The 126,239-nt window shown below is 35.7% G+C and overlaps 3 protein-coding genes and 3 pseudogenes across 12 annotated transcripts; 2 read left to right on the forward strand and 4 right to left on the reverse strand.

Moving 5' to 3' along the window:
- Positions 1 to 4,119: 4,119 nt before the first annotated feature.
- Positions 4,120 to 4,962, reverse strand: LOC127092301 (14-3-3-like protein; annotated as a pseudogene).
- A 7,900-nt stretch (positions 4,963 to 12,862) lies between these two features.
- LOC127095802 (uncharacterized) lies at positions 12,863 to 17,597 on the forward strand. The gene is made up of 3 exons (XM_051034441.1): positions 12,863 to 13,153; positions 13,250 to 13,446; positions 17,351 to 17,597. Exons 1-3 carry the CDS (start codon positions 13,037 to 13,039, stop codon positions 17,595 to 17,597), a joined length of 561 nt encoding a protein of 186 aa, XP_050890398.1. The 5' UTR covers positions 12,863 to 13,036.
- Positions 17,598 to 50,270: 32,673 nt separating this feature from the next.
- On the reverse strand, positions 50,271 to 73,415 carry LOC127095803 (G-type lectin S-receptor-like serine/threonine-protein kinase At4g27290; annotated as a pseudogene).
- Positions 73,416 to 77,660: 4,245 nt separating this feature from the next.
- On the reverse strand, positions 77,661 to 91,765 carry LOC127097578 (uncharacterized). 10 transcript variants are annotated; one of them, XM_051036078.1, is made up of 7 exons: positions 91,569 to 91,765; positions 91,178 to 91,323; positions 90,974 to 91,051; positions 90,276 to 90,496; positions 82,043 to 82,108; positions 77,984 to 78,245; positions 77,661 to 77,896 (listed from the first exon to the last, which is right to left on the reverse strand). In XM_051036078.1, the coding sequence occupies exons 2-6, from the start codon at positions 91,232 to 91,234 to the stop codon at positions 78,242 to 78,244; spliced, it is 426 nt and encodes a 141-aa protein (XP_050892035.1). In that variant the 5' UTR covers positions 91,235 to 91,323; positions 91,569 to 91,765; the 3' UTR covers positions 77,661 to 77,896; positions 77,984 to 78,241. The 10 variants fall into 10 exon arrangements, with proteins under 10 accessions (XP_050892035.1, XP_050892032.1, XP_050892034.1 ...); XM_051036075.1 differs by having other exon boundaries at positions 90,974 to 91,084; positions 91,237 to 91,323; positions 91,569 to 91,764; XM_051036077.1 differs by having other exon boundaries at positions 90,974 to 91,084; positions 91,237 to 91,323; positions 91,561 to 91,764.
- A 3,573-nt stretch (positions 91,766 to 95,338) lies between these two features.
- Positions 95,339 to 96,728, reverse strand: LOC127095804 (uncharacterized; annotated as a pseudogene).
- A 5,047-nt stretch (positions 96,729 to 101,775) lies between these two features.
- Positions 101,776 to 102,419, forward strand: LOC127097179 (small polypeptide DEVIL 4). The gene has a single exon (XM_051035688.1). The coding sequence runs from the start codon at positions 101,881 to 101,883 to the stop codon at positions 102,025 to 102,027; it is 147 nt and encodes a 48-aa protein (XP_050891645.1). The 5' UTR covers positions 101,776 to 101,880; the 3' UTR covers positions 102,028 to 102,419.
- The last annotated feature ends 23,820 nt before the right edge of the window (positions 102,420 to 126,239 follow it).

Here is a 126,239-nt window from a genome sequence, read left to right on the forward strand (position 1 = left end):
ATTATTGATGATGTTCAAGTATCCTCTCAATGTCATTTATGTCTAAATGATATCGTGATAATCACTATATTGATCCTTAGACGATCACTCCACCTAACTATCAATATAGCAATCTTTAATGATTGATACCAAAGAAGAGTAATGAATAAATCTATCTCTACAACTTATTCACTACTTGAAAATCTAATTTATGTCAAGACTCAAATAATCTCTTTCAATAACTACTCAAATCTGATTTTCAACTCAGGTCAAAAATAACATTCAATACATCAACAATCTTTTATCATATATATGAATCAAATGGAATACATAAACAAATGAGAATAGCTACTACCTCCAATCTTGACAAAATGGGGTTTAGCTCCTCATCATCATTTTCAAAAGCAAAAATGCGATGGAAGAAAAACTCTGCTTTTCTCTCTTACAAAATCTCTAAGTATCTATGAATGTGTTAATGTGTTACAATGAATATCACTTTCCATTCTGATTTTCTAAAAGGGTTGACATTTTCTAAAATGATCATTTCTCATCTAAGGCAGAAAAGCTCCCCCAAGGCAGACACCAAAATGGCAAAACCAGTTGGTCATGAAAAACAGCACCCTTGGCCCAAAAATAGCTTGCTGGATTCGCAGCCTTCGCAGCGCGAAAGAGGTTCGCGGCGCGAACTAAAGCTATCTCAACTTCCTTGCTTTGCAAGCTTCATCCAAGGGGTCTTCCAAATGGTATTCTTCCAAGTTAGGCTTCCAAACTGCATTCAACACTTCTTTAAAATTATGATTGTGCATTCTAAAGCTCTCTTGCCCAAAAATTCTACAAAACTAACAAATATGTGAAATAACTATTTAAAACAAAATAAATTAAACCTAATTGCATTTATACAAAATAGTGAGAATAAAAGTGTGTAATTTCATCAAAACTTGGTAAAAGGGACCAATAAAATGATATAAAAAGTAGTACTAATTGGTCCCTAACAAAACCCACTCACGGGATAGTTTCTACATTTTTGATAAGGTTCCCAGAGTCATGGACCATAATCGTATTATCATCATAAAACAGGCTAGCCGCTTTACAACAAGAGTGACGAAAGGTCTCTTTTGAGCGGGGTTTTCATATTGGGTGCAAAAAGGAGAGGCCATTGGAGTCCAACATTACGCAACCACCAAAGCAGAAACTGGTTCTAAGAGGAGGTCCTAGAGTCATGGACCCTTCATGAATCAACGTCATGCAACAGGCTAGCTGTCTTATAACGAGATCTACAAACAGGTCTACTCTAGGGGAGTCTTCATGCTAGGCACGCAAGGAGTGGCCCTTGGGGACTAACACTACACAACTTCCAATTTTAACTTATGTGTTCTCTCTTCTTTTTCCAAAGCTCGGGTGTAGAGCTTTATTCATGATACCAAAATCCCAACACCCATATATATATATATATATATATATATATATAATATATATATATATTATATATATATATATATATATATATGCGATAAAACAGAGATAAAGAAAGCATATAACAAAGGAAGAAAAAATAAACAAACAAAGTTAACACACATACGAAAACTTAACTGAACTAGGGTTGACTCACTTAGGGATGTTCCTGTCCATAGCAGAGTCGCCATCTGTCGCACCTCGAAAAATGGGGATACGACTTTAAGCGAAGGCGCAATCGCACGCTCGCAATGATGGACTGAACAGAGTCGCCACCGAACTTTATTTATTCCTAAAAAGGAAAGGGGAAATATCGATAAAACCCAAGACAAAACGACAATGATTATTGGTCGTCGCAACCAAATCAGGGTTCGGGAGTCGGTTACGCAAGGGGAAGGTATTAGCACCCCTCACGTCCGTTGTATTCAACAGGAACCGTTTAGTTAGTTTCGTTTTGAATGTTAGCTTATGTTAGTCTTCTCAAGTTATAATGAGGGAGAGAAAGAATAGAAGAGAGGAGAAATGTTTTTGGATTTTTTGACGAAGGACTAAAACCTAAGTTTTTTTATTAGTGGGCCTGACAAGATTTACAAATTCTACTCCTACGTATCTCAATAGAGAAGTCAAGGCTTATGTTCTGGATAGAAAAATGTTTGTTTATTGGTCGATTTTAGCAAAAGCTATATTATATTAATCGACGAAAACATTGTTTTACCCAAAACAGATGAGGAGCGGACGTACACCACACATCGAACGGATTTATAAATCTACATTCGGAAAAGCGTAACTTATCTCGACTCAACAATCGTGGCCGAAACATTATTTTGCATCACCTTAAGACAATATATCTTTCATTTATGAAAAAGGTTTTTGATAAGACGCACAGCGGCGAGAAAGAGTTTGATTGGTTGGATGTAATTTGAGCGATGGCGAGAACTTGGATGAGCGAGATATCCATCTCGAATCCTAGTCTCAGGAGTGCACGGTATACACCATGTTCCATTTCCATCGTTATTGAAAAGGTGTTTAATAAAGATTAAGTATTGTTAGGTTTGATTGAGAAAGGGGTTTGAAGAAACCGTGTTGACAATTTTAGTCGATGGCGAGAGTTAAGATATGCCAGGCATCCACCTTGAATCTTAATCTCAGGAGTGCACGGTATACACCATGTTCCATTTCCATCTTTATGGAAAAAGTGTTAAGGTAGGAATTAAGTATTTTTGAGTTTGAAAGACGGACGTTTGATGAAAATGAGACATGAGCCTCGGGATCAATCACTCGGGGTTCCACTGGAATGCTAGATTCCAATGGTCCTTTTTCATTCGAATTATTTAAGAAAATTATTTAATGGACAACGAACACTTTGTGAGAATCAAATGTTCAAAGGGTTACGCCAGAATGCTTGATCCCAATGGTCCTTTTCTTTCGAGTTTATTTAGAAAAAGGTTTGGATATTGTATTTGATTTAAGAAATCTCTCTCAATATGTGATCAAGGATGGATTCACATAAATGATTTGAGACAGTTTGACTTGGTTACAAAAATTATTTGAAGTCGAAATTGAAATGGTTTAATGGAAAATGAAAACTCAATAAGAACAAGACATGTGTTTTTGGACTCAATTGTTCAAGGGTTACACTGGAATGCTAGATTCCAACGGTCATTTTCTTTCGTGTTATTTTAGAAAAGATTTGCAACATACTTTTGATTGAGAAAAGTCACTCGATGTTGATCGAGGTTTGATTCGTTAATGAAAAAGATTCAAAATGATTGAGGAATGGTTATTTATTTATTTATTTAACTTGTCACGCATTAACTAATTCGGTAACCAATTAAAATAAATAATAATAAAAATCGAAGAAAAACTAAATAAACTAAAATGGGGGTTGTATAGTGAAAAAAAAAGCGATCAAAATTCAAAGGCCAAGGCCCACCTTAGCGGTCTAGATCTTATCATAAATAATATTGACAAAAAAAAGAATCAAATTTGGAGAATGAAAATTTCTTTTCATGACAAAACTATAAACCAAACCATCGGTTTATAATAAAAAGATATTTAATATATTTTTTTATAAAAATAATGAAGTAATAATGAATCATAGAACCAAAAACATGAATAAGATTCGGTAATGACATCGCAAGCCAACAATCAATTTCCATTAAAGTAGATATTTGACCCTTAAACACTAAGAGGGAAAAAAAATAAAGTTATCATAATAAATACATACTAAAACAATTAAATTTGACCATTTAAAAACATTATTGAGTTTGTTTTTTATTCAAAAGCAATGCTACCGACAAAAGGAACTTCTCTCAAAACTCATTTCTTAATTAAGGTTTGCTTCACAACTCCATCAATTTTTTGAAACAACACTAAACAGATCTACAAAAAATCTTCATAAGAAAAAAAAAACAACCACAACAACAATCCTACAATCAAATTAAAGAAATAAATAGGGAAAGGAAACTACCACGACGAGGCGTTTAGATCTGGCAGAAAAAGACGACGACTCCACTAGGTGTTGACGGAATAGTGGCGGCTAGAGCTTTAAGTCAGGACCAAAGTTGAACTTTACTGTGCAATTTGGTTCATTTGGCAGAGTATACATTGAAGCAGCAGGATAGAAATTTGAGTGACATTTAGAAAACAGGCAATTCAGAAACACGCACACAAATGGAAGGACAAACTAAAAAAAACAGTGCATCCATATATCATAAAATAGACCATGAACGCCTAAAATCTCAGTAGCTTCAATATCATCAATCAGCACTTTCTCCCTTTAAAAACATGATAGAAGAGAAGTTTAATAACTAATTAGCAATATGACACATTTTACTGTGGTTCATCATTGCCTTTAGGTGCAGCTTCTTTGATTTCATCAGCACCATCATCCTGCATATCATAGGTCCAAAGGGTGAGGTTATCACGGTAAGTTGCATAATCAAAGTGCTATCCTTGTATGACTCCTCTCCCAATGTATCCAACTCAGCAATAGCCTCATCAAAAGCCAAGCCTGATAGGGTGAGTTGGTGGTAATTCAACATTTGCAATGTCCTGAGCAGATTTGTAAGCGGCAAGAGTGCTCTCTGCAGCCTCCTTACGCTCGACTCCGGTCTTAAACTCAGCGAGGTACCTGTGGTAATCACCCTTCATCTTAAGGTAGAAAACCTTAGAATCGCCAGAGGAAGCTGATGGAATGAGACGAGTATCGAGGAGCTTGAGGATATCGTCGCAGATGTTAGAGAGCTCAGACTCGATCGACGAAATGATACGCCACGAGGCGCGTCTAGCTCCGATCACGTTTTTGTAAGCGACGGAGAGAAGATTCCTCTCCTCCACGGTGAGTTCTTCGCTATCGGCGTTAGCGGAAACCTTTTCCATGAACTCCACCATTTCTTCGTAGCGCTCGGCTTGCTCGGCGAGCTTAGCCATGTAGACGTTCTCTTCCCGAGGAGTATGAGCGGCCGCCATTGTTGAAACCTATAAAGAGAAAACGAGATCTGGTTTTAGGGTTTTAGGGAGTTTAGAGAGAGAAAGCGGTTGACATTGTGAGAGAGAAATAGAAAAGGAGGGCGAAGAGGAAGAAGGTGGTGTGGCGATGGTGATTTGCGTGTGGAAAATGGAAGAGATGAGGAAGATGGTGGTGTGGTGTGAAGGGTGAGCATCGTTTGTGGTTAGGGAGAAGGTGAAGAGTGTTTGAGTGTGAGCAGAGAGATAAAAGGATAATGGTGCGACCTTTCCCTCTCCTCTAAGCCTTAGCCAATGGGAACATATATAGTGAATAATTATGGTTTTCTACACTGCTAAAATCCCAAAATGCCCTTTGATATTTTATTGGTGATAGCAAGAGTTTAAAAGAAATAAAATTAACAAAGGTCAAACAATTATAAATAATCAAAATAAAACAATGATAAAAGTACAATTAATTATATTTATTCTTTATGGACATGTTAACAAAATTGATAAAAATAAAATGATTCAAAATGAATAAAAATCGGACGTAAAAGTTCCTGGAAAATTAAACTGAGTGCACCAAAATGATCTGTGCAAAATAAACTTATTGGAAAAATATAGCGTTTCTTTTAATTTTGAAATAAATTTTTGACCGGTGAAACAGGCTTGAGCTGATCAAAAGGTGGCCGAAAAATTAGCTGAAAAATAAGTCGAGCATACCAAATTAAACTATGCGAAACGTAGATTAATAAAAATGGTGTTTGCAAGCTTGATTTTAAAATTTTTCGTTCACTGATTTGACGCACATCCGTTGATTAATTCAACCGGTTTGTCTGTAATTCCACAAAATTATTTCGACTGATATTCTAAGCATTATGCGGTATGGAATGTATGTTATGTTATGTAGATATGCAATAGCTATGATGAATGTATTGAGTCAGTGATTCAGGGTCAAAATTGGGGTATGACAATAGTACACTTGCTATATTCCCGATCAAATACCGACACTAAATGCTAAATTTGGCCACGTATTACACAAATAACGCAATGATCCAATCAATCTCCGGTATTGAGTTTGATCCACATCTTGCTCTTCCTCGCTTTTGGATAGTTGTGATCATGCCTCGGCTGGAGTTATGGCAGCATTACAATGCTCCATATCACACCTCTTTAAGATCTCCAAAGCATACCTACTTTGATGCATGAGCAGCCCCAACTTTATCTTTTGGAACTCTATGCCTAAGAAGTACTTCACATACCCAAGGTCACTCATTTCAAACTCCTTCATAAGCTCTTCTTTGAAGCTTGAAATGTACTTTTCACAACTTCCAGTAATCAACAAATCGTCCACATATAGACAAAGTATGATTACTCCTTCGCTTGCACCCGATTTCACATAAACACCATGCTCGGACACACACTTTTTGAAACCAATGTCGTTAAGAAAACCATCTATGCGTTTGTTCCAAGCTCTTGGAGTTTGTTTCAAACCATAGAGTGCCTTCCTCAACTTGTAGACCCTTGCCTCTTGATTTTGAACAACAAAACCAGGGGGTTGTTCGACATACACCTCCTCATCCAATGGACCATTCAAAAATGTCGATTTGACGTCCATTTGATATAACGGCCAGCTATTGTTATTTGCTATCGCAACAACTAACCGGATGGTTTCATGTCGAGCAACCGGAGCAAATACCTCATTAAAGTCTATGCCTTCCTTTTGCAAATATCCCTTTGCAACTAATCGAGCCTTACGCTTGATTATCTCGCCTTTCGGATTCGCTTTCAATTTGAAGACCCACTTCACACCAATTGCCTTTTTACCTTTCGGTAAGTCAACCAACATCCAAGTATTGTTTTTCTCAATCGATTCAAGCTCTTCCTTCATTGCATTCAACCAACAACCAACTTTGGATCGCTTAATGCCTCATCCGTATCTACAGGTTCAGATTCGGCCATTAAAGCAAAATGAATGAGATCACCATCGTTATTGATATCACTATCACAGAATACCTCACAATCTCGGAGTCTTTGAGGCATACCTCTCTACCTCATTGGTCGTCTACTCGACTCACCATTCTCCGTTGCGAATGGTTGCTGTCCAGCATCATTAACAAGCTGAAAATTCAAATTTCCTCCCAGGAAATCGATTTCCCCATGTGGTAAATCGATTTCTGGGTCTTGCATTTCGAATCTCACCAGCTTCAGGAAGTGCAATTTCGGGCTGGAAATCGATTTCCCCTTTCTAGGAATCAATTTCCTGGACTGGTATAGCAGAAATTCTGCTGTCAAAAGTCCGAATTTCATCCACGATCACGTCTCGACTAATCACGATCTTCTTGCTACTCATATCAAACAACTTGTAGCCTCTGGTAGGATGATAACCAACAAGCAACAATTTTTCACCCTTGTCATCTAACTTCTTTCGAAGTTGACCCGGAATATGTCGAAATGCTACCGAACCGAAAACACGCAAGTGACTCAAACTCGGTTTAAATCCGGACCATACCTCTTCTGGAGTAACCTTTTCAAGCTTATTTGTAGGACACCTATTCAGCAAATAGGCGGCAGTAGAAACGGCTTCACCCCAAAGCTCTTTCGGTAAATTCTTCGCTTTCAACATGCTATGCACCATGTTTTACAAAAGCGCTGTCTAAGGTATACGAAAATTTTTGAAGCTTTTGTTTTAAACCACATTTTTTCCAGGTTTATAAACCAGAATTTCTACCTGTTTTCAACCAGATTTTGACAGACAATTATCACATTTTATATATGCCATTTTGGCCTTTTTTCTACCAATTTTTGGCTAACAAATATATATATATATACCAATTCAAACCAATTTTGCCTTAAATGTATCAAAATATATACAAATTTATGTACACATTTACAAGTCATAACATATACTACAAATGTACACATTAATTACACAGCTTTATCATGAATTGACACCACTCCTCTTTGATTTCGTCCACTTGATCCTTTGTATAAAATGCACACTTGAATTCATCAAAGTACTACATAATAATATAACATATTTTGAATTAATTCCAACTATTTAATTATATGAGATATGTGTAAATATAAAAATAACTCATAAGTTAGAAATACATACATCGGTGGGAATCTTTAATCGGCCCAAAGCAAGAGTATCTCGCATAAACCTCAACATGAAATACCCGCAATCTATTTGATTACGTTGTTGAGGACACTACATATGAAAAAAAATATGGATTATAAATCCTAAGTTTTATCAAGTGTCATCACTAATATAATAAAAAATGTGGTAATTAAAAATATACCGCCACTTTAATCCATGTAATGGAGTTGGCGCCCCTCCTTGAGGTTTGGATATCTCGTTGGGCCCGAAAAGCTTGTAGGACGCTAATAAAATAAAAATGAAGCAATTAGAACAATTCACATAAACTAAGAAAAATTTTGAACATTCTCACTTACGTGTCAATTAGGACCTTCATATCCGGGTATGTTGTCCAATCATTTCCTAACGAGTCAAGATAATACACAATTTCTCGGATAGGATTGATTGCGAGCAACAACCAATGTCCACTGTAATGATTAGGCAAATGTTAGATGGTAACTTGGAAATTAATTATAATAGATGAATTTAGAATGAAATGCTAACCCGGTATTAAACGGTATAAAAAACAACTTCTCCGCATCTTTATTGTCCATGAGGATCCGAAGAACGTACTCCGTCACGGTATCCGGTCTACTTAAGATTAAACCTAAGTTGACGGTCGCGGGTGCTAAGAATCCGAATGACACGTCCAAACCATTGGGGCGCATCAATTTGTCATACAAAACCTAATATAAAAACATCATTAACACCTCTTTTGAAACATAAAGTAAACCGGATTAACATAAAGTAAACATCATTAACATAAGTTGTTTAATTAATAAAACAAAGTAGACCGGATTTACCTAATATATGTATTGACAACGGTGACGCCGATTTCTTCATGACTAAAAACTTGCATGAAGTCTTCATTACCAATCATTTGGTCGTAATCAAAGCCGAAAATCCCTACCTCCATATGTATAGTCCGAACACCTCCGGTCGGTATATCGGTCATCTCTAGAAATGTCCTGAGGCACGACCTATACTTGGTGGTAGGTTTTTTCCTAGCTACGGTCTTCTTAGCACCAGAACTTTTTACCCGTGCGGAGGCGTTGCTAACCTCCTTTTTTGTTGTGCGGAGGCATTGCTAACCTCATTTTCTTGAAGCTACATGTCATATAAATAGTTAGATCAAATTAAGAATGTAACAACTTCCATGAATATATGTCATATAATTGTATATTACCTCTTTTCTTGAAACCGTGGACTCGGTATGCCGTGGAATCGCATTATCTTTTGATTTGGATTTTGTGGGAGTCTATTTAACATAACCAAGGAAAATATGTAAGTAAAATTTTAAGCATAAATTTTAAACTTTGAATATACACATTAAAGTTAACATAAGTTTTAAGCATACCTCATATCCTACGCATATGAGGTTTGTCGGCCATGCAACAAACGAACCTACTGCTTCGTGCACCGTTGTTGCATCCGAATCATCGCTAGGATATGGTAATGCTGCATTCGGCTCAACTGCAATATCAACTGATACCTTCAAACACTCCAGCAGGGAGCTCTCTAGTGTGGAGTAATACTCCGCTAACGTTATGCACTTTTCCCTTGCCAACCATCCGATAGTATGGTGACGACAAATACAGCTGACAATGGGAAATGCCCTAAAACCAATAATAACAAGAAATCGTTAATGTGTATATATGTCAAATACATAATTTAAGCAAATAGTTCAACTTAAGACAATTATATGTAATTACCTCTGGAATGTTCGGCTGAAAGGTACAGTTGATACTGTCTTTGTCCGAAGCATCTCTGTATACTGTTGAGGCGCTAGCCTCTCTTTCTCTCCTCAATGCATCTAGCTCAGCTTGCATGGCTTCCAATCTTGCATGAAGCTCCCGATTACTAGGAGCCTTTCCTTTTTTAATACTCAGGGAGGTCGGAGTGACTCCAAATCCCTTACCCCTCACCCGACCAGAATACTCAGGGACATCTAATGCCCGACTAAGTATGCCCTTAGTATCATCGGGAGATAAAGACTGAGATAGCTCCTCCTGAAAAATCAGATGAATACCGTATACTTGTCAAATATTTGTGTATAAAAATGTTATTCAATTAATGAAAAAATGTTATACTTACACATTTCTGGTATACGTGTAAAACTTCTTCTTGAGGAACTCCAAATTTGCCCACACGGGCTTCCTTCCACAAAACATGTGCAGGAAGAGATGTTTCTGAACTTTCCTCCTTCTGCAGCTACACATTAAGTCATACAATTTGATCAGATAAAACTAATATATGATGAACAAATTTGTTATCGCAATTTATAAATACTTACCATGGATTGTTCTAAGCATCCATATCCGACACGTCCTTTTCGGTACGGATATGCGGGACTTGATGCTCTTTCCCGATTTGTAGCACTTATTCTTTGAAAAACCGGGTCTTGTCTTTTGGATTTGAAAGCTTCCCATTCTTCAGCCGATATCAAACTTTCATATTTTTTAGGAAGCTCCGCATCCACAAAATTACCATCCGCATCCTTAAGGAACTTGGATGATAAAAATGTCTGAAACCCTCTTAGAAGCTTTCCGGCCAATTTCATACAAAAACCTCTTCTTTCTTCTTCGATGTTAAAACATCGCTAAGAAAAACATACAGATTGATAGTTAGTATCGGTAATTGAAAAAACATAATTGATACCGTATAATTAAGGGCCAAATGATTGTACCTTTATCTCACTCCAAATTTTTTCTTTGGACTCATTCAGCTCTTTGTTTCTCCAATCATCACATGTAATGGGAATTTCATTCCTTACTAGTGCACCGATAAAACTAGTTAAGGTATGCCCATTAGGTTCTATAAGTTGTCCCTGGTTGTTCCAATAGACATCTAGTATGATGCCTCGAGATCTTCCTTGGACCACCCTTCTCATTATTGTGATGCCTCTTCGAATTTCTTCTTCCGCGGATACTTTTTTACTAACTTCCTCATGTTGGTCATCAGCCATGTCTAACCTGTAATAAACTAAGGAAACCATCAAATATCAAATATAACTTATAATCAAAGCAATTGAAAACAAAAAAATAAAGAAATCATGCATTATCAGATATAACTTATAATCAAAGCAATTGAAAACAAAAATATAACGAAATCATGCATTATCAGATATAACTTATAATCAAAGCAATTGAAAACAAAAAAAATAAAGAAATCATGCATTATCCGATATAACTTATAATCAAAGCAATTGAAAACAAAAATATAATGAAATCATGCATTATCACATATAACTTATAATCAAAACAATTGAAAAAAATAAAAATAAAGAAACCATGGATAATTTACCTAAGTCACTAACATCTCTTTCTTTTCTTTGTTGGAATATTAATCACTTGTTTCTTAGCAATGTGTACGGATGAATTGATCCAAATTCCCTCATTATGATCGTTTCTTATATATGACTCATCCATATAAGAAACGATCATAATGAGGGAATTTGGATCAATTCATCCGTACGCATTGCTAAGAAACAAGTGATTAATATTCCAACAAAGAAAAGAAAGAGATGTTAGTGACTTAGGTAAATTATCCATGGTTTCTTTATTTTATTTTTTTTCAATTGTTTTGATTATAAGTTATATGTGATAATGCATGATTTCATTATATTTTTGTTTTCAATTGCTTTGATTATAAGTTATATCTGATAATGCATGATTTCTTTATTTTTTTTGTTTTCAATTGCTTTGATTATAAGTTATATCTGATAATGCATGATTTCGTTATATTTTTGTTTTCAATTGCTTTGATTATAAGTTATATCTGATAATGCATGATTTCTTTATTTTTTTTGTTTTCAATTGCTTTGATTATAAGTTATATTTGATATTTGATGGTTTCCTTAGTTTATTACAGGTTAGACATGGCTGATGACCAACATGAGGAAGTTAGTAAAAAAGTATCCGCGGAAGAAGAAATTCGAAGAGGCATCACAATAATGAGAAGGGTGGTCCAAGGAAGATCTCAAGGCATCATACTAGATGTCTATTGGAACAACCAGGGACAGCTTATAGAACCTAATGGGCATACCTTAACTAGTTTTATCGGTGCACTAGTAAGGAATGAAATTCCCATTACATGTGATGATTGGAGAAACAAAGAGCTGAATGAGTCCAAAGAAAAAATTTGGAGTGAGATAAAGGTACAATCATTTGGCCCTTAATTATACGGTATCAATTATGTTTTTTCAATTACCGATACTAACTATCAATCTGTATGTTTTTCTTAGCGATGTTTTAACATCGAAGAAGAAAGAAGAGGTTTTTGTATGAAATTGGCCGGAAAGCTTCTAAGAGGGTTTCGGACATTTTTATCATCCAAGTTCCTTAAGGATGCGGATGGTAATTTTGTGGATGCGGAGCTTCCTAAAAAATATGAAAGTTTGATATCGGCTGAAGAATGGGAAGCTTTCAAATCCAAAAGACAAGACCCGGTTTTTCAAAGAATAAGTGCTACAAATCGGGAAAGAGCATCAAGTCCCGCATATCCGTACCGAAAAGGACGTGTCGGATATGGACGCTTAGAACAATCCATGGTAAGTATTTATAAATTGCGATAACAAATTTGTTCATCATATATTAGTTTTATCTGATCAAATTGTATGACTTAATGTGTAGCTGCAGAAGGAGGAAAGTTCAGAAACATCTCTTCCTGCACATGTTTTGTGGAAGGAAGCCCGTGTGGGCAAATCTGGAGTTCCTCAAGAAGAAGTTTTACACGTATACCAGAAATGTGTAAGTATAACATTTTTTCATTAATTGAATAACATTTTTATACACAAATATTTGACAAGTATACGGTATTCATCTGATTTTTCAGGAGGAGCTATCTCAGTCTTTATCTCCCGATGATACTAAGGGCATACTTAGTCGGGCATTAGATGTCCCTGAGTATTCTGGTCGGGTGAGGGGTAAGGGATTTGGAGTCACTCCGACCTCCCTGAGTATTAAAAAAGGAAAGGCTCCTAGTAATCGGGAGCTTCATGCAAGATTGGAAGCCATGCAAGCTGAGCTAGATGCATTGAGGAGAGAAAGAGAGGCTAGCGCCTCAACAGTATACAGAGATGCTTCGGACAAAGACAGTATCAACTGTACCTTTCAGCCGAACATTCCAGAGGTAATTACATATAATTGTCTTAAGTTGAACTATTTGCTTAAATTATGTATTTGACATATATACACATTAACGATTTCTTGTTATTATTGGTTTTAGGGCATTTCCCATTGTCAGCTGTATTTGTCGTCACCATACTATCGGATGGTTGGCAAGGGAAAAGTGCATAACGTTAGCGGAGTATTACTCCACACTAGAGAGCTCCCTGCTGGATGTTTGAAGGTATCAGTTGATATTGCAGTTGAGCCGAATGCAGCATTACCATATCCTAGCGATGATTCGGATGCAACAACGGTGCACGAAGCAGTAGGTTCGTTTGTTGCATGGCCGACAAACCTCATATGCGTAGGATATGAGGTATGCTTAAAACTTATGTTAACTTTAATGTGTATATTCAAAGTTTAAAATTTATGCTTAAAATTTTCCTTACATATTTTCCTTGGTTATGTTAAATAGACTCCCACAAAATCCAAATCAAAAGATAATGCGATTCCACGGCATACCGAGTCCACGGTTTCAAGAAAAGAGGTAATATACAATTATATGACATATATTCATGGAAGTTGTTACATTCTTAATTTGATCTAACTATTTATATGACATGTAGCTTCAAGAAAATGAGGTTAGCAATGCCTCCGCACAACAAAAAAAGGAGGTTAGCAACGCCTCCGCACGGGTAAAAAGTTCTGGTGCTAAGAAGACCGTAGCTAGGAAAAAACCTACCACCAAGTATAGGTCGTGCCTCAGGACATTTCTAGAGATGACCGATATACCGACCGGAGGTGTTCGGACTGTACATATGGAGGTAGGGATTTTCGGCTTTGATTACGACCAAATGATTGGTAATGAAGACTTCATGCAAGTTTTTAGTCATGAAGAAATCGGCGTCACCGTTGTCAATACATATATTAGGTAAATCCGGTCTACTTTGTTTTATTAATTAAACAACTTATGTTAATGATGTTTACTTTATGTTAATCCGGTTTACTTTATGTTTCAAAAGAGGTGTTAATGATGTTTTTATATTAGGTTTTTGTATGACAAATTGATGCGCCCCAATGGTTTGGACGTGTCATTCGGATTCTTAGCACCCGCGACCGTCAACTTAGGTTTAATCTTAAGTAGACCGGATACCGTGACGGAGTACGTTCTTCGGATCCTCATGGACAATAAAGATGCGGAGAAGTTGTTTTTTATACCGTTTAATACCGGGTTAGCATTTCATTCTAAATTCATCTATTATAATTATTTTCCAAGTTACCATCTAACATTTGCCTAATCATTACAGTGGACATTGGTTGTTGCTCGCAATCAATCCTATCCGAGAAATTGTGTATTATCTTGACTCGTTAGGAAATGATTGGACAACATACCCGGATATGAAGGTCCTAATTGACACGTAAGTGAGAATGTTCAAAATTTTTCTTAGTTTATGTGAATTGTTCTAATTGCTTCATTTTTATTTTATTAGCGTCCTACAAGCTTTTCGGGCCCAACGAGATATCCAAACCTCAAGGAGGGGCGCCAACTCCATTACATGGATTAAAGTGGCGGTATATTTTTAATTACCACATTTTTTATTATATTAGTGATGACACTTGATAAAACTTAGGATTTATAATCCATATTTTTTTTTCATATGTAGTGTCCTCAACAACGTAATCAAATAGATTGCGGGTATTTCATGTTGAGGTTTATGCGAGATACTCTTGCTTTGGGCCGATTAAAGACTCCCACCGATGTATGTATTTCTAACTTATGAGTTATTTTTATATTTACACATATCTCATATAATTAAATAGTTGGAATTAATTCAAAATATGTTATATTATTATGTAGTACTTTGATGAATTCAAGTGTGCATTTTATACAAAGGATCAAGTGGACGAAATCAAAGAGGAGTGGTGTCAATTCATGATAAAGCTGTGTAATTAATGTGTACATTTGTAGTATATGTTATGACTTGTAAATGTGTACATAAATTTGTATATATTTTGATACATTTAAGGCAAAATTGGTTTGAATTGGTATATATATATATATTTGTTAGCCAAAAATTGGTAGAAAAAAGGCCAAAATGGCATATATAAAATGTGATAATTGTCTGTCAAAATCTGGTTGAAAACAGGTAGAAATTCTGGTTTATAAACCTGGAAAAAATGTGGTTTAAAACAAAAGCTTCAAAAATTTTCGTATACCTTAGACAGCGCTTTTGTAAAAAGCGCTGTCTAAGGGGGGGATTAGAAAGCGCTTTAGGCAAAAGCGCTGTCTAAGGGGGGTCTTAGACAGCGCTTTTTGAAAAGCGCTGTCTAAGGTATACCTAAAAAAATTAAAATAGGAGGGTCTTAGAAAGCGCTTTTGGCCAAAGCGCTGTCTAAGGGGGTGGGGCTTAGACAGCGCTTTTCAAAAGCGCTGTCTAAGGTATACCTAAAAAATTTAAAATAAGAGGGTCTTATAAAGCGCTTTTGGCCAAAGCGCTGTCTAAGGGGGGGGGGGGCTTAGACAGCGCTTTTAAGATTTAAAAAAGCGCTGTCTAAACCTTTAGCAGCGGAGGTTTAGACAGCGCTTTAAAGCGTTGTCTAAGGCTAAAAAAAGCGCTGTCTAAGGTCTTGTTTGTTGTAGTGCATTTCCCTTTTGATCTCTTGTTCTTTTCATTTAAACGAGCTTGCAAAGCCACTTCCGCTTTCGCCTTATTGTTTCCTCTTTCATCCATCCTTTGTTCATGAGCTTCCAATGAGCTTTGAAGCTCATCTTTGATCATAGTCTTGAGGTCCTTCGATTCTTCAATCGCAACCACAATGTTATCGAATTTAGGTGTTAAAGAACACAACACTTTCGATACAATATTCTGCTCCGAAACAGCTTCACTGCAAGACTTCATTTGATTCACCAAACGCGTAACACGCGTCACATAATCGTTGACCGTTTCCTTTTCTTCCATTTGAAGTAACTCGAATTGACGTTTGTGAGTTTGTAACCTCACAACCTTCGCTTTGTTTGCCCCTGCATAAGCCTTCTCAAGAATCCCCCAAGCTTGCTTTGCCGAGTCACAATCGCCAACTTTCTCAAAGTTGTCACTATCGACGCAAGAATGTACCAAGAAGAGAGCTTTGTAGTCTTTCTTCTTCTCTTCTTTGTGAGTAGCTTGCTGGGCTGCAGTAACCTCTTCAACAAGAGGAGTAACACCGGTGGTAATCACATCAAGCACATCTTGATAACCGAACAAGACTTTCATTTGCTTGCACCATTTGTCGTAGTTCTTCGAATCAAGAATTGGAAGGTTGGTGGGTATTTTATCGTTTGAAACGGACATGATTGCAGCGGAATAGGATCAGAACCAAAGCTCCTGATGCCAAATGTTGGAACAAGATCAAACTTGTTCAAGGTGAATCAATGGTGGAAGTTGTTATTTTGGTGGTAGAAAGGTCAATTGAGGAAGATGATGAAAATAGAGAAATAAGAAAAATTGAGATGAGAATATTGAATGGCATTATCTGAAGGCATTAAACACAAATATTACAATTGAGGTCTATTTATAGTGTAGAGACCACTAAACAAACAGACTAAACAAAGCATCCAAAACTGCCTAATAAAACAAAATTGTTTTTCTATTTTGCCTTCAGGAAATTGCTATTTCTGCAGCAAATAAGAAGCCTTCCAAAATAGCTTCTCAAATAAGCTATTCTCCAAAAATACTTCAAAAGCCAATTACACTGCATTTGACTTATTCTAATCATCCAACAATAATCACTAAATCTCTCCTAAAACATAAATTCAGCTGAACTAGTATCCTATGTTCTGTAATTATGTTGGACTTCAGATATAATGATCAGGATACATGTTTCATAAAAAAAACTCGTTTGGTTCTAAAGAATTAGAACAAATGTTGGCCAAAAAACGAGTAGCAGAAAGGAGAAAAGGTTTATCAGAGTAGAAGGGAAAAGAGAGAAAAAGATATTGTTCTTTTCATAAATTGTTAAAGGGGAATAAAGTGAATGTGGATATGTTTTTCTTCCTGCAGAGAACTAAAACAAGAGATTTATGTCTTCCTATCTATTTTTTATTCATGTGTGCTACAACAAGATTTTTATTGTATTATTGATAGAATTCAATATAGATTAACCAAGTAAATACAAACAGGCAGCATAAAAAGTAAAACAATGCGATCCATATTTTGGATCTAAATGTACAACCAAACAGCAAATACTCAAAATATAACAAAGAAAAATTCGATCTGGACTCTTACCGAAAGCCGAGCTACGATGTTGTTGTCGGTGTTGAAAGTGATGCTGCCTCGGGTACAAAATCTCAAGCACCGTTGGAGAGTGATGGTTTTGTGAAGTTTTGGTGGTTGAGTTGGTGGCCGGAAGTGGAGAGCACCGGTAGTTGTTATTCGGAGAAGGGAAAGTGGAAGGTGATTTGGATGTTGTTTGCGGATGCTTCATGAGTTCACCAGCTGGTAGGTGTTTTTTCTTTCCGTTGCAGTCCGCCAAGCAACGTAAACATAACTTATTTAATTAGTAAATATAAGACCGTTGAGCTGCAACCACATTATTAAATTTCTTTTTTAGTTTTTTATTTTAATAATTTATCGATTCCATTGAAATAAAATACGAACAAACTTTCTATATACTTTTTTTAGAGTTTTACTAAAAAAAAGTATATTTATAATTAACTAATTTAAAATATATATATATATATATATATATCTCATTTTACCCACTCATTCATTTCTCACCTTTTACTTTTAACTTTCTCACTTATCCTTTTCCTTTTCTTAATTCAAAATTCAAATTTCTCTCACATTTTTTATCACATTTTCTCTCTTTCATTTTAATTTTTTCACTCACCCTCTTTATTTATTTTATTTTTTAAAGTAAAAATAATAAAATTTAAACCTCTTTTTAATTTAACAAAGAATAACAGTAGAAAAATATTAAATTTTTAAAATACCAAATTTATCTAAATTAAAAATATAATTAATTTATAATTATTATATATAAAAAATGATATTAATTATTATTCACTGTCACTGTAAAAAGTTTTACACTGTCGATTCATCATCATCACCCGTCTACATTACTTTATAGATTTTTAAAATAAAAGTCACATTTGTTTCAATATCTAACGGTCATGATTAACTGACAGTGTAAAATTCTTTTACACTGTCAATGTATTTCAATTAAATCCATAAAAAATATTCATAATTTATATGATTATTGTTCATTTTATAATTAAATAACTCATTTGAAATTATCATGTGTATCTAAATATATTTTATATTGTGTTTATATGATCATTGTCTATTTTACAATTAAGTAACATATTATAAGTTGACATTTGTATCTAAAAATATTTTATATTGTATCAAATTGAATATCACTTAAAAAAGATGCACACCACTAACTATTGAAATTTTTACCAAAATAACCCAGTTTTTCAAAAAAATTGCCAAAATAACCAAGTTTTAAAAAAAAATCTCAAACTACCCCACTTTGAAATGGAGGCGCTAGATGAATTGGCGCTTGCTCTTAAACTTAGAGAGGAGACGTCAATTGGATTGACTATTCCACCTTGTGTTGCCAATCCAATTGGCGCCTATGTGTTAAGTTTTAAAGGAGGCACCAATTGGTCTGTCACTTGTGTGTGTTTCGTAATATTTTTTGAAAAACATTGTACATGACAGATAAAGTCGAAATCAGACCAATTCATATTAATACTAATACCTGTTTACACAAAAAATACTAATGTCGATGACCGAGATCACCTAACCGACCTCCGGTCCCATATCCCCTAGCTACCCGAACTCGTGGCCCTATCTGAAGGCCCAGTAACATCACCACCAACTGTAGGAGATTTCCTGAGATAGTCCGACAAATCAACGTAGTCTTGTGTATGCATCGAAGGGGTACCGCCATAGCTGAGTTCATGACCCATGCCAGAGTAGTTAGGTTATGTTTGAGTTGTTGGAGGGCGACCAAGATGATTGAAGGGAGACATTGGTGTGAATGATGCGTCGAGGAAAGGTTGAAATAATTGTTGTGGTGTTTGTAGACATATGGTTGTTGAAGGTTTTGGTTTTGAGATGTTTGAGCTTCTTGGATATGGTAGGAGGAGGGATGGTTGGTGTTAAATGATCATTGAGCGTTTTGGCTAAGGCGGCTATGATAGGGTGATATGTTGGGTGCATATCGATGTTGGATGTCTTGATGATGATCTAGTTATTGGTGGTGGTACGGGGTATGCTCTTGGTATTGTGGTTGGGTGTTTGACATGTTAGGGTTGTAGGTTTGTGTATTTGTGGATTAGAAATTTTGAAGGATAAGGGGTTGTGAGTAGCCGGTCTGACATTGTTGTTGGGGGTTAGATGTTGAGCTTTCTGGTGTGTAAGTTTCTTGGCGTGGGTTGTATAGGTACATATCCTCGACGATAAACTCAAATCCAACAGATATGTACCAAGCCATATAATTACGACTTGGTTTTTTCTTCAGTTGGCATCACAACCTCTGTTAAGACATGGTCTTGGCGGTGCTTCCATTTGCGACACTCAGATCTAGCGAAGCTTTGCCATGGGTTAAAGTTCCATTGGTCGTCAACTTTGCATAGATGTCATTCTCCTAGGTTTGCCGGGGGATCTGGGATGTTTTAAAGTATACCGAACTGCAATTTAACACGATCATTATTGCGCATCTCCATAGTGGTGAATCTTATGATCGGTGTGCATGCAGTCCAAACGGCTGCGTCTTGTTCGTTGATTTCATGGTCATGATCCAAATTTAGATATGGACGCTAAATGAACTGAAATGTGAACTTATATTAGATTATAAATTTGGTAGAAGAAATTAATAAATTATTACGAAATAATTAGGTTAATGGACATACATATGTTGGCTGAAGGTGATCCAAGAGATTGCGATACTGGGTAATATAGTGTCTAGGACATCTGTTATAACTCATACCACGTGTTGATCATCTGCACCATAAAAGTAAAAATATTATTTGGAGATAATAATCGGTAAAGTAAGTCAATATAGTCCATTTTTAAGAACTTACTTTTGTGCATACGGGAATATGAATGGGTTGTTGTTGACGGGCGCTAGGGACGGTAGTCTGGACCAACCCCATGCTTTGAGCAAAATAGCACATCCAAAAAATATAAACGTGTCTTTGTGTTCATTTTTATACAAAGAGCTATAAAGATAAGCCAAACAAGCGGACCTCTAACTGTAACTTCCTATTCTATCTACATGTCTTAGTAAAGGTAAATACATAACATGCATACTAGAACCACTACCTTCGGGAAATAAAAATAAGCCAATTAAAAGCATAATGTAACACCTAGTTTTTACTATTCGATCCTCTTCGGTAGAATTATCATCTAACTGTAAGATGTTATAATATGCCTTAAGGCGTGAAAGGAGTATATCTTGACCTCTCGAGTTATCATCTAACAAATCAGCATCCAAGAGGTCCATACAAATTGAATTCGCATAGTTGGTTTTACCATTTATCGCCTTACCTTCGATAGGCAGTCCCAATAACATGTAGACGTCTTCTAACGTCACGGTACATTCACCGGTTGAAAACCAGAATGTGTGTGTCTCGGAACGCCATATTTCACATAACGCAAGAATAAATTTATTATCCACCGACCAAGACATTATTTTGCTTATATGTCCAAATCCGGCGAGTTCGACATACGGTTGAATCATCGGGTCCATGTGTACAAATTCGTGGACCCGGGTTCGATACCTAGAATCATCCTAAAAAAGAAACAACAAAATACGTTAATTTATAAAAGATAAACAACAAATTAAGTATCGTTATTAAAAATTATTCTAGAAAAGTAATACAAGAATTAAACGCTTACATAAGTTGTTATGTTTGCAACTGTGCCTCTGTGCGATTCGCCCATAATGAGGAGAGACATCTTGTCGGAGTAAATATTTGAAACAATGGTTGTTGCATATGAAAGAAATGATTGTTGTAGAGGAAGAAGTGATTGTTGGTGAGGAAAAAATGTGAGAGTTGCATGGCTATTTATAATGAGTGACATGCAAAGACATGCAAAAGTTTGAATACATGGATAGTAGTGCTTGCATGCTAAAGCCAAATGGGTTGGCTTACACATGCAAATGCCACATGTTAGCGCCAATCAAATTGGCGCCTCCTAGGCTTGCATGCATGCATGGTATTCACCTAGCCTTGCATCTGCATGGCTCTGCATGCTTGGTTACGAGGTCTGCAAGTAAGACATGGTAGCGCCAATTGGACTGACACACATGTACAAGGAATACATGCTAGCGCCAATTGGACTGGCGCTAGGGCTTGCATGCTTGACACATCACTTACCTATTTAAGTGTCTTACTATCTACATCCAACAATAAACACAAGTTCATATGCACCAAAAAAATATTACTTTTCATCTGCACAAGAAATATTACAATGTCATCTGCACCAAAATATACTAGCAATGCTCACTGCAATGGTGAGACATATGAGTCTGATCTATAGGGGCTTTGTTTTCAAAACACCGATACTATCTGACTTACGATCAAGAGAAATTCAGATCTCTTGCAATTGAAAAAACGAATTGAATCCTTCATAGGATCTGGTTTTGTGTCACAAATCACGTATCAAAATCCAATTTTTTTCGAGAATAGTCAATGCAAAATTTTCCCGCTAAAGGTATGGGACGATGAAGATGTTGAATATATGTTTGTTAGTCACGAACATTATGGCTGTAACTCTATTGAGTTATATATTAATCTTCAACCAAGTATACCATCTCAACAATCTCAGATAACTAATCAAGTTGAATCTGATGAATTTGATTCATAAAACTCATATGAAGCTGGCCCAGAAGCAGAAGCAGAAGCCAACGTTGTTGATGAAGAAGAATAAGAGATCGAGACTCAGATCAATCATATGTTGAACAATAACATTGAAGATGATGATCATCCAGCACCATTACCTCCAAGTCATGTATATAGTCCACCTCAACATATGACAAACATGGATATGCATGACGATGAAACACCTAACAATGTTTTTATAACTCGTATCCACGATCAGAGGGTGATTTAAAAGTGGGAGAAATGTTCCGCACTAAAGAAGAATGTATGCGAGCTATCTAAAAATTTCACATGAATAACTCTGCTGATTTCACCGTGAAACGCACTGATTCGAGAAGGTATGTCATCGAATGTTGTAACATCCTTTGCAAGTTTCGGTTGGCTGCGTCTCACGAAAAAGAGAAGCGACTCTTGGGAGATAACTTCTATAGACCCACCTCATAGTTGCATTGCAACTAATGTTGAACAAGATCATTATAAATTAAGCGCTGCATTGATATGTCAAGATATTTTGCCGCTTGTTAACAAAGACCCATCAGTGAAAGTGAGTATAATAATATCTCATATCGTCACAAGATATAATTATACTCCATCTTACAAGAAAGCATGGATTGCGAGGACAAAGGTTGTTGAACAGGTATTCGGCAATTGGGAGGATTTATACAAAGAATTGCCACGGTTTTTATGGGCCCTAAAAACATATGTACAAGGAATTATTACAATTATGAAGACATTGCCAACATTTACGCCATACGGAACCTGTGTTGCTGGAAATAGAATCTTTCACTGCCTCTTTTGGGCGTTTGAGCCGTGCATTAAAGGTTTTGCATTCTGCATACCTATTATTCAAATTGATGGAACATGGTTGTACGACAAATACAAGGATACTTTGCTTATGGTTGTTGCATAAGACGGCAACAATAATGTCTTTCCCATTGCCTTTGCTCTGGTTGAAGGTGAAATCGTTGGTGGTTGAGGTTTCTTCCTTCGACATCTCAGAACACATGTCACTCCACAAGCCAATCTCTGCTTGATTTCAGATAGACATGCTTCCATTGAGAGTGCTTACAATAACCATGATAACGGATGACATGATCCTTCTTTTACCCATGTCTATTGCATTATACATATCACACAAAACTTCATGCGTGCAATCAAAGATAAGAACCTTCGCAAAAAAGTGGTGAATGCAGGGTATGCTCTAAGTCAACCATCATTTCAACATTACCATGATGAAATTAGATTGTCTAATGTAGATGCATGAAGATGGATGGATAACATACCATTAGAGCAGTGGACAAGGGCATTTGACAGAGGTTGTCGATGAGGCCACATGACAACAAACCTTGTGGAATGCATGAACGACGTATTCAAAGGCATTAGAAATCTACCAATAACCGCATTGGTCAGAACAACCTATTTTAGGTTGGCTTCTACCTTCACAACCAGACGTGAAAGATGAAGTGTAGTGTTAATGTCGGGTCAAATATTCAGTGAATGTTGTATAAAAATGATGAAAGATGAAAGTATCAAAGCTAGCACACTGTTGAATGTAATTTTAAGTGTCGGGCTTTTGTTATCGTCTCCACAGGGATTGTGAGATATCACCGCCTTTCGACAGTTGTTTTAATTCTTAGCTTAAGGTAACAATGGGGTTTTGGTATTTGTCACGGTATCTTGCATAAAAGTGTAATAAAATGCGGTAAAAGTTTTGGTTTTAATATTTGAGAAATATTGCCAAAGTTAGGGTTCGACGATCACTTTGCATGTATATGTTCGATCAAGAAAACTTATAAACTCCTTTAGATGATAAACTATTTCACGAAGTCCTCCCAATATGTTTATCTCTAACACACATTGTGAGTTTTCCCATTTTGATCCATTGTTTATCTCTAACACAATCTATCAAAATGACAACTTTTTGGTTCAACCTTATGGTGAACAAAATCATTCATTACTATCTCTAGCTAACAAACAAGATTGGATGAAAACCTAGGTTAAGAGTTGGTAAACATCTCTCGATCATAAACCAACACAAAGAGTTTTGAATAAGAACAAAGTTTTCACCATATATTCACCATTAAAGAGTTTACAAATGAAGATCATCCCATTTACACACAAAGATAATGATCATCTACATCTAACCTTGAAAAAATGAAGGACTTAGCTACTCATTTTCATGGTAGCTTGGTCAACAAGTTTTGGAAGAAGGTTGATCAACATCTGAGTCGAATAATCGAGATTGGATGGGAATCCACCTTCTTTTTGTGAAAGATTGTTAAGAGATGAAGAGAAATGATTTCTAGGTCACAAAAGATCCTAAGAGCAATGCTGGAAAAATATCTAAAAAGTACAAAAGTATGGAGGTGCAAAAGTATGGCTCCAAAAAGTAGCCCTTGCTACTTATAGAGTTGCTACTGAGCTGTCATGCTCGCTAGGCGAGCAGACTGCTTCGCCTAGCGAGCCCCTAAATGAGGCACCTGAGGCACCTGCGCCCAGAGAAACAACCTTTGCCAGACTGTCATGTTCGCTGGGAGAACAAAACCTTCGCTAGGCGAAGGTCACGCTTCAACCTTCACTCCAGCGAGCTTGAGAGGTTTTGCTACTGGAATGCTCGCTGGGAGCTCGCTAACGGCTCGCCTAGCGAGTGAGTGCTGGCTGCGCTTTTCACCAAGTCTGGACGTGTTCGCTACACACCTCGCTGGCAGCTCGCTTAGCGAGTTTGTTGATGTTTTCCCCTCTTAAATACTGGAGCTTTTCGCTGGGCTCTCGCTGGGCGCTCGCCTAGCGAGCCCTTCGCCACAGCACTCGCCTAGCGAGCAAGCTGATGAATGCATCTTTTCTTTCGTCCCTTTGCCAACTTTCTTGTGGCTTCATTTTCTATTATTTCATGCCTAATTCCTGCACAATAACTCACAAATCAAAGGTACCAAGATCGTTTATCATTGTATTGCAATTCATCAAAAACAAAGGTGGTTTCGAACAGTTTAGCAAGGAAACGGAGTGAAAGATGCCCATATTTGATAGCTCAAATAAGCACTTTTGGGTATCTAACAACTCTCCCCAACTAGATTCTTGCTTGTCCTCAAGCAAAGTATGCCTCTTGAAGGACAAGAGGATTTGCATTAAGAAAAAGGTTTCTCCGAAATCGGATAAAACGGCTCAAACACAAGTGAATCAGCAGATACAAATTTCCAACGGTTAGAATAAAATAATACACAAGAACTAAGACTTAGTAGCAATGCGAAATATGTATCTATCTACAACAATATTATCTTGAATGAATCACCCTATCTCTCCTCTTCGAATAAGGATTGAAGAAATTACGCGTTTGCAACCGCAGGAATAATCTCACTCTCTAACAAACAATGAAGAAATCAATTCAATTCATACAATGTCTAACAATTATAAATGGTAATGTGGAAGCACGAAGATCACTAAGGGCTTTTCGGTTGAAGCTTGGTTAGGTTAACAAACAAGGGTCATTTTTAAGGCCATTGAAAACGAAATTGCTGATGCAAAAGAGACATTCACTATACATTATTCACACATCTCACTTCGTTCCATTTATTTCTCATTTGAAACCTTCACAACTCTTATTTCACAACTCAATTTTTTTTTCACTATTTTTCTTCCAAGCAAGCATTCATTTTTATTTTCTCTATATATTTTTTTTTCTTTTCATTCACATCATATTTACAAAACAGATGTTTCTCTTTTCTATGTTATATATATATATATATATATATATATATAATATATATATTATATATATATATTATATATATATATTATATAATTATAATATATATATATTATATATAATATATATATATATATATATTTTGTTTTTTTGTTTTTTATGCTTGCTCGGTTTTTCAAGAGTTGTGGCACTTACTGATTCTCATTTTCGTTCTCCCCAACTTATTTCTTACTCACCCTAAGTGAATGCTCTTGACTTTTTACGGCAAAAGAACAATTATCAAAATTTTCCGGGTTTCAAGAAAAAGATTTTTGAAATCTCGCTTTATTTCAAGCTGAGATTCAACTGTTTAAGCTCAAAGGGGTTAACGAATACTCTCTCTGCTCACAGGTAAGTTGTATTTGGAACTGGTTGTGCTCGATAGAAAACAAGTGCCTTGATCATTTCTAATTGCTTCCACATATTCACAATAATAAAAGACAAAGCATGAATCAAATGAATCAACAAAGCTTATTAGAATCCAGCATTTAAGTGTAAAATGGAGGTTTCCTCACAATTTGTGGTTTTAAGTCCTAGATGAAACATTCATTCAATTATGTTGCAAAAAGACAATACTCAATTACAAAAAAGAGTAAAGTTCTTAGTGCATTCTAAAATTCTAGTCGGAGGTAACCATGTACCTTAGCATTGTTCACTTGTTTATTTTTATCATTGTCATCCAAGCTCGGATGCACCTTCATTGGATACTTCTTTGAGGAGCAACCAATCTAGAAGGTTTACACTCAACCAACCAAAAATTTATTAAAACAGAAGAAATTTAAAACATAAATAATAACATTACTTAAAAATTTAAATTTGTTCATGGGGGACAAAACACCCCAAAAGTACATAGCCAAAATTAAAATACACAATTCTGAAAATACAATAGAAATAAAACATAATATGAAAAATAAAATTACTTAGCCCTCCAAGGACTCAGAACCCTCATCACTACCGGCTTCAGAACCGGTAGCCTCATCATCATCATCATCAGCAGCAGCACCAGAAGAAGCACCAGCACCCGCCCCGTCTCCAAACACAGGCCTGTCCACAGGCCAGTTAGCGTTAAGCAGAAACTGCTCACGCATCATCAACGAGTGATCACCGGAGGGGTCACGTGCCTGCAGCTGTAACAGCTGCATAGAATCGTGCATATCGAGCATGACACGCTGAGTTGCCGCCATCCAGTCCCAGTTGTAATTGCAGACAGCCTGCTGGAAAGGATCGGATCCTAGAGTAGAAGTACCAGGACCATCAGAAGCCCCGGTAACCTCAGCAGCTGAACTACCTCGTACATTCTTTGGTTTGCAATACTTGGCCACGTAACGGTCATCAATGGGTGGCAGGATCCTTACTTGACCCCTAGAGGGTAGCCTCACCCTCGCTTGCATGCACAAACTCATGATTAAGCAAGGGAAAGCCAGGGGACAATTCACTCGTGCCCCCGACTTTAGCCCGCTTTCAATCACGGACTTCAGCTCATAAGCAATAATCCTCGCCACATCAATCTGGACGTTAGTGAGGATGCTGTGTACCAAGTGTGCCACTGGGATCGGTACTGTAGAAGTATGAGACTTGGGTGTGATGTTTGTAAGAACCAACAAAAGGATCAGTTGAGCCAAGGGAGTCATGTCCTCCCTATGGTATCTCATGGGAACCCTAGATGGGTTCAGCTCAACTGATTTCCCTCTCAAAAGCAGGGCAGCAGAAATTGCATCAGTATCCCGGTGAAGCCTTAATTCTGTGTGGTAGGTGTCTCTCTCCTCGGCTCCCAGTTGGAGCGGTTCACCCAGGACACGGTTAATTGCATCCCGATCGAACGCAACAGGACGACCGGACACTCTAGATGTCCATGTAAATGGCTCGTCATCATCCGGCAGTGCGTTCGCATAGAACTCACGCACTGTTGCGATATCGTAATGCTCTAGGGGGGATATTAACCGATCCCACTTTTTGCTGTTGATCAACCCGGCGAATTTTCGGTTCGTGCCTTCAGGGTTGATCAAGAATCTCTTTTCCGGTAAAATCTTTCGTTTCTCCAAAGCAACATATCTTGCGGCTTGCTTTGGCCCGACAAATTTGTCGGTGTCGAATTGTATTGGTACGAGACGGGAAGTGTTCCCTCCCTTTCTCTTCTTCGAAGCTCCGGATCTGGATTTCATCTGCAAAACATAAAGAGGAAGCAACACAAACACAAAACAGATTAGACAGCAAAACCAGAATTCAAAGTCTTGTCATGCTCGCTGCTGCTTCGCCTAGCGAAGTGGCAGCGAATGCTCGCCCCAGGTTCGCCTAGCGAGTTGCTAGCGAAACTTACGGGTTTTTGGGTTCTGCTATGTTTACAGTGGAATTTTGGCAAAACCCAAGTTCTCATGGTATCTATCTTAGAACAAAATGATCTATCAAGAAAAGAATCGTTCTAGGATACATGTAATTCGAAACCTACATGCAAAACCTAATATACCCATTCCCCCAAATTCACCCTAAATGACATGCAACTCAGAAATTTACAAAGTTCAAACATAAAGAAATGGAATTAGGGAAAACCTTAGCAAAATAGATTGATTGAATTCGAAGTGCAGTGGAGGTTGGTATGCAATGTTAGGGTTTAGAGTTTGAGATGAAATGTGAGAGAGTGCTTGTGAGAGTGGTGTGTGAGAGCTCGGTTCAGAGTTTTTAAAAAAAAAACAGAAAAGTTGCATTTGGGCCCAAAAGAGTGGCCTGCTGATAATTTAAATTAGTGCTGCCACGCAGCGCTCGCTTCTGCTTCGCCTAGCGAGCAGCTAGCGAATCTGCTCGCTACGGCTTCGCCTAGCGAGCATCAAGCGAGCATGACAGCATTTGCCTTTTCAAAAACAGCATTCCTGGTACATTCAGCAAGGTTTTAACAATTGGAATCCCACTACAACACAATAGAAAAACTGTAAATACTTACAATGTTGGGGTGCCTCCCAACAAGCGCTTGTTTAACGTCGGATAAGCTCGACGGTGCGATGCTCACATAGGAGCATCCAAAGGAATAACACAACTTTCGCGATCCACATGACCGCCAAGATAAACCTTCAAACGTTGGCCATTAACGGTCCAACTGTCCTTCTTTTCCATGTCCTCAATAACAATAGCTCCGTACTCCTTAACTTCTTTGACCCGAAATGGCCCGGACCATTTTGATTTCAACTTTCCGGGGAATAACTTCAACCTGGAATTGAACAAGAGGACCAACTGTCCGGGCACAAATTCTTTCTTTCAGAGCTTTTTGTCATGGTATTTTTTTACCTTCTCTTTGTACAACCAACTTGAGTGATATGCGGCATTGCGCATCTCTTCCAACTCAAGCAGTTGCACCTTCCTTTTCTCACCGGCCAAATCATTTTCAAAATTTAAAAATTTCAGAGCCCACAAGGCTTTGTGCTCCAATTCGACCGGCAAATGGCAAGTTTTACCAAACACCAATTGAAAAGGAGTTAGGCCAATTGGAGCTTTAAAGGCGGTACGGTATGCCCATAATGCTTCATCCAATTTTTGTGACCACTCTTTTTTCGAATTTGACACAGTTTTTTCGAGGATTCTCTTAATCTCACGATTAGAGACATCAGCTTGCCCATTAGCCTGTGGGTGATACGGAGTTGCCACTCTGTGTGATACACCGTAATGTTTTAAAATGCTTTCCAACGGTGCATTACAAAAGTGTGACCCTCCGTCACTTATCAACACTCGGGGGGTTCCGAAACGGGAAAATATGTTTTTCTTCAAAAAATTTATTACCGTTTTCGCATCCGCCCGAGGTGAGGCAATCGCCTCAACCCACTTAGAAACGTAATCAACTGCGACAAGCATATACTCGTTACCATAAGAGGGTGGGAATGGACCTACAAAATCGATGCCCCAACAATCAAATACTTCGACCTCTTGGATGTTTTGGAGAGGCATCTCGTCTCTCTTACCAATCCCACCGCTTATCTGGCAACTATCACAACTTTACGCATGGGTATGTGCGTCTTTGAAAATAGTGGGCCAATAAAATCTTGACTGAAGGATTTTAGTGGCCGTTCTCACCCCATTATAGTGTCTGCCGTAAGGCGAGTTGTGACAATGCCAAAGGATGCTCTGCGCTTCATCGCCAGTAACGCATCTCCTTAAAAGGTTATCACTACCTAACTTAAACAAGTACGGATCATCCCATACGTAATACTTGGCATCCGACAGAAACTTCCTTTTTTGGTTCGAAGTTAGGTCGGGAGGCACAAAACCACTAGCCTTGTGGTTCGCAAAGTCTGCAAACCACGGCCTAACTTGAACTTTGAACAGTTTTTCATCAGGAAATTCTTCCCGGATTTCCTTCTCTGACGCGGTAACCTCCACATTAACTAAGCGGGATAAATGATCCGCCACCAAATTTTCCGATCCTTTCTTGTCTTTGATTTCAACATCAAATTCTTGCAACAAGAGGATCCAACGGATGAGCCTTTGCTTCGAATCCGGTTTGGTGAGCAAATATTTAATCGCCGAGTGGTCGGTATACACTACGACTTTAGACCCTATAAGATAAGACCTAAACTTTTCAAGCGCATACACTATCGCAAGTAATTCTTTTTCAGTGGTGGCATAGTTAATTTGAGCCTCATTAAGAACTTTACTTGCGTAATGTATCGCATGAATTTTTTTTTCTTTTCTTTGGCCTAATACCGCTCCGATTGCATAGTCGCTCGCATCACACATTAACTCAAAATTTAAATTCCAATTTGGAGCGACTATAATTGGAGCGGTAACCAATTTTTCTTTCAAAGTTTCAAAAGCTTGCAAACATTCATCGGTTAAGAGAAATACCTGGTCCTTAGCTAGCAAATTACTCAAAGGCCTAGCCACCTTTGAGAAGTCTTTGATAAAGCGCCGATAGAACCCGGCGTGCCCCAAAAAGCTTCGGATTCCCTTCACATTCACCGGAGGAGGTAACTTTTCAATCACTTCAACCTTAGCACGATCAACTTCAAGCCCTCTTGAAGAGACTTTATGGCCAAGCACTATCCCCTCGGTCACCATGAAGTGACACTTCTCCCAATTAAGCACAAGATTGGTCTTCACACATCTTTCAAGCACCGTTTTCAAGTTTGCCAAGCATAGACTAAAGGACCCACCAAATACCGAGAAGTCATCCATGAAGACTTCCATTGTTTCTCAATAAGGTCGGCAAAAATGGCTTGCACACATCTTTGGAAAGTCGCCGGTGCATTGCACAACCCAAAGGGAATTTTTCGGTATGCGAAAACTCCAAACGGACATGTGAAAGCCGTCTTTTCATGATCGGCCGGGTCAACCGCAATTTGGTTATACCCGGAATAGCCATCCAAGAAACAATAGTATTTTGCCCCGAGAGTCTTTCGAGCATTTGATCCATGAACGGGAGTGGAAAATGATCTTTTCGAGTTGCGGTATTCAACCGCCTATAATCAATACACATTCGCCACCCCGTTGCAACTTTAGTAGGGATCAACTCATCCTTGTCATTTTGGATCACGGTAATTCCACCTTTCTTCGGAACAACATGCACGGGACTAACCCATGGACTATCCGAAATCGGGTAAATCATTCCCGCATCCAACAACTTTACAACTTCTTTTCTTACAACCTCCTTCATGGTAGGATTTAAGCGGCGTTGTGGTTGAGCTACCGGCTTAAAATCCTCTTCCATCAAGATCTTGTGCATGCAATAGGAAGGGCTAATTCCTTTTAGATCGGAAAGAGTCCAACCCATGGCTTCTTGATTTTTTTTAGCACATTGATCAAGTGGGCTTCTTCATCATCTGACAAAAGGTTGCTTATGATGACCGACTTTGCTTCGGTCTCATCTAGGAATACATACTTCAAAGTAGAAGGTAATATTTTTAATTCAATAGGCGCTTTTTCGTCATTAACCTCCTTCTTCAAGTCTTCCTCCTCAACTTCCCACGGTTGTAGTTCGTCTAAACCATCAAGTTCCCTTAAGCATTCCTCCAGAGCTTGCTCTTCTTCAGCTGTGAAAACTTCCAATGAGTCGTCAAGAGCTAACTCCATAGGAGATATCTCATGAATATGCTTAGAAACCTCCAAAATTGCCTCTTCGATCACATCGATGCGAAAGCTATCATTTCTATCTTTTGAATGCTTCATTGCTTCGAATAGATCGAATGTAACTTCCTCATTTTGGACTCTCACCTTCATCAAACCGTCATCAACGTCTATCATCATTCGCGCGGTTTTTATGAACGGTCGGCCCAAGATGAGCGGAGCATTATCATCTTCTTCCATATCAATAACAATAAAATCGACCGGGAAAAAGAATTTGTCGACTTTAACCAAAACATCTTGGGCTACGCCATGAGGATGGGTAGTCGACTTATCTGCCAATTGCAACGTCATTCGGATGGACTTAATTTCAATGTTGCCAAGCCTCTTTATAATAGACAAAGGTATAAGATTAATGCTTGACCCCAAGTCAATTAGTCCTTTCCCGACATAGATATCACCAATTTTAACCGGCAAAGTGACTCTTCCCGGATCAACCTCTTTTTTCGGAAGCGTCCTTTGAATAATTGCACTACAGCTCGCATCTAGGACAATGGTCTCCGGTTCCGTATACCTCCGCTTTTTTGTAAGTATGTCCTTCATGAATTTGGCATACTTGGGCATTTGCTCCAAGGCTTCGGCAAACAGAATGTTGATTTGCAGTTGTTTAAAAATATCCATGAACCGGGCGTAATGCCGTTCATTCTCCCTTTTGGACGGAGCATGAGGATAAGGAAGGTTTTGGATTGGAGTAGTGCTCACTACCTCCTTTCCCTTTGCAACTCTAGAACTCCTCCATCTAGGCTTTTTCACTTCCTCCCCCATTACCTCATCACTCTTATTTTTCTCACTTTCCACACTTTCTTTCTTTTCAACTTCACCATTCTTTTCGTTCTTTTCAACTTTTTCCTCCTCACTCCACTCCCCCACTTCACCATCAATATTTTCCTCTAATATTTCCTCCTTATTTTCTTTCTCATCTCTTTTTTATTCTCACTGATCAACCTCCTCCCACTTCTCGTCATGATCGCTTTACAATGTTCCTTAGGATTTGTTTGCGTGTTTGCCGAAAAGGAAGGACCGGGTTGTTGTTCCGCGAGTTGCTTAGCAAGTTGCCCAACTTGAGTCTCGAGATTTTTTATAGCCGCGTCATTGCTCTTTTGGTTAGCCATTGACATTTGCATGAATTGTGTCAATGTCTCTTCCAACTTAGAAGTTATGACCGGCGGTTTTTGAGGTTGATAAGGATTTTGGGGAGGGTTTTGACGGCTAGAAGAACCACCTCCATAACCTTGGTTATGGTAGTAGTTACTCCTAGGTTGGAACCCTTGGTTCCCTTGGAAATGTTGTTGTTGATTTTGAGGGTGTGGTTGATAAGGTTGTTGTTGGTGTTGTCTCGGTTGGTAGTCAATTTGGTTTGCCATGTAGTTTACGTCTTCGAACCCCAGAGGTGGACAGAATCCGGTGTCATGCTCACCTTTGCAAAGCTCACAACAAGCTATTTGTTTAGCTTTAGAAGGTTCTCTTAACTCTTTTATTTGCTGCGTTAAGAGTTCCACTTGTTGTGAGATGAGTTTGTTTTGGGCAAGGATGGCATCATTCGTCCCAAGTTCAAGCACTCCTGGCTTCTTCAAAGAGTTGCCTCTACTTTGACTCTGAAGATCATTTAGAGCCATTCGATTTATGATATTTGTAGCTTCTTCGGCACTTTTAGACAATAAAGAGCCACCCGAGGTAGCATCCAACAACGTCTTGCAATTTGGTTGAAGTCCATTTTTGAAAATATGGATTTGAGTCAATTCATCAAATACATGCCCTTTACACTTCCGAAGCATGGATTTGAATCTTTCCCACGCTTCATTTAAGGATTCATTGATTCCTTGTGCAAACACTGAGATGGCCGTCTTGGATTCCATGAACCGGTTCTGGGAGAAAAATCTCTCTATGAACTTCTCCTCCAACACGTTCTAGTCTGTCATGACGGCTGGTGTTTGATCTAAGTACCAATCTTTTGCTTTGCCGAGCAAAGCGTGGGGAAATAATCTTCTGAACAACGGTAGCTCTTGAGCCTGATCCACTCCGGCCGCCAATGCTATCTCATAAAATTTTGTGAGAAAAGCAAAGGGATCTTCATGGTCCATTCCGGTGAATGGACTTCCATATAATAAATTGAGAGTTCCCGTTTTCATCTCAGCTTGCCTTCCCGTGTGGTTGGCAAACTGAGCAGTGTTTCTTGGACTGTTTATACATGGAGTGGAAATGGGCGGTGGTGGTGGTTCCATGGTAGGTATGAACGGTGGTGGATGTGTGGTAGAAGAACTTTCTCCTTGTTCTTGACGTTGTCTAGCCTGTTGCCTCCTTCGTCTCGTTTTGCTATTAAGCCTCCTTGCGGTTCTCTCGATCTCGGGATCAAAAAGAAGTTCGTCCACAGGGATCTGCCCTCGCATAAAACGTAAGCTGCACACTAAACCAAACAAATTACAAGCACAAGTCAAAAATTCGAAAGCTAAAAATTAAGCAACCATTGCGATGCTCGCAATATCAATTCACACTCCCCGGCAACGGCGCCATTTTGTTGAATGTAATTTTAAGTGTCGGGTTTTTGCTATCGTCTCCACAGGGATTATGAGATATCACCGCCTTTCGACAGTTGTTTTAATTCTTAGCTTAAGGTAACAATGGGGTTTTGGTATTTGTCACGGTATCTTGCATAAAAGTGTAATAAAATGCGGTAAAAGTTTTGGTTTTAATATTTGAGAAATATTGCCAAAGTTAGGGTTCGACGATCACTTTGCATGTATATGTTCGATCAAGAAAACTTATAAACTCCTTTAGATGATAAACTATTTCACAAAGTCCTCCCAATGTGTTTATCTCTAACACACATTGTGAGTTTTCCCATTTTGATCCATTGTTTATCTCTAACACAATCTATCAAAATGACAACTTTTTGGTTCAACCTTATGGTGAACAAAATCATTCATTACTATCTCTAGCTAACAAACAAGATTGGATGAAAACCTAGGTTAAGAGTTGGTAAACATCTCTCGATCATAAACCAACACAAAGAGTTTTGAATAAGAACAAAGTTTTCACCATATATTCACCATTAAAGAGTTTACAAATGAAGATCATCCCATTTACGCACAAAGCTAATGATCATCTACATCTAACCTTGACAAAATGAAGGACTTAGCTACTCATTTTCATGGTAGCTTGGTCAACAAGTTTCGGAAGAAGGTTGATCAACATCCGAGTCGAATAATCGAGATTGGATGGGAATCCACCTTCTTTTTGTGAAAGATTGTTAAGAGATGAAGAGAAATGATTTCTAGGTCACAAAAGATCCTAAGAGCAATGCTGGAAAAATATCTAAAAAGTACAAAAGTATGGAGGTGCAAAAGTATGGCTCCAAAAAGTAGCCCTTGCTACTTATAGAGCTGCTACTGAGCTGTCATGCTCGCTAGGCGAGCAGACTGCTTCGCCTAGCGAGCCCCTAAATGAGGCACCTGAGGCACCTGCGCCCAGAGAAACAACCTTTGCCAGACTGTCATGTTCGTTGGGCGAACAAAACCTTCGCTAGGCGAAGGTCACGCTTCAACCTTCGCTCCAGCGAGCTTGAGAGGTTTTGCTACTGGAATGCTCGCTGGGAGCTCGCTAACGGCTCGCCTAGCGAGTGAGTGTTGGCTGCGCTTTTCACCAAGTCTGGACGTGTTCGCTACACACCTCGCTGGCAGCTCGCCTAGCGAGTTTGTTGATGTTTGCCCCTCTTAAATACTGGAGCTTTTCGCTGGGCGCTCGCCTAGCGAGCCCTTCGCCACATCACTCGCCTAGCAAGCAAGCTGATGAATGCATCTTTTCTTTGGTCCCTTCGCCAACTTTCTTGTGGCTTTATTTTCTATTATTTCATGCCTAATTCCTGCACAATAACTCACAAATCAAAGGTACCAAGATCGTTTATCATTGTATTGCAATTCATCAAAAACAAAGGTGGTTTCGAACACTTTAGCAAGGAAACGGAGTGAAAGATGCCCATATTTGATAGCTCAAATAAGCATTTTTGGGTATCTAACACACACACGCGGTTACAGTCTTTGACCGTCATAGACAAAATTTCAGTGTACAGGAAACAATATACCATAATGAGGGGAGGTCAAATTTATCCTATGTTGTCAAACTAAATAGAAGTTGGTGCAATTATGGAAATTTCCAGGTCTTCCGTATTCCTTACTCCCATGTCATTACGGCATGTGTACATACTCTTCAGGACGCTTACAACCATCTATCTGATATTTACAAGGCCATTACCTTCATGAATGTGTATAACAAAAGTTTCTCAATGCTACCAATGGAGGAATACTGGCCTCCATATGAAGGTGACATAGTTTGACACAACAATGAGATACGAAGAAAGATAAAAGGACGGCCAAACAGCACGCGTATTGGAATAGAAATGGATACGACTAATAAAATGATAAGATTATTTAGTATATATCATCAAGCATGACACAATAAGAACAAATATCCCAATCTAGGAGCAACATATGCATCATAATTTAATATCTTCTTTCAATTTTTGTAACCTTGGATTTTTATATATCATTATCTTTTTGTTACAACAAGTTTAACAACAAACATCACTACAACATAAGCAAACTTAAAATAGAATATTTTTAATTGATTACAACAATCAAACTGATGTCATCTCGTCCAAACATCATTTCCCTAGCATCCTTATTAGTTTTAACTCGCACCCAACCAAATATACTATCGAGTCTCTCAATACTTCTAATTGTTTCCCCTTCTGGTATTTTTCCATCTAACGAACGAACCAGCTCCCTCTTCAGTTGATCAAAATTACAGATGTTCCAGAAGAGCATCAACATCAGAGACTTGTCTCTCGAATAAATCATTTTTCCATAGCGACGACGAACACCAAACATGTTTGCAATATGACGAAATGAGATATGAAAAAATGAATCACACAACACATCTATTTATAACAAAAAAAAATCACATTAGACTGAGGCGCCAAACCAATTGGCGTCTCCTCTTACAAATAACACATGGGCGCCAATTGGATTGGCAGCACCATGTGTTGTAGCCAATCCAATTGGGCCCCACTTAAAGTTTAAAGGTAGACGCCAATTGGTCTGGCGCCTATACCTTACGTATTTTTTTTGAAACTGGGGTAGTTTGGAATTTTTTTTTAAACTGGGTTATTTTGAGATTTTTTTTGAAAAAATGGGGTATTTTAGTAAAAATTTCCTAACTTTTCATTTCATGGTCACTATCAGAATAATGTCTATTTTACCTTAACCAACAATTATTTTTAATTGAGAGATGAATTTTTTATTTTCAAATGTAAAAAAAAATATTCAAATTCTTTTTCATTTCAAATTTACACATATATCTAAATATATTTTATATCGTATTAAATAAATTTTCTTGTGTGGACGCACAAATATCTTGCTAGTATTAATAAAGTAAATATATACCATTCATGTATGTTGACACGTGAATAACTACTTCCTTAAAAATGATTGAAAAACTCCATATGTAGACACGTGAATCACTACTTCCTTAAAAATGATTGAAAAACTCCATAAGTGCACTTTGTGGACCGGGAATGGTATCCTAGTCATATAGAAAGGTGTAATAAAACCTATACAAACACATATTTATATTTATTATTTAAATTAGTGGGGTACAAGTAATGACGTGGTATATGTAATTGATACGAAAAGAAAAAAATGAACAAAAAAAGTTGAAATAGAAAGGAAAAAGAAATAAAAGATTAGGAAAAAAATTGAAAAAGTGTAGTGTATTAAAAGTTGTGAGTGAAATAAAAAAGGTTGTAAAAAATTTAAATAAAATGATTATAATAGTAGGTAGTAGTATAAAATAAAAAAATAGTAGTATAATTTCAAAGAAAAAAGAAAGGAATTAGAAAAAGAATGATAAGAGTTTTAGAAGAAATTAATGTTTGAATACAAAAACTTAAAAATTGGGCCATTGTTTTTAAAGTGGGACTGGTGGCACATTAAAGCCCATGAAGCAGTTGAAAATAGAAGCGCATAAGTCTTTATGTTTACCAAACGTTTCATGTTTTCTATAAAGTCATGAGCATAACAACAAAATGAAAACTCAGAAACTTTCGGTCTTTCTCTCCCATTTTGCGAAAGGATTGTTAGTTTTGGGTACAAAGTGGATAAAAATACTGGTATGTTGGTATATTAGTTAACGTTGTTTGGTGTTATGACATGCATCTAATATGGTGATAACTTTATCTGAATGTATAATATGTTTGATGCAGCATTTTCCTAGGTATGTGACAAAGAACTACTTGTGGTGGAACCAAAAGGCGATTGAGATTATTGACTGTGATAATGGAGATAGGTATTTTGGGGAAGTTCACTATGAGAAGAGAAAGAATAAGGTGGTAAAGTTGGAGAAATTCATCGGCAAGGGTTGATACGAATACGCGAAGAAGAAGAAGATTCATAGAGGAGACAATATGTGTTATACGATTCGTAGTCCTCCAGACAATTTCTTTGTGTATATTATCAAGTGTGGAAGATATGGTGTTTATGTTTGATGTGAAGACAGTGGAAGTAAATATCAGTGATTGTTGGTTTGAAAGTATAGATGATAATGTTAAGAACAATGGGTATGAGGTTTAGATGTTGTTTGGTTGTAAAATATTTTGATGGTTTGTGTTTTGTAAGCTAATTCTAAGGTGTAATAACATAATGGTAGTAGCATTATGTTATGGTTGTATTTATATAATGAAGTTGCAGTAATGTAAGGTTGTTTTGTAGTAATGATGTTGTGAACAATGTAAGGTATGATATATGGATCCTATCTGGTGTGATGACCCCTTGTTCTTAGTAAATGTAACTTTGAAAAAGTTTGTAAGCACTTTGCTAAGTTGTTCCTAGTATATGTTTTAGTTTTGTATTGTAAATTGAAGTAGTTAGTAAAAATTCAGATTGGTAAATGTTGGAGTGAAAATTTGTGTGGTTGGTCTGAATTACTTATTGGTAAATTGGATCAATGAAAACTAAAATGGAGTTACATAATTATATGTAACATCCATATAAAGTAATCCCATGTAATTTGAATGTGATGTATTATGAACACCAATTATGAATATTGTGTATGAGCTGGTTATGAACCAGTGGTTGTGTTTTCTGCGTATTGTTAAATTGTTGTTCTTTGGGAACTATATGTTAAACACAAAGTTATCAAGTTGAATGTAAAATGAATTGGACCCAAAAACTGTTGCGCAAAAGATATGTTCAATATAATACGGAAATAACTTATTGACATTCCAAACATTAAGGTTATGATCCCAACTAAAAAAAATACTCAAATAGATATGACAAAGTTACAATCAAAGTTATATATATAGAAGTTATAGTTGAACTACAAATTAACATATATAGTTAAGAGTTGTAATACAACAACAGTGTAATAACGAAACAAAAGTACTGAAATCAAAAACTTGTGATGGAAAAAAATTCATTCGATTCCCAAAGTTTTTTAAAAAGTAACAAAGAATGTTGATGAGAAGTAAATTGGATGGCTGAGTATTAGCTTGAATCTGCAGGTCATGCTGATAATAATTGTAGTAGTTACCTGGACAAAGAAAGTGTATATCAGAAATGGTAATAAAATTATATACATAAACAACTAAGAATCAAAGTGTAACTCGTGGAACAAAAACATAATAAACAATATGGATGGTGTTTATTAATAAATTAAGGAGATGTGGTGTTGTATGTTACCATTCAAATGTTGTGGAAATTTTCTTTGTAAACAATGTTTGTCGTTGTAGATTTTGCGTTGATTTTGTCATTGTGTAAAAATATTTTGATTCCCTTTTTTCGCTGTGACTTTGTCGCATCTTGAAAAAAATGCGATCCTTCGTGAGGCGCTCGCATGCTCGCGAAAAAAGATGTTTGACTGAGTCGCCATCAAACTTTATTTATTCTAAATGAGGAAAGGGAAAATATAAAAAAAAACCTAGGAAAAAAAAGAAATGGTTGTCGCAAACAAATCGGGTTCGGGAGTCGGTTATGCAAGGGGAAGATATTAACACCCCTCACATCCTTGTACTCAACGAGAACCTCTTATTTAAATTTGCGATAGAGTGTTAGTTATGTTAATTGTTTTCTTCTACTTACTAAGCGAGAAAAGGAAAGAAAGTAACACGTTTTTTATTAAAGGGGTGTTTGACAAGATTTCTCAATCCTGCTCCTGTGTATCTCCGGGTGCTATGGAGAACTCAAGGCTACGTAGTTCTACTAAAAGAGAATTATTGGGTTTATTGCATTGAAGAAGTGATCCTTTATACATATAGAGTGATTAAATCTTTACTTGATGCTCTCTCTTGGAGGCGGAAGTATTTGTTTGTTTCGCGTCAATATGAATAAAACATACTTATTTTTGAAATGGTTTTCACTGTCACACAAAGACGAAAAACAAGTTTGATTGGTTGAGTGTTTTGTTGGATGACGATTACTCGAATGATCGAGTAAGGCTACTCATATCCAAGTACTCGTGAAGAGGAATAAAAGGCTCTAAACCATCTCCATTTTCATGCTTAATCGTAAAAGGGTTTAGATAAGCTTAATGTATTTTGGATGGACGACAAATACTCGAATGACCGAGTAAGGTTACTCGTATCCAAGTACTCAGGGAAATGAATGGAAGGCTCTAGACCACCTCCTTTTTCGTCCAAGTTTATTAGGAAAATGAGTTTGACTTAAGTTTTGATCATGAAAGTGATTTGCGATTAATCATATTAGGAGTTTTTTAACAAATGACAATTGCTCGAATGACCGAGTAAGACAACTTGTATCCAAACAATTGAGGAGATGAATCGAAGGCTCTAGATCATCTCCCTTTTCATCTTCTTTTTTTTGAAATGGTGTTTAAGTATGATTTGATATTTTGGATTTGATTAGGGGAAATGCATTTGATGTTTGATCGAGGTTTTTATTATTTATGTTTAGTTGAGAATCGAATGGAATGATTTGAGGGTTTTGAAAATGATGGAGAAGTAGATAATGGAAATGGTTCTTATTATTGAAAATTGTTCGACGTTGGATTGAGTATTTGTTTTTGTTCTTTTTTAAAAGTTCTGATTTTAATCTTTGAATTAACAATAAACTAATACAATAAAATAAATGAAAGCGGTAAACTTATTTACATATTACGGTAATGGGGGTACAATTTGCTGAATGAGAATACAGTATAATAATAATACAAGCTCAAAAGACAATTGTAAATAAAAAATCTTGTTGTAAGAAGACCCAAGAGAAAGCCAAGGGATCCGTGAAAGTGATTCATGTAGGAATCATCCTCTCTAAGGTCGGTCAACAAAACTTTATGCGTTTATATAATTTCTGAAGTTAAATTAAATTTTTAACTCCAAAATTATAATGCATTGTGAAAAACTAATTATTTAAGTGACAAATTTAATAAAAAAACAATTTAACTAAAGAATTTAGTGCTATATTAAACAACCGTAAAGTGATTCATGTACGAATCACTCTATATGAAATCGATCAACAAAACTTTATGAGTTTAACTAATTTTTGAAGTTAAATTGAATTTTTAACTCCGAAATTGCAATGCATCCGTGAAACCCGATGGGGAAAATAAATCAAATTTTCTATAATAATTTAAAATAAACAATTCAGTCAATAAATAATAATAACAATAATAATAATTAACAATAATAATAATAATAATTAGTAACAATAATTATCAATAATAATAATAATTATAATAATAATAATAATAATAATAATAATAATAATAATGACAACAATACTAATAGTTAATCAATAAATATTAATAACAAAAATAATAATAAATAAATAAATATTAACAATATTAATAAACAATAAGAATAATAATAATAATTAATAGTTATTATAATAATATCAATAATTATAATAATAAGTAATAATAGATAGATAATAGTATAATATACATTAATAAATAATAATAATATAAGTAAATAAATAACAAAAAAAACAAGTAAGAAATAAAAAAAAATGAAAATAAGGTTAGACAGTGATGGCTGGAGAGAAAGAGGATATTTTTGAAAAAAAATTCTCCTCCATCCCTGTCAGAACTTTCTCTCTTCTTCCTCCTTACTCGGTCCTCTTCTTCCTCTATAACAAAAAAAAAAATCTATTTTAAAATTTTTTCTTAAAAAAAAAAGAAAAATCTCCCCCCACTCATGTCCTACACGATGCTTCAAAAAGAAAAGATATAAAATATCCAAACTAACTAAGAAAATAACCACTCAAAGAAGTCATACAATCGTTACCACGATGGATATAAAATGTGTGATACGTGAATGCGGTGGAGGTAACGATCGTTACCGCGGTGAGTGGTGGTGTTGTGAGCTGCTTTGTAGCCGGCCGGTGGAGGTTATGGAGGTGATGTCTATATATTTTGGTTGTGTGTTATGAGGTTGATGGTGGTTAAAGTGAAGGAGTATGTTAAAGTGGTAGGATGGTTTATGGTGTTAAGTTGTTGTTGGTGATAATGAAGTGCGATGTGGGAGAAGTTGATTTGCAGGAAAAAAAATGGAAGCAAGTGTGTGGTGAGAGAAATGAGAGGTAGTATGTTAAAATGAAGAGAATGATGGTTCCATGAAATTAACTTGTAACCTTCATATGTATTTTGTGTGTAGAGAAAAAAAAGAAAGAAGTCTTGGTTTGTTTTTACTGAAACTTCAACGTGAGATACACCCTTATTTGTTATCTCTTTTCTTTATTTTTTTATTATTTCATTTCTTAATTCATATTGGCCATGTGTCACGCAATGAATGAAGGCAGGGAGATATTTATTTTCAACTAAAACTTTTTAATTTTAATTTTAATTTTAACTTTTGTTTTTGACTTTTAATATTATATTATATTATATTATATATATATATATATAATATATATATATATATATATATATATATATATATATATAATAAAGAATTTTAATCCACATAACACATTTTGATGATTCATTTTAATTTTTTGATACCCTTTACGCATATCTTTTGTTTATTTTGCATCGATGATTTTGATGCATTTATTTTAATTTTTTGAAAATTTTTGCGCGTATTTTCTGTTTATTTTGCGTTAATCATTTTGGTGCATTCATTTTAATTTTTCAAACAGTTTTGCGCGTATCTTTTGTTCATTTTGCGTTGATCATTTTGATGCATTCATTCTAATTTTTCAAGCACTTTTGCGCTATCTTTTGTTCATTTTGAGTCCGTTTGTTTTTGCATTTTTATAAAAATATTCCAAATATTTAAATAGGATTAGTAGAAGTCTATTTTAATATTTTAATTTGTTATGATTTTTTGTTTGTTGTAAATAGTTTTATTTCTTTTACACAAATAGCACTCAAAAGAGTATTGTGGGTATATTGAAAGATGAAAATCCTAGAAGAATATATATATATATATATATATATATATATATATATATATATATATATATATATTATATGTTGAATGTGCTAATGAAAAGGAGATAGCAAAAAACCAAGAGAGCTAATCCACATAACACATTTTGGTGAATTCATTTATAGTTTTTGAGCATTTTTACGCGTATTTTTTGTTCATTTTATACTGATCATTTTGATGTATTTATTTTAATTTTTCGAACACTTTTGCATGTATCGTTTGTTTATTTTGCTTTGGTCATTTTAATTTTTCAAGCACTTTTGTGCACATCTTTTGTTCCTTGTGCACGGATCATTTTGATGCATTCATTTTAATTTTTCGAACACTTTTGTGTGTATCTTTTATTCATTTTGAGTCGTTCATTTTTGTATTTTTAGCAAAATATTCAAAATAATTAAATATGATTAGTAGAAGTCTATTTTAATTTGTTTTGATTTTTTATTTGTTGTAAATAGTTTTATTTCTTTAACACCAAATAGCACTCAAGAGAGTATTGTGGATATATTGAAAGGTGAAAACCATAGTTAGAAGAGTATATATATATATTATTTTTTTGAATGTGCTGATGAAAAGGAGGCAGAAAAAAACTAGAGAGCTAATCCTCATAACACATGTATCGGCGCCTCCTAATGAGATAGATCCTCTCTCTCGAATTTTGAAAAAAGTTGAAAAAGAGAGGCCATTTAGTTGGAACTAGAGGCGTCCACCTTCATTGCAACGAGACCCTCTCTCCCTCATAAACTAAAAAAAGAACACATAAAGTTGAGAAAATGTCCATTTTTCGTTTAGTTGAAACACAGTCTTCCTCTTCACATCACATGGAAATGTGAATCCTCATCATCACCCCCAACACAACTTCAATAAAATCTTCATACATGCTCACTTACAGCTCCCCTATATCCACTTTCAACACTATAAAATCCATCAACTTTCACATACCAACATCACCATTTTTTTTCATCCACACTTCATAAATCACTACTAAACCATACTTCTTCTCCATTTGACACCATCTTCTTCATGATACAAACTCCATATCTACAAACGAAAGCACATGATCCTCTCTCTCCTTCCATGAGCCAAACGCACCATCAACACCAGGCTAAATAGTGACAGCATCGCTCACCACGACCAAGTTTCGGACACCACCAACTTTGCAAAGCTCACTTACAACTGACGACGCTGGCAGTGATGTGAATCTCACAACAAACTTCCGTCGGCGAAGAACATCCTACCCTGAACAACAACCTTAACTTCCTTTGTGCAGCCACCGAAGCTACACCCCTCACCACCGCCTCCGTACGTCCTCCGATACCCTCTTGTTTACATTACCTTAGTTTTTTTTCATTAAGTTTGTGAATTTGATTGTGTTGTGAGTGTTTTATTATGGTTATGACAAGAGTGAGATTGAGAGAGTGGATAAGGGATTGACAGGGAGTTTGATTTGAGTTTGTTGAGGGAGAGATAAGAGAACATAAGATGAGACATGAGGGTCTTTTCTGGTTTGTTGTATTTCTACGTGTGGGGAGAAGAAAAGGGTTATTTTTATTTTTATTTTATTGTTAAATGCATGCCACTTGTCACAACACCATTGGGTGTTTGTTTAGTTTTAAAAAATGAGTCAAAGTGCAGTTTTGTTTTGATGAGTTGTCAGAGGAACAAATTCATGCAACGCTCCCTCATCTATTGCAATTGGTAACTTTTTTTTTATTAAATTTCTTTATTAATTTTTTTATTATTATTATAATTAGTATTTTAATTATTATTATTATTTATTTTATTTTATTTTTTATAATTAGGTTTAAGAGTTCGATTTGGGCTTTTAAGACCATGTTTGATTCTTGCATACTACATACAAGTTACTCTTCTCATTGTTTTATTTTTAGTTTACAATTTTATTTTTCTATTAATTTAATTATTTGAATTAGTATTTAGTTAATTTATTTTTTTAGTTGATTTATATCTTAACTAATTAATTGCTTTTTAAATTGCTAAATAAATCACTTGATTAATCATTTAATTTCGTTTGTGTTTAGTCGATTAATTAGGTCATCTTCTTTATCCATATTCATATCCTCGCATATTTGTATATTTTTATTAATATTTTATGCAATTTCGGTGAAATTTCACTAACATTTCACCATAATTCAGTCAAATAATTTTCAAACCATTTTCACAATCAAATCAAACGCAAAATTAAAACATTTTTTCTAAACAAATACGAAAGAAAATAACCTTTGAAATCTAGCATTCCGATGACAATCCTCGAATGATCGGTCCCGAGCCACGTGTTTTGGATTAACCCTTCATCTTTTCTTTCGTTCTTAAAACACTTAAATCGACTTGGACAAATAAAGGACCGTTGGGATCAAGAATTATGGCATAACTCTTTGAATAGTTGATTCTTATCAAGCGTTTGTTGTCCATTAAGCAATTTTCTCAACTAATTTTGAATAAAATGAGACCGTTTGGAATCTAGCATTCTGGTGGAACCCAAAATGATTGATTTCGAGGCTTAGGTCTTGTTCTCATCAAACGTTCATCATTCACCTATAAAATACATACAACTAATCAAATTATTTTTTCTCGCCGTCATGCGATCTCAAAAACCTTTTCAAAAACGAAAGACATTTTGTCTTAAGATGATGCAAAGAAATGCTTCATCCACAATCGTTAAGTTGAGATAAATGATATTTTCCCGTGAATGTTGATATCTATAAATCCATTCAATGTGATGCAAATGCCCGCTCCTCACCCGTTTTGGGTAAAATAATGTTTTTCGTCAATTAACACAAGATAGCTTTCGCTAAAATCAACCAACAAACAAATATTTTATACTTAGAACTACGTAAGACTTGAATTCTCTATTTCACCCGGAGATACAGATGACCAAGATTGTGAAATCATGTTAGGCCCCCTAATAATAAAAACCTTTCCAAGTCCTTCCTCATTAATGAAAATTTAAAAATATTTCTGTTTTCTCTCTTTTTCTATCCCAAATAAGTAGAAGATCTCAAACTAACATAAGCTAACATTCAAATAAAAACTAACTAAACAGTTCCCGTTGAGTACAACGGACTGAGGGGTGCTAATACATCCCCCTTGCGTAACCGACTCCCGAACCCTGTTTTGGTTGCGATGACCATATTTTATTCTTTCTTTTAGGGGTTTTATCGATATTTTTCTATTCCCTCTTTGGGAATTAATAAAGTTCGGCGGCGACTCTTTTCAGTCTATCCAGTGAGTGTGTGATTGCGCTTCGCGAGGTCGTGTTCTCATTTTTCGAGATATGATAATGATCTCTCTTATTTTCTTCCTTCTACGTGCTTCAAAACAACAACAACAACAAAAATAACGACCCATAAAAAATCCTCCAACTCTCTTCACTTTTTGACATCATGCACTAAACTTCATCTTCATAATAACATACCACAAAAATTCTTCTTTCTCTACTCTTCATCATCAACCTCAAGACATTTATCATCTCCATCATCTCCATATCCATAACCCAACACAACAAATTAACATATACAACATAAATCTCCCAACTCCGTCTTCATCACTACAATAACAACAACCTTAAATAACTCATCTCCTCATCATCATTTTTTTCCAAAACCACACCATGACAGATACAACATCGTCCACGCCAACATAAACAATAACACATAATTACTCATCATCATCAACATCCAAACAAACTTTTTCTTCACTCTTCATCATCATCACCTAACCTCGTCTTCTTCAACCAACATAACATCAAAAACAACAACAACTTCAAACACCTTCTACAACTCCTAATCATCACTATAAAAATTTCTTAGAGAAAAAAGTCATCATCAACCACTAAACAACCTCACCCTCCGAAAAACAAATTCCTCCGCCCTCACCCTCCGGAAAACAAATTCCTCTTGCCTCACCCTCCGATCTAAATCGTATACTAACCTCCGACGAAATCGTAACAATAACCACTACTAGGTTTTATAGTGAGTGAGAGAGATGATTTTTGCCTTTGTATAAATTTTGTTAAAAGTTGTGTTGCCTGTTTACTTGATTCATGACTTTTTATGAAGGGGGAGTTTTCTTTAGTTTTTTTTCTAAGTTGTTGTTGTTGTTTAATAGAGAGAGAGAGACGAAAGAAGGAGGAGAGGAGGAAGATTTGGTATTTTGACTTTTTTTTTAATTCCTCCTGCCACTTGTCGAAGCCTAAGTGGAGGCTTCCCTTTTTATTTTGAAAAAAAACATCTTTGTGTCTATTACAACTCCCCACCGCCCCTTTTTTGCATTTCAATTTTTTTTGCTATTATTAATTGTGTTTTTTTTTACTTTTGTAAGTTTTTACAAATATATTTATTATTATTATTATTACTATTATTATTGATACTATTATTATTAACCAACCTCAGATAGAGTGATTCCTACATGAATTATTTTACGATTGCTTAACATAACACTAAATTCATTAGTTTAATTGTCATTTTATTTTACCTTTAAAAAATATCTTTTAAATCATCGAGTTGTGGAATTTTCATATACGTTGCAATTTCAGAGTTAAAAATTTAATTTAACTTCAGAAACTGCTTAAATGCATAGAGTTTTGTTGACTAACCTCAGATAGAGTGATTCCTACATGAATTAATTTACAATTGCTTAACATAACGCTAAATTCACTAGTTTAATTATTGTTTCTTTTTACCTTTAAAATTGTCGTTTAAATCATCGAGTTGTTGGATTTTCATATGCGTTACAATTTTGAAATTAAAAATTCAATTTAACTTCAGAAACTGCTTAAACAAATATAGCTTATTGACTGACAACAGATAGAGTGATTCCTACATGAATCACTTTAAGATTGCTTAACATGACGCTAAATTCAGTAGTTCAAAACTTCGATTAATTTCTGGCCTCTTAACTTTCTCTTGTGCCTTCTTACAATGAGATCATTGTCTATTTACAATTGTTTGTTGAGCATGTATTGTTAATCTCTTTATTATATCCTCATTCAATAAAATTGTATCCCTATTCCCGTAATGTGTAATAAGTTTACCGCTTTCATTTTTTTATTGTGTTAGTTGATTGTTAACTCAAGATTAAAATCAACCACTTTCAGAAAAGAACAAAAAAATAACGTTTGATTCAACGTCGAGCTTTTTTCCCAAATCACATTCAATTTGAATTTAACATCGAGTATCTCTTCAGATTAATTCAAACTCTTTTCATAATAAACTTGCAACGCTTGATCCAACGTAAAGTCGTTGATGCAAAATATTTTTCGTAATAAAAATTGAAAGGCAAAGGACTAAGAGATGTACATCTCTTTAAACCCCTTAATTGTCGAGCTTTCGGAGCACACTGGATTCAAAACGATTATTAGTCTTTTAAATCAAAAACACGTTAAACAAATTAGGAATAAATGGACAATGGAAACACATCCATGCAAACCCCGAGTAAACACACGTTTCGTGCAGACCTCTACTAAATGTTTACTCACCTTCTAAAAAGATCAAATCTTCATGATAAAAACAACTTAATCAATCGAACTTGTTTTTCGCCCTTATGCAACTTCGAAAACATTTCCAAAAACGAGTATGCTTTATCCATATCGACGTGAAACAAACAAAGACTTCCGCCTCCAAGAACGAGCAACAAGTAAAGGTTTAGTCACTCGATATGTCTAAAGGATCAATCCTTAAAAACAATCAACCCAGTAGTTCTTTATAAATAGAACTATGTAGCTTTGAGTTCTCCATAGCACCTAGAGATACGTAGAAGCAGGATTTTGAAATCTTGTCAGGCACCCCTTTAATAAAAAATGTTCTTCTTTTCTTTTTTCTCACTCAATATGTAGAAGATCGAAAACTAATATCACGCTAACACTCTTGCACAAAACTAACTAAATGAGTCTCATTGAGTACAACAGATGTGAGAGATTGTAATACCTTCCCCTTGCATAACCGAATCCCGAACTCGATTTGGTTGCGAAGACCATTTCTTTTTGTTTTTTTATGGGTTTAATCATATTTTCCCTTTCCCCCTTTTGGAATAAATAAAGTTTGGTGGCGACTCTGTTATGTTTATATTTTGAGCATTCCTTACGCTCGTGTATTTTTCGTGCCGTGATAGTACCCAACTGGAGGATATTCATGCCTCAGGCAGATCCAACAGTTCTCTGTATTCCATGCCAGAAAGATAGCGAGATAGTTATTTCGCTTATATATATATATATATTAATATATATATATAATATATATATATATATAATATATATATATATATTATATTATATATATATATATATATATATATATATATATATATATATTATATATATATATATATATATATATATATATGGAATGATGTCATTTCAGGTAATAAGTTTCAAACATAATTTGAATAATCTTTACTCATTCATGTACTAACTGGAGCATTGGGATACTAACCTTGCAGGAACACCCCTTTTTTTGTCGCATTGAAACTCTACTTTATCGCAGCTTCTGCAACTCTTTATATTTCTAGTTCCAGAATTGTACAATGGTGTTGTCTATGGGAATTACTTTTTAATCCCCACATTTTCATTAAGAACAACCAATTCTTAATCTGAAGAAATTTTCCCATTGGAAACAAAGTGAGCACATGCGGTAACTTCTCCAAAGATGCTCAAGAAAAAAGATTCAGCTCCTCGCCTATTATTATCGATAGACGCATTTCTCAGCGCCACAACATCCAACACTTCGTCACCTCTCAATTTGTTCTTGCTAGACATCGATCCAGGGGTTCAGCAAATCGATCAATCAAGATTTGGACTCCTAGATCAAGAAAAGAGTGATGGAATCGTAAATTCCGATCTACCTTTAGCTATCACGATTATTATCTTAGATCAAACCTTGATGAGACTCTTAATTAGTGGATGATGGAAGTTCTTGCAATTTCCTTTACAAATACACATTAGAACCATTGAGCCACGAGTGTACGGATCTGAGTCTTTATGGCAAAGAAGATTTACTAGCCTTCAACGATTCAATCACTCGTCCTTGTGGAGCGATAGATTTAACACTATCAATAGGAGAAGGGATGAGTCAGAGAATAATAACTATGTCAATGCTCGTGGTACAGTGTAGAAGCACCTTCAAAATGTATTCTAGGAAGATCCTTCTTAGTGAAATTGGATGCAGTTGCTTCTACAATCCACTTGAAGGTAGCCTATCATGACGATTGAGGATTATCGGTCACTATAACTCTAGATTTACGAGAAGCCAGAAGAATCAGGAAGATAATTTGAGAGAATATTCTACCTTAAGCATGGAGAAGCAACAACAATTTAGATCTGGATGCGCGCGAAGGCGAAGTCTAACCTACCCCGGGCGCCGAGTTCGACTCCGTGCAGCTAGGAGAAAATTCGGCCATGTCGGTTAAGAACAGGTATGGGATTTCCCTAGAGGTAAGGTCCATGTCAATCTAGTTCCTCCTATTGCATCTCGAAAAGTATGATCCTTCGCAAAGCGCTCGCGAAAAATATGCTCGAACAGAGTCGTCACCGAAACTTTTCACCATTCAACATTAAGACCACATATGACATGTTAGGTCTATGTTCCGGTATCTGTTGCACACATAGTAGACCGACATGAATACAATTCAATATTTCACATGAAATGGTTTTACCATGGAAAAATTCATCCATTAGCTCTTGTGCTTTTGCTTCATTCGATAGTCTCCATACCTGAAATCAATGTTGCAAATGTTTTTTTTAATTTTTAATTTTTAGTATTATATTATTCTAGCAGAAATATTGATCCTAATTTAAATAAACTTTAAACTTACATGACCAAGAAGATTAAGATGATGATGGGGTTCATAAAACTTCCGAGTCTATCCTCCACTAATTACCTCTATAACAATTACACCAAAGCTAAAAACATATGATTTAATTGAAAATGACCAGTGCATTGCATATTCATGCAGCATATAACCACTGCAACATAGCCATGAAATTAGAAAATTAATGTTAAAAGGAATTGTAACATAGTGGAACTATATAACTCAAAGAGGTACTTACTGTTAGAACATAAAACTGAAATTTGAAGGTTTGGCAATGGTGGAAGAAAAGAAAATTGGGGAAGATGAAGTTGAGAGAGAAATAGAGAAAAGAGTAATATTAGATGAGTATAGATTTTGGCATTAATTATGAATTGGGAAAATTACAAGTGTTTTATACATTGAGAATAAAAGATACAACTAAGCTGACTTTAAAGAAAATAAATTCTGTTAGCTTTTTGGAAGGGTAAAAACAGAATTTAATTTCAATTAACACACCACCTTACTTTAGTTGCTCCAAGTCCACCATGCTCAAGCACTTCTTTAGCCTCTTGAACACATCATTTGTCACACCCTTTGTCAACAAATCCGCGACTTGGTCTTCGCTTCGGCAATAGCTCAATCTAAGCTTTCCATCACCAACCAATTCTCTCAAATAATGAAACCGCGTCTCAATATGATTGCTCATTCCGTGTGCAATCGGGTCCTTCGCAAGATTTATTGCGGAAACATTGTCTACAAACAGTGTGGTGGCAGCATCATTACCACATCCCAATTCCTTCAATAGATTCATAAGCCACATAACTTGGCACGCACCTAATGACGCCGCAATGTACTCAGCCTCACAAGAAGAGAATGCTACAACCGGTTCCTTTTTCGAACACCAAGAGATTGGTGTACTACCAAACATAAAGATGTACCCCGCCGTCGATTTTCGGTCATCTTTATCTCCGCACCAATTAGAATCGGTGTAGCCAAGTAAATTGCACTTACGCCCCGTGTCCGATGCGGGAAAGAGAATTCCGAAACCAAGAGTACCTTTCACATATCTAAGGATCCTCTTGACCGCCGCCAAGTGAGACACCTTCGGTCTCTCCATGAATCTACTCGCAATACCGACACTAAAAGCCAAATCCGGTCGCGTATTGCACAAATACCGTAACGATCCAATCAAGCTCTGGTAAAGTGTTGGATCGACATCATCCTCCTCATCACTTTTGGACAGCTGTACTCTAGCCTCACAAGGTGTAATAGAAGCATTACAATGCTCCATATCACACTTTTTCAAAATATCTAGAGCATACCTCCTTTGGTGCATAAGCAACCCCACTTTTGACTTGTGAAACTCTATGCCAAGGAAGTAATTCATGACACCAAGGTCCGTCATCTCAAACTCTCTCATGAGCTCACTTTTGAACCTTGAAACACTCTTGTCATGGCTTCCCGTAATCAAGAGATCATCAACATACAAGCAAAGTATAATCATACCATCATTTGTATCCGATCTCACATAAACTCCATGTTCGGATACACATCGTTTGAAACCAATGTCAATAAGAAAGTCGTCAATACGTTTGTTCCAAGCTCTTGGAGCTTGTTTCAAACCATACAACGCCTTGTGTAGCTTGTAATACTTCATCTCTTGATCTTTTATCACGAAACCGGGTGGCTGCCCCACATAGACTTCCTCAATAAAAGGACCATTCAAAAACGCATATTTGACATCCATTTGGTAAACCATCCAATTGTTGTTATGCGCAATACCAACAACCGAACGAATAGTCTCTAATCTAGCCACCGGTGCGAATACCTCCTCATAGTCTATACCTTCTCGTTGCAAGAACCCCTTCGCCACTAATCGAGCTTTGTGCTTGATTACTTCACCTTTGGGATTTGCTTTAACCTTATACACCCATCGCACACCTATCAGTTTCTTTCCAAGTGGTAAATCGACCAACTCCCAAGTACCATTTTTCTCAATAGATTCCAGCTCCTCTTTCATTGCACATATCCACTTAGGATTACTTAAGGCTTCTTCCTCATTTACCGGTTCGGATTCGGCCATAAGCGCGAAATGAACAAAATCACCATCGTTATTCACTTCGTTATCTTGGAATCTTTCGTAATCTCGGAGTCTATGAGGCAAGGCTCTTTGCCTCACTGGTCTACCATTATTAACAACATCATTTTGCGCTACTGTAGGTGCTGGTACAATGGTGTCGGAAGCCTCCGGATCAGAGATTTCAAAAAACTGCTGCTGCTGTTTTTCTGTGAGTAATCGATTACTCCCAGTAGAGTAATCGGTTACTGCTGCATTTTTTGTGAGTAATCGATTACTGCTATTTGGGTAATCGATTACTGCATCATTTTCTGCATTTTTTACTTCATCAAAAGTCACATTCCGGGTTATGACGATCTTCCAATTTTTTCCATCGAACAACTTATACCCTCCAGTAGAGTGATATCTGTCGTACCCCAATTTTGTCCGGGTTTATTGTAATTTTTTCTAAAATTAATTTCAGTTTCATTTTTGCATCATATGCATAACATGACATACATTTGCATCATGAATAACACCTGAAATATCAGTCAGAATGAATTTATTTGAGAATACAGAAAAAATCGATTGAATTGTCAAAATTTGAGGAAGCAGTGTATTTTTCAAATAATGTGTTTTGTGCTGACAATCTTAGTGTGACCAGTTCTTTTTGTACTCGACTTCTTTTTTATTGGTCATTATTTTTTAGTTTTTTATTAAGTTAATTAGTTTTTCAATAAATTATTAGTTAGTTTTTTTGATATTAATCAGTTTTAAATTTTAGTTATATAATTAAATATTAGTTGTTTTTATTTAAATATATTAGTTAGTTGTTTTTTTTTAAAAAATATATATTAGTTAGATTTTTTTAGTTTTTTTCATATTAATTATGTAATTATATAATAAGTAGTTTAGATATTAATTAGTCTAAAAATAACTATTAGTTAGTTTTTGATTTATTTTAAATAATAAAGTGTAAAATAATTGTATATAATGTACATTGGATTCTACGAGGAAAAAACAAAAAGACTGTTAGCTTCTCACGCTCCCAACGTCTCTCATCATCCACTCCCCCACTACCAACAAGACCCTGCTCCACTACCTCCTCTTTCCCTCTACTGTACGAAAAAGAAAAGAAAAAAACAAAAAAGAGAATCCCTACAAATGATCCTCGCTCTCTCACTCGGGCACAAAACACTCCTCACAATCCCTAAACTCTCCAAATCTCTCACTCTCAACTCTCAGCTAAAAAACCTAGCCGCCGCTTCACAAAACCAACCCTCTCCGTTTTTCTCTTAGCCTTCGCCCTCCATCTCCATCATCTCAACCCTTCTTCACTAACTCACACAAACCTTCATCAATCGTCATCATAACCTTACCACCACCGCCAAATCGAATCGCCGTTCTTCATCGCCCCGTAGCCGCTCGAAACCTCATTCGACCAACCCCAAAACCCATCTTCATCTCTTCATCGCCGTTACCGTACAAACCCTCGCCGCCGTGAAGCTCACCTTCAGATCGACGAACACCCCTAAATACAAATCTCCAACCGTCACAAACCCACCCTCCGTTAATGCCAAACCCTTAAAATCAAACCCATTCCGCACTACCTCTCAACCGTTCCTGTCAAAAAAAATTAACTCTCGGAAATGTGTTGTTGCTGTAATTTGCTGTTTTTCAGGGAAAAAGTTTGAAGGTCAAAGAGCCATGGATATATTGGGTGAAGCAAGCTGTGCGGATTGTCAAAACGCCGAAGACATGACGATTGGATAAGAGATCTCAAGCTGCTGCTGTTATTGATTTGGGCTCTATTGCAGTTACTGCAATTACGGTAACTCCTCGGGTTAACTTTTCGGCAGTGGTTACAAACCTGTTTTCGTCATCTTTTCAATTCATTAGGTTCTGTTTAGGTTTAGAATCATTAATTTTTTATGTGTTATGTTGAATTTGTGCTGATATCTGTTAAACGTATTTAACTGCGAGCGAGGTTTCACTTCTGTTTAGGTTTTGAATCAGTGTGCAGGGTTTGTCTGATTTGTAATTTCTAATTAGCCTTTTAATCCTGTCGATATATGTTTGGTTTTAATTGCAATTTCTTTGATTTTCTTCAAATTCTGTTTTGGTGTAGCATTGAGAGATTGATTATTGAGGTAGATTGATTACTAAACTGAGGTGTAATATTTGGACAAATTGGTTCTGTTTTAATGTAGTGTGTAGACATAGGAGTTTTTCAATTAAGCTGTCAAAAAGTGTTTTAGCTTTTCCAATGGTCATCTTTCTTATCTTGAAAATTTGAGTTATGGATGTTTATGATTGCTTTGCTCTGTGATATGCTTGATACGATTAAGTGGAAACCGAACTGTTCATATTCTTGATACAATTTGATTCTAGATTTTTAGTTGAATTTTGGTGTTTACTGTTATTATTGTAAATAAACTTGTAAATATTAAATTGATTATGTTTACATTTGATGCATGAATCTGATTTTTTTTTTTTTTTTTTTAAAACGACATCGATAATACTGTCATCTCGCCATAACCGGTTTTTTAGCACATTTTGTGACTACCATGATTCGAGTTTTGTAAATCAATGTTATCATATGTTTCTTTTTCTAATTAATCAATTTAATTGTTGTTTAATTAATTAATTAACATTAATTTTAATTAACATAATTATATTTTCTAAGTGAATAATTTTGGTGATTAGTTTTAGTTAAAGTAATTAATTAATTCAATCAAATTTTGAGAAATTAATTTGGTTAATTAGAAAACCATAATCATTTCATTCCAATTCCACCATCTTTTCATAAATCATTTTTTCAATTTCAATTTTATTTCAATTCATCATCCAATACAAAACCAATTTCAAAAAAAAGCACAAATCACAATTCTCGATTTAAAGTCGAGCCCTTTTTTAAAACATCCTTGTAAGCCGAGTGCTCTTAGCATCGCCATCAACCTCACATAGCTTACTCTTGGGCTTTCTTACAATGAAACCTACTTGGTTATTGAATAATCGAGTAGATGAAATAATACACTAAATCAAAATTCATTTTAAACTCATTCACAACTTCAAATCATTTTTCCCAAACCAATTCAATTTCAAAAAGATTTTTTAAGCATATAACTTGGGATGAAAAGGAGATAGGAGGCGTACGCTTCATTATTTCTCAAGCACTCGAATAATTGGCGTACGCCATATTGCGCGAGTTCTTGTCGTCCGATTAAACCTTAATTCACACAATTTCAAATCATTTTTTCAAATCAAATATAACTTCTAAAAGAATTTTCTCTTTTAAAATAAACTCGGGTTGAAAAGGAGATAGGAAGCGTACGCTTCACTATTTCTCAAGCACTTGAATAATTGGCGTACGCCATATTGCGCGAGTTCTTGTCACCCAATTAAATCTTAAATCACAATTCCGAATCACTTTTCAAATTCAAATTATTCAAACCACCTTTTTCAAACTATTCAATTTCAAAAATCATTTTTCTCTTAAATATAACTTGGGATGAAAAGGAGATAGGAAGCGTACGCTTCACTATTTCTCAAGCACTTGAATAATTGGCGTACGCCATATTGCGCGAGTTCTTGTCACCCAATTAACACTTCAAATCAATACTATTTCAAATCATTTTGACAAATTCCAAATCCTTTTTTTATCCTATATTTCAGATGAAAAGAGGATAGGAGGCGTACGCCTCACTATCTTTCGATTATTCGAATAATTGGCGTACGCCACATTGCTCGAATCTTCGTCATCCAAATTAAAACACAAACGAGTAAGCTCAAATCATCGACAAATCCAAACCTACCAATTCAAAAACAAACTATCTTCGTAAATCACATACAAACATCTAAACGTATCTTTTACAATTTAAACCTCGGATGATAAAAGATGGGAGGCGTACGCCTCACAGTCTCTCGATTATTTGGATAATTGGCGTACGCCATATTGCACAAATTATCGACTTCCGATTAAAACACGTTAAATAAACTTGGGTAAAGGAATAGGTGGCGTACGCCTCGTTATTCCTTGAATAAGCAAGTAGGGGGCGTACGCCTCACTACCGTGCACATTCAACATCCATAAACAAACTTTCAAAATAATTCGAATGAAAAGGGACTAAAAGTCGGACGCCTTATTATTCCTCGAAAGAATTGGACGATTGGTGAACACCACATTGCTCAATCTTTCGTCGTTCTCCAAAAACATCTCAACATCAAACTAATTTCTCGCCCCCGAGCGATCGAAACCAAACCAAAACACCCAAACACATCAATTCAACCTGTCACCCCCGCGTGACCAAAACCCTTTCAAAAAGAACACTGTCAATCCTTTCTAATGCGCCCAACAAACCAGTGCTAGAGCCTCCCCCGAGAGTAGACAAGCCAGCGTTTAGCCGTTAGAACGCCGACCTACACAGTCGTTCATCAAAACAAAATCCACCAATTATTCGTAGTAGCCCGAACTACGATTGCTCTGATTTCCTTATTGCACTATAAGGAATACGTAGGCAGGAGATTGCTGTATCTTCGCGAGCACACTAATAAAAAACCTCCCATTACCCTCTCATGAGGTCTTCATCCATATCTATCATCAATCCTAATTACTCGAAGCAATCCGAATAACAGTCAAATAGCAAAATCAGACTAAGAGGTTCCCGTTGAGTACAACGGACGTAAGGGGTGCTAATACCTTCCCCTTACATAATCGACTCCCGAACCCGAATATGGTTGCGATGACCATTGTTCTTATTTCCAAAGGTTTTCTCGATATTTTCCTGTTCCTTCATTGGAATAAATAAAGTTCGGTGGCGACTCTGTTCGAACCAACATTTTTTCCGCGTCCTATCGCGAGGGATCGCATCATCACTCATCATTTCTTTGAGGTGCGACAGACTGGCGACTCTGCTGGGGACCCCGTTCCAAGCAAGAGAGAGTCTAGCCTAACTTAGTCTGATTTTGCTATGACTGTTGGAAGATACTCTTTTCTTCCATACTTATTTCTCTATATTTTATTCTTATTGCTTGTATTGTTTGAATTTTTTCTTGATACCTTGATGTGGGGCTTGACGCATGTTGTGAGATAAGCTCCATACCCGAGCTTCGAGAAAAACTTAGAACCCGGAGTTATGTAGTATTGAACCGAGGGGCGTACGCCTATTGGGACAATACGAAGACTCCACCTAGAGTAGATCTGTTTGGAGTTCCCATCACAATATGGCTAGCCCATCATTGCGGTGGAGGTTCTAAACACGATCCGTGACTCTAGGGACCTCGCCTTAAAACCAAGTTTTGTTTTCATAATCGGTGATTATGTAGTATTGAACCGAAGGGTGTACACCCTGTTCGTACAATACGAGAATCCCACTTAGATTAGATCATTTCAGAATTCCCATCACAATGTGGCTAGCCCACCATTGCGAGGAAGTTTTGAACTTGATCCGTGAGTCTAAGTTCCTTCCTTGAAAACATAACTTTAGAACCTACCTTTGGGAATTTCTAGTAATCAGACAAGCTCGTACTTCTTCCTCTTATCCTGACGTACCCGACGTGTGAATAATTTTGAGTCTGTATTCCTCTGTGAAAAAACCTGGCAAAATTTCATGCATTTGCATATCATCTACATGCATTGCATTTCATCTTCCAGAAACAAAAAACTTACACCATATTCTCCCCTTGTTCAGTAAACGCTGACTACTCGACACCGGTACGAGACACGCCGCAATTACAAGATGACACTTGAACAACTTGAAGCTAACCAGGTTTCGATGAGAACGGACATTGACTCCATGCAGGCAAAGATGGACCGTCTGCTTGAGACCATGTTACTCTTGGCCCAAAAGGAGAAGGATGCTGAGACTAACGCTGAAGCTAGGAAAGTTGCTGCCGAGTTTGGATCGCCATCACTTAGCATCCCTGGAGTAACTGACCTTGATGGTAATCCTGCCCATCCTGAAGGAGGACCGATCCTTATTCCTGTTCCCATGGTCAACATAAACCCCCATGAGCATTCTACTATATCTGCTCGACATGGATCAATGATGGGTGACGAAGATCCATACGACGCATTCTTCATGCCACAACTTGCCAAACCTGTTGTTGGAGGTCTCCCAGACCCAGCTGTTGATAGACTCCATGCTTTGGAGGAAAAGTTTAAATCCTTGGAGGTTCACACTACTCCCGGTTTGGACGCCGTTGATATGTGCTTGGTTCCAGGTCTCGTGATTCCGCAGAAATTCAAAGTCCCGGACTTTGACAAATACAAAGGGATCAGCTGCCCGAGGACTCACCTCAGAGCTTATTGCCGCAAAATGGCTGCCCATATTAGTAATGATCAACTCCTGATTCATTACTTCCAAGATAGTCTCAGTGGGGCATCTTTGGAGTGGTATATGCAACTAGAGAGAGGTCAGGTCCAGTCATGGAGAGAACTTGCTGAAGCTTTCCTCAGGCATTATCAGTACAACACTGATCTAGCACCCAATCGCACACAGCTGCAAGACATGACTCAACGCAACAATGAGTCATTCAAGGAATACGCACAACGGTGGAGAGAGCTTGCAGCTCGTGTCCAACCTCCTCTCCTTGACAAAGAGCTAATTGACATGTTTATGGGAACTCTGCATACCCAATACATGGAAAAGATGGTAGGATCCAGTTTTCCAACTTTCGCTGAGGTCGTCTCCGTGGGAGAACGGATTGAGAGCCAGATCAAGAAGGGGAAACTACCTTGCACTGCTAATGCTTCAAGTGGGATGAAGAAACCATATCCCAATCTCCCAAAGAAGCCAGAAGGGCAAACCAATGCTGTAATGGGAGGAGGAGGATATAGGGCACCTCCATATGCTCCTATGCCTTATGATCAGGTTGCCGCTGTCGTCCCGACACCATATCAGCCACCGTATCAACCTCCACATCAGCGACCATATCAACAGCCTTATCAACAGCCGACTTACCAGCAGCCGCATCAGAATCAACAACAACGTGCTCCACAACCACGTCCCCCTAACCAACAGAGGGCAAGGAGGCCAGAAAGACATTTCGATCCTTTGCCAGTGTCATACAGCAAGATCCTCCCTTACCTACTAAAGGATGGATCGGTTGTTCTGAAGGAGCTAACACCTGCAACTCCACCATATCCTCCAGGCTACGACGCCAATGCTCACTGTGAGTATCACATGGGTGCCCCAGGGCACACAATAGAGAACTGTAAGGCTTTCAAGCACAAGGTCCAGGACTTGGTTGACAGTAAAGCACTTACATTCACGCCAGTGAGGCCAAACGTTGCAACAAATCCCATGCCAGCGCATGCAGAGTCGAGTGAAGCTCGAAGATAATGTTCCTCACCAGCCTGAACAAGCAGAGCAATCAAGTAATGAAGGCCTGTTCATTTGAATGAAGGCGATCATTATGCCAATTTTACCATTTTGCATTCTTGTAATTTGATCTTGTTTGTCTAAGTACTGTATGCTTTAAGCATTGTTATTTGTATTTGGGATGATCATGCATGCTTTTGAATCAATCTTTCATATTCACCCCTCTATCACATTTGCAAATCACAAACACATACTTTTCCACTTCACCTCCTCTATCACACTATTGTTAGTAAATGTTGGAGGGAGGATGACGAAAACAAAATACTCATAATTGCTGATCGAATGCTTTCGGATAAAACCTTGCTGATGATGTACAGGCATTGTTTCAAATCCCCAAACACCGGAGAGATAAGGAGTTAATCCCTAGTTAACCACTTCGAGCCCAGAAGTAGGAGTTTCTTTCAGATATACAAACCCTTACGCTTAACCAGGGGCAGGGTAGTGTTCAGTTAGTCTGACTACACATTCAAATTACGAAGATGAAATATCTCATACAAAGATCAACCATATGACATTCTTCACACACATCCTAAAGTGTTAAAGGAACCATACAAATCCAAATTTTATGTCGGTTGTTCTTCAATGACCAATGACTTGGCAGTCACAATTAAAAAAAAATCAAATCAGAAAAAAAGCCCGCTAAGTCCAACACCCTGAAAGGAGACTTAGGCAAAAAACATGGGCAATCCCGATGGATCAAAGCTTCAACAAGCGGTCCATGCAAAAGTTAGGGATCAAAACAAAAATCGAAAGAGACAATGAAAGTCTCCAAAACAAAAAACAAGATTCAGTGACCACCATACCAAAATCAAAGGGTCACTGACATCCAAAAAAAGAAATAAGGTGGCTGCCATTCCAAGAGACCTTGAATCACCATCTTTATCCTTACACTTACAAAAGACGAATGTGTGTGAATTAACTGAACATAGGATTGAAGATCATCATGAAGAAGGGGCGGGTTAAAATAAACTTTGAGCCTTATATCCTTTTGTTTCAATAACCATGAACCAAGCCACGTTACAACCTTCAAAAGACCTAATTGAAGTAAGGTTTTTCTGAAAGCATACTATAGCAAGGTTGAGTAAACTGACTCCTAAATATTTGCTAAATCTCTTCCCACTACATCATTCACACACTAGCTAAATTAGCACCGCGTTTGGACTCATGATCCACTCGCCACACGCTACCACAACACTCCAAATGAATGATTGTTTTTCAAAACTTGCATAACTGTTGCATTAAAATCACCATTTCGTAGATAACAATTCTTAATTGTCAGTCAGTGCTTGACATCGGAAAGATTCCAACAAGGAGCAATTCAAGAGGCACTTGATCGTTGGTGCTGACACGAATCAAGGCCATCCTACATCAGGGGGCATGGCATCTTTTGATCATATTGACCTAAGAAGTAGTCTGTGTAAGACAAATCTCCAAGCATCGGTTGATCAGGGAGGAAAAACACTTCAATACTCAGTCCATCTGGGGCAAGTCCTCCCAAGGCTAATCAGGGGCAGACCATAGCCAGATTTGGACATCAGAAAACAAACTCAGACCATGTCATGGGATAATCACTCCTAAGGTTTCCTTTCAAGGAGAATTCTTTTGAACACCCTACAGTCAGGGGCAAGACAAGTTGCAAGGGGCAAATTCCCTTCCTATCTTCAAGTCAGTCAAGCAGATTGTATCAGACAATAGTGATTGCTTGAATTCACAACCAAGATGTCGAAAGTTCATACTAGTACAATATCATATCTTGACAAGAACCCTTGGGGTACATCAAAGGCATAACCAACATGCGTTGATCACGTCGCTATGCTCAGTTACAGGCTGGCCAAACACTTTAGAAGAAGAAACTGAGATCTTCTCAAAGACAAAGACACAACATATCAGCAAGAGATCAAACTTGGGGCACCAAGAGTATCCGCATCTACTGCGTGTTCATCACATCATCAACTACCGAGTGTCGGGAAGTCAGATCCTTTCACCAAACAATAGCTCAATCCACATTGACAATTACCACAAAAAAAAAAAAACCAAAGCCCACCTGCTGGCACCCACACAAAAACAAATATAACCAACACTGGTTTCCACAAAACACGTTGCCTTTGAAAGGGGGGCCAATCCCAAAACAAACCAATCATTCTTTGCATTCAAACATGCATCACATGCATCACCTCATACATAACTCATACATAACATTTATGCATATAACACGATTCAAAATCCAAGGTTTAGTCGTAGGCATCCAGGCCAACCCTCAGTTGAGTCATTGTTTTTTCTCTGAGTAAGTTCTTACCCTGCTATCGGGCGTTCCCCATTGAGTTACATCCTTCAACCTTTTGTTGATAAGATGTTATCCTCAGCTAAGTCAAACAATGTTTCTCCAAACACTTACCTGATTCACGTTAAGCGTCCCTCAATGAGTCGCTTCCCATAACCTTTTGTTGACAGAAACTACATCTCCCCAGAGGATATTTATTCTGCAACATTTTGTTGTTGATACTCCAAGCGAGTCCTACCCAGCCATGTTCCAACACTATCCAGCAAATCAGGTTTACTGAACTTTGACAGTAGTCTTGTTTGTCCAATATTTTTCTCACTATCATCCTTTTGGTGAAAGTCCATTGAAGAATGATCATCACCCTGTATACGATAACTGTTATCCTTTTGGTAATGGTAAGTCCGTGACATTTGAAAAATCCAACCCCCACTGTCATCCTTTTGGTGTCAGCAATATTCACAGTTATCATAACTTATTATCATCCTTTTGGTGGTAACAAGTTTTGAAGTTATGATCTCACCTTCATCCTTTTGGTGATGGTGATTGTGGATTCATTATCATCCTTTTGGTGATAACGAGTTCTATTGTGTTGTAGTGCCTTCATCCTTTTGGTGATGGTGACTATTGACTTATTATCATCCTTTTGGTGGTAACTAAGTTTTGTCGTTTGTCAATACCTTCATCCTTTTGGTGATGGTGATTGTTGACTTTTTATCATCCTTTTGGTGATAACAAGTTTGTCTTGATCTTACCTTCATCCTTTTGGTGATGGTGATCAATTGCGTGTGCTTCTTATCATCCTTTTGGTGGTAACAAGTTTTGTCGTTTGACAACACCTTCATCCTTTTGGTGATGGCGATTGTTGACTTCTTATCATCCTTTTGGTGATAACAAGTTTGTGTCTTGATCCTACCTTCATCCTTTTGGTGACGGTGATCAATTGCGTTGTGTGCTTCTTATCATCCTTTTGGTGGTAACAAGTTTTATCTTTTAATTATACCTTCATCCTTTTGGTGATGGTGGTTATCATCCTTTTGGTGATAACAAGTTTGTTTTTAATTATACCTTCATCCTTTTGGTGATGGTGGTTATCATCCTTTTGGTGATAACCAGTTTGTGTCTTGATTATACCTTCATCCTTTTGGTGATGGTGGTTATCATCCTTTTGGTGATAACAAGTTTGTCTTGATCCTACCTTCATCCTTTTGGTGATGGTGATCAGTTGTGTGTGTGCTTCTTATCATCCTTTTGGTGGTAACAAGTTGTGTCTTACCTTCATCCTTTTGGTGATGGTGGTTATCATCCTTTTGGTGATAACAAGTTTGTGTCTTGATTATACCTTCATCCTTTTGGTGATGGTGGTTATCATCCTTTTGGTGATAACAAGTTGTGTCTTACCTTCATCCTTTTGGTGATGGTGGTTATCATCCTTTTGGTGATAACCAGTTTGTGTCTTGATCTTACCTTCATCCTTTTGGTGATGGTGGTTATCATCCTTTTGGTGATAACCAGTTTGTGTCTTGATTATACCTTCATCCTTTTGGTGATGGTGGTTATCATCCTTTTGGTGATAACCAGTTTGTGTCTTGATTATACCTTCATCCTTTTGGTGATGGTGGTTATCATCCTTTTGGTGATAACAAGTTTGTGTCTTACCTTCATCCTTTTGGTGATGGTGGTTATCATCCTTTTGGTGATAACAAGTTTGTGTTTTAATTATACCTTCATCCTTTTGGTGATGGTGGTTATCATCCTTTTGGTGATAACAAGTCTGTGTCTTGATCCTACCTTCATCCTTTTGGTGATGGTGATCAGTTGCGTGTGTACTTATTATCATCCTTTTGGTGGTAACTAAGTTGTGTCTTTTAACAATACCTTCATCCTTTTGGTGATGGTGATTGTTGACTTCTTATCATCCTTTTGGTGATAACAAGTTTGTGTCTCGATCTTACTATCATCCTTTTGGTGATGGAGATCCTTTGAGTCGTGTGACTTATTATCATCCTTTTGGTGGTAACAAGTTTTGTCTTGATCTATACCTTCATCATTTTGGTGATGGTGATCATTGAAGTCAATCGACTTATTATCATCCTTTTGGTGATAACAAGTTTGTTGTGTGACTATACCTTCATCCTTTTGGTGATGGTGATCATCGAAGCTATCTGACTTATTATCATCCTTTTGGTGATAACAAGTTTTGTTGTTGGATCTTACCTTCATCCTTTTGGTGATGGTGATCTTTGAAGTTTGATGAGTCGACTATCATCCTTTTGGTGATAGCCTTGATATTACACTCTCTGTACTGGGAAATCTTATCAGAATACCATCATCCTTTTGGTGATGGACATCATCCTTTTGGTGATGACTACCTTTGAAGCTCAGCTTATCCATCATCCTTTTGGTGATAACAATCCTCAAAATCATGGTGAATCTCTGTCATCCTTTTGGTGTCAGAAAACCGATCCCACCTTCGTCTTCACATCAGAAATGACCTGCGCGAGATTTGAGTGTTGACTCGAGGGTTGACATTGATCGAACATTCTACCCTACTACCTTGGCATCCATTGCATTTTCATCTGCATTGCATTTCAAAGGACAAAATTTGGATCCTTTCGTATTTAATTACCTTCCACCACGAATGTATGATGACCATTGTCATTCTTACTTTCTAAGTTCAAGATAATTAAATAGGGGCAGCTGTCGTACCCCAATTTTGTCCGGGTTTATTGTAATTTTTTCTAAAATTAATTTCAGTTTCATTTTTGCATCATATGCATAACATGACATACATTTGCATCATGAATAACACCTGAAATATCAGTCAGAATGAATTTATTTGAGAATACAGAAAAAATCGATTGAATTGTCAAAATTTGAGGAAGCAGTGTATTTTTCAAATAATGTGTTTTGTGCTGACAATCTTAGTGTGACCAGTTCTTTTTGTACTCGACTTCTTTTTTATTGGTCATTATTTTTTAGTTTTTTATTAAGTTAATTAGTTTTTCAATAAATTATTAGTTAGTTTTTTTGATATTAATCAGTTTTAAATTTTAGTTATATAATTAAATATTAGTTGTTTTTATTTAAATATATTAGTTAGTTGTTTTTTTTAAAAAAATATATATTAGTTAGATTTTTTTTAGTTTTTTTCATATTAATTATGTAATTATATAATAAGTAGTTTAGATATTAATTAGTCTAAAAATAACTATTAGTTAGTTTTTGATTTATTTTAAATAATAAAGTGTAAAATAATTGTATATAATGTACATTGGATTCTACGAGGAAAAAACAAAAAGACTGTTAGCTTCTCACGCTCCCAACGTCTCTCATCATCCACTCCCCCACTACCAACAAGACCCTGCTCCACTACCTCCTCTTTCCCTCTACTGTACGAAAAAGAAAAGAAAAAAACAAAAAAGAGAATCCCTACAAATGATCCTCGCTCTCTCACTCGGGCACAAAACACTCCTCACAATCCCTAAACTCTCCAAATCTCTCACTCTCAACTCTCAGCTAAAAAACCTAGCCGCCGCTTCACAAAACCAACCCTCTCCGTTTTTCTCTTAGCCTTCGCCCTCCATCTCCATCATCTCAACCCTTCTTCACTAACTCACACAAACCTTCATCAATCGTCATCATAACCTTACCACCACCGCCAAATCGAATCGCCGTTCTTCATCGCCCCGTAGCCGCTCGAAACCTCATTCGACCAACCCCAAAACCCATCTTCATCTCTTCATCGCCGTTACCGTACAAACCCTCGCCGCCGTGAAGCTCACCTTCAGATCGACGAACACCCCTAAATACAAATCTCCAACCGTCACAAACCCACCCTCCGTTAATGCCAAACCCTTAAAATCAAACCCATTCCGCACTACCTCTCAACCGTTCCTGTCAAAAAAAATTAACTCTCGGAAATGTGTTGTTGCTGTAATTTGCTGTTTTTCAGGGAAAAAGTTTGAAGGTCAAAGAGCCATGGATATATTGGGTGAAGCAAGCTGTGCGGATTGTCAAAACGCCGAAGACATGACGATTGGATAAGAGATCTCAAGCTGCTGCTGTTATTGATTTGGGCTCTATTGCAGTTACTGCAATTACGGTAACTCCTCGGGTTAACTTTTCGGCAGTGGTTACAAACCTGTTTTCGTCATCTTTTCAATTCATTAGGTTCTGTTTAGGTTTAGAATCATTAATTTTTTATGTGTTATGTTGAATTTGTGCTGATATCTGTTAAACGTATTTAACTGCGAGCGAGGTTTCACTTCTGTTTAGGTTTTGAATCAGTGTGCAGGGTTTGTCTGATTTGTAATTTCTAATTAGCCTTTTAATCCTGTCGATATATGTTTGGTTTTAATTGCAATTTCTTTGATTTTCTTCAAATTCTGTTTTGGTGTAGCATTGAGAGATTGATTATTGAGGTAGATTGATTACTAAACTGAGGTGTAATATTTGGACAAATTGGTTCTGTTTTAATGTAGTGTGTAGACATAGGAGTTTTTCAATTAAGCTGTCAAAAAGTGTTTTAGCTTTTCCAATGGTCATCTTTCTTATCTTGAAAATTTGAGTTATGGATGTTTATGATTGCTTTGCTCTGTGATATGCTTGATACGATTAAGTGGAAACCGAACTGTTCATATTCTTGATACAATTTGATTCTAGATTTTTAGTTGAATTTTGGTGTTTACTGTTATTATTGTAAATAAACTTGTAAATATTAAATTGATTATGTTTACATTTGATGCATGAATCTGATTTTTTTTTTTTTTTTTTAAAACGACATCGATAATACTGTCATCTCGCCATAACCGGTTTTTTAGCACATTTTGTGACTACCATGATTCGAGTTTTGTAAATCAATGTTATCATATGTTTCTTTTTCTAATTAATCAATTTAATTGTTGTTTAATTAATTAATTAACATTAATTTTAATTAACATAATTATATTTTCTAAGTGAATAATTTTGGTGATTAGTTTTAGTTAAAGTAATTAATTAATTCAATCAAATTTTGAGAAATTAATTTGGTTAATTAGAAAACCATAATCATTTCATTCCAATTCCACCATCTTTTCATAAATCATTTTTTCAATTTCAATTTTATTTCAATTCATCATCCAATACAAAACCAATTTCAAAAAAAAGCACAAATCACAATTCTCGATTTAAAGTCGAGCCCTTTTTTAAAACATCCTTGTAAGCCGAGTGCTCTTAGCATCGCCATCAACCTCACATAGCTTACTCTTGGGCTTTCTTACAATGAAACCTACTTGGTTATTGAATAATCGAGTAGATGAAATAATACACTAAATCAAAATTCATTTTAAACTCATTCACAACTTCAAATCATTTTTCCCAAACCAATTCAATTTCAAAAAGATTTTTTAAGCATATAACTTGGGATGAAAAGGAGATAGGAGGCGTACGCTTCATTATTTCTCAAGCACTCGAATAATTGGCGTACGCCATATTGCGCGAGTTCTTGTCGTCCGATTAAACCTTAATTCACACAATTTCAAATCATTTTTTCAAATCAAATATAACTTCTAAAAGAATTTTCTCTTTTAAAATAAACTCGGGTTGAAAAGGAGATAGGAAGCGTACGCTTCACTATTTCTCAAGCACTTGAATAATTGGCGTACGCCATATTGCGCGAGTTCTTGTCACCCAATTAAATCTTAAATCACAATTCCGAATCACTTTTCAAATTCAAATTATTCAAACCACCTTTTTCAAACTATTCAATTTCAAAAATCATTTTTCTCTTAAATATAACTTGGGATGAAAAGGAGATAGGAAGCGTACGCTTCACTATTTCTCAAGCACTTGAATAATTGGCGTACGCCATATTGCGCGAGTTCTTGTCACCCAATTAACACTTCAAATCAATACTATTTCAAATCATTTTGACAAATTCCAAATCCTTTTTTTATCCTATATTTCAGATGAAAAGAGGATAGGAGGCGTACGCCTCACTATCTTTCGATTATTCGAATAATTGGCGTACGCCACATTGCTCGAATCTTCGTCATCCAAATTAAAACACAAACGAGTAAGCTCAAATCATCGACAAATCCAAACCTACCAATTCAAAAACAAACTATCTTCGTAAATCACATACAAACATCTAAACGTATCTTTTACAATTTAAACCTCGGATGATAAAAGATGGGAGGCGTACGCCTCACAGTCTCTCGATTATTTGGATAATTGGCGTACGCCATATTGCACAAATTATCGACTTCCGATTAAAACACGTTAAATAAACTTGGGTAAAGGAATAGGTGGCGTACGCCTCGTTATTCCTTGAATAAGCAAGTAGGGGGCGTACGCCTCACTACCGTGCACATTCAACATCCATAAACAAACTTTCAAAATAATTCGAATGAAAAGGGACTAAAAGTCGGACGCCTTATTATTCCTCGAAAGAATTGGACGATTGGTGAACACCACATTGCTCAATCTTTCGTCGTTCTCCAAAAACATCTCAACATCAAACTAATTTCTCGCCCCCGAGCGATCGAAACCAAACCAAAACACCCAAACACATCAATTCAACCTGTCACCCCGCGTGACCAAAACCCTTTCAAAAAGAACACTGTCAATCCTTTCTAATGCGCCCAACAAACCAGTGCTAGAGCCTCCCCCGAGAGTAGACAAGCCAGCGTTTAGCCGTTAGAACGCCGACCTACACAGTCGTTCATCAAAACAAAATCCACCAATTATTCGTAGTAGCCCGAACTACGATTGCTCTGATTTCCTTATTGCACTATAAGGAATACGTAGGCAGGAGATTGCTGTATCTTCGCGAGCACACTAATAAAAAACCTCCCATTACCCTCTCATGAGGTCTTCATCCATATCTATCATCAATCCTAATTACTCGAAGCAATCCGAATAACAGTCAAATAGCAAAATCAGACTAAGAGGTTCCCGTTGAGTACAACGGACGTAAGGGGTGCTAATACCTTCCCCTTACGTAATCGACTCCCGAACCCGAATATGGTTGCGATGACCATTGTTCTTATTTCCAAAGGTTTTCTCGATATTTTCCTGTTCCTTCATTGGAATAAATAAAGTTCGGTGGCGACTCTGTTCGAACCAACATTTTTTCCGCGTCCTATCGCGAGGGATCGCATCATCACTCATCATTTTTTTGAGGTGCGACAATATCCTACAAATATCAGCTTCTCACCCTTATCATCCAATTTCTTTCGAAGTTGATCCGGTACATGACGATATGCAATCGATCTAAAAACGCGTAAATGATTCAAATTCGGTTTGAAGCCACTCCAAGCCTCTTCCGGTGTGAGTTTCTCCAGCTTCTTAGTGGGACACCTATTCAACAAGTAGGTGGCTGTAGACACGGCCTCACCCCACAATTCCTTAGGAAAATTTTTCCCACAAAGCATACTACGCACCATGTTCATTATTGTACGATTTTTCCTCTTGGCAGCCCCGTTTTGTTGAGGCGTATACGGAGGCACCACCTCACGTACAATTCCCTCAAGATCACAAAACTTCCCAAACTCACTAGAGGTATACTCACCTCCACCATCCGTTTTGAGAATTTTGAGCTTCCGACCGCTTTGGCGTTCCACCATGGATTTGAAATTGTTGAAAACTCCAAATACCTCATCTTTTCTATTGATAAGATATGTCCAAAGCTTCCTACTAAAATCGTCAATGAACGTAACAAAATATCGATTGCCACCATAAGTCTCTACTTGCATCGGTCCGCAAACGTCGGAACATACCACCTTAAGTAAGTCGTAAGTCTTTGGTTCTTCAACCCGCATCTTTACTAAACACATTCTTGTGCTGTTTAGCCTTCACACATTCCTCACACAATTCAGTTGGAATACTAATGTGTGGCAGCCCTGTTACCATTTCACTTTGTTGCAACTTTCTTAGATCCCTAAAATTAAGGTGACCAAGACGGTAATGCCATAACCACTCATCTCTACTTGCCGCGGTAGCTAGACAACGATGCTCCATAACCTTTAACTCAACCTTAAAGGTTCTATTGGCATCCATCGACGCTTTTAGAATCAACACACCATTTGAATCCAAAACGCATAAAATCTTGTCCTCCAACCGAATTTTGTATCGTCTTTCAAGTAATTGACCAATGCTTAAAAGATTACACTTAATTCCCGGTATATACAAGACATCTTTGATCCTTGAATATCCACCATTCCTTTTTCCGATCAAAACATCTCCTACCCCTTCGACGCTTAAAGTGGTGTCGTCGGCAAATTTGACTTTATTTTTTGTCGCTTGATTGATTTGCACAAACCAATCTTTTCGACCCGTCATATGTGTTGAACAACCGGAATCCAAGTACCACTCATCTCTCCCTTGGACTCCATCACGAACGGTAACCAATGCATTTCAATCCGAATGCATTTTCTCGCTATTTTCCGGAACGGTACAACTGCTGTCCCGCAAACTGTCACTACTGTAGCTGCTGCCCGGAACACCCGTAATGCCATAACTCCCCTCTGTGATCATTACTAGAAGTGTGTCCTCATCATCTACCTCTTCCCTAGTAACCTTGGCTTCATTATTGTGATTCTCATTCGATTTACCACGACACGAATTTGCAAAGTGTCTAAACTTTCTGCACTTGTATCATTGCACCTTACTCACATCACGCTTCTTGAAACCATTGCTATGACCACTATCCTTGGAGCTACTTTCACCCTTTTCACTCGTCAAATGCTTTGAATTTTGCGAATCGTTTGAACCAAAATTCTGAAAATTTGATTTACCTCTCGCCGCAAATTTTCCTTTCAACCTTTTATTCTTCTCATTGAGACGCGCTTGCAAAGCAATCTCTGCTTTGGTTTTGTCGGCGCCTCTCTCATCCATCCTTTTTTCATGTGCCTCTAACGAACTTTGCAATTCATCCTTGCTCAAAGTTGTTAGATCCTTTGATTCTTCAATAGCCACAACTATGTTGTCGAAACGCGACGTTAACGAACGCAATACTTTCGATACAACATTCTGCTCAAGAATCGTTTCCCCACAAGATTTGATTTGATTAACTAACCGGGTAATGCGCGTAATGTAGTCGTTGATCGTTTCTTTATCTTCCATTTGTGTTAACTCGAATTGTCGCTTGTAAGTTTGTAACCTTACAACCTTCGCTTTGACGGCACCGGCATATGCTTTCTCCAAGATTTCCCATGCTTGCTTCGCCGATTCACAATCGCCAACCTTCTCGAAATTGTCGTTATCAACACACGAATGAATCAAGAATATGGCTTTGTAATCCTTCTTCTTCTCTTCTTTGTGTGTAGCTCTTTGAATGTCGGTAGCCTCTGCCCCTAATTGTGTAACTCCATTGACGACGATCTCAAGCACCTCTTGATAACCAAACAAAACCCTCATTTGTTTTGCCCATTTATCATAGTTCTTCGAATAAAGAATCGGGAGATTGGTGGGAATTTGATCATTGAAAACGGTTGCCATTGTTGCAGCGGATTAGGATCGATAACCAAGGCTCTTGATGCCAAATGTTAGAACATAAAACTGAAATTTGAAGGTTTGACAATGGTGGAAGAAAAGAAAATTGGGGAAGATGAAGTTGAGAGAGAAATAGAGAAAAGAGTAATATTGGATGAGTATAGATTTTGACATTAATTTTGAATTGGGAAAATTACAAGTATTTTATACATTGAAAATAAAAGATACAACTAAAGTGACTCTAAAGAAAATAAATTCTGTTAGTTTTTTGGAAAGATAAAAACAGAATTTAATTTCAATTAACACTTACTAGGTTCCCATCAATCTATTATCTATTTGTATTGGACTCGTCAAGATAGCTTCTGAATGTTTTAGCTTGACCAAAATTTGATATTTTTGGATTGATATCATTATCAAGAAGAATATTATTTACTTTCAAGTTTCTATGGGTAATTCTAAATCTTGAGTCTTCATGAAGATATAACACCCCTCAAGCAATCTCGTTAATAATTTGGAACCGTTTTGTCAGATCTAATTGTTTCTTTCGAGTTAAATCTAATAAATTTCACTTTTAAAGTCAGTATGGAAACTACATAATAGAAAAGAATAAAATGAAGAACCATAATTTGCATATGAGAAGTTTCAAACTAAAAATGAAATAGTCCAAGCTTCTATGAGGCATGAACTCATAGATTATGAGCTTTTCCTCTTGATGAATTGAGTAATCAAGAAGTTTAACAAGATTGTAGTGTTGGAGGTTTGCCATCGATATGACTTATTTTTGAACTGTTCTTCTCCATGTTCAGAAGTTTTTAATAGCCTCTTGAATGCAATCTCTGGTTCATCTTCCAATATGCCCTGGAAATAATTTTGGAAAAATTTGAAACATCAGTTAATAAAACTAGTGAATCGCCAAAAAAATTGTAGGAACAAACAAAGTCTATAGTCTAATCGAAGATGTTAACCAGGGCTTTATTTTAATGAACTTAACTACCTTGTATACTGGTCCAAAACCACCTTGTCCTAACTTGTTACTCTCTGAAAAATGATAGGTAGCATTGTATATGAGTGAAAAATCAAATATTGCTGATAATTTCATGTCTTCCTTCTCCCTTTTGTACTTCCTATGAAATATTTTTCGCATCCCTAAAATGGTAGGAGATACTAATTGAGTATAACCAAAAGGATATTTGGAGGAACATGAATATGACTAAAGAATTGAAAACTTCTCTACTTGTAATATTAGAAACATGAAGTATATAATATTTTTGATTTCAAATTCACCTGACTTTGTTAGCATTTTCCTCTTTTTTATATGTAAATATGGTTATTTTAAGAATCACAAGGAATAAAATGATTACCCCTGGAATCCCTGCAAACTTCTCATTGATAAATCTCCACTTATTTCTTCTATGATCTGAGAAAAAATAATGTAATATCCATGAACAAAACAGATTTTCATGTATTACTAATATGTATAAAATATTATATTGGCAGTGATAAAAAACTCTTGTAGAGAAAAAAATGAAAAAATTGCATATTAATTGAAATAAAAAGCTGAATAAATTAAAGTGATTGACTCAGAAAAGTAACAATATATAATTCTGAGATTGAAAGTCTTGTTGAACTTATATTTCATATAATCTGCTTCTATGAAAATTATGTATCTCTAAAACTCGTGTCTAAATCTTCAACCTCTCTGTAGTGTCTTATTTGATAAAAGTCCAAGATGGGGTTGCCCATCGTCTAACAATTAAGTTGCCTGGACGACGGAACCCAATGTAGCAGTCCATGTATTGTGCCTGACGTGACAGCTAAGTAAGAGTAAGTCCTTGTTGATTCTGGAAAGATGGTCAGATCACGATCTCCTTAATAAATAAAGCAATTAAGACCACGTTCAAAGGGCTATAAACCCTAGCATTTTAAAACGGATGTAAATAGAAGATATATTACACCCTTTTTAAAACAGGTGTAAATAAAGGTATATTATACCATTTTTTATATAGAGAAAATGGATGTAAATTGTTAATATATATTAATATATATATATATATATATATATAATATATATATATATATATATATATATATTATATTAAAATCAAACGAATTTATACCCTATTTGATAAAAATCAAGTGTAAAAAGAATAATGCTTAATATAAATGTCAACAAATTTACATTCTATTTTTGTTAAATAAGATATAAAAATATGGTATATTACACCCTATTTTAGTTATCACAAATATAAAATATTTAATTATTATATTATATTTAATTTCATTTACATCTTATTTAATACAACCAAATATTTTTATATATCGATGGACATTCAGTAAACAAATACCTTATAACGTGTTTAAAACAACTTATTATTTTTTAATGTTATTTAAAAAATCATTAAACCAAATGGTTTTATATAATATTCATTAAATAAATAAAAAATACAACCAAAACAAACATATTCTAACCTATTATCAAAACGGTTAGATTTGAACACCGTTATTTGTGACCAAGTGATTAAGAGTTTAATCAAAATGTTGCATCCCATTCTTCTAAATGACAGATGAATGTAAATATAAGATATCCACACTTTAACCCCCAAAACGTTTTTGCATGAAGAGGTGGGTTAATATATATAAAACTGACCTTGAACATTCACCTAACAACTCAAAGCAGATCCTAATTAATAATAAAAAAATTATTCCCACTGTTATTAGATTGCTTCACTCCTATTCTCAATTTTTTTTGCACAGTTACAATGCATTACTCTCTTGAATTCCAAAGAATAGATGATAAGGGAAAATAGTTGAAGCGATTTGTTATTAGTTTCATAGAGTTCGGGCCTAACTAGTGTACTAGGTTTCTATTTCGAAATTGAAACTTGGAAATATAGTAAGCCCCAAATCAAAACTGAAATTAAAATCGAAATTGAAATCAAAATTGAAATTTGGAAGCATAGTAAGCTTAAAATGAAATCAAAATCGAAACAGAAATTGAAACTTGGAAACATAGTGAGCACCAAATTGAAACCTAAATTGAATCTTGGAAATATAGTGAGCATGAAATCAAACCGAAATTGAATCTTGAAAATATAGTGAGCACGAAATCAAAACCGAAATTGAAATTGAAATTGAAACTTGGAATAGGTGTGAGCTGCAAATTGAAATCAAAATCAAAACTGAAATTGTAATCGAAATTGAAACTTGGAAACGTTGGAGCTGCAAATAGAAAACAAAATCAAAACCGAAATTGAAATTGAAATTGCAAATAGAAAATATAGTAAACTAAGGCTCATACATTCTCATCAAAGGTGCTCTCCCTGGATTAACTCACATAGAACCAAACAAACTAAGGCTGTGTTTGGAGCTTGTTCAATCTGCAGCTCTTGTTATGTCAAGAGAAGAAGGAAATAACAACAATACAGGATCTTCAGCAACAAACATGTACCGTCACGATCATATGAATGAAGAACATCATAGTCATCACAACAACAACCGTAACATGGATTCAAGGTTGGTGTATCTTAACCTTGGTGTTAATACTGAAGTGAGTACTTCAAGGTTGGATTCTGGTGATGATGATCATGATAGTAATCAAAGGGAAGCTATGAAACCACATTGTGGTTGCGGTCACGGATGCGGCTGCGTATGTTGCGATTGCGGTTGCTGCGATGTGTATTACGGCCATTGCGACCTGAATGTTTATTGAAAGATACGTGAAATACACCATTGAAAAACTCTTGATGTTAATCTTTTACATTACAAATGATATGTAAATTGAGATTTTGGATTCTTAAACTTTGAGTTAGGATGAAAATATGTGAAAAAACATTGATTAAGTTGTTTGATGGGAATTCTAATGTGGTTGAATGTATGATTTCAAATCAAATTGCAATTGCGGTCTGATACGGATGCGGAGACTGCCGCAATTTAAAAGCATGAATTTATGCATGTATCATCGTCATCATTCTCATGACTACTAATTTATTCCATCTTTGCATGTAATTAAGAGTAAGAGTAGTTACTACCTAATTAAAATTAATATTTTCAAATAGACATTAATTGATATTATTATTAATGATTTATATAATTCCAAAGCTATTTCAATTACCATTAATATTGGATGAGTGTAGTGGATCACAACAACAAGAAAAAAAACACTAATAGTCATTACAAGTAATTCCACAAATTCTCAACTTCAACAATTAATTTCTAGAAATTCAAAAAACCCATGCTAGAAAACTGAATTGGGAATCATTCTTAAACCACAAACACAAACAGATAAATAGAAAGGACAATTTTGCAGCTCCAATCATAAAGAAAAAAATGAGAAAGGAATGAAGATTAGATAAACGTAGATTGCAAACATTAACTGGACGTGAGAAAATTAAACACGAAACAGTAAATAGAAATTAAAAAGAACAGGGAGATCTAGGGGTGGCAAACGGGTATGACAGCCCCGTTTAGACCTGCCCCACAAAAGCTCGAAAAAAAACGTAGCAGTCATAGTTGAGGATGCGAGCCTAAAACTTAGGTTTGTCCTGCAAAAAAGTGAGGGCGGAGCGGGGAAAGTCCGCGGGCACTGCACTTTTTAAGTCTAAAAATGCAAAAATTTAATTAAATGCACATGCCTGCAAAAGTCCGCGAAAAAAACGGGACGAGACATACACATTAGAGGGTGAGGGGCTAAATCCTTGGCCCGCCCCGCACTAAAGTGAGGACAAAACGGGCATGCCCAACGGGCCGGACCCGTTTTGCCACCCCTAGAGAGATCTATGTGAAAAAGAACAGAGGTATCATTCGTCCAACCAGATTCGTTTGGTCTTAGCTCAGACCATACTGTTAGGTTGTCTTGACAATCTTCTACAAAATGTTAAAACAAGTGAAATCACTACGCCAAATAAGGGAAAAGAGGGCGCTTTTTTGGCCTATAACAGCGCTTTAAAGCGCCCTCTAATCTAGCGCTGGCATAGGTAAAGACAGCGCTTTTTTTCCTAGTGAAAGCGCTGTCAAAAGTGGCTCTTTAAGCCCTTTAAGGGCCACTTTAGAGGGCGCTTTTACTGGAAAGCGCCCTCTAAAGTGGAAACATTTAAGGGTTTAGAGGGCGCTTTTACTGGAAAGCGCCCTCTAAAGTGGAAACATTTAAGGGTTTAGAGGGCGCTTTTACTGGAAAGCGCCCTCTAAAGTGGAAACTTTTAAGGGTTTAGAGGGCGCTTTTACTGGAAAGCGCCCTCTAAAGTGGAAATTTAAAGGGTTTAGAGGGCGCTTATTTTGGGAAGCGCCCTCTAAAGTGGGTGGTTATTTAAATTTTTTTTTTAAAAAGCGCTATATTTATTTATTTATTTTAGACAACCTGTATTGAAGCAGTACACCCAAAACTGTATAATTTGAAGCCCTTTTTCACACATTGCATTCAACAAGCCTTATATACAACAATCCATACATATACAACAATCCACTGATATATAATCGTTTAACTTCTAAAGATTCTAAATATACAACCAATTCATAACTTAAAAAGAAATAAAACTAAGTAGCAAAAACATCTCTGAGATGTATGTTTTTTTTGCTAGCAGCAGTCTTCTTAGCAACAACCTCTTTTTGTTCAATATCAATAGCATGAACCTAAAATATCATAAAATTAGTTAGGTGATGTATAAGATCAAGAATTAACATTTTCTATGCATAAATATCATATAATTGTGTTTATACCTTTTTTTTATGCAACTGACTCGATTTGCTGCGTAATTCTCTTATATTTTTGGTCCCTTATCTTTTGAAGATAGAATTGATATTTGTTTAGATGGACATGTTCCATTGTCGTAGAGGGATACTTTCAAATATCCAGCATCATCATCTACGCGAATGAGGCTTGACGACAATGGAACATCTCCATCTAAACAAATATCAATTGATACTTTCAAGTATCCCTTGCTCCTTGCACGAATGATTGACTTCATAATAGCCATTTTACCTGTAATAAAGAAAACAATTAAAATCAGATGACAAATGTAAAAACAATTAAAATCATAAAAGTCATTTTACCTGTAATAAAGAAAACAATTAAAATCATTTGACCTGTACCTTTTTCACTAAGTTCTCTTTCTTTTCTTGGTTGGAATATGTTCTACATGTCTCTTAACAACACGGACGGTTGGATTGATCCAAATACCCTCATTATGATCATTTCTAATATATGAATCATTTGATATAATATTCTCATCTTGATCATTTCTGGTAAACGATTCAATCTCAACATCAATATCACCTTGATCTCCAGTGTTTTCATCAATTACTTTGTTGGAAAAAAGAACTATAGACCATTTCGTACTTTTTGGATCATTGACATAGAACACTTGTCTAGCTTGAGAGGCTAGAATAAAAGACTCATCTTTGTATCCCACCCTATTAAGATCCACTTGAAAAAATCCCGACTTATCCATTCGAATGCCGTTATTATTTTCAACCCACTTGCAACCAAATATAGGAATCTGAAACTTCTCATAATCAAACACCCAAATGCGCTCGATAACACCAAAATACGACAGATTTGCAAATTTGGGGTTTAAGTCCTTCACACTTGATATGTGCATTGCTTCAGCTACCACGGTGACACCACTATTCTGCATAGTACTTTTATCATCTTGTTCTTTGGTATAAAATATGTATCCATTAATCGCGTATGCGTTATAAGAAAAAACATGGAAACTTGGACCATATGCTAAGCATCTCAACCTTTCTGTTATTGAAGCGGGATCTGAATAATACTTTGAATAAATATGATCCTTAAACCAAGGTATAAAACATCGATTGTGCTCTCGTACTATCCAATTTTCATTTCTATTGGGATTTAAACCTCGGAGAACATCCTTGTGAATTTCAACATACGGCTCAACCTCATTCTCATTGTGCAGAACATACAAATGCACTTGATCCCGTTCGACCCTTGATACTGCCACGATTTTATTTCCAATTAGATTTTTTCCTTCTTTCTTTTCGACAAGCTGAGACTTGGGGAGTCCGATTGACTGAACATTAGACAAATATTCAGTACAAAACTCAATCGCTTCTTCAACAATGTATCTTTCAACCATACAACCTTCTGGTCGACTTCGGTTCTTCACGTACCCTTTTAATATTTTCATATAACGTTCAACAGGGTACATCCATCTCATATAAGCTGGTCCACACAATTGTGTCTCTTTCACAAGATGAACAACTAGATGTACCATTATGTCAAAAAATGATGGAGGAAAAAACATTTCAAGCTCACACAAAGTAATAACGATTTCTTTTTGCAACATTGGTAAGATCGTAAGATTGATCACCTTACTGCAAATTGACTTGAAGAAAGAACACAACTTAGTTATAGAGCTTCTTACTTTTTCTGGAAGAATAGAACGTATACCTATTGGGAGAAAATGTTCCATTATAACATGGCAATCATGGGTCTTTAAACTCTTTAACTTGAGGTCTTTCATAGACACAAGTCTTCTAATATCTGAAGAGTACCCTTCTGGAACTTTAACTTCACTTAGAAACTTACACAATGTTTTTTTCTCCTTTCTAGATAGAGTATAAGCAACAGGCGGTAGATATGTTCGTTTTCCTTTCTTCAAGGGTCCTAATTCAGTTCTTATTCCCATCGCTATCAAGTCCTTTCTTGCCTTAAGGCCATCCTTAGACTTTCCTTGTATATTGAGTAACGTGCCAATAACACTTTCAAATACATTTTTTCAATATGCATAACATCAAGAAAATGTCTCACATACAAGGACTTCCAATACGGCAATTCAAAAAAAACTGACCTCTTCTTCCACCCACTTTTGACAAGTGTGTGGGCAAAAGGCTTGCCAAACTGAGTATCCAAATCTTTCACCTTTTCAAAAATTTGATCACCCGTCAATATAGGTGGAGCTCTGCCTTGTTCTGTCTCTCCATTGAACGCCTTTCTCCATCCACGGTAGTGATGATTTGAATTTAAGAATCTCCGATGACCGAGAAAGACATTCTTCTGACCAAACTCCAAGCGCTTCCAATCTGTTTTATCTTCACAAATAGGACACGCACATTGACTTTTTATGCTATACCCTGATAGATTTCCGTATGCTGGAAAATCATTAATTGTGCCAAACAACATCGCCCTCAAGTTGAAACTTTCTTTCCTATATCCATCATAAACCTCCACACCGGTCTCCCACAAAATCTTTAAATCTTCGATTAAGGGCTTCAAGTACACGTCTATGTCATTCCCTGGTTGTTTAGGTCCAGAAATCAACATAGACAACATCATGTACTTACGCTTCATACATAGCCATGGAGGTAGGTTATAAATCATAATAATCACAGGCCATGTACTGTGTGAGATACTCTGGATACCGTGTGGGTTCATTCCATCAGTAGATAATGCCAAGCGAAGGTTTCTTGATTCTTCTCCAAATTCAGGATAATCATTATCAATTTTCAACCACTGTGGTGAATCTGCCGGATGTCGATACTTTCCATCTATAATTCTTTCATCTGCATGCCAGGTCAAGTGTCTTGAATCGGTTTCACTACGAAACATGCGTCTAAATCTCGGAATAACAGGAAAATACCACAAGACTTTTACTGGAGACAACTTGTTCTTATATCGCGAGACACCGCATTTAGGATACTCATTTAACGATGCATACTCATTTCGAAACAAAACGCAATCGTTTGGACATGCATGTATCTTATCATAGCTCATGCCAATAGAGCACAACATCTTTTTGGTCTCATATGTTCGATTGGGAAGAACATTATCCTCAGGAAGAATATCTTTCAAAAGGGCTAATAACTCTGTGAAACTTTTATCCGACCATCCATTGCCCGCCTTTAAGTTGTACAACTTTAATACCGCAGACAATCTTGTGAATTTAGTGCAACCATCATACAAAGGTTTCTCTGCATCACTTACCAACCTCTCAAACATTTCGGGACAATCCTTAAGATCTCCTTCAAGTGCTTCTGCAATCTCTTTAACTCGATCACAATCGTATGTATCTGCGCCACTATAGTTTGAGGCATAGGTCGTACTATCCCCCGGTTCAACATTCTCGTTACTTTTCTCACCATGCAAATTCTAACATGTATAACTTCGATCAATTCCATGCCTCATTAGATGCGATGTCAACTGAACTGCGTCAACCCGTTTCCCATAACAACAACCCAAGCAAGGACATATCATTCTACTGGGGTCTTCAGCGTGCGCAACGGCAAACTTAACGAATTCTGATACCCCATTCTCGTACTCTCTCGACAATCGATTGGAAGACATCCATGTATTATCCATTACTAATTAGAATAAACAAAAAACAATTTCAGAAGAGAAACCAATTTCAGAAGATACTCTGTGCAGGGCATTCATGTCTTCATTTACTCTATCAAATAACATCCATACCTAAACTTCTTAAGTTACTAGCTACGTTATGTACTGGTTGGCTGTTAATGAAGAATTCAAACACATTCGGACCTAGGTTTCTAATGATACTGGTGTTGACACAAAATCAGATGTTCATAGGTCGTATAACCCTAACTACTGGGTAATGTAGTCCCATTGCATGCGCTATCATGGTCACTAAAAACCAACCGTCAATTGCCTAATAAACCCAAACTATTTAAATGACTATGAATATTGAAACTTTACAGGTCGAAACAAACGTAGCATAGACAACAATAACATAAAACTGAAATGGGGCAAAGCTAAAACAAAGCAATAGTGCAAGTAATAATGTATGCATCGTGTACCTTTGATTGGTAGAAGGAGGAAACGTCGTAGATCTAACAGAGGTGGAAGGAGAACGCCTTAGAACCCTAACGTGAAAAAGAACGAAAATAACAGAGAGTGAAATAACAAAACGTGCAGTATGTTATAATTTTAATGTTTACTAAAGGGGACCTTAGAGGGAGCTTGTGGAAAAAAAGCGCCCTCTAAAGGGGGCCTAAGAGGGCGCTTATGGAAGCGCTCTCTAAGGCTTTCCAGAAGCGCTTTATAAACTGGAAATGCACATGGACTTATAACAGCGCTTTATTAAAAGCGCCCTCTAAGGGTAACCTTAGAGGGCGCTTTCTAAAAAGCGCCATGTATTGTTGTCCCTCTATCTCCTCCTTATTTTTTCGCTTCACCTTAGAGGGCGCTTTATTACAAAAGCTCCCTCTAAAGTGCGCTGTCTATTGCTCCTTATTTTTTCGCTTCACTTTAGAGAGCGCTTTTGTAATAAAGCGCCCTCTAAGGTGCGCTGTCTATTCCAGTTTTTGGCGTAGTGAATAGTAAGATGTTTGACAAGATGCCTTGACATACTTATACGACATCGTGGCATGCCGTGGTTTTACATTCTTGGAAGATTTGTTTTTTAGCATGACATTAGTGAAGATTCTTTGAAGATTTGATTCACATATTTTATGGCCCAAGAAGCGTTTGTTTTAGAAGCAAATGTCGGTTTAAGCTTTGTCTTGTTTCCTAAGAAATGATGTCAAAACATTTAAGGAGACATCAAATTTGATTTGATTTGATTTGATTCTGTAAAAGATTGTGTAACAATCTGATTTGGATCTACTGATTATTTAGCCTGAAGCCCATGCTATTCTAGGGCTATTTAAAAGGACGATTCTAAACCTAAGAAAAAAATTAAGTTGCGCATGTGATAGTCTCTGTTTGGGTTTAGTTTGTTCATGTTGTTATCAAAGGTTGGAAACACCCTATGGTGAAGGACAAATATGGGAAGGACGTGACTGATTTGAAGCTAGAAGAGGAATGGTCTAAGGAAGAAGATGAAATTGCTCTAGAAAACTCCAAAGCTTTGAACTCTTTGTTCAATAGGGTTGACAAAAATATATTCAGGTTAATAAATACCTGTACCGAGACCAAAGATGCTTGGAAATTCTCAGAACCACTCATGAAGGCACATCTAAGGTCAAAATGTCAAGACTTCAACTTCTCACCACCAAAATTAAAATTCACAGGATGAAAATGATGAATGCATTCATGATTTTCACACTAATATTCTTGACATTGCCAACTCACCTGGTTCCTTGGGAGAGAAGATGTCAGAGGAGAAACTGGTTAGAAAAATTCATAGATCATTGCCTAAGAAGTTTGACATGAAGGTCACAGCTATTGAAGAAGCCCAAGACATTTGCAACATGAGAGTGGATGAGCTTATTGGGTTACTTCAAACTTTTGAATTGGCTATCAGTGATATATCAAAAAGAAGAACAAGAGCATAACTTTTATCTCCAACACTGAAGGTGAAGAGTATCAATGTGACTTGGAGACTGATGAAGAAATTTCTAATGCCATTGTGCTTCTTGGGAGGCAATTCAATAAGGTGTTGAAGAAAATGGATAGGAAGTCAAGACCTAATGTCAAGAACATGTCATTCGACATCAGTAAGAATAGTGATTCTTAGAGAAAAACAAGAGCAGAGGAAAAGCCCAATCAAGGAAAAGTTATTCAGTTTCATGGATGTGAGGATTTTGGTCACATTAGATCAGAATGTCCCACGTATCTCAAGACAAAATAAGGGATTGTCTGTTTCTTGGTCTAATGATGATTCTGAAGGTGAAACTGATGATGAAACTGCTAAGCATGTTACAGCCTTCACTGGTAGATATGAACATATTGAAGACTCATGTGATAAGGATATCACTTATGAAGAATTGGCTGCTTCCTACAAAAATCTTTGTGTAAGAAGTGAAGAGGTGTGTAAGACAGGAGAAGAGCAGAAAAGAATCATAACTCAACTGTAGGCTGAAAAAGAGAAACTTTTATCTACGGTCATTGATCTTGAAAATGAGGTAACCCTATTGAATTCTAATCTTGAAAACATGACCAAATCAGTAAGAATGTTGAACAATGAGTCTGATATGTTAGATGAAATTCTTCAAGTTGGAAAAGGGGATGGAAACTTAAAAGGTATAGGTTTTGATTACCAATCTCTAAAAGGAAAAGCCCCCGTGACAAAATTTATTCCTCCAGAAAGGAAGTATGAGCCAAATATTCTAACATCCTGCCAGACATCAATAAACTCAAACTAAAATCAAGTTTTTGCCTTGGAAATGTCATTACTGTAGTAAATATGGACATATAAAGCCTTTTTGTTATAGACTGTATGGTTATCCAAAACATCCAACATATCCTAGGGTTAATCATGTGATGATTAAAACTAGAAAGGAGTGGAAACCTAAGGTTGTTGATATTTGTCTTATAGCCCATACTTCTTTTAGAGTTTCATCTAGAAAAGACTAGTACTTTGACAGTGGATGTTCTAAACATATGACAGAGGTCAAGAAGTATTTAGTGGACATTAAGTCTTATTCCACCAGTTTTGTCACTTTTGGTGATGGAGGTAAAGGTGAAATTAAAGGGATAGGAAAGTTAGTGTGCATTGGACTTCCTAGACTTGATGATGTTCTTCTTGTAAAAGGATTGACTGCCAATCTGATCAACTTTAGTCAGTTATGTGATCAATGTCTAAAGTCAATTTTACCAAGTCGGAATGTTTGGTTACCAATGAGAAGAATGAAGTTCTGATGAGGGGAGTTAGGTCTAAAAACAACTGCTATTTATGGGTACCACAAGAAACTACTTATTCTTCCACATGTGTAATATCTACGGAAGATGAAGTCAAGTTGTGGCATCAAAAGCTTGGACATATGAATCTCAAAGGTATGAAGAATATTATGTCTGAATAAGCTATTAGAGGTCTACCAAAAATCAAAATTAAGAAGGGTAAAGTCTGTGGTAAGTGTCAAATTAGGAAGCAAACCAAGATGTCACACCCGAAGTTACAACATCAGACTACTTCCAAAGTTTTAGAACTTCTTCATATGGATTTAATGGGGCCTATTCAAGTTGAAAGTCTTGGTGGAAAGAGGTATGCCAATGTGGTTGTTGATGATTTTTCAATGTTTACTTGGGTGAATTTTATCAAAGAAAAATCAGACATTTTTGAGGTATTCAATGACACTTTCCAATGCCTTCAAAGAGAGAAGGAAAGTGTGATTGTCAGAATCAGAAGTGACCATGGCAAGGAGTTTGAAAATGCTAAATTTTCTGAATTTTATTCTTCTGAAGGTATTGGTCATGAGTTCTCATCTCCCATCACTCCTCAGTAAAATGGATTTGTAGAACGGAAGAACAGAACATTACAAGAACCAGCTACAGTCATGCTTCATGCAAAAAAAATCCTTATCATTTTTGGGCTGAAGCAATGAACACTACTTGCTATATCCATAATCATGTTACTCTGAGAGCAGGTACATCATATACTCTTTATGAATTGTGGAAAGGAAGGAAACCTATTGTTAAATATTCTCATGTGTTTGGGAGTAAATGTTACATTCTACTTGATCGTGAACAGAGGAGAAAGATGGATCCCATAAGTGATGAAGGAATATTTCTTGGTTACTCTACAAACAACAGAGCTTACAGGGTATTTAACTCCAGAACCAAGGTCATGATAGAATCCATTAATGTTTTGGTTGATGATTCGATTATTGTGAAAGGAACTGATGTCGATGATGATGTTGGAGTATCATCTTAGCAGACTGATGTTTCAGAAAATATGGAAGACGTTGAGTCCAATATTGGGCCAACAAGGACTGAATCAGATAACCCTCAAGCCAACGAAGGTCCCTTTACTAGAATTCAGAAAGATCATTCAAAGGAACTTACTATTGGAAATATTAATGAAGATATCACGATTAGATCCAGAGATGTTATATCCAATGCTTGCTTTGTCTATAAGTTTGCATCTAAAAATGTGAAGGATGCCTTGACTGATGAATTTTGGATCAATGTTATGCGAGAATAACTAGGGAAGTTCAAAAGGAATGAAGTGTGGAACCTAGTTCTTAGGCCTGAAGGGATGAATGTTATTGGCACAAAATGGATTTAGAAGAACAAATATGATGAAAATGGAATTGTGACCAAAAACAAGGCTAGGCTTGTTATTCAAGGATACACTCAAATTGAAGAGGTTGATTTTGATGAGACTTTTGTATATGTTACTCGTCTTGAATCCATAATATTGCTCTTAGGAGTGGAATGTATGCTAAAATTCAAGCTATTTCAGATGGATGTGAAAAGTGCCTCCTTGAATGGGCACTTGAATAAGAAGTGTATGTTGAACAACCCAATGGGTTCATAAATCCTAGTTTTCCAGATCATGTTTACAAACTAAGGAAAGCTCTCTATGGATTGAAGCAAGCACCTAGATCTTGGTATGAAAGGTTAATTGAGTTTCTTGTCAACAATGGCTATAGGAAAGGGGAACCGACAAGACCTTGTTTGTTAAAGAAGAGCATGGTAAAGTCCTGATAGCCCAAATATATGATGATGACATTGTGTTTGGAGGAATGTCGAACCAGATGGTTCAACATTTTGTCAAGAAAATGCAATCTGAATTGAGATGAGTCTTGTTGGTGAATTAACTTATTTTCTTGGTCTTCAAGTTAAATGAGTGGATGATATTATATTCATTTCTCAAAGCAAGTATACTAACAATATAGTGAAGAGGTTTGTCCTAGAAAGTGCTAGTCACAAAAGGACACCTGCAGCAACTCACTTGAAATTAACTAAGGATGAAAAAGGTGTTGATGTGGATCAACGTTTGTACATGAGTATGATTGGTAGTCTTTTGTATCTTACATCTAGCATGCCTAGCATCATTTTTGTTGTAGGAGTATATGTTAGATATTAGGATAAGCCTAAAATCAGTCACATTACTCAAGTGAAGAGGACCTTGAAATACATCAATGGTACTAGTGAGTATGCCATGATGTATTCTCATAGTTCTAATTCCATGCTTGTAGGGTATTGTGATGCAGATTGGGCAAGTAATGCTGATGATAGAAAAAGTACTTCTGGAGGATGCTTCTTCTTAGGAAACAATCTTATCTCGTGGTTCAGCAAAAAGCAAAATTGTGTGTCCATGTCTACAGTTGAGGTTGAGTATATTGCAGCAAGAAGCATTTGCTCTCAATTGATTTGAATGAAACAAATGCTAAAGGAATATAATGTCAAACAGGATGTCATGATATTATATTGTGATAATCTGAGTGCAATCAATATATCCAAGAATCCCATTCAACATAGCAGAACAAAGCATATTGATATTCATCACCATTTTATTAGGGATCTTGTTGAGGATAAAATTGTTACTCTTGAGCATGTGGCCACTGAGAAGCAACTGACATATATATTTACTAATGCTTGGATGTTAATCATTTTGAGAAGTTAAGGGATGAATTAGGAATTTGCATGTTTGAAGAGTTATATCAATTACTGATGTGGAGGTGTGCAAACAATATTTTCTCTTCCTTCTATTTAGTGGTGCACGAAACTCCAGTTGATAGTAAGAAAGATGACTCTGATGATAAAAATATGTTTGTTGAGGAGGTAGTAAGTCTTACTGAGAATGTAGGATTAATGAAGAGTGTTGTTGGGTTTGGTAAGTGATGAAATGTCGGTAAAGAGTTCGTTGTGAACATTCCTATAGATTGTGACAATAAGAAGAGTAAGGAGTACAAAAAGGTGTATGTGAGAGGTAGATGTGTGGAGTTTTCTCCTGAGGTGATTACCATATTTATGGGAAGGTGTGAGGATGAGCAAGCTGAAGTAGAAGTAACTGATAACACTATTTGCAAAGAAATCACTACTAAACAAGTGTCACAATGGGCAAGAAAGGGACAACTATCAACTAGCAAGTTGAGTGTGAAGTATGTTATGTTTCATAGGATAGAAGCTGTCAATTGGATTCCTACAAATCATACCTTAACCATAGCTACAGGTTTGGGGAAATTTACTTACATTGTTGGAACCAAAACCAAGTTTGATTTTGGGTCCTCTGTTTTTTTACCAAACCATGAAGCATGCTACCTATTTTGTTGTGAAGATTTCTATAACGTTCCATCCTTAATTTGTGGTGTGATTCTGAGTCAGCACCTTAGTATTTTGATCAGTTCAAATGTTGCTTGCAAGAGAGAATATCCTTTTTCTTTGCATTATAGGTTGTTTACAAGGAAACATGTCTCAGACATTGTCATGGCATCTGGAAAGAAATCTACTAGCTCTACTTCTAGGACATGAATCATTACTGAATTAAAGGACACGTGCAAAATTTTGGATGAAACCATCAAAGCTTGTACTGAAAAGAAGAGCAGACTTGAGATCCTGATAAATGCTCTGTCTGAAGAAGATGATTAAGGAAACCTAGATGGTGATAAGGATGAGTATACTGAGATTGAAGAAGATGTTGATGCAAGTGGTGATGATGTTGAAGAGACAACCAACAATAATGATGGCTGATGTGATATGTTCTCTTTGTGTTTTTCTTTATGTTTCTGCTTCATTTGTGGGCTATGCTCTAGAAATTTTGTGCACTATGTGTGCCTTTTTGGTATGTAATGTGATCTTTTACATCTAATATTTTTCTGCTCCTAATTAATGTTTTTCTTATTTTTATTAATTTTCGGCTAAAAAGGGGGAGTAGTATTATTAGTATATAAAATTTCTTTTTGCATGCCTTAAGTACTACTTGAGGGGGAGTAGTAGTTTTTGCTCCTAATCTGGTGTTTAGGGGCATCATGATGTTTTGATGTTGTCATGATTGTGAGATGCTTGAACTAATAACCGATATCTTGACATCCTGATTGGAAATGATTATGTGCTTGATGTCATACCTGATGTCTTGACATCCTGTTTAGGAGAATTTATTTTTCTCTGCATAAATTTTGTGTTGTGAGGGTTTACTTCTCTCTGATGTGACATTTTCTATGAGGATGATTTTATCTGGTTTTGCTGCATATGCCTCTGATGTATCTTGGAGAAGTTCCAAATTTATTTATTGTGTTTTTTGTTTGAAGAAGTTCTCTTGATTTTATTGGTTTTTACAATATATGTTTTGCAAAGGTTGTTTTAGCCAAAAAATTCTAAAGGGGGAGATTGTTAAGTTGTTTGTATTGTGATTGACAATATTTTGTCAAAACAATTGAAATAGCAAGATGTTGGACAAGATATCTTGACATGCTTGTACGACATCGTGACGTGCTATGGTTTTACATTCTTGGAAGATTTGTTTTTTAGCATGGGACTAGTGAAATTTTTTTGAAGATTTGATTCACGTATTTTGTGGCCCAAAAAGCGTTTGTTTTAGAAGCAAAGGTCGATTTAAGCTTTGTCTTGTTTCCTAATAAAGGATGTCGAAACATTTAAGGAGACATCAGATTTAATTTGATCAAATTTGATTTGATTCTGCAGAAGATTGTGTAACAGTCTAATTTAGATCGGTTGATTATTTAGACCGAAGCCCAGACTATTCTGGGGCTATTTAAAAGGACGATTCGAAACCTAAGAAAAAAGCTAAGTTGCGTATGTGATAGTCTCTGTTAGGGTTTAGTTTGTTCATTTTTATTTTTGAGTCATTCTCATATCACTTAGATGCTTGAATTGCACTGAGTTTTTGAGTTGTAATTGTGAATCACTCATGAGCTTTTAAGCAAGAGTAGATTATGTTTCATTGAAGTGTGTCTTTTGTTTATTGTGAGAAGTTGTTATCACTATTGTGTGATTGAAGGGAAGTGACAGGGGTCTCATATCTAGGGGAGGCTTATATAGAAATTCCACAGGTAGTGATTGATTAGGTGGAAAGTTTGTAAAACCAGAGATTGTTTAGAACTTCAAACTAATACTATTATAGTGAATTTTTTTTATGGCTTGGATGTCCGCAGATGTATGTGACATTGCACTGAACTGGGTTAACAATTGACCTGTATTATTTACTTTCGACTATTTACTTTAACACTGTTATCGTTTGTGTTGTGACAATATTATGATCCTGGTATTGTGACATCATATACGACATCCGTTATCTGTGTACCAGAATTTCACAGACATCAACCCACCCGTCTTGTAAATGATATTGACCATCCTTTTTCTCATCCCAAAATTCATGTCAACTCAAAAACAAAATTAGGGTACCTCTTGAGAATGTTCAGATCCTCATTGGCTTGATCCAGTCGTTCCTTGGTGAACATTTGATCCCATTTCGCAGGGGCTAGACTGGGACTCTCTATATGGCCGGGGACTACAACCAACGACTTGCCACTCACATCTTCTACTTCAGCAATGCAAAGTTCTCTTCCCATTATAGAGTTGCTAAATGATTTGGTGGAGAATGATTTTACAGGTAGTTTGCTTAACTGAAATTGATTTCACAGATATTTCAGTACATATAACTCCCTTTTTTATCATATAAAAAGGTTTAGTACTAGGTGTTTATACTCCCCACTTATTCAAAAGATACTTCAAAAGAAACAGAATGAACTTACTACAGTATGATTTATCAAAGGAATCATAAATATTATAACATAAGCATACAATAGTCTTAGCGCAGAACACATTTGGTTCTCTTCTGAACATATATCATGCTAGCAACCAATAGAACTCTAATAGCAATCATATTATAAAAACTATGATCAAGGTTTTAAACAACAACCATGGTCGCACAAAGACTTTCACGATTTCAGTCAGCACAAATGATGCGACAATGACCTGTCGTTGCATTGTGAATTAACTAAACTTTTTTTTAAAAGTTGACTATGATCATCAAATTATCAAGCCGATTACAAAGGTTGTGAAACATAAGTTCAAATGGAAACAACGGATACGAAACTTACCAGCATACAAAAGTAGGATCTTGAATGAGCCTTCTCAGAAGAAACTGAACAATGATAAACATTCCACCAGTAGGATCCCTTGAAAATGTCATAAATAACAGGAGTAACCTCCTGAGACACAACTCAACAAAATCCAATCAAGCCACACAAATACAAAACATGTGTTGTAATTGCAAATAAATATAAGTAGTGTGAAAATGAAACCTGAAAACAGATAAAATCAAGGGAATGCAATTGAACAAGTTCACCAATAGCTTTCATACTTTTGTGCAACTCCAAGTCTTCACGGAACCAAACATTGAAACTTAAAATCTTCAACAAACTAAAATCTTTTCCAAAATCATCTTTCTCTGCAAAGCATTTCTCAAGTAGTTAATATTTAATGCACACAGTACAAATCAATTCAAAAAAAAAAACTACACACCCGTGTGATCAATGGGGTCAATGGAACGCTGGTGATTTAATATAAATATAAGTTTTTTATTAACAATTGAAAAGGTAGCAAAAATATAGATCAATCAATATTATATTCATGATAGGGTGCAAGGATGTAAAAGATATAATAATATAAAGAAGCTGAATATTACAAGCAAACCTCGGGTTCTCTTTAAAGTAAGATAAAGCTTCGGGTCTAAACTTTATACAACTCCGAAGACAACAGATGAAAAAGAGGAATTGTCATCTATAGCTTTCACTCAAAGTCTCTAGTTTCAAAATTTTATCATACAAACAATTTTTTTTTGGCATCAATCAAATATGTGATTAATGCGGATAATATATCTATAATTCAAAATTGCAAATACATAGGATCAAGATTTTGGATTATAAAATTAAACAATTTTTTCAAGTCCATCTAAATTTACATCCGTTTTAAGTTTTATTAGAGTAACAGAGATTTGATTATAATAATATTTTGAATTTACATCCGTTTTAAAAAAATATGGTGTCTATTGTCACGTGTTAATACTTAAAATGACACTTTATTAACAAAATTGTCATTGTATTTCTTATTTACACTCGTTTTTAGTATAACAGGTGTAAATTTTAAAATTATATTCTTCTATTTACACTAGTGGTCAATGTCAACAGAAGGTCAATACCCTGGAAGAGGTGGAGTTGCTGGATCCCCAACCCCTCTCTGACGAAATATGGGAGGGAGCCCCTGTTCCCGAAGGTTTCAAGCCTCCATCCCTGACCAAGTTCGATGGACGCATCGACTCATACGAGCACGTCGCCTCCATCAACACACAGATGTTCATCATAGGAGCGCTAGACTCCCAAAAGTGTAAGTTGTTGCCAAGTGCCCTCAGGGAGGCCGCCCTCCGGTGGTACATGGGTCTCCCCTGGGCCTCTATCAACATTTACCAAGAATTGATAAAGAAGCTTGTGCACCAGTTCGTTGTCAGTCGCCACAGGAAGATGTCCACCACTAGCATGTTCAACATCCGTTAGGGACTGTCAGAATCGTTGAGGGATTACCTCACTCTCTTCAATGAAGCCACCATCAAGGTAATCCCTCCTAACTAAGAAATGATCGTGGGCCGTATTCCAAAATGGATCGAAGGTTGGACATTTCAATGAACCCCTCGTCCAAAAGCCTGGGCTCACATTTGTCGAAGTAGACGTTAGGGCAGAATGTCACATCAAAGGTGAGGAGAGCAACACTGAATCATTTCCCGAGTATGTTAACGACTACTCAGACAATTTACCATTTCAAAACATGGATCCTCCAACCTTTTTCGAATGTGTCGACGACTACTCAAACGATTTGTCACGTGCGTGCTCGATTATCCTACACATGGGTAATCCGACGTCTAAGTCGCACAAGCTTGCTTTTGATCGTATCATGGCGAATAATATATGTTTCATACGATACGGTGAACACCGTCACACACAGTCGTTGGAGGTGATATCTTGGTATTATGAAATTTGATCTTTGTTATAAATGATTTATGTGTATGACTTATTGTGTGAATAATGTGTGCATTGTGAAATGATATGAAAAATTCTTCTTAATTAGTGTCAAGAGCTTCGTAATATTGTCTAGGGTGTCTACGGAATCTAACCCCATTGGTCCGAAATAAAACTTAAGACAATGCTTAAAATTTGTTGTAAAATTAATTAGTAGGAATTTCAATGTCTAATAATAAGAAGGGCATATTTAAATTTTGATAGGTCAGTTAGTAATCACTAAATTGATATAGTGAATATTAATGTATTCATAAAGTCAGCCCCCAAAGAAGGATCAGTATCCAAATTGCCATCAACATGCAATAAAGGTACAATAGGTAGAAAAGGTACCCCAAAGTCACACGTTTCATGGTTTGCTTCCGACTAGATTTCACATTACTGACATGACTGAGGACCATGTGTGAAATACAGCTATTAACTCTCTAATTTCAAAATGGTCCTAAAAACTAGTGAGTCGCCAAAAAAATGTGTAGAAACAAACAAAATCTACAATCTAATAGACCACATTAATCAGAGCTTTATTTTAATGAACTTAACTGTCTTGTATACTTGTCCAAAATCACCTTGTCCTAAATTGTTACTCTTTGAAAAATGATATGTAGCATTGAATATGAGTGAAAATTCAAATATTGTTGACAATTTCACGTCTTCCTTCTCCCTTTTGTACTTCCTATGAAATATTTTTAGCATCCCTAAAATGGTAGGAGATACTAATTGAGTATAACCAAAAGGATATTTGGAGGAACATGAATATGACTAAAGAATTGAAAACTTAGAAACATGAAGTATATAATATTTTTGATTTCAAATTCACCTGACTTTGTTATCTTTTTCCTCTTTTTATATGTAAATATGGCTATTCCAAGAATCACAAGAAATAAAATGATTACCCCTAGAACCCTGCATACTTCTCATTGATAAATCTCCACTTATTTCTTCTATGATCCGACATGAAAAAAACAGATTTTCATGAATTATTAATATGGATAAAATATTATATCGGCAATGATAAAAAACTCTTGTAGAAAAAATATATAGAAATATTACATATTAATTGAAATAAAAAGTTGAATAAACCAAAATGGTGACTAAGAAAAGTAAAACTCTGAGGTTGAAAGTCTGTTGAATTTACATTCCATATACTCAGTCTTACTGTTTAAGTAAAAATCATGTGTTTCTAAAACTCGTGTAGTCTCCAACCTCTCTATAGTGTCCTATTTGGCAAAAGTTCAAGATGAAGTTGCCCATCGCCTAAAAATTAGGTCGTCGGGACCGAACCCAAAGTAGCCGCCCATGCAGTATGCCCGACGTGGCAACTAAGTAAGAGTAAGTCCTTGTTGACTCTGAGAACGTAGCCGAACCATGATCTCCTTAATGAACAGAGCAATTAAGACCACGTCCAAAGGGTCATAAACCCTGGCGTTGGGAGAATTCCTATAAATACCCTATCTCCCAAGGGAATAAAGGACGACTCAAAAATAACACTGACTTACTCACATGTTCAAACACTACTCAGATAGTGCTCTGTTATGAGTAACCCATACAACACCACTCTGACTGTCTGCCTGTGACCTAGAAGCACCGACCAACAACTGGACCCCTCACCTCACGTGAGTTGGTCCCTAAAACAGACTCAAAAACCACCATACAAGACTACTCGCTACCATGAGATATCCCTCACCCCAAACGTGTAAATACCTATTAGGGCCTCTAAGTATCCCTATCATTACAAGGGAAACACGCACACACCTGTACTTTTTTTAATAGTACAGTGGCGCCCGGTAAAACTAACATGGATCACACCTCTTCCAGGTCATGTTTAAATGTAGTAACAATTGACATATTTATTAAAGGTTGAAGGTTGAGGACTATGAACCAAATTGATTCTACAAAATGTACAACATAAATGTGATTCAGAATCTAAATAAATCCATTGATTACAAAACTCATAAGCATTTTGTAAACAACATTATTTAAGAATTTCTATAAAATTCTAATTATGAATAGAGTAAAAAATAAATATTAGAGAGGAAAAAAAGTAACAAGCAAGGTATGGACGATGACGATTAATGGCCAATAAGTATTTTTGTGAGAGGGAAACGAATATATGGGGAGGAAAACAAATTTTTCGTTAAAATCTTAACAAATAAATAAATATTTATTTTTTAAAATATTTAAGAAAATTAAAATAAAAAATAATTTTAATCTAGAAATACGCTAAAAATTTAATATAAAAAGAAAAAAGAAACAATTATTTTAATTAACGTCGGTCTACAGAAATGCTAATATTTAATAAATAACTAAATAAAAAATATAAAACAAATATAAAGTAATTCATTAAAAATATGATATATAAAGTCTCCAAAAAATATCATCATATGCAATAATTTATCCTCATTTGTTGTTGTTGTTGATGTTGTTGTTGTTGTTGTAGTGGTTGTTGTGGTTGTTATTACTGTTGTTGTTGTAGTTGTTGTTGTTGTTGTGGTTGTTGTTGTTGTTGTTGTTTGGTTTGTTGTGGTTGTTGTTGTTCTCATTATTATTGTTGTTGTTGTTGTGGTTGTTGTTATTATTGTAGTTGTTGTTATTGTTGTTGTTGTTGCTATTATCGTTGTTGTTGTAATTTTTGTGGTTGTTGTTATTATTGTTATTGTTGTTGCTATTTTTATTATTGTTGTTGTTGTTGTTGTTGTAGTTGTTGTTGTTGTTTTTGTTATTGTTGTGGTTATTGTGGATGTCGTTGTTATTGTTGTTATTGTGGTGGTTGTTATTGTTGATGTTGTTGTTATTGTTGTTGTTGATGTTGTTGTTATTATTGTTGTTGTTGTTTGTAGATGTTGTTATTGTTGCCATTGTAGTTGTTGTTAGTGTTGTTGCTTTTGTTGTTGTTGTTGTTGCTATTGTTGTTGTTGTTTTTGTTATTGTTGTTTTTGTTGTTGTTATCGTTTTTGTTATTGTAGTTGTTGTTCTTCTTGTTGTTGTTTTTGTTGGTTGTTGTAGTGTTATGGTTGTTGTTGTTATTGATGTAGTTGTTGTTGTTAATGTTATTGTTGTTGTTGTTATTGTTGTTGTAGTTGTTGTTGTGGTTATTGTAGATGTTTTTGTTACTGTTGTTGCTAATATTGTTGATGTTGATGTTGATGTTGTTGTTGTTGTTGTTATTGTTATTACTATTATTGTTGTTGTTATTGTTATTGTTGTTGTTGTCGTTGTTGTTGTTGTTATTGTTGTTGTTATTGTTGTTGTAGTTATTGTTGTTGTGGTTGTTGTTGATGATGATGTTTTTGTTGTTTTTGTTACTGTTGTTGTTGTTGTTGTTGTTGTTTTTGTGGTTTTTATTTTTGTTGTGATTGTTTTTGTTTTTGTTTTTGTTGTTATTATAGTTGTTGATGCTATAGTTGTAGTAGTTGTTGTTGTTATTGTCGTTGTTGTTGTAGTTATTGTTGTTGTTGTGGTTATTATGAATGTTATTGTTATTGTTGTTGTTGTTGTTGTGGTTGTTGTTGTTATAGTTACTGTTGTTGTTATTGTTGTTGTTGTTGTTGGTTTTGTTGTGTTTATTATTGTTGTTGTTACTATTTTTGTTGTTGTAGTAGTAGTTGTTGTTGCTGCTGTTTTAGTTATTGTTATTTGATATTTCTATTGTTGTTGTTGTTTTACTGTTGTTATTGTTGTATTTGTTGTTGTTGTTTTTGTTGTTGTTGTTGTTGTTGGAGTTGTTATTGATGTTGTTGTTGTCGTTGTTGTTGTGGTTGTTATTGTTGTTCTTGTTGTTGTTATTATTATTATTGTTGTTGTGGTTTAGGGTGTTACATATAACACAACACACTGCCCTTGTCAACCATTATTCTTCCTTCTCTACCCTTTAAATTTCCTCCTCTAGAGTTGTTTGATCAAACAACCCTATTGTCACTGTTTTCACTCATTTGAAATGTTGAAATCTTGAAATTTTGGGACTCTCTTCCATCAAAATTCTGAAAGTTTCCTCTACCTTTATTCATGGGCCACTTTCCTTTCGCCATCTTGTCTCTCTCGTTGAAATGGGCTTGCAAAGTGATCTTCGTATTTGCCTTTTCAACATTCTTTTCCTTAATTCTCTGCTCTCGCCCTTCAAGAGAGATTTGCAACACTCTTTGCTTATCAACGCAAGATCGTTCGATTCCTCAATCGCAACCCCAACATTGTAAAATTTTGGCGTCAAAGAATGCTAGATTTTCACGACAACATACTGCTCCATGATTGTTTGTCCACACACTTTTACTTGGTTTACCAATTGAGTAATTCTCACTGTAAAATCATTGATGGTCTCCTTATTCTCTATTTGAATCAACTCAAGTTGTATTATGTGAGTTTGTAATATCTCAGCCTTCGTCTTGTCATCTCCTGCATACACCTCTAAGATTTCTCACGCTTTCTTCGATGATTCGCAGTCACCAACTTTCTCGAATTTATTCCCACCAACACATAGATGGATAAAAAATAACGCCTTGGAATCTTTTGTCTTCTCTTCCTTATACTTAGACCGTTGTGCATATGTTGCACCTTCTACAAGTGTAGTTACCCCTCAAGAACATCTTGATAACCCAACAACACCTTCATTTGTTTGTGTCGTTTGTCAAGGATATGTAGATTTGTAGGAATTCTTTCATTGGAGACAGAAGTCATGTTTGCACTGTTTGATGGATCGAACCAGATTCTTGATGTCTAATGCTAGAAATTTAAATCATACGGTTGGTGAATAATTGAGTGTGAAGAGAGAGAGAGTAATTGAGGGTGAAAATATTTGCATTCATTCCTTCATAGGATACCCAAAGAATATATATACAATAATATAAAATGAGATACAATTATCAAACAAATAAAAATAAAAACTCCCAAGTATAACCGGTTGACATATTATACCAACCGATTACACTTAACTACTGAGTCGGTTATTAACTAAAGTACTACCGGTCTAATATGTCAACTGGTTGTGAATTACTCTATTCTCTTAACAAAACGTATGTTCACAAGATTACAACTTGAGAATAAGTATCAAGATCCACTTTACAATACAAAACTTATTTTGTTAAAAAATAAATGATGGATACAGTTTATAGTTTAGTGTTAAGTGGCAAGGGTGCACATTTAAATACAATGTGTTGTCTATAAACCCAAACTATAGAAACAGTCTTTTGGTGAACAGATGGATCCGCAAAGAAAATGAAGATTGTAAATGATTACAATATACTCGATAATTTTGTCCACATCAAATAGTGTTGAATATGAAAAGAAAAGAAAAGAAAAAGCCTAGAGTTTGATAGAGATGTAACTAGAATCTTTTGACCGCACGTGTAAATCTTTTTCATGTTAGATATGTTCTGAGAAGGTGTTGAATGATCAAAATCATATGACAATAACATGACATTATCTTAGTATGACACTTTCTTAATTTAATGTTTCTTTTTGACAGCTGTGATCATCCCATTAGGAATACTAAAAACTAATTTGTGCCGTTTAGACTTTGTAGAGCATGAAAAGACATTGCAACTTCTCACTTCCATTTGATTGAGTGAAGGACATGGTAACTAGTATAGATATTTTTCAAAGGATGACCACTTTGCTTCAAACATAAGATCTCTATTTCGGATCTGCAGAAGTTTTGAGAAATTTTATGATCATGACTGAATTGATTGAGGACAAATTCTATGTGGCCAAGTGTTGGTAATATGAGATTATAATCGATATTTTTCTGAATGGTTAAGATTGCTCTAACTGATTGTATCACTAGATGTGTGTGTGGTAATAATTATACATAAATGACAAACATAAAATTGTTATCAGTTGTTGTCAGTGTCATTCTTATCAATATACCTATCTAGAAAGTATTAAAATGTTAATTTTTCCCCTTAATTTTGCAATATTATTGAATGGTGCTCAAAGATAACTCACTAATGTTTTTGTTACCACTAGAGGAAACCATTATTACTTAGACAAAGAAGTACAAGAATTAGTGAAGAATCCGCAGGAATTAGCCATGGGTGGAATCCCAAAGTTGCATATGTATTGTTATTGTTATGTAGCAGCTGTGGGGACCTTGGACAATTGTTAACAACAGTGAGTAGAGCTGTCAATGCTTCATAACCAGCTACGAACCATGCTGTCTAAGTAGTAGTAGTAAATTAGCAGCTACCAATAAACATTTAACTGCTACCTAGTACTGTGTTTCTACATAAGGATAACTCTTACCGTGTCCATTACTTAACTAGCAAGCTATAGTGTCGATTGTGCCACTCAATTGGTAATTACCGAATCAACGTATTGGAAATTTTTTATTCTGACATCTCTAAAAAAATATGTGTCTGTGTAATTCATTTTTTTAAAATTATTACTGATGTTGACGCTTCAGTGTTAGTGTCTTATTTCTGGTGTCTGAGATTCAGAGGCTAAGACCAATATAGAAGAATGAGAACGAGTGTTTGAGGGTGTATTAGTAGGAAGTACTGGTAATAGAATGAATAATAATTTAAGTGTTGATTAAACCGCAGGTAATGGTATTGTGAATCACGAAAACTTCACGTGCAATTTCTGACTTCCTTGTTTACTACAACCGACCAATTTTTTATGAATTCCAAAATATACTACCAACGTTGGACCACTTTGATTACAGAGTATTTCAGACATTAATGTTATCACTTCTGTCTCTAATGTTTCACACTTAAACAAGTGAGAATCATTTCAAATTTACTACTACTACTAATGTTCTGTATAGACGCCAATTGCTTAAGTTTACTACATGTCATAGTAGTAAAAAGAAATTTCTATTATATCACTCATACTTTACTCAAGTTAAGTGATACTAGAAATGTTGATACATCTAGTAAACTTTCATCAGAGCTGTTTTCGAGGAATGTTAAATACATTCTACTATTAGACTACGGTACAGAATCTAAAATTTATTACAGTTAAATAATATTAAATAAAATCATTCAAAATATTTGTCATTATTCGCTAGATTAAATTTTAAATAAGAGTTTGATGTTGAAACTACTCGGACATCACTAAACCCGACAACGATACCAACATGTAAATATTAGTAATAATTTTAAAAAATAAATAAATTTATTATAGAATTATATTTTCGATGATAAATACTGATATATGTTAGATAATATACTTTTTTTCCATAGGTATCGGTGTTGGAAAGATATTAAGTGTATAAAATTGTAAAAAAACTGTAAACAAGAAAAATAAATATAAAAAACAATTAAGATTGTCATCAGAACAAGCCGTTGGAAGAAAAGGTTAAGTAAGTGCAATTTATGATTAATTTAATTAATCACTTACTAGTTAACTGTGTTTTTATCACTTTTATATGGAATCTCAAGTCAAAAGCTTGAAACTTACGTCCATGCCTACTTTTCTTACCTCTCTATAATCATGCAGAAGAAAGTATAAAATAATACTAGTAATTATCACTTTTGATTCATTACATAAGAAAAATATGCTTTCAGGTTGATGCAAAAGCCACTTTACCATATTTTTTTATTTGGATTTTTTTAATCATTTTTGGTTATACTATTTTTGGATATAACAAAAGACAATATGAACAAGGGGCTGAAAATTGTGGCCTAGGATATTAATGTGTGTGAGAATCTTTGATTCAAAGTGTTAGGTCATGCACAAATATACTGCTTCCATTTTCTTGCAGACTGTTCCAAAGTTGTCAGAGATTCAGAATGCTCTTAACATATTAACATATTCTTATATTCGGTTTGTTCTGGATATCCATTATGCAGCTTTTGCCTAAACGGTTTGAATTTAATGTCAACAAAATTTCACAGCTAATAATTCCAAAATGACCCCAAATAATTCAAATAGTGTCTCATTTAACCATACTATACAACATCTTTGAATCTATCTTGAAAGTAAATAAATGTTAAATCTAGAGATGTTTTTGTTAGACAAACCAAGATTTTAGATCAACATTGTCTAATATGTTTCTTTTTTTTATAGATTTTTTAGGATACGGACATTAACATATTTGTTTTTGTTATTTTAGACCTCATCCTCGTTTTTTTAGGAGAATCAAAGTTTTAGATCTGCATCATCAATCATGTCTGCTCTATCCCATTTTGTTTTTTTAAAACTTATGCAAGATTGGCCTCAAAAAATCGGTCTTTGCAGTTGTGTGCAAATGATACTCGGTAAAAAAAAAATTTAGATGATGATAAGTGAGGCCTAATTCTTCTCTAGAGTCAAGGTAAGTATGATTAAAAAACCCTTTCAAATGGTTGTTGTTATGAAATCTTGTGTAGGATTCAACAAAACCAAACCCTATCCATTAGTCATGCGCCTAATTATGTGGATCCAATGAAATATAGAGAAAAAAACAACAAAATAAGAAGCTTTAATTAGCAAAAAGAGAAAATACTTTTGTCTTCATGTGCAACCATTAACTCACCTATGTGATGCACAAATTAAGGGCATCTTATGAACAAAGAAAAACAAAAATGCATCTTTACTCAAATAAAATGCTAATGGAAGATCCATTATTATGATGGTGGGTAGTGCCTATGCATATAGCATTAGGATTAGGACTAAAGAGTGTGACATATCACAATGTAAGAAAGAGAGGCAATGTTGAATTGATTGAGGTTGTTTTTCTTTTATGAATCCCTGTTTATTTGGGTATGGTATGGATTCCAAAATGGTAAGGTGGGGTCCAATTGATGTTTGTCTGGTGGTTTTGGAGGCATTGCACGCCCTTTCATGCCCCATTGGTGCCTCTTTACTAAGACCAACGTGGGTTAGGACCACTACCTCAAGTTCTATAAGAACCCATCATTAAACCAATTCTAAAAATCAAGTCTTTCACACACAACTCAAGTTCTAAAATCTAAAGAAAAACAGCCCTTTTTGTTTTCCAAGAGTTTCTATACTATTTCACTCATAATATGAAGATGGGTTCTATTGGAAGCTCAAAGAGATCAAGACTATCTTCATCATCAAGTAGAGGACTTGGTGGTGTTCTTAAGGAACAAAGAGCTAGGCTATACATCATAAGAAGGTGTGTGGTCATGCTTCTATGTTGGCATGAGTAATTGTCTTCGTGTTTGGAAAATACTAAAATTTCGAGATTCGATCAGAAGCTATACATTGGAGCTTCTATAATTCACGATCAGAGAGCTCTAAACTTTGTTAGCCTTATTCATAGTTGATTCAAACACATGCTAAATAGCTAGTTAGTTAGTTGAGTTGAGGTCTTTATAAGATTTAGAAGTTCAAACTTGGTTCTTTGGCAATAGAACAAGATTGGTTCTTTCTTCTTTAGGTTTTTGTTTTTGCCTTCTTCCTTTGATTCATGGTGGGGTGTAAATAGCTAACGGCTTGGATATTATGGGAGAGTGTAACAATTTTTTTTCATGGGTTGCTAGCTATAGCCTTTATGTACATTAGAATATCAATGAATTATGTTAATGGTTAACAATTTCAATTTTGTCTCAAAGTCTATTTTGATCTTGATATTCTTTTCTTCATTCAACTTCTCCTTTTATGTTGTTCTTTGATGAATCTTCTTGATTTGAATCTTGATTAATAGTTCTGAATGTTCAGAAACATTGAAAGAATCCTCTGACTTGGTGGGTTTTCTTAGATTCTATGAATATTCAACACAAAGAAGAAAAGCAACAATTTAGATTTTACATATTTGAATGCTTATTTTTACTATATCATAGAATTTGTTTTTTTAAATAATTAGTAAGTAGAATTTATGATAAAAAAAATTGAAATGTCACGAATTCAAACTCGCAACTCTGCATTTAATGTCTCTATACAGATATTATTAGCGGATCTGATTTAATATAATATTATGCATAAAATAGTATAATTTTATAATTTTTGAACAAGGTCAAGTTTTTGTTAAGAATACCTAACAAAACAAAAATATGAGGATTTAAATAAAATAAAAAATAAGTTGTTAAAAATGGGAAAGATTATGAAACAAAAATAGTGCATATGAAGATTAAGTTAATTAATTACAAGTGGTCAAGATAATTAGTCACATGATGTGGGGCCTTTAATCATTTGAAGTGAAGATTTTATGATGACTATAAAATTGGAACTGACAGCATAGCAATAACATTTTTATATGGTTAATGATGGAATCTACTTGTTCACATTTTTTACCCAAAAAAAGGAAGTATACATGTGAACTGAACTTCTGAAGTGCTTGTTGCTTGAACAAAGGTGTGATAAATAATTTTTTATATAAAAATTTAACAAACAAATACATTTAATCTGTTTTTGGTGTTCTTTTTATTTGACCAATAAAAAAGGTGAATTTTCAATTTTATTTTTGACTTGAAGAAGAAAATTTTACTCAAAGACATTACTATTCATTTTCACTTTTTTTATTAAAAAACTATTATTTACTACTACCACCTTGGTTCCAAAGTATAAATCTTACAATTTGTTCTTTTTTATTAAATCATCTTAAATTTATCAACAGTATTAGTTACTTCTTTACTAGCAATATCTTTAATGAAATTTATTTTCTCTAATTTATAATAAATAATCTATAAAATATTAACTAATTCTCTCGTATGAAGGATAACACGGTAAAACATCTTATCAATTATCAATAAATTTAATACAACAATCATATTTTTAATTATTTTTTAGAAAAATTAGATCGATAAATTGAGTGGGAATCATTGTGGATAAGAAGTAAAAGAAGGATATTGTGAATGTGAAAAGAGTAATGGATCAAATCATAGTTTTGAAAGTTATAGTGAATCAAGACATCTTTTATGTCATTAGTGTTTACGCACCTCATGTTGAGTTAGCAAAATATATTAAGGTGAAATTCTAGGAGGATTATGAAGGTTTACTTCAGGATATACTCCTAGGAGAGAAGCAATTTCTACTAAGGGATCAAAATTGAAATGCAGGGAGCGTAGCAAGAGGTTTCAAGAGCGTGCATAAGGGTATGTCTCGGGGAGGTAAATGTGAAGGGTAAATGCAACTTGGAGTTTTCGTCGTCTTTTGTTCTTACTATGGCTAATACATGGTTTAGAAAAATATATTAGCATCTTATCACATATAAGAGTGGAATGACATGTTCTCAAATAGATTTTTTTTATTAGGGAGTCAGATAGGAAGATTTGGTTGGACTGTAAAATTATTATAGGCGAGAGCTTGGCTACCCAACATAGAATATTGGTTATGGATGTAAGAATCAAGAGGAGAGCAAAGAGAAGAAGTCACATGGAAGAACCACAGATCAAGTGGTGGCATTTGAAGATTGAAAAACAAGGAAGTTTCCAACACAAGATTTTAGAGGGAGGGTTTGAACAACTACAAGGAAATGCAAATGATATGTAGGATGTGATCGTCCAAGAGATTGGAAAAGTAGCCAAAGAGACATTGGGAGAATCAAAAGGTTTTGGACCTAGAGGTAAAGAACACTGGTGGTGCAATGAAAGTGTTCAAAGTAAAGTAAAGTTAGAGTAAAAAAGGATTTTTTTTAAAGAATGTTCTAGATGTAAAAATGTTGATCTTGAAAAAAGTATTAGAAAATTAAGAACGAAATCAAGAAGGCTTTAAGTGAAGCAAGAACTCAAGCTTTTGACGAATTATATCAATCCTTGGGAATGAAAGAGGGAGAATATATATACACACTTGGGAAGAGAAAGAAAGACAGATGATTTGGATCAAGCGAAGTGTGCTAGAGATAAAAAAAGGCAAAGTATTGGTTCATGAAAAAGATATAAAGGATAGGTGATTTAAAGATTGAAAAACAAGGAAGTTTCCAACACAAGATTTTGGAGGGAGGGTTTGAACAACTACAAGGAAATGCAAATGATATGTAGGATCTGATCGTCCAAGAGATTGGAAAAGTAGCCAAAGAGACATTGTGAGAATCAAAAGGTTTTGGACCTAGAGGTAAAGAACATTGGTGGTGGAATGAAAGTGTTCAAAGTAAAGTTAGAGTAAAAAAGGATTTTTTTAAAGAATGCTCTAGATGTAAAAATGTTGATCTTGAAAAAAGTATAAGAAAACTAAGAACGAAATCAAGAAGGCTTTAAGTGAAGCAAGAACTCAAGCTTTTGACGAATTATATCAATCCTTGGGAATGAAAGAGGGAGAATATATATACACACTTGGGAAGAGAAAGAAAGACAGGTGATTTGGATCAAGCGAAGTGTGCTAGAGATAAAAAAAAAAAGGCAAAGTATTGGTTCATGAAAAAGATATAAAGGATAGGTGGAAGACATATTTCTACAATCTATTTAATGAAGGATGCGATATCTCATTAGACTCAACGGGCTCGAAATTAGAGAAGAGGATCCAAACTTTAATTACTATTCTCGGGGTTAGAAACAAGAGGTAAAAAAATTGTTGAAAATGATGAGTAACAGTAAGGCGATTGGATCATACACCATACCTATTGAAGTGTGGAAAACTATTGGAGATAACGGTATTGAGTGGCTCAATAATATATTTAATCAAATTATGAGGTCAAAGAAAATGCCTGATGAATGGAGAATAAGCACTTTAGTCCCAATATATAAGAACAATGGGGATATATAAAATTGTGAAAATTATAGGGAGTTAAGCTTATGAGTTCTACCATAAAATTATGGGAAAGAGTTATTGAACGAAGACTAAGAAAAGAGCAGTATCAGATGGACCATGGAAGTGTTATATATACTACGACGTGTGATTGAGTAGTATCGGATGAACCAACAAGACTTGCACTTAATTTTTATTGACTTGGAGAAGGCGTATGATAGAGTTCCTATAAAGATTTTGTGAAAAGCCTTATAGAAGAAAGGATTAGGATGATATATAACCAAGTTATCCAAGATATGTATGAAAGCGTATCGACTAGTGTGTCGACACAAGGTGTAGAGACAAATAATTCCCCATTACAATAGGTTTGCATCAAGGTTCAACCTTAAGCCCTATCTTTTTACTTTAAGTTTGATGTACTCACATAACACATCCAAGAGCTAGCACCGAAATGCATGTTTTTTGTAGATGATATAATCCGATTGATGTGTGTGAACTACAAGTACATGGTTGTGCCAAGTAGTAAAAATAATTGATCCCACTGGGAGAGTATGATTATAAATTATTACTTCAACTATGCTTATTTAAGGTGATCACAAAAGGTTTGTTTGATGCAGATTGAAAGATAGATTTTAATAATTAATAAAAAGCAGGACTATGAGTTATGATCATACATCTAGACTCACCCCTGAGATCATTCATTTTTTAATAAAGAGAATTTCTAAGCTATTTTTATATATATAACAATAGACAAATATGCGTGTCACCCACTTTTGTGGCGTGCGCATCTAATCATGTTTCAGACACGAGTAAGTAGTTCAATCAAGTATGTTATGCCTTGTCACACGATGTCGCATCTTAATTGTTTCTCAACTTACATCAAATCGCATTTATAAATGACCCATTAAACTTCATTGTTTAGTAACTCTCTTTTGGATGTCGAATCATTATCTTTTGATACATGATCACATCTATTTTGACTTTGCTTTCGCAACCGACATTAACATGGATTAGAACTAAAATTCTAAAATAAAGCAAACTTATACTTCTCGTAATTACAAATGAATAACTTAGTAGGGGCTTGTAATGAGATGCCTTCTCATAACCCCATGTCCTAAGGATATACTCACTCATGGTGAGATGAACAACAACAATAAACAAAATTAAGAACATTGCAAGAAAAGTAAATAGTTAAAAACAAGCAAGTCAATAACAAACTAAAATGAAGATGAAGGTAAGATTATAATAAAAATGAAGTAAATTACAAAAGAGTAGCAAAAGCTTAAGCTAAGAACTTAAAGAAAACAACAGTTTTGCAAGGAATGATGGTAGTGAAAGTGATGTCTTCTCTTGATACTCAAACTTGTATTTATACTAATCCAAAGCATAAATAACTAATTATTGACACTAAATTTGAGATTAATGGACACTAATCATTAATCATAAAAGAAATGGTGGTTATAGATTCCAAAAGGTAACAAAAGTCATCCAAAGATCAAAAGTTTTATAACTGCCTGAGTGCTGACACAGACCGTGTCAGGCAACACGGGCTAGTCGTATCAGCCTCTGGCTGCTTATGGATGGGCTTCAAATGGGCCAACATGGCATGACCATGTTGGTCTCAAGAAATTTGTACTTAAAACTCTTATTTTCGTGCGATATTTGACCTTTTTCGTTTCGATTCGCTTCATCAACCACTTATTACCTGAAAACAAACAAAGAAGGAAAAAATGCGTAAAAAACTAGAACGATTAAAACACACATGAAATCAAAGGGAAATAAGCAAGAAACATGATACATTTACCACTTATCATCTACTTGAAAAATTGAATGAGGATTTAAATGATAGGTTGGAAACTTGGGGACGAGCTTTAGAAACACATGACTTTTGCCTATGAAGAAATAATATGGAGTATATGAAATGTAAGTTCTAAAAAAGGAGAAACATTTCTAACCTATAGGAGAAAGTTGAAGACCATATCATCCCATAAGTCACACAGTTTAAATATCTTGGGTTTGTAATACAAAATGATGGAGAAATAGAAAGGTATGTAACCCATCGAATTTCAGCCAAGTAGCTGAAATCAATAAGGGCTTCAGGGGTTTTTATGTGACATAAAGGTATCACTAAAGCTGAACGAAATTTTTTATCGGACTGTGGTGAGACATGTGATGTTGTGTGGAATAGAATATTGTGTAGTTAAGAACTCACAAGGACATTTAGAACCCCTTTTCCACACTATATAGCCATTTTCACTCTTATTTCCTTATTACTTTAGATGAACTCACAAGACACACTTAAATCTACCCCATGAAAGGAAAATTGAGTCAAGGCCTCTCATTATACAATTCCTTATCTATGGTCAGACACATTTAAAGAAATGAAAACCACCATAACTCATAGTGGCAAGGAATTCCCCGTGACATATTTTTACAACACTCATGTCATTTTGTATCAAAGATCTTGTGCGGAAACTCTGCAAAAAATGCAGTTGTAGAGAGAAAATATAGGCACATCCTCAATGTAACAAGGGAAATCATGTTTCAATGCAGTTTACCCTAGGTATTTTCAAACTATGTTGTTATTCATGATGTATTTCTTATCAACAAACTCCCTCACATGTTAGCCTCCAAATATTCTTATGAAATCCTTCATAACACTCTATACTGACATCAAAATCTTTGGTTGTTTAGACTTTCCTTCAAGTATTTCACAAGAACGCCTCAAACTTGATCATTGAGCAAATAAATGCATATTCATTGGTTACAAACAAGGAATAAAATGTTACATGCTCATTGTACTAGTTACTAGAGAAATTCCCATGTAAAGAAATAAGTTTTTATGGAGATTATTTCGTGTTTATCTCCAACAATGACTTTATAACCTTACATGATCACATAGTTCTTAGTCACATATTCCTTTTCCTTGACATACCTCATGACAATCCTGATGCAAACATATCACATCCTGACTATCAACAGAACACTTAACACTTACATTCCTATGACTGCTCCTCCAACCTACATTCCTCAACTTACAAACCTACCATTCTTGCACCCGCACTATAACCAATTATAACATCTGAACCTTCACATGAACATGCCTCACCTAGGGGTGGCAAAATCTATCATGACTCCCATGATTCGTTCTTCCAACCTTACCACTCAAACCAATTCTTCACCAACTGACCCTACTAAGTAGGTGATACTCATCGGAAGATTAGTTTATTTAACTATTACCTAACCTAATCTCACCTATGCAGTACAATAGTTAAGTCAGTTCATGTCTTCTCATCATATAGCTCATCTCAAGCAACCACCCGTGTTTTAAGATACATCAAACTATTCCTTTCTCAGAGATTATTCTTACCATTTTTTCTCCAAGCTTCAACTCAAGGCACCCAATTATTTGGATTGAACCTCTTGCTATAAAACTCGGAAGTTTGTCACATTATACTACTTATTTCTTGCTAACTCCATTATTTCGTAGAAATCGAAGACACGAAACGTCTTGTATATTGGCTATTTCAATAGAGAACAACCAGTGAAGTGAAAAGGAGATGAATATCAAGTAGTAAATAGGTGAGTCACTAGACTTCATAAACAATTGAAGCAAGGGTCCGATATTCATCCCTCAAAGAAGATTGCATAACCACAAATTCTATTTTTTTCATTAAATAACAAAGTATATAGAGATTGATCATCTTGTTAGAGAGAATCTCAATGCCAAGTTAGCCCACCTTGTTCCTATTCTCAATTCAGTGCAACTCACCGACATCTTGACTATACCACTTGACTCATAATCTTTTTTTTACTTTTTGTCCAAACTTGAAATTTCAAATAACTATTTTCTAGTTTGAGGGATGGTATTAGAAGCAAATCTTATGTCTATTTTCTAAGTTAGTGATGTGTTGAGTTAGTTACACTTGTTTAGTTAAATTAGTTGCACTAATGTAATTATGACAACTATAACCATAACAATTTTCTCTTGATACAAGCTCACCGTGATTTGTATAAATATGACATTTCTCTTTGTGCAATGTTAAATCAAATACAAGGCGCCATCTACCGTGAGAAACCTAAGCGACTAAAAATTTCAAGCTTTTTTTTCAATTTCAACCATTTAAAGATTGTTCTAAACTGCCACAAATTTTTCATGATTATTTTGTGACTGTTTAAAACTGCCGCTAAAAAAATGAAACTAAGTTTCTTTTTGAAATTTAACATCGATTTAAAATTGCCATTAAATAATTTAAAATTTAAAAATAAAAAATAAACGGATTTAATGACGGTTTAAAACCCTGTTAAATATTTTAAAAAACGCTAATTTTCAAATCTCTTACATAAAAGATCTATTAAGGTCTTTCACTTTATATTGAGCCCAAACACAATACTCATTCATAATACATTAAAAGTGTTGTATTATTTATAAATCAGACCTAAGAATACTTTATAAATACCATTTATGATATTCAATTCAATAAAACATTTTGTATAAATAATAAAATTATAAGAATTAACATAAGGCCCAAAATACACATTAACTCATAAAGACACCGCTACGAAACAACACATATACACATTATATACATTACAATAATGATGTAAATTAAATTATTGATGATCCTAATTACAACATGTTAAAAGAAACATGGATTGTTTTTAAATTTGTATGAATTTTTGTTGACTATTATAACTTATGAAATCTTATAAGGATAAATACTTAAATATAAGATACATATCCTAACTCATATTGATCAGGGTTAACCCTCTTCCTCTTAAAATATAATATTTATATACTGTTGTTGGGAAACATGAATTATGGCCTCAAGTTAATTATAAACTTAGGACAAAAACCTACATAGTTGTTGTGCAACGACAATAGGTGAAGGTTGAGATGGATCTTGGATCCTCTTGTCTTCAACCTAACAACATCAAAATCTTGTTCAACTTTTTAATTAAGCTATTAACAGAAATATAAATATAAGTGCTTCCATAAAGAACAAAATAGGTGAGCGAGTTAATAGTCAAATCTGTCTGTGTTTGTGGGCCTTATTGAATTATTGCCTCCAAGCCCATTTTCACGTGTGCCACGTGTCCACTTTTCTTGGCCACATTTTTTTCAACCAAAGTTTTCACCATTGAGGAATACTAACACACACAAATACCATAAAAAAAATTATTCTTATCATTGAATATGTGGCATACTGTCATTATTGTTTTTAAATAGTTTTTAGTAATTTTTTAAAGATTTTATGCAATTAATTGATCATCAAAATTTCATTCTAAAATTAAATTAGCTATTTAAAAAATATTTATTTATTTGTTTATTTTTGTTAAAAAATTATTAGTTTATAAATATTAACCATTTATTTACATTAATACTTAAAATAAATAATACTGTTTGAGAATTTAGAAAAATAATTTAAATCATTTAATTCAATCAATATATATCAGTTGAATTCCACACACCCAAAAAATATTTGTTTATTTATTTACAATTTAATACATTAAAAAATTATAGTGGCTACATCTCAAAATCTTACAGATTTAAGTATTTAAATAATTGTTTATCCTAATAAAACTAATAAATACATAAATAGAGTAAACCATGAGTAGTCCCTACTTTATAAGGCATTCACAATTTGATATATGAGAATATGAACTTTCAATATTGATAAAAAGTGTATTGATAGAAATCCAACACTAGAATATAAAACATTTAAATGTGTAAAATAAATAGAACATTATTTTCCTTGACTCACTTTATATTTAAACTTTATTTTGAATATTCTATGATTGTTAGTGTGTGAACATAAAACTTTAAAAGGTTGTTTAAAAAGTAACTTTACAATGTTATTTATTTATAACAAAAACAAATGAATATTATCAAGCAATATTGAAAGAAAAAAACATAAGGATATTATCGAAAAAATAAAGTGAGTCAAGTGTGAATATTGTGTTTGCGGAGAAAGACAGAACACAACACAAGTTGTTTGGTTTGGTCAAATTGCAGCCTTATGGGAACCACGTGTGGGTGTGTTATCCCAAACCCCACCACGTACTTTTGATTCTTTTTTAGTCACAGCATTGTCCCCTCTTGTCTTGTGGTCCATTTCTATTTTTGATACATCTCCTCAATTCATTTTACATCCTCATCCTAATCTCTAATCTCTAATAATACCATCACCATAATTCATAACAGAACTGATAGATGTTGTTTTTTTTTCTTTCTGAAAATAATGACATGTATAATTAATGATAATGATGCTAACTAATGTTATATATATAAAGAATGAGAATGAATAATGTAGAAGATGAAGTAGATGAAATCATGATCTCACACTTTGCACGAGATTTAAGAATATTGTTCTTTAAGTGTTTACAATGCATGAACCTTAACTTATATAGTTTGTTTCAAGCTTCCCAAGGTTAGTTGGAGAGTGTGAAAGTTAGTTAGGGTTTTATAACTAACTTTCTTAATCTATAATAATTAAATCTTAACAAACTTAATCATTCTTCTATGCTACTCTAATATGCCTCAACAAATTCATAGTTGGATCAAGGAAACAACTTTGGGCTTGTATTTGAACTCGTGAAAAAGTGTAGGTGATAAAGGTTTGGAAAGTTCATCTTCCACCTACAATGTTCCAGGCATATGTTGAATGATAAGCTTGTTTGTGGTCATTCTTTCACGTACAAAATGGATGTCGATCTCAATATGTTTTGTCTTTGCATGAAGCACGTTATTGTGAGACACCATGATTGAACTAATCACATAACAACGTTGGTGTTTCAAGTTTTACACGTAATTCTTCAATGAGTGATTATATCCCTAACAATTCAGTTGTAGTATATGCAAGAGTTGTATACCTAGCTTATGCACTTGAGCGTGCCACTAATGATTTTTTCTTGGAACTTCATGATATGGGATTGAGACCAATATATACATATGAAGAGTGAATGATCACATTTTTCTCGAGGTAAAGCCAACTGAAGTAACGCCTGATGTAACTTCTCATACCAAGTCCTAGGGGTTGTTTAAGACCATAGTTTGCCTTTTGCAATTTGCACGCAAGTGTGGTGTCACTAGTCACAAAACCTAGAGGTTGTTACATGTGCACTTCCCCTTAAGGTCAGCATTTAAGAAAACATTATTAACATAATTTGTTGAATATCCTACTTGAAAGTGAGAGCCAGTGAGAGAATTACCCTTATGGTAGTTAGCTTGACTAGAGGGGAAAAGTTTTCATGGAAATCAAACCCTTACTATTGATGAAAGCCTTTAGCCACAAGTCTTGTCTTGTATTTGTTGATAGATCCATCTGGATTTTCCTTGAATTTGAAGACCCACTTGCAGCCTATGGCTTGACTATGTGGTGGAAAAGTAGTTAGAGTCTAGGTTCCATTCTTGAGAAGTGAGTTGAACTCAGTTTGCATTGCTTTAAATCATCAAGATTAGCTAGTGCTTATTTGGTTGTTGTTGATTCTGAATGTACCAGGAACACTTTGGGTTTGGAGTGACTTGTTTTGGCTTGAGTTAGCATGGAATGATTATTAACTATTTGAGGTGTAAGTGTATTTTGACTGTGAAAGGAAGGTGACAAAGAGGACGTGGTTTGTGAAAGATAATTGTAAATGGATGAGTTAGTTTTCTAAGGTGGCTTCATGGCTAAGTTAATGTCAAAACTGGATTGATGTTGCATATATGCAGAGCTAGAGGTTGGTTGATTGAAATTAAAGTAGTGATGTGTAGAGTTTGATGGTGAATATGACTCAGGGAAGTTACCAGTGGAAACAATTGTTTCATGGTTAGAACCACTAGGTATTAGAGGACACGAGGTTGTAGGATTAGATTGAGCCTGATGTGGTTGTGTAGACTTAGAGGGAAGTCTAGTTGCTAGATGAGTAACTTCAAGAGGATAATTTGAGTCTAAGTCCTGCGGTCTGGGACCTGATATATGGACTTGAGGATTGGGGCATGCTGGTGAAGGAAGGGTTAGAGTTGCTTGGTGAGAGTGTGTGAAGCATTTTTTGGCTTGTTGAGTTTGTATGCTCAAGTAAGGAAATTCTGCTTTATTAAATTTGGCATACTTTGAGATAAATATCTTGCCATCTTTGTTTAAAGACTTGTGACCCTTGTATGAAGGAGAAATGCCTAGATAGACAAACATAGTGCTTAAGAAATCCAAATTGTGTTGATTATAAGGCCTTAAATACGGGTAGAATGAGTAGCCAAAAACTTTGAGGTTCATGCGATCAGGTTGCTTGTGTTGTAAGACAACGTATATAGATCCATAACTTGAATGAACTGATGTAGGCAGACAATTGATGAGATACAATGCACTAGTGAAGTTATGATCTCACATGTATAGAGGTAACGATGTACGAGCCAAAAGAGTCAGCCCCATTTCCATATTTTTGTCTATGCTTCCTTTCCAATGTGCCATTTTAACGTGATGTATGAGGACAAGTGAGCATGTGTATGATACATAGTTCATTGAGGAACTTTGTGAATGGCCTGGACTCTCCACCAAAGTCTGATTGAATGGCCTTGATTTGAGAGTTAAATTGTGTTATGACATAGCACATGAAAAGCTTAGAGTCATTAAGGGCATCACTCTTATGCTTGAGCATATAGATCCAAGTATACCTTGTATGAGCATAAAAAAAGAGATAATAAGAGTAACCTCCTCTATAAGGTTTTGGGGAGGGTCCCCATAAATCTAAGTGAATTAATTCAAAAGCACAACTATATTTTGTATGAGATAAAAGTGCATGGAGCCTATGAGATTTCCCTAGACAACAAGCATGAAAGAAATTATCACTTTCCTTATCATTAAAGTAAGCGTTACACACACCAAGTACATGATTAATGGATATAGGGTGAGCATGTCCTAATCTAGCATGCCAGAGACTGTGATTATTGACAGACGAGACTGCACCGTCTTATCTAAGACTAGCAGTAGTTTTATTAACAAAAGAATGCAAAGCTTGAGAACTATGACAAGTGAGGTTAACTAGGGTTTCAAAAGTGAGGTTGTTGAAGCAGTACAATCCACTTTCATCAAGGAAACCTTCAAGCAAGATCAAGTTAGATGCTTGTGATTTGACAAAGCACTTGTTAGCATGAAGTTCAAAATATGTTTTGTTATCTTAGGCAAATTTAGAAACAAATAGAAGATTTCTAGTAATGCTAGAAACATAGAGTAAGTTATTCAGTAAAAGAGAAGTTCTAGGCATGCTTTTGGACTTAATTCTAGTTGATCCAATGGAAAACACTGCTAAGCTATGTCCATTACCAACTAGGACTTCATGAGGTGATCCACTAGTGTGTAAATTTTGCAAATTTGAAAGTTAAAGGTTATATGATGGTATACACCTGATTCTAAAAACCATGCTTGAGAATCCAAGTTATGTGGAACTTGAAGGACATCTTGGTAAGCTAAGTATGTTATGGCTTGAGTGGAGTTGGAAGTCTGACCTTGTGATTGCACTTGGAGCTGACCAGTTCTAGGTTTAACAACACTTTGTACTTGAGTTTTGCTTGGAGTAGGGACAAAGTACTAATCAAATTTATGCCAACACTACATAATTGAATGCTCATATTCTTTATAGAGTTAACAAGTAGGCATGTTTCCTAGAGTAAATTATTGTCTTCCTATACCCCTTCCTCTAAAGCCACGAGCTATTCCCCTCTGATGATGATATGATCCATAGCTACCTCCATTTTTAGATGCAAATTGATTTGGTCTTGGATGTGATATGTTATCTATAACACTTGATGTTGTGAGCTCTTGTTTGTACTTCTCCATTTGAGCTTCTTGAACATATAGTAAAGCTTCAACTTCATATGTATCATTCGGTTCCACTTTCCATAGATCATTATGATGAACATGTTATATTCCCCAGGAAACCCTTGAAGAATAACACCCATTTGATCACTTTCAGAGATAGGATCACCAACAACAAGTAATGAATATGCAATTTCTCCAATGCAGAGAACATACTTTGAGAGTTATTTGTTACCTTTCCTGATAGTTTTAAACTTAACTCTGAGTTGATGAACTCTTGCCTTCATTTGTGACTGGACATGCATGTGAATTTGATCCCATACCTCATATGACATCGGTGCTAGCAAGATTAAAATCCTTTTGTTGGGTAGATTGTGTTTCAAGTATTTGCAAATTGAGAAATATTAGAGAGAATTAAAGGAAATTGGAAAGGAGATGTTATTGGAATATAATGAATACAAGTACAATGAGAAGAGGCCTATTTACATGGTTGTTAAAGCCTAAAACTAATTTCAAAATTAACTATCAAGTTGTGACATTTTGCTTGTCTTGCAAGTTACAAGTGCAACACTTACAAACTGTTACAAACAATCATATTTAAAAACTGAATTATATTCTAATACCATTCCAAATTCTGATTCTCTGAGATCTTTATTCCCATTAACCCTTTAAGGCATTCAAATCTTGTATGCTTCAAGAGTTTTGTCAAGAAGTTAGCCAATTGTAACTAGATTTTTACTCAATTCTCAACTTCTCTTTTACAACCTGATTCTTTATATGTGCTTGTTCCTTCCATGGCTCATTGGATGGTTTACCAAATTAATTGCTTGTTGATTTTCCACTAGCAACTTGATTTGTACACAATTGTTCAAATTTAACTCTTCAAGTAACATCTCCAACAAAAGTGCTTGACATGAAGGATAAGAGGTTGCAACATACTTTGTCTCACATGAAGAAAAATCCATAATTCATTGGTTATTTTAACTTCGTGAGATTGGTACTTGTCCAAGAATGAACAAATAACCAATTATGCTTTTTCTATAATCCGTTGCAACCTAAATTAGAATAGCCATAAAACTTGGCTTCCATTATTGTGTTTTGTTGATTCGATATTGGTATTCAATAGGCAGTTGTATCTCTAATGTATCTTAGGATCCTCTTTGGTGCATGTAGGTGGAATGACCTTGGTTACTCCATAAATCTGCTAACCAATCCCACACTATGACAAATGTTGTTGGTGTAAGCCCTAGAGGCCAATACATTTTGGTACTTGTATCGAATAATATAAGGCATTCTCTTTATTATGGTTGATTAATAAAGTCCCTGGAATAGATAGTCCGTTTAATGTATTAAGTGTGACTTAATCATGAGAACACATTAAACATAAGGACACTATTCCTAAAGTATCCGTAGTCGAGCTTTAGTGTGAAGTGGGATAACATTAAAGCATTAAGACTATTATGTTTGTAGACTGATGATCACATCTCATGGATCATGGATAAAGAGTTATCAAGTCTTAAACATAGGTATGAATATTAGGAGTAATATTTATACCGGATTGACCCGCTATGAGAATACTATATAGAAAGTTATGCAAGGTGTCATAAGTTATTCTCATGGTGATAATAGTATATTCCACTCTTCGACCTGAAACCACTATGGATCCTAGATGTAGAGTTGAGTGATTTATTGCTGATCCAACGTTGTCCGTAACTGGATAACCATAAAGACAGTTGATGGGTACTCCACAAAGCATGCTGAGGGACATGAGTGACCTAGATGGAATTTTCCCATCCTGCATAACAGGATAAATGTCTATGGGCCCAATATTGAACTGGACAAGGATGACACGGTCTATGCCTTGTGTTCAATATAGACATAAGGGCAAAAGGGTAATTATACACATAAGTATTATCACAGAAGGAATTGTTAGATCACATGACATTTTCGTGTCATGGGTAGCAGTGATGTGTTGCTAGATACCGCTCACTGTTTATTATGTTAAATGCGTGATCTAATATAATTGCCAACGTCACGAAAACCTACAGGGTCACACACAAAGGACGGATTGATGAGAGATAGAGTAACTAAGGAATACCGTAAGGTACGGTGCCCTTAAGTGAGTTATAGAGCATCGTAAGGTACGATGTACTTGAGTAGAATACGAAATATGGTAAGGTACCATGAGCTTAAGTGATTTTGGGCATATTATAAGATATGGGTCAAAATACACTTAAGTGGGCTTTTAGCTTGAAGCCCACACAAGTGGTTCTATAAATAGAACCCTTGTGCAGAAGCAAAAATTTGCGGTTGCATTCTTTTCGTTTTCACTCTCTCTCTCTCTCTCACTCAAAGCCTTCATTCGTACCAGCTAGCACTGAGATTGAAGGAACCCGTTCGTGTGGACTGAGTAGAGACGTTGTCATCGTTCAACGTTCGTGATCGCTTCGTGGATTTGCATCAAAGGTTTTGATCGTCACAAGAGATCTGCACCAAAGGTTTCAACCGTCACAAGAGGTAAATATTCTATCACTGATCATGACCATTCGTAAGGATCTCTAAAGGAGAAATTTTAATTTCCACTGCGTTTTGGACCGCAATTCTCCTTCAGTGGTATCAGAGCCACTTACGAAACCATGACTCGGATAGCTGTTTATTTTCTGTATTAATATGATTAAAAGACAGAATGAATCAATTAATTAAACGAGTAATTAAATTTGGCATCATGAGTGTACGAGTTGGATGATTGATGTTGACTATGCTTCGGAATCCGACATTAGTATGGTGAAGCAGCGATACATCGATCGTCCATAGGTTATGCAATTGAGACCGATCAACTTATATATGATATAAGTAAGCCTAATGCAAAGTACGGTATATGTGATATACTGTTTCTGTTTCATTCATTCGAACACTAAATGATTATTTTCCTTTGAGCGATCAATGGTCATTTGCTTCGGAATCCGACATTAGTATGGTGAAGCAATGACCTGTTGATCAATCATACTGAATCAAGAATCGAGGTGTGTTTGACGGTCTGAAATTGGCGCATTAGGGTTGGTGACGGCGCAAGGGTTGTGCCGTCAGAGAGTTGTGAATTTAGGGCTTTTGGAACACGTCTGTTGACTATTTCAAAAGTTCTGTTATTTTGGCCGTGACGCTCGTGACAGGCTTGTAACGAGCGTAACATGATGGGCGTGACGGTCGTCACGTGCTTTGTGACGGTCGTCACATTCACAAGTCCAGAAAAATAGGCGTTTCTGTTTTGGCCCTGTGACGGTCGTAACGTGTTTTGTGTGACGGTCGTCACACTCACATGGCCTGTGACGGTCGTCACATGCCTGTGACGGTCGTCACATGCCTGTGACGGTCGTCACACTCACAGAGTCAAAATTTTGGGGTTTCTATTTTTGTGTCTACGCAAGAGTTGTGTTGATGCGGAACCCCCGGCTAACTCTGCGTAGTGTGATCGGTCGCCGAAATTTGATTTGGTTTTAATTAATTAAAGGAATTAAAATTTAATAATAACAATGTGTTTATTATTATTGCCTTATGGTGATCAGTTATGGCCTTAGTTGTCCTTTATTTTGTTTTGGGTTTTTAAATACGACCTGCGTGTCGTGCCTCTCCTTTTGATCTCTTAATGTAACTTCTTTTCTCATCTCAAACCCTCGTATGTAAAACGAGTTTCTTCTGGAATGTAATGTTATGAATAAAGAGAAGAAGACAATGTTATGAAGAAAGAGAAGATTTCAATATCAAAAGAGGACAATCTTGAAGATCTTGCTTGGAGAAGCTTAGAGAAGAATTCAATATTTAAAGGAGGACAACCTTGAAGATCTTGCTTGGAGAAGCTTAGATCGTTGTAGGTTAGCTTAGGTTCTCTCATTGGCTTGGGAGAACAATTGCGCTAGGGGCCATAACTGTTTCATTTTGTTTGTATGTATGTTAATGCATGTGAATGTATGTTGATGCATGTGAGAGACGATTTATATGATAAACAAGCCGGTGAGATCATAACAATTGCAATTCCCTCAAACTAAAATATTAAGTTTATGCTTTCCAAGTTTTAGCACTCATCAAGACTAGTATCGGATAATGTAGGTTTCGCCAAAGCGAGGTGCATGTTCTATATTAGTAAGGTGAGATGGGATAATTGTAATATCCAACTGCTAAAACAATGGGTCAAACTTAACTAAACAAATTATGATGATATTATATGTGTTTGCTTTCCAAGTTTTAGCACTCATCAAGACTAGTATCGGATAATGTAGGTTTCGCCAAAGCGAGGTGCATGTTCTATATTAGTAAGGTGCGATGGGATAATTGTAATATCCAACTGCTAAGACAATGGGTCAAACTTAATTATAATAATATCATATATGTTTTAGAAGCAAGAGTTGGGAATAATCCATATGATGGATTGGAATAAGGAGTTATTCACCCAACTGAAATTTTCGAGAGTTGTATGAGATACAACTGGAAGGAGTTCCTACCTAAATAACCTAATTTTGTGTAATCCGCCTACGCGGACTTAGAACGAAGTGAAATATGGATCTCGACCCACTAGAAAATCTTCCAACGGGATTTTCCGAATCAAATGATGAGGGTCATTTGTTTTGAGTAAAATAGTGGGAGCATATTTGATTAAAGGCCTAATTAAATATGTCAATGATACTTATATTTTCTTAATTCTTATGTAGATTACCATGACAACAAACACCTCTAACAACATCTTGCGATCAATCCTTGACAAGGAAAAATTGTCTGGGACAAATTTCCTGGATTGGCACCGAAACCTGAGGATTGTCCTCAAACATGATAAAAAGCTGTATGTCTTGGAGACACCTGTTCCTGAAGAGGAACCTCCTAGTTCTGCACCTAAGGCAGAAAGAGATGCTTATAAGAAGCATGTCGATGATGCCAATGAAACTGCTTGTCTCATGCTGGCTACCATGAACTCAGAATTGCAAAAGCAACATGAGAACATGTCAGCATTCGATATGATCGAACACCTGAAGTTGCTCTATCAAGAGCAAGCAAGGCATGAGAGGTTTGAAGTTTCAAAAGCCCTTTTTCAAAGCAAGTTAGCTGAGGGAGCACCTGTAGGTCCCCATGTACTCAAGATGATTGGGTATGTGGAAAACCTTGAGAGATTGGGTTTTCCCCTCGAAAAGGAACTTGCAACTGATTTGATCTTGCAATCGTTGCCAGATAGTTTCAGTCAATTTGTCCTAAATTTCAATATGAATGATATGGACAAATCTCTTCCTGAACTGCTCGCCATGTTAAGAACTGCCGAGCAGAATCTGAAGTCAAAAGGGAAGTCCATTCTGATGATCGGAAAGAGACAGAACAAAAGGCCCACTAAGCATGGTGATAAAGGGAAGGGCAAGGAAGTTGCCAAACCCAAACCCACCGTTGATGCTTTGAAGCCTAATGGAGGCATAGCAAAAGAAGGCACCTGCTTCCATTGCGGTAAGACCGGACACTGGAAGAGAAACTGCCCAAAGTACCTGGAAGATAAGAAGAATGGAGTAGAGACTTCAACTTCAGGTATTTTTGTTATTAATTCATCTACTTCTGCATCATGGGTATTAGATACTGGATGCGGTTCTCACACTTGTACAAATGTGCAGGGGCTGAAAGGGAGTAGAGATTTGGCAAAAGGTGAAGTTGACCTACGAGTTGGCAATGGAGCAAAGGTTGCTACTTTAGCCGTAGGATCTTATTAACTTTACCTAGTGGTTTTATAATTCAGTTAGAGAACTGTTATTATGTATTTGCAATTAGCAGGAATATTATTTCCATTTCTTGTTTGGACAAGTTTGGTTTTTCATTTATAATAAAGAACAATTGTTGCTCAATTTATTTGAATGATATATTTTATGCTACTGCACAAGTGAGCAATGGACTATATGTCTTTGATCTCATAATGCCAAATTATAACATTAATACTAAAAGGATGAAACCTGATGAGTTAAATCCATGATGAGTCACGTTGATCTTCCAAACTCCATTTGCGGACATGCACTATTGACAACAGCTTACACACTTAACCATGTTCCATCCAAAAGGTTAATAAGACACCATATGAGATATGGAGTGGTAAGAGACCACATATGTCTTACATAAAGTTTTGGGGTTGCGAGGTTTATGTGAAACGACAAATTTCAACTAAGCTTGAGCCCAAATCTGACAAATGCTTATTTGTGGGGTATCCTAAAGAAACAAAAGGGTATTACTTCTACAATCCTTCTGAGGGCAAAGTGTTTGTCGCTCGAACTGGAGTTTTCCTAGAAAAGGATTTTATTTCCAAAGGAACCAGTGGGAGGAAAGTAAAGCTTGAAGAAATTCAAGAATCACAAAGCATCGACACACCTATGGAGGAATTGGAGCAGGAAACACAAGTAGTTGTGTAAGAGCAACCTGCTCAAGTAGAACAAGACCATCGTAGGTCAGGCAGGATACGTCACCTACCTGAGATATATGGCTCAAGGTGATGTATCACCCATGGATCAAGATGAGCCTGTGACCTACTCATGGAATTTTCGTTTTGATGAAACAGTAAAATAATATGGATTAATCAAGAACGAAGATGAGCCTTGTGTCTACAAGAAGGTTAGTGGGAGCATGATCGTATTCCTGGTATTATATGTAGATGACATATTACTTATTGGAAACGATATCCCTACCCTGCTACAAGCAAAGTCTTGGGTGGGGAAATGCTTATCTATGAAGGACCTAGGTGAAGCAGCCTATATATTAGGAATCAGAATCTATAGAGATAGATCATAAAATGCTTGGCCTAAGTTAGAGTACATAGACAAGGTGCTGAGACGCTTTAATATGAATGATTCCAATGGTTATGTGTTTTGCTGAAATGGTGGCGCTGTGAGCTTGAAAAGTTCAAAGTAAGATACAGTTGCTGATTCTACAACCGAGGCCGAGTATATTGCTGCCTCAAATGCAGAAAAGGGAGTTGTTTGGATCAAAAAGTTCATTAGTGAACTTGGCATAGTCCCTAGCATTGTGGATCCCATTGGTCTCTATTATGATAACAATGGTGCTATCGCACAAGCTAAGGAGCCTAGATCTCACCGACGATCCAAACACATACTCAGGCGTTATCATCTCATTCGAGAGATAATAGATAAAGGAGATGTGAAAATATGTAAAGTACCTACACTTGACAATATAGTTGACCCACTGACAAAGCCTCTTGCGCAGCAGAAGCATGATGGCCATACTAGATCAATGGGCATACGAGGTATGCCTGATTGGCTCTAGTGCTAGTGGGAGATTGTTGGTGTAAGCCCTAGAGGCCAATACATTTTGGTACTTGTATCGAATAATATAAGGCATTCTCTTTATTATGGTTGATTAATAAAGTCCCTGGAATAGATAGTCCGTTTAATGTATTAAGTGTGACTTAATCATGAGAACACATTAAACATAAGGACACTATTCCTAAAGTATCCGTAGTCGAGCTTTAGTGTGAAGTGGGATAACATTAAAGCATTAAGACTATTATGTTTGTAGACTGATGATCACATCTCATGGATCATGGATAAAGAGTTATCAAGTCTTAAACATAGGTATGAATATTAGGAGTAATATTTATACCGGATTGACCCGCTATGAGAATACTATATAGAAAGTTATGCAAGGTGTCATAAGTTATTCTCATGGTGATAATAGTATATTCCACTCTTCGACCTGAAACCACTATGGATCCTAGATGTAGAGTTGAGTGATTTATTGCTGATCCAACGTTGTCCGTAACTGGATAACCATAAAGACAGTTGATGGGTACTCCACAAAGCATGCTGAGGGACATGAGTGACCTAGATGGAATTTTCCCATCCTGCATAACAGGATAAATGTCTATGGGCCCAATATTGAACTGGACAAGGATGACACGGTCTATGCCTTGTGTTCAATATAGACATAAGGGCAAAAGGGTAATTATACACATAAGTATTATCACAGAAGGAATTGTCAGATCACATGACATTTTCGTGTCTTGGGTAGCAGTGATGTGTTGCTAGATACCGCTCACTGTTTATTATGTTAAATGCGTGATTTAATATAATTGTCAACGTCACGAAAACCTACAGGGTCACACACAAAGGACGGATTGATGAGAGATAGAGTAACTAAGGAATACCGTAAGGTACGGTGCCCTTAAGTGAGTTATAGAGCATCGTAAGGTACGATGTACTTGAGTAGAATACGAAATATGGTAAGGTACCATGAGCTTAAGTGATTTTGGGCATATTATAAGATATGGGTCAAAATACACTTAAGTGGGCTTTTAGCTTGAAGCCCACACAAGTGGTTCTATAAATAGAACCCTTGTGCAGAAGCAAAAATTTGCGGTTGCATTCTTTTCGTTTTCACTCTCTCTCTCTCTCTCTCACTCAAAGCCTTCATTCGTACCAGCTAGCACTGAGATTGAAGGAACCCGTTCGTGTGGACTGAGTAGAGACGTTGTCATCGTTCAACGTTCGTGATCGCTTCGTGGATTTGCATCAAAGGTTTTGATCGTCACAAGAGATCTGCACCAAAGGTTTCAACTGTCACAAAAGGTAAATATTCTATCACTGATCATGACCATTCGTAAGGATCTCTAAAGGAGAAATTTTAATTTCCGCTGCGTTTTGGACCGCAATTCTCCTTCAAATGTATGATCATATGTTGTAAAGATACCTCAAAGAGCCAATGATACATTTGTATATTGTGTTATCCACCATTTCATGTCCTGAACCCTTTAACTTGATGTTGGTCTCCATAGCTGTGATTGTAGGTTTGCAATTTCTCATCTTCAAATTCTTCAAGATGTCTTCTGCATATTTTTTCCAATCCAAGAAAACTCCATGCTTTTTTTCCACAGTTTCTAATCTCAGGAAGTATGCAAAATTTACTAAGTCTGACATTTTAAACTCATTTTCCATGCTTTCTTTGAACTTTACTAATTCATATTCATTAGAACCTTTGACTAATATACCACCTACATAGAGACAAGGGATGGCTTGGTGTTGCTTTTTAAGCCTTTCACGTGCACTCCATGTTCTGATGTGCACTTATTGAAATCTAGCTTGATCAATAAGCTATTAATTTTCTTGTTCCATGCTCTAGGTGTTTGCTTCAATCCATTAAAGCTTTTTCTCAGCTTTTACACCATATCTTTTTTTCTTTTTTACATCAAATCCTGGTGGATGCTTTCACATAAATTTTTCTTTTAAGGGTTCATTGAGGAAGGGTAACTTCACATCATGTTGGTGAATTTTCCAATCTTTATGTGATGCAATTACTATAACTAGTATTATTATTTCAAGTACGGCCACATGTGCATAAATTTCATTAAAACAAATTCCAAGTTTTTAAAGAAAACCTTTTGCCACCAACCTTGCCCTGTACTTGGAAATTTCACCATTTAGCTTTAACTTCAGCTTGTAAACCCATATGACATCTATTGCTTTCTTATCCGAGTACTTGACCAATTCCTAGTTTTTTATCCTTCTCAGTGGCCTTGAGCTCTTCATTCATTGCACATTTCCATTCTTCATACTTTATGGCTTGAACATGATCAAGTGGTTCTGATTCAACCATCATGGCCTCTTCAACCAGGTCACCATTTTCTCATATGGCTTGATCAGGAAACATCTCATAATCATTCAATCTAATTGATTGAGTTTTGGATTTTGTTGATCTCATCACTTCTTGAGATTGTGTAGGTTCATACTCAATTTCTTGGTCATCATCTTGTAGAGTGGTTATGATGTGGCTTGAATCATCACCTTGCATTGCCATACTTGAAATTTTCAACCAGTTCGATCCTTTGTTATCTTAAAATTCCACATCTCTACTAATCACCACCTTGTTCTAATTTGATGAGAACAACTTGTAGGCACCCGTGGAATGGTAAGAAACCAAGACTGTATCATGGCCTATATATAGCTTCTTATGAGTTAATCAGATACATGTATGTAACATAATGAGCCAAAAATATTGAACGGTTCAACACTTGGTTTTAAGTTTGACCATGCTTCATAAGGTGTCTTTTTTTTCAACTTCTTTGTTGGACATCTATTGATAATGTAGATAGTAGTGGAAGTAGCCTCACCCCAAAAAATGGTGTGAAATTTTCTATTCCTTGAGCGCGCTTCTTGCCATGATCAAATTAATTATGTTATTTCTCTCAGTAATGTGATTATGCTGAGATGTATAAGGTTTTATAACTTCGTGTTTAACTTATTATTATTTACCAAATAGATAAAATTCAATTGAGGTGTAATCACCGCCACCATCAAGTCTTAACCTCTTAATGATACATTCAACCGAATTTTCAAATAAAGGCTTGAACCTTTTGAAGTTGGTGAACTGATGTTTCCCAATCGCAAGTGCGCGACAATGTCAAGTAATATATAACAAGATCTAACCCACATGGTGATGTGTATGAGTATCGGATTTTATTATAACAGTGTTTAGCTAAAGCAATTACAATTTTGGTTGGTTTAGTGAAAACTTAAAAAATATTTAACAGGTAAAAAATACAGGACACGGGCCTATTGATTATCTGAATTCAAACACGAGAACATCTAAGCAATTTATAGAAAAGTAGATAAATATGTACGACACCCACTTTAGTGGCATGCATATCTAGACGTGTTTCTGGCACGACTAAGCGGATTTCTCAATCGAGAGAGAGTCACCTTGTCACGGTGGTTGCCTCGCTACTCTATTGTCTAGCAATCTGTGGTTTGATATCGATTCATATCCTTTCGTACTACGATCGTATCTGAGTTGCCTTTGCTTTCGCATTCGACATAACTATTTTTAAGAACTCAGATTCTAAAATAAAAGTACTTATGATTCTTGTAATTCATATTTGTATAAATCAATTGGGCGTCATCATGAGATAGACTCACACTACTCCTTGT

Source organism: Lathyrus oleraceus, chromosome 6 (assembly GCF_024323335.1).
Source record: "Lathyrus oleraceus cultivar Zhongwan6 chromosome 6, CAAS_Psat_ZW6_1.0, whole genome shotgun sequence".
Classification (NCBI taxonomy): Eukaryota; Viridiplantae; Streptophyta; class Magnoliopsida; order Fabales; family Fabaceae; genus Lathyrus; species Lathyrus oleraceus.

What these genes read in the sequence shown, in the direction of transcription:
- LOC127095802 (XM_051034441.1), top strand. Translation starts at nt 13,037, where the DNA reads ATGCAAGCTGAGCTAGATGCATTGAGGAGAGAAAGAGAGGCTAGCGCC. An exon ending in TTCAGCCGAACATTCCAGAG is followed by an intron (nt 13,154 to 13,249) that starts GTAATTACATAT and finishes TATTGGTTTTAG; the next exon opens with GGCATTTCCCATTGTCAGCT. An exon ending in GATTCGGATGCAACAACGGT is followed by an intron (nt 13,447 to 17,350) that starts GCACGAAGCAGT and finishes ACAACCAAACAG; the next exon opens with CAAATACTCAAAATATAACA.
- LOC127097578 (XM_051036071.1), bottom strand. Translation starts at nt 79,917, where the DNA reads ATGGGAATAAGAACTGAATTAGGACCCTTGAAGAAAGGAAAACGAACA.
- LOC127097179 (XM_051035688.1), top strand. Translation starts at nt 101,881, where the DNA reads ATGAAGATGGGTTCTATTGGAAGCTCAAAGAGATCAAGACTATCTTCA.